This window comes from Callospermophilus lateralis, unplaced genomic scaffold (genome assembly GCF_048772815.1).
Source record: "Callospermophilus lateralis isolate mCalLat2 unplaced genomic scaffold, mCalLat2.hap1 Scaffold_79, whole genome shotgun sequence".
Lineage (NCBI taxonomy): Eukaryota > Metazoa > Chordata > Mammalia > Rodentia > Sciuridae > Callospermophilus > Callospermophilus lateralis.
The window spans coordinates 8,569,504-8,691,605 of NW_027515935.1; the positions used below are offsets into that span (position 1 = coordinate 8,569,504).

General features: G+C 42.9%; 3 pseudogenes; 1 reads left to right on the forward strand and 2 right to left on the reverse strand.

Annotated features, from left to right (window-relative positions):
- The first annotated feature begins 53,236 nt into the window (after positions 1–53,236).
- LOC143386694 (B-cell CLL/lymphoma 9 protein-like) lies at positions 53,237–66,094 on the forward strand (annotated as a pseudogene).
- Positions 66,095–72,518: 6,424 nt separating this feature from the next.
- LOC143386697 (lysophosphatidic acid phosphatase type 6-like) lies at positions 72,519–85,890 on the reverse strand (annotated as a pseudogene).
- A 16,744-nt stretch (positions 85,891–102,634) lies between these two features.
- On the reverse strand, positions 102,635–120,704 carry LOC143388739 (interleukin-5 receptor subunit alpha-like; annotated as a pseudogene).
- Between the last annotated feature and the right edge of the window lie 1,398 nt (positions 120,705–122,102).

Sequence of the window (122,102 nt, forward strand, 5' to 3'; positions counted from 1 at the left end):
CTTGGTACTCAGAGAGATGGAAAAGAGTAAAGCCATAGCAGCAGCATCATATGAAAACCAAGTGTCAGATCTCTGAGCTGAAACACAGTAATTGCTTTTTGATCAGTGCTTTTTATTTACCCTAGTAAACTGATAGTTGATTTCTTAAAATACTGTGAGAACAAAACACCGGGAATTTTAATCACTAATTTAACGCTTTATTCCACTTCAAATTTAAAAAATGTATCAGATCATACACTACTTTACTAAAATTCATTTTTAATTATGAAATTACAACTTGTGGGGAAAATATAGCATGCTATCTAGCATCTCAAATAAGTAAAGCATTTTGTAGCCTAAAGGATAATAAAATATTACATTTGTTCAAAAGGATATCATGAAATGTTAGCCAAATCCCAACTCTTCTCTCATCTCCTTCCTTTTTACTGGTGATCATGTGAAATTTTACTGTTTTGGGGAATAGGAAAAAATTATAAATATAGAAGGTGGGTATAGTCTTGTGTTTTGAAGACATTTTGGTTTTTACAACTAAGAATTCATTTTCAGGAACTTTCAAATTGCCTTTGTCTAACCTTGTATATTTCCTTCAATGAGTAGTGATATTATTTTATACTGCTCTTACTTACATTCGGATAATATATTTTTTAAAGATAGATGCAAGGAAAAATTTAACTGGATACTTAATGAGAACTAGGACTTGGACTTCAGAAACTTGCTATTATAAATTCTTCCCAATTTTAGAATAAGAACAATTATATCAAGAATAATTATAGTCTGTGAAATTAAAAAGTGTTTAAACTCAACTGTGGATTGCAAGCATGGCATTGGAGTTGCTAGCTTCCTTTCATTGCATTACACAAAGAAAATGTTATTCTGTTTTGTAGAAGTGGTCACACTTGATTCTTTGGAGTAGGAAATTTTTAGTTTTATCATTTGTCTATTGAAAGTTTGAACTTAAACACCTGTATACAGTGGACATGGAAATATTTACCTGGGTGGTTTGTTTTAAATGCCCCCCAAAATTATAATAAAATAAGCTGTGACCTTCAAAGTTAGTGAGTGGATTTAAATTTAAGAAGAGAAAAATGGTATGTGATTATTTTATGTCAAATATAGGGTAGATAAGGCTTCAGTATAGCCATTTTTTTATCTTAAGGTGAATGTCTAAGAGAAATTTACAGAATAATATTTTATTTATATTTTTTATATACTTTATTGACATATGAATAATCTTGTGCCCTGATTTCAGAGGATATTATGTAATATATTGTAATGCCTGTTTATTTGCAGCATATAAGGAGCTAAAGAACTGATTTTTGCTTTTGAAGTGCTATTATAAAGATCAGAGGTTTTTTTTGTCTTTGAAAAAAAAATTTGCAAAATCTTATGGCTTTTTCTTTTTGAAGATGATAATTTAACATTGTGCGGTATAGTTTTCTCTTGATTATTTATTTGTCCTTTTAGAGAATGTCTTAATTTCATATTAGATTGTTTTTGAGAAATAGTATATATTTCTAGAATTTTTTTTTAGCTGAAAGCATACAGTATATATTATAGTATGTGATACTATCTGTATCTTACTTTAAAAGCAAAGCAACTTATATGATAGCTGACACTTCGTCAAAAGTTATGTAAAAGATATATTTACTATTTTTCATCTCCAAGAGTTTATTATAGTGTTATTTCTTCATCAAGGTATTAATTTCTTTTGTAGTATAGTTTCATTGTGAATTTATCCAGTTGCTGTGTAAGGTGTTCTCTAGTGACCTTGAGAAAAGTGTTTCTGTGGAAGTGAAAGGTGAGGTATTCTATTAAGGCAGTATATAGAAAGAAAGTTTGTGGAAAGGATTGATAAAATGGATATGGTTCAGGTATTTAATTCTCCTAACCCCCAACTTTAGGGTTTGAGTATGCAGATTAAAAAAATATATTAGATTAAGTATTTGAATGTTTTCTGAAAATTTCCTTTGTATTTTAATCCAAGTAGTAAGAGATGTTGGAGGGGAGTGGTATAATTTTATAAGCCATTTGTATTGATTGAGTAAGTCTTTCGTGCTTCTATCTAGAAAGTTACTTTAACTAGGAGGTTAAAGTTTTCCTTTTCCTTTTTCAAATTAGACTTTTGTAATAGTATAAGTTTCATCTTAAGAGTTTTGGGAACTATTTTAAGAAATATCTTCTCGTAATTTTTAAATTTAAAAAAGGAATACAGTTTATCATTCTTCAGTTACTGATCAATTGGAGTGAGGAGGATATTCAGAGATACATATAGTTTTTTTTTTTTTTTTAGATATTGATGTAAGGCCAGAAAAATATTAATGATTTCTCATTAATTGCTTTTCAGTGATTTTTTTTAATTAAACTTTTTGTTTTGAGATAATTATAGATTCATATGCAGTTATAAGAAGCAATACAGAAATCCTCTGTAACCTTTACTCATTTACCTGCAATGGTAACATCTTGCTAAACTGTAGTACAATATCACAATGAGGTTATTAATAGTGATACAATCAAGACAAAAAAAAACTGTTGCATATCACAATGATTCCTGATGCTGCCCTTTTATAATTGTATTCTCTTCTCAGATAATTAAAAAATCTGTGGTAAGATTATTAAATACCTACACATCATATTAAGCATATTAAGATTATTAAATGTCTACTTGCCCTAGTAAACATTTCAGATTGCTGTAGCATTATTTGAACTTACCAAGAAAAAAAATTAAGAGAAAACCAAAATTTTACTAATGTGTTTTTAAGGTGAACTGCAGTAGAATAGGAATGGTGATTTTTTTTAAACAGAAGGAAAACTAGGTTTGGCCTTTCCTTTCAGGTATTTTAAGATACCTTAAAGGAAAAGGTATATTTAAGGTCATATTATACATTGTGTTGAAATTTATAGTTATAAACTATAATTTTTAGTTATATATATTTGTTATAATTTAAACTTGTTAGACATTTGCTCTGTGTAAACTATAGTGATGAATGAGAGTAACTGCATAGTCAGCAGGGATGTGGTGGAAAATATATTTTAAAATAAACATGGTAAGCTATTAATAGATCATTTAAGGGAAAAGTTAAGTAGCAGAGGAAAAGTTAAGTAGCAAAGGGGTCTTTTAGTGACAGCTTACATGTGAAAATACAAATGGAAAACTGAAAAACTAGGGACAAAATTATATACCCATGAGTAGAATATATTCTTTAGAACGATTCCTATAATGTTCAAGCTATTGTGGATCTAATGGATTTGAAAAATGACTTGATTAGATCACAGCATTTTAGATACTTATTGTATGTAGGGAAGCATAGCTGTATTGATGGTTTTTGTCTGTTTTCATAAATAGTCTAAATAAAAACTCAAGTTTCTTTTTTTCTTAAACTATCCTATGGTATATTGTCTTCTTTGAGTTTTAAGATTTAGATTCTCTTGGAATGGGAATATAAAGATGAAGATATTCAACCTTGAATATAAGAACAGTTGTTTTCACACTTTGTATTTAACAAGGCCGTATAGAATATATTCTTTTATTAAAACCAGATACCCTTTTCTGTTCTTGAGCAATTGATAATTATGCCTGAATGTTACTGGCTGCTTTATGTTGTTGAAAACTGGTAACCTGAAGATAAAATGTAGAATTGTAAAGTAAATTTCTGTAACAAAAATGTCAGAAACTGCACATTAATGTAATTTCAGTTAAATTAATAAGAATCAAGATGTGCCATAGATTCAGGGAACAGGCTTTAGGAATACTCAGAAGTTTTTAATTCAGAGTTGACTTGTGAAGGAGATAATGAAAAATGAGTTAGGGAAAAGAACTGGCCTCTCAGGTGTGGATTAGCATGAGAAGATATCCAGAAATGGAATTTGGCTCCATCCAAGGCCCTATAGAGTTTGGAGAAAGAGAAGCTGGTTTGTATTGACACCATTCCTGAATTCATGTCATATTCTGTTACCTGGAATGATTTTGCATGAGTTTACATACACATTTTATCACTTGTTAACTGGTTGATCTTGGGTAAGCTACTTAACCTCTCTCTGTTTCTGTTTCTTAATTTGTAAAGGAGTACTAACAATATAGCTATTCATGTGAGGTTGTTATGAAGACAAAATGAGCTAATACACTTAATACTCCAAAAACATTAAATTGCATAGAGTGAATTATTAGTGGGGAGGCTATAGAATAAGGGAAACATTTGTTTATTCAGGAGACTTTTGTGTTTATTCAGGGATGAGCTGCTGGTAAAGGTTTGAATTTTATGTTAGTATAGAAAGTAGAAAGGAAAAATACTAGGAGTAAAGGATTGATAGAATATGAAGGGTTGAATTTCTGTGGTAAGAAAAATGACTCAAGGTTGTAGTTATGACATGATTGGAAAATGGAGCACTGGAAATAATGAAAATGCTGAATTGTTCTGAGCATTTTAAATTTTATACAACTGGTCTGGGGATGTAGCTCAGGAGTAAAGTGCTTGCCTAGAATGTGTGAGGCCATGGATTCAGTCCCCAGCATCAAAACAAAACAAACAGATAAAATAATCACAAGACCTCAGACTCTTGGCTAATTTGGGGATTTATGAGGGAAGGATGGTGGGAAATAAAGATCTTACGGCTGCTTATAAATTAATACATAGTTGTCATTGTAAAGAAAACTGGGGAATAGAAAAAGCAACATGGAAAGGAAAAAAACCCTTATTTTACTATCCAGAGAAAACTGTTACGTTTTCATTTTTTTCCCCCTATAGTCCTGATTTTTTTTCCCTGATAGATAGTAAAGTTGAGATCTTAATGATGGTTTCATTTTCTGTACTTCTTTATTTCACTTAATATTTTATCATTAATATTTTCTCGTATTACTAAAGATTCTTTATAAAGTTGGATTAAAATTGTTATATGCAGTTGTTTGGGATGGATATTGCATAACTGAAGTCAATTCTTTATTGCTTGACATTTCAGAATTTTGTTTATTAATTTATAAATTAATGTGGTAGTGAACACCTTTTTGTATGAACATACATTTTTATCCAATTTACTTTTTTTTTTTTTGATTGAAGACATAGACTCTGTTTTTGTGCCTTTAAGTTATAATTAAAGTTGAGTGAATGAATTCCTTAGGGAAATGCACTCAGGGAGATAAGTGATCAGGCCAAGAATTGATATTAGTGCTGGAATTAGGTGTATAAAATTAGTGACTTTGGTTGATTTTTTTTTTAATATTTTTAGCTGTAAATGGACATCTTTCTTTTTCTTTTTTTTATGTGGTGCTGAGAATTGAACCCAGTGTCTCACACTTGCTAGGCAAGCACTCTACCACTGAGCCACAACTCCAGCTCTTTTTTTTTAATATTTATTTTTTAGGTGTAGATGGCCACTACACAATGCCTTTATTTTTATGTGGTGCTGAGGATCGAACCCAGGTCCCTCCCATGCTAGGCGAAGGCTCTACCACTGAGCCACAATCCCAGCCCCTTTGGTTGATTATTTAATGTAAAATATAAATTTTTATTAACATATGAAAGGTAGATGATGACATTTGGTACACATTTGTATTTTTGTATAAAAGGGTGTGTCATGACTAGAGAGGGAATTCCTTTCATTCTCTGTGTTTTTTAAATTGGAGTGGAATCTAATTGGAGTCTTGTCGGTAAGACTTGATTTTTTTTACTTTGTATGACAGATGCAATGTTGTATGGTAGAAGAGTTGAATTTAGGAGCCAGACAACTGGTTTGGAATTAGTATTTTGCAACTGATTAGCTATGGGGTCATAGACAAATCATTTGACTTAAATTTCTCATTTGTGAAAGGGGAATTATAATACCTACCTTTGGAATCCTTGTGAGATTTAAATAAATGAGAGTATCTATGTATTGCCTGCCACGCCCTGCCATGTTAGCTACTTCAAAAATGATCACTACCCATTATTATGCGGCATCTTCTTAAGTAAAACTTTAGAAGTTACATAATAACAATAATAATAGCCAGTGTCTATTGAATTGCTATTGTATGTTAGCTTTATACTAGGTAATTTATAGACATTATCTCATTTTGTATTGGAGAAAATGAAACGCTTTGTCGGTAGTAATGGTGAGAAAATGTCCTCACATGGACAGCATATCAAAATTTCCTTTTCAAAAAATTTTTTTTTTAGTTTAGTAGATGAACACGCAGTATCTTTATTTATTTATATGTGGTGCTGGGGTTTGAACCCAGTGCGTCACACATGTGAGTCAAGTGCGTTACCATTGAACTACAGCCCCAGCCCCTAAATTGCTTTTTTTTAGTATTAGTTTTTTAGTTGTAGATGGACACAATACATTTATTTTGTTTATTTATTTTTATATGGTGCTGACGGATTGGGCCTAGTACCTCACACGTGCGAGGCAAGCATTCTACCACTGGCCACAACCTCAGCCCCTCACAACTGTAGTGCCATACAACTATATGTGTATTATGAATCTGAAAAGTAATCAAGGATGAGTAGTTGTGAAAGGTCATCAGGTACCTAAGAACTTACTTACCTTTCTTCCTTCTTTTAGTTGATTGTTGATTTCTTCTTAATCCTGTCTTTTTTTTTTTTTGGTGGTAGTGGGGGGTACTAGGGATTGAACTCAGGGGCAATTGACCACTCAGCCACATCTCCACCCCTATTTTGAATTTTATTTAGAGAGAGTTTCACTGAGTTGCTTAGCTCCTTGCTTTGAATTTGCCATCCTCCTGCCTCAGCCTCCTGAGCTGGTGGTATTACAGGCTTGCACTACCATGCCAGGCTTTAATGCTGTTATTTGTAGATGAGGTATGGTAGCATATAGAATGGTGAATAGAATGTGTATGCCTTTTGAAAATGTTCTGCAATGCTTAGGCATCACCATTATTAAAATGTAGTGTTTTCTCTACATTTTTTCCACATACTTAAAATTCTGAAATGAGGTATAAGAAAATAAGATAAAAATTATGTGACCTGAAAGGACAGAATAGCTGGGAGACAGGTTGAAGAGAATGTTAAGAGTCTCCAGGACTTTTCTTCTCTTTCTCCTTCTCTCTCTCTCTCTCTCTCTCTCTCTCTCTCTCTCTCTGTTTGTTTTTTTTTTAATGTGGTGCTAGGGATTGAGCCCAGGGCCTTGTACATGCTAGATGTGGTTGAACATTTGTTTAACGAGCTACATCTCCAGCTTGTCCACTTTTCTTCCTAATGGCAGAGGATAAGAGACATAAACTCCATTAGTAGCCTGAAGCAACATGTTGCAAGTCAGCAGAAGAAATCTTATCTTAAAAATTAATGCACATTTTACTTTCTATGTAGCATAAACATATAAGTCACAGAATATACATGTTTTTCGTTAACCATCAGTAAAACAAGATATGAAGATGTGTTTTGCTTGGCTTGTGGCACCATCATCTTCCCCTTGTTTTTCTTTGTATTTTGGGAGTAGGGACAGGGTCAAATGGGATACTGGCCTATACTATCCCTAGCAGGAAACCCAGTTCTGAAGCATATTCTTTAGTTGTCTTTATTTCTGAACTTTTTCTGCTCCTACAGAAGCCTATAATTAGGAAGAAAATTATTTCTATAGGGAGGAAGCTGTTATTTCCATAAACTAAAACACAGATAGATTTGTTAGTAATGTAACTTATTTGAGTCTGTTTTCTGTCTCCAGCCAGATCATCCTATAACTTTTTAACATACTCTAGTTAGGAAGAAAATGTATATTTTTGTTTGTTTGTTTTTTGTGGCACTGAAGATTGAACCCAGGACCTTGCACTCACTAGGCAAGGGCTTTACCACTGAGCTACATCCCCAGTCCTGAAAATGTATTTTTAATAGAGAAAAAACACATTTTTTGTATGTTCAAAATGCTCTTTTGTGTTCCAGTTAAAAAATGTGCTCTCATAAACACCATGGTGAGTCATTCGAGCTACTGTAAATTGCTTGGGTACTAAAAGATCACCTTTAAAGATCGTACAGAAATGAGAATAGATTAGATAAGAAATTGTTTAAATTTTTATTGCATTGACTCAGGGATGAAGCTTCAAAATATTTTAGTAAAACAATTTGAGACAAGAGATGGGACAGAAATTATTACTTAAAAAATTTTAACCAATACTATACCTTACTATATTTTTGGTTATTAAAATTTGAGAAATTTGGCTCAAGATGTCATTTTGCCATCACTGTTTCAGGTATTAAGAAGGTACATGTATTTGAACTAAGAGTTTTCTCTGAATTTGTCATAATCAGACTGATGAAACAACATTCTGGTTGTGAAATGGAAGTCTTTCTGTAGGCTGTCTCCCTCAAAAATTGTTTATTTGCTCCTGGTAGTTCTGCCAGTGAGCTGTTGTGAGCAGGATCAGCTTATAATTACTCCTTCTCTACTTCATTGGTGTCTAATGTAGAGAACACAGGTTGGACTTGATCTGAGGCTGCTCCAGTCAACAAGCAAATGTGCTGCTGTTCTCAGCAAGAGCTGGGAGCCTTGGTGGGGCATGGAGTGGGAATCCCTGCTAGGAGGGATTATCATAGTCAACTGGAGGAGCTTTCCTCCTGGAGGCATATGTTATTGTTTGAGGTTCTTCCGAGGAAATAAGAGGTTTGCTTGTGTCACTGGAGAGGAAAAAAATCTAGGCTTTGAACTTAATTGTGGAAGCATAGTTTGTCCACAAGTGAATCTGAGCTTATATGGTCACTTGTAGAGCAGGAGTAAGATCCTTCTTTTTTTTTTTTTCTGATTGCAATATTTCCTGATTGGAAGCCCTGTTATATCCAGCTCACTTTGTCATTTGCTCAGTGTCCCATTTGCTTACATGCCTGCTATTGACATGTTTTTCATGTTCATCTGTTTTGGGAACTGTTTTTCGATGTGATCCTGCTTTGGAATTAAAGAATGTTTCATATTGAATCTCTTGATGGCAATATGTAGATAGATTGAATTGACTGTAACTTTCCAGCTATGCAGGTAATTATAGCTGTTTCAAGACTATCTTGAAATATCTTTTTTTTAAAAGGGTTTTGTAATTTTGTTGCAGATGGACATAATACCATTATTTCATTAATTTATTTTTATGTGGTTCTGAGTATTGAACCCAGTGCCTCATACATGCTAGGCAAGTGCTCTGCCAATGAAGTACAACCACAGCTCCTATCTTCAATATCTTTGTAGTGTTTCTCATGGAAGTATCAGCTAGTTCTTTTTATTTTAGATGATAGCGTGTATTATTATTTGTTGAGACTTTTTTTTTCTTCCAAAGAGTGACAATCCCTGAACTAAAAATTTTGAAACCCAAAAAAGGTGTAAGCAAGAATTTTCCCAAAAATTCAGTGTAAACTTTTGCTAGCAATATCTGGTTTTACCTAAAGGGAGGCTGTTGACACTATTTTCCTAATTACTGTGTAGTTATCAGGCACTGGGAATGATTTGTAACTTACGATTTATGTACTGTATTAAGTTGAATTCTTAAACCCACCTGATCCAGTGAATTTCAGAAAAGGAATTAGGGAGATACCCCCACATCTCCATATTGCTTTAAACCCACAATAAAGAAATTCTTTGGTACTGAAAGTATAGACTAGGAACTTTATTATTTTAAATAAAGAAAAATTGTGAAAAGCCTGTTCATATAAGGCGATCTTCTCAGGTTATTGGCTTTTTTAGGTTGAACTTTGTTCACCTAATATGTTGATTTAGGGAGTCAAATTCTGTTTTGAGGAGAAATGAACTTTCTCATCTTTGGACCCAGGAATATACTGATAATTCTCTAGTCAGTTAAAGCACACAGGGAAATCTTTGGGATACTATATGGAGAGTCAAATTGTTTTCATTGGTTCCTCATTGTGTGTGTGTGTGTGTGTGTGTGTGTGTGTGTGTGTGTATTCAAACCAGCATTAGATGATCCCTCTAAAAAGGAAGCCTCAGTCTTGACCATACCCTTTGTGAAGTTTGAATACTGCCTGGGAGTATAGACAAGAAAATTCTACCAAGCTCCAGTGAGCTTCATGATGAAAAAGTGGAGCTAAGATACTTATTTGTAGATAAAATCATTCTTTAGTAAATTTTATTTCCTTTTATATAGGGGAGCACATTTCAGACCAATAGTATAATGTTTAGTCCTAAAATACTCTCATTATAATAACCCTTATTAAAAACAAGTTGTGGGGCTGGGGTCATAGTGGTAGAGTGCTTGCCTAGCACATGTGAAGCACTGAGTTTGATCCTCAGCACCACACAATAATAAATAAATAAAGTCATTGTGTCCACCTACAACTAAAGAAAAATATTAAAAAAACAAGTGTGGCTCAGTGATAGAGATTTGCCTCACATGTATGAGACACTGAGTTCAGTCCTCAGCACTACATAAAAATAAAATAAAGGCATTGTATCCATTTACAGCTAAAAATATTAAAAACAAACAAGTTGTGATTCTAATGAGTGAAATTTTTCCTCAGGAGCCTGCTATTGGCTCAGTTCCACTGCTATTTAATGTAAACTGTGAAAATAGTAATGAAGTATGTAAAAACAAGTTTGTCATAGTCTGTTTTGAGAGACAGACTGGTAACCTGTTTTTGACTTTTCTGTTTGCTTTGTAAGCTTGTTCACTATAGTGTTCCCAGTGTTATTGTTCCAAGAACCATGATGCAACCACAATACAAATAGTCCACTTAAAGTTTACACCTGTACTGTAGGAACACAAAACAGGAGGTACAACCAGGGTCTCTCTTGTCTTCATATTTATATAACCCCTTTTGTCAAGCTTAAGAGCAGTGCTACAGTGAGCAGACTCCATTTATGTTAAGTTAAACTCCAGAGACTTGCAGAACAAGTTGTAATGGCAGTAGGACTTTGTCCAGTGAATGATTGGGAGAAAGGGAGTAGTCTTACTCTTAAAAAAAATCAATAATGATAAAACACTTCATAAATATTTACTCATACACTGTTTACTTCAAAATTCTTATAGGAAGTTGGTAACTCTTCATTTTACAGAGGAAATAGAGAAGTCAACAGTGATATACATTTGCCTGTGGTTTCTTATTGCCCTTCAGAAGTAGCAAACTGATCAGTTGTAGTTGCACCTGCACTGATACCAATCTACATTACAGTACGGTTTGTCTTGAAGAGGAATTTAATATCTTTAGAAATCTTAAATTTTTTTTGTAACAAGAGTATTAACTAGGGTGATGGTTCTCCAAAAGAAAGTACTTCAAGATTTATTTTTATTAAGAAAACTTACCAAAAGCTTCTGAAAAATAGTTATTTTTTATTATGTAAAGATATTTAATATGAATTTTTATAAGCTGATATCTTTAGGAGAGTAATTCTTTTTGTGTGTGGTCTTTTGTTGTTCAGCTATCTTTAGGTTTTGTGTTTTGGAAAGAAGATGAAATTTGATAGGTGTAAGATATTGGGATGTTCACACCTATTATTTAGTTGAGGTTGTGGATAAGAATGGTCACATCTCCCGTTGTAATAAATTCCTAATGCTTTCTTTAAGAGGTATCTTAAATGGTAATGACAAGCATAGGTAGTAGGTGCTACAGTAGAACTGAAGACTTTGGAATGTATGGCTAGGGCTCTTGAACTCAGGAACTTCTGTGTTCTTTATATCTTAATGTTCTTTAAAAATACTGTTATCTGTTTTTTTCATGTTTTGGATTACTGGGGATTGAACCCAGGAGTGCTTTACCCTACATGCCTAGCCCCTTTTATTTTTAAAGTCAGGTTGCTTAGGGACTTTCTAAGTTGCTGAGTCTGGCCTCAAACTTGCGATCATCCTGCTTCAGCCTCCTGATTTTCTGGGATTATAGATATGTACCACCATGCTTGGCTTGTTTTATGTATATTAGTCAGATTATAAACTTTCTGAGAGCAATGATGCTATTTTCCACTTGTATTTTTGTAAAGTACCCTGAGTTGAGGTCAGTAAACACTTGGTGACTGTTTGATTTAGGTTTAGGGATGGGTGATAGGTTGGTCAAAGAAAGATTAAATTCCTTAACTTACACATTTTTCTTTCTTTCCTGGCACCAGCTGCATGGTGAGACTTAAAAGAAATTTACGTAGGTTCGCTCACTCTGGAGACATGAGTTACATATTTATTTACAGTGGTTTACCTGTTCTCTTATTTCTTCTGCAAAGATCTCAGTCCATCCAGGACTCTTACATTTAAACATCAAGGATGAACAGGAAGTGGACAAGTGGTAAAGCCATTGAGGTTTTATGTGAATACAGCTGGCTCTAGAGAACCACAGCCAGCTCTGGCTCTGAGAAGCAGAGAGAAGTGATATTTCATAGTGTTTTCTTTTCACAGGGTGTGTGGCACATTTGTTCTTTAGTAATATTAGATTGTAGGGAGATTGACTTGTCTGATTCTGGGCTTACTTGGCCAGAGGAACTCTGTTTTATGAGGGCTGTAGGGACTATTATACAACAGTCTGGAAACCAGTAGATGGCTAGAATTTTGCAAGTTATACTTTTCCTAAAACTCTGATTTTTGCCAATTGATTTGGGCCAGGGAGGGCAGGTTGTATAATCTTCCATTATAATAATGTGGGGAAGTATTTGTAGGATTAGAAGAAGATAGCTTTGTTTCGAGGAACTCTCATTTCCCTGCTTTGTTTGTGATAGGAAAGTGAACCTTTGCTTAATGCTATAAATAATGTTTGGTTTTAGATTTTGGGGCCAAAATTGCTTTTGTTGATTGCAGAAAATATGTATATGTGTGTATATATACATACATATATAACATTTTTATACATAATTAGAAATGTACACATATTTGCATGTATATACAATAGTAAAATATTAAATATGACTAATTTTAAATATTAAGAATTAAAAAATACATATGCATATGTGTAATATCTATGCATATGTATTTTAAATACTCAATATATTTATATTTAATAAATAATTTAATATACATATGCACATACATATGCATATAAAGGCATATATACATGTAATATTTTAAAAATGTTTTTATGTGTGTGAGCTGGGAATCAAACCCAAGGCCTCCTGTTTGCTAAGCAAGCACTCTACCATTGAGCCATTCCCTGAGATCTAGACATGATATCTTTGGCAGTTGTGTCTTTTATCTTTTTATCTTTTGTTTTGTTTCAATTAGGAATTAAGGTGATCACTCTGATGTAATTTGGAGTTAAAATGTTACCTTTATGCAGAATTTGGAAAATTTCTTTATTGCGAAAAGCTTGAGTTAAAAAGAGTCTTATCAGGGCTGGGGATGTGGCTCAAGTGGTAGCGCGCTCGCCTGGCATGTGTGCAGCCCGGGTTCGATCCTCAGCACCACATACAAACAAAGATGTTCTATCCACCGAAAAACTGAAGAATAAATATTAAAAAATTCTCTCTATCTCTCTCTCTCTCCCTCCTTCCCTCTCTCTCTCTCTTTAAAAATATTTTAAAAAAAGAGTTTTATCAATAGAAATTTAGGATTCTATTAAGCTGGAGGTGTGATAAAGACAATAAAAATTCAATCTCATATTCTTCCTCGGAAGAAGCATTGTGCATTGGAAGCTACTCTCTGGTTGAAGGCCACTTAATCTGAGATATTGGCTGCTAGAATACTTTTTTCTTTGTCTCAATTCTTAAATAGTGTTCCATTTGAAATATGTAAAATATATTTTCTGATGTAGTCCGGCAGATAGTTTCTTATTTCAAACAGTAACCTTCATTGCTTGTAAAAACCTGCAGATTTCTGGGACTCCACCTTGACAGGCTTAATGTTGATTTTCAGATTTCTGAAAATGCCCATTGCTCCCCTTGAAAGGAGCAGGTTTGCATTTATTCAGTGATTCTAAGATGAGATAATTGGTATTTTTATGATATGAATGGAGGCTTTGTATTTTTGAATTTTGTGAAACAAAGCTGTGTTTGTAAACACCTTTCAAAAAATATAAATGACACTTTTTGGTGAAGATGTTCACTAAATAGCAAGAAAGTTCAGAAAAGGGAGCTTTTGTTAACATTTAATAATAATCTGACTATTTTCATTGACTATCTCACTGAAGTTTAAAGAGTACCTGATTTTTAGAACTTTTTGCATTGAAAATAATCTTCAGACTGGGTTAGGGTAGTAAAATATTTTCTAGTATCAAATGCTACTTCTTTTTCTTTTTCTTCTTTTTAGTTGTAGATGGACACAATAAATTTATTTTACTTATTTTTATGTGGTGCTGAGGATCGAACCCAGTGCCTAGCACGTGCCAGGCAAGGGCTGTACCACTGAGCAATAACCCCAGCCCCTCAAATGCTTCTTTACCAGTTTTAATTTTTAAAATCATTGTCTTTATTTAGAAGACTGTATCATAAAAACATTATATTCCAATGTAAAAATAATCTTGGGAAACTCTGGGAAAGGAAAACATTTATTCAGATTTAAAAAGTTACTGTGGTATTTGGCAGATAACAGAAATATTGTAGTGTGGCTTAACTGGCTTAGGTATGAGTTAACAATATGAAAATATTCAGGCAAAATCCAAATCGAGTCTTCAGTTTTTTAAAATTAAAGTGGTTAATGTATATTTCTTTTCAGTTCCTTATTTAAAGACTTCTGTTGACTTCTAACAAAGTTTTCTGTTCTGGTATGAAAGTATTATTTCCAGAAAAAGTGCATTGTACCTATTTGTGGTAGTTTTCTTCATCTTTGTAGGTCACAGGAAGACAATGCCAGATTTTAAATTCATTTAAAAAATCTACATGTAAGTGAAAATATATTATTGAATGTTTTTGAAAAATTGTGCTAAAAAGTCTATAAATAGTATGGAAGAGAGCAAATGGGGAGAAACAAATTTTCTCTTGTTCTTCCTTCTTCTACCAGATTCCTATTCCCTTGGTGCAGATTTATGCTGTTTAGTTTCTTCTCAAAGTTTTTCATGTATATATACACGTGATGCATATCCTACTATTTTTATATAATGGGGAACAGTTCTGCAACTTAACCTTTACTATATAAAGGAAATTATTGAACCCATACCAATTTGAGTAGAATATTTGGTTTCCTAAAATATGTACAATGATTTGACCCATTGTAGAACGCAGTATAATTGGATAATACATATGACTTAAACTAAAAAAAACAAAGTAGTAGCATTTCTTGATAATTTGAGAATTTCATCTTTACCAACTTAAATAATAATTTCCCTCATTTAGGAAATAAATCTTGTCGTAATCAAAAGCATTCAATAAAATGTTAATTGCTTATGTATAGGCCCTGTGTCCTTTTATATGAATTATTTGGTATAATCCTTATCTAACTCTTTGAAGCTGATTCACTTTTAATCCCATGTATGCAGACAAGAAAACAGTCTTCAGGAAGTTGAGTAACATAGCTAATAAATAGCAGAGTCAATTTTCAAAGGTGATCCATGCAACTATGTAGCAGTAGTTATTCAAAATGTAGTTTCATGGACTGTTATCTAATATCTTTTTATCAAATATCTCAATTATTTACTGTAAGATTTGGGGAAGTCATTATTATAATGTGTTTGATGGAATTGATAAGTTCTGGAACCTGTTCTGGCTCTTAACCTGATCCCAAACCAAAAAGTGAATGTATCAACATTATCTGGAGAACTTTTAGCAAATACCTATTACTGTATCCCATTCCCATGTATTCTGATTGGGTCATTTATAGTGAACAGAAATTTACTAGCCTCAGAGCTAGAGACTGAAATATCCAATATCAAGGTGCCAGCATATGTCAAGGTAGTCCCTCCGTTATGACTTTGATCTTAGCTCATACAGCAGGTCTCAGAGGTTGAAATCTAGTACCTGCAGTTCTTCCAGACTAGTTTTACATGCTGCTTATTGTGTGTGTGTGTGTGTGTGAGAGAGAGAGAGAGAGAGAGAGAGAGAGAGAGAGAGAAAGAGAGAGAGAGAGAGTGAGTGTGTGTGTGTGTGTGTGCGTGTGTGTGTGTGTGTGTGTGGTGTGTATAGAACTTAGGAGTATTATACCACTGAACTACCTTCCCAGCCCCTTTTTAATTTTTATTTTGAAGCAAAGTCTTAATAAAGTGCCCAGGCTGGTCTTAAATTTGTGATTCTATGAGCCATAATGCTCAGTGGCAAGGATGTTTTTGCTCATGTCATATGGTGGAAGATCAGAGGGAGCAGAGACTTGCATCCTGATCAAGTCCTTTTTATAATGGGTTTTAATCCATCTATGAGAGCAGAACCCTCAAGATGAGGAATTAGGCCTTGCCTCCCAACCCTGGGGATAAAATTTCCAACATATGCATTTTGGGGGACATATTTAAACCAAAGCAATCTCATCCTGCCCCCCCCCAAAGTTCATGTCTTCCTCACATGTGGTATATATTATTTTTATCCTTGGTAGCTCCCAGTTTTAACTACTTCCAGCATTAACCTTAAAGTCTTAGTGTGAATCCCAAATTTCATCTAAATATCTAATAAATGAGATTTAAGGTAAATTTCCTCTTTAGCTGTGAGCATGTGAAATTAAAACAAGTACAAGGGTCCAAGATATAATGGTAGGTCAGGCATAGGATAGATATTCTCATTCCAAAAGGGGAAAATAGGCAAGAAAATAGGGGTTACTGGTCCTAAGTAAGTATAAAACCCAACAGGGAAAACAACATTAAATTTTAAAGCTAAAGAATAACTTTTTGACTCTAAATTCTGCCCTCTGGAAACACTGTAGTGAAGATTGGGTCCCAGTCTCAGGTAGTCCCTCCTTTGTGGCTTTGATCTTAGCTCATACAGAAGTTCTCAGAGGTTGAAATCTAATACCTGCAGTTCTTCCAGACTAGTTTTACATGCTGCTTGTTGTAGGTTTCTCTCTCTCCCTACTGGAACCTTTGTCTAGCAGTTTCCCCCCTGTACCAGTCTAGGTAGATGAAGGCATGCCCCCACAGCTTTTCTGTGTTCCTGCACATTCAGTACCTTGCTGTCAAGATTTGCATCTGGCACCTTCTGAAGCTGGGACCCAAGCTGAAGATAGGTGCACTTGAGCTGTGCTTTGGGTAACCTGTGAATGAGTGCTGCAGCAGAATGCAATGAGCAGAGATGGCCCTTGTCCTGGAACCTCAAAGTCCCCAGGGTGCCCCAGGCCTCTTTTGACATATTTACTTTCCTGAGGTATTTAGCACTCTTGGGCCTGTGATAATCTTGGAAGTGTCTGATAATCTTGGAAGTGTCTTTGGGGTTATTCTCCCATTGTTCTGATGAATAGCCTCTGGCTTTGTTCTGTTTATATTGTTTTCCTCTTCTGAAAATGTTCTTTGATTCTCTACTATACCTCCAGGCCTAGAATCTTTTAAATCTCTAAATTCTGCTTCCCATTTAATTACAAATTCTGTCCATTTTCTTTTCACATTTTACTGTATGCAGTTAAAAAAACTGATTTAGAAAAGTAATCCCCAATCTTAATAGTGTTGGGAGGTGAGGCACTGTTATATTGAACTTCCCAAACACCAGAACTGTGGGCCAATAACTTTTCTGTTCATCATAAATTACCTGGTCTCTGGGCCAGGGTTGTGGCTCAGTGGTAGGATGCTCACATACCACATTGTCAGGTACTAGGTTCAATCCTTAGCACCACATATAAATAAATAAATAAATAAAAAATAAAGGTATTGTGTTGCATCTGTAACTTAAAAGTACTTTAAATAAATAAACTTAAAATTACCTGGTCTCACGTATTCTATTAACAACAGCACAAGAAGGGCTATGATAGGGCACTGGTAACTCAGAGTGTAGTGTTGCTATAACGAATACTTGAAAATGCAAGAGCAGCACTGAAACAAGAAGGCCTTGTTCCATCTTGGCTGAGAACATGCCGGGTTGGTGACTCAAATTTTTGCTGTATTGCACATGTCGACAAATGACTGAAAGCCCAGTGACTGTGCAAATAAATTTTAGTACATAAAAATTTTTCAAGACAGATTTGCAAGTGTGGAATCCATGAATAATGAGAACCCATTAATTCCTTGGGTACCTGTACAGACTGAGGACAGAATTTATATAGTCCTTTTATTTCTCTTTTGTGCTTTTCACTTCTTCCTCTCTTTTCTACTTGGTAGGTCCAACAGGCATACTTGGAACCAGATGGAGCATTTTGCTAAAGCTCTATTTGGTAAAGATTTATTGGCTCAATCTTTTCAGGGTAATGCCTCATTCTCCCTTCATTTTGAAGGATAGATGGATTATTTTGATTTTTCCTAAGTGATGGAATTCATGACTTTTACTTCAAGTAGTAATAAGTTAAACTTCTTACATTTTTCATATGAACAGTTAATATAGCTAGATAATTTTCTCTCTTCCTGTCAGAATATTGGTAATTAAGAATCCAACTAATCTAAATAGAGGAGTTAACATTTTTTCTTTCTTTTTACTTCATTTTGTGAGTTTACCCTAAGTTCTGTAACTTAGGAAAATTTAGAAATTCATTGTGTTCCTTAAAGTGATATCTATACTATTAATTTTACAATCAGTAATTTGTACCTAGGAACGAAATCTCAACTAAATCATCTACTGCTGTATGTATTTTAGGGAAGTCTTTCTTTTTTTTATTTTTTTTTAAAGAGAGAGTGAGAGAGAGTGAGAGAGAGAGAATTTTTTTAATATTTATTTATTTTTTTAGTTTTCGGTGGACACAACGTCTTTGTTTGTATGTGGTGCTGAGTATCGAACCCAGGCCGCACGCATGCCAGGCGGGCACGCTACTGCTTGAGCCACATCCCCAGCCTGAAGTCTTTCTTTCTGAGATGTATGATCAGTGTATCATCATTAGAAAAACATTATTGATACTTCACAGTATTTCTAGCTATTCTTGAGTATTAATTAAATAAACAAAGTAGTATAGCAACCATAAAAACTAGTGGTGAAATATTTGGAGAACACCTGATTAAACAAAGTTTAAAGAGGTTTCCTTAGTATAGGACCTTAATGTCATGTACCTTTTTTAATCTTCCAGAGAAATTCTAGTGTCAGATATACTAAATAAGCACTGTATGTTTCTTGGATTTATATGAATGTGGAATTCTTTGAAGCACTTGAGGAATTACATGCTCTATGGAATAAACCTGGGTAGATGCTGGTTTTTAGTAGCCTCTCTGCAGTTCCTTCCTTTAGATCTCATTTCTACTGTTGAAATAAAATGAGTCTTTTTCTTCTCTATAGTAGTTCACTGAGTATTTTACTAAATTGTCACTAAGTTTTTCTTCCCAGATAGACTGCCCTTTGTTGGATTACCAAATGTATTTTATTGGACATATGTAGGTAGCACCCTTATTAGGCTGTCAGGCCAATTATGGCAAAAGATGTCTTTATATTTTCTGCCTGTAGTGTCTGTCATAGAGCAGTGTAGTACTGTATGCTTAGATAATATTTAATAAATAAACACAAAACCTTTACTTTTCATTTCAATTCTCTTATTTCCTCAAAAAGTACAAGGAACCAGTGATATGTTAGATGTTTGGAATTTTATAATGAAATCATATAAGGTCTTTTTTTTGAGAGAGAGAGAGAGAGAGAGAGAGAGAGAGAGAGAGAGAGAGAGAATTTTAATATTTATTTTTTAGTTTTCGGCAGACACAACATCTTTGTTTGTATGTGGTGCTGAGGATCGAACCCAGACCACACGCATGCCAGGCGAGTGCGCTACCACTTGAGCCACATCCCCAGCCCCATATAAGGTTTTTATTGTCACAGAATGTACTCATTTTGTGCCAGAAATTATGACTTTGTAAATGCTAGAATTGTTTTAAGATTGCTGTTAGTTTAAAATATTTTTCCTTTTAAAAAGAAGAAACAAAAAGAGATATGGAAATTCACAAGTTAGTTAAAGCATATGTGGCATTGTGGTCATTAAAATTTTTCATGTAAAAAATTTTAGTAATTAATGCATAGTGGTTGTATTCTTATAAGGTTAATGAAGTGTTTAAAAGATTTTAGTTGTTTTAGCCTCTCTATTTTCTACAAGGTATCAGTAGTTATATAACTATATAACATCACCACCTGAATTTCTAAAGAAAATTCAGTATCCTAATGTATAATTAATTTGTTTTCTTGCAAAAACAATACAACCTCTAGGTTAGTGGGCTATTTTACAATCTGCTCAGAAAGCTAAGCATAGGTTAATATTTTCTTTCTCCACCATTATGTTTAGGAAGCCATTCCTAGCAAACCTAATCTGTGTTGTCTCAAGAAAAAGGTGTATGTTTCAATTGATGTGAGTTACTGGTTTCCTGTCATCTTCTGTTCATATGAAGGAAATAATCAGTGTGAAAGATGAAATGAGGGATTTGTTTGGTAGAATTTTCTAAAGTGCATTCAACAGTCTTCACTTTGTTATAAAAGAATGCTTTCTTTATTAAGATCCCTTGCTCTGCCATTAATGATTAATATCAAACATGTCACTTTAACTTTCTGGCCTAAGTTTTTTCCTTGAAAGATGAGGAAGCAGTATTAGATCATTCCTAAGTTCTTTTCTAGCTTTAAAATAGTTTGGCTGTGTGTGTGTGTGTGTGTGTGTGTGTGTGTGTGTGTGTGTGTGTGTTGCTGGGGATTGAATCCAAGGTTTCATATATGATAGACAAGTGTGGTACCACTGAGATATATCTTCCATACTAAATCTTGTAGTTTAGTGTGTAATGCTAACTTCCTAACATAATATATCCAAGCTACTGACAAACTGAGAAATATTTTCTGAAATATTAGAGAAAATGATATAGCTGAAATATTCTTTTGGATATATTTTATTATGTTTTAATTTTTTAAAATTTTATGGTATATGTGATAACTCTCACATGAACTATTTTTTTCTCAACAATTTTTTCTTCAACCAGTGTTGATTAATAAAAGTTCATTTAAAAAAATTTCTGAAGTCCCTTAGAATCCCTTAAATCAGTTTTGTATCAAAATCCTTACTATATAAATATTCATAATCACAAGGCTCCACAGAGAGATTGCACAGGGGAGCAAGAGTTAGGTGAATCTACTCAGTGTTGGATCAAAATCTTTATTGATTGCTCTCTGGAGACAGTATAGTATAAACTGAACGTAAAGTAAAATAGAAAATGCAAAACTTGAGTTATTTCATGATGTTCACGAATGAGTCATGAGAAAACAGTTCTAGTCACAGGCAAAACCATGGATAGGAGAGAGATTGACAGAATTTGTTGACATTTAAAGAGAAGGAATTTGCCAGTAAATGCTTCAGAATAGAGTGGTTTGGATATCATAGAATTATGAAGAAAAGTTGGCCTTGTCCATAAAGAAAAATAATCTGAAATGATAGTTGATGTAATATGACATCAATAAAATGTCAATGTAACTTTTATTGTCTTAGAATTACACATGACTATAATAATTGCTTAAATAATCTGAAATTAGCTCTTCTAAAAATTCATTTTGAAATTGAAGTCCTAGTCAAACTTTCTGTTTACTTCTTACTATAGAGATTTGGACACTAAATGGCTTTTTAAAAATCTAGTACCAATTATCCAGATATATACCCAAAAATGAACATATGAAACTTAAATTGGTTAATACAGTACCATTCTTGAGTCACTATTAAAAAATGTTTATTAAATATTTCTATTTTGGAGGTTCCAGGCCAACGTGCTAATGCTTGAGCCACATCCCCAGTCCTCGATTGTCATTTTAACATTTGAAAACGTTAAAGAAACAAAATTATGTGTTTTACCAAAGTATGCTTCACCACCTCTCACCCATTAACCACATTTTCTCATTTATTGTGTTGGCAGTAACTAATTTTCTGTCCAGGTATTTACAGTGTTGGAAGGTTTTCTATAAAATTTTAGTTTTATAATTCAGGGACTTGTAGGAGAAGTGATTGGGTTTTGAGATCCAGATATATAAGAAGGGACCTGAAAGTGTTTTCTTGCATTTTTTCCGTGTAAGTAATTCATGTTCTAACTTTCTTGCTTGGATTGATATCTGTATTTATACCTGTGTATCTATATCAAATTGTGCTTTTACTGCTATGATGTATAAATCATTTTTAAATGTTTGCATTCTGCTATTACATTTCAGGAAAGTACGTCTTTTTAAGCAAGGACTTTACAGGAAGAATATCATTCTGAAAAAAAATTTAATTTTTTCTTTCTGAATTTTAATTTCTTAGAGAAAATGGACTCATGGGAAAATTTCTATTATGATTAGAAATTAAGATGTGAAAATCATATTAAACAGAAGACCATGAATAGCCTTTTAATATACTTAATGTATTCAGTTATTATGAGGAAGGAAAGAAATGGTATCTCAACCTGGAAAACCATGCTAGATCTTTAATTTGTTTACAACTTGCTTCACATTGATTTTTGTTTAAAGGAAAATATTTTAGTTTAACAAGAACAATTAGGGAACTAGTGATGGTGTTTTCTTTATTATATAATACTGTTTTGTAGTGACTAGAATGTTCAAGTAAAATCTATTACAGATATTTTAATGCCTGTGTGTTCTACAGATCTGTGAGTGTGACTTGGGAATTGTTGGAGATTGGATTCTGTCTGTAACTACAAATGGAGTTGAGTGTGCAGGATGGTCATGGAGTTTCCTTGGGATCAACAAATAAAACTGAGAGGGAGAAAGCTGGGTTAGACAGTGGGAAAATAAACTTGTGATTCTAGCACAGTAACATCGTTGACTATCCGTGCTGTGAATTCAGGAGCTAGAATATTCATTTCTTCACTGTTTTCCTGATCTGGACTTGGCTTATTGGGCCTTTGGTAGTAGATCTAGCATTCAATATGAATGGCTCTAGGAAGGGGCATAACCTTGGGCAAAGCTGTCCATGTACTTCCAGGAGCTGTGCAGTGAGGTCATCTTCAGGGTGGCCCATCATATAGTCCTCCTCAGGAATGTTATATGGAGTCTAGTGTGGGTTCTTGGCTTATTCTTCTTCCTAGTTTTTCTTGGGCCTCTGGGATGAATTATATCCCTTTTTTCTTTCTCCTTCTCTGAATATGGGTGAGAGGCTTGATTTAATTGCCTTAAAAGATTTATGTGGGAATCTCTAAGAATAAATACATTTAGAAAATGCGTTGAGATCATCATATGCAAGATGTCATGGATCATTTCTGTATGAAATTTAACATAGTATGAGCCAAAAGAAAAACAGCAATTTCCTCTTTTACATTTTCACCTACGTGATCTTTCCCTGGTTCTCTTAATACATTTAGTCTTCTTAGGGTGGAATGCGGATGTATTGAGAAGGCAGACAGAATAAAAAATATTAATATTAGGATTCAGATTTTCACTTATTCAGTAAATATTTATTGAGTGCCTACTACATTCTAGGCAAGATTATTTAGTCTCTGGGGAAAATAAAATTTTTGCAGGGGAAAATAAAATTTTTGCAGAAGAAAATGGTCTTGACAATCACACATTGCCAGCAATTTAAAACATGAAGTCCTATCAAGAATAAAGCCAAGAGCTGGGTGTGGTGGCCCACACCCTCCTATAATCCCCAAGGCTTTGGAGGCTGAGGCAGGTGGATGGCGAGTTAAAAGCCAACTTTAGCAAAAGCGACGTGCTAAGCAACTCAATGAAACCCTGTCTCTAAACAAAACACAAAAAAAGGCTGGGGATTTGGCTCAGTGGTTGAGTGCCCCTACGTTCAATACCCAGTATCCCCCATGCCAAAAATAATAAAGCCAGAAAAACTGAAATTACAGAGTTTCTTCTATATGGTAGATAAATTCTCACATTATAAGGTAGTTCTTCTTTTTTTGTCTGAAGCAGCTTATACTTTTCAAGTTGACATCTAAATATTTAAATTATTGAACAAATTTAACATTTACATAGCATATAATTTAGAAGTTTGACATTAATATTTAAAAATGTTATTCTCTTAATTGTACTCAATGGAATTTTAGTGCCTTAGCAATTTGATAACTGCCACTGTCCCCTTTTAAAAAAAGTAGATGCAAGATATTGGTATGGTAAAGCATTCAGTGTTTCTGTGGAGAGGGTGTTGCTGTATTCCAGACCTGTGGCTGTTGCCAGAAATTAGCACTGTTATCTTCCAGTGATGGTAGTCACATTGCATAGGGTGCTGTCCTGTCCTGCTCCTGGCAGATTGAGTATATTGGACCTTTGACCTTCCTGGACCTGTTTGTAGAGCCTCTTTGCTGTTGAGGCTTCTTGGGGTTCTATTGTTGTGGTTCTAGTTCAGTCAACCAATTCCAACCACATCATGTGACCCTTGAAACTAATCTGTGTCATGTGTCCAGCTTGCAGGATCATTTATATCGTAATGATGGCACTCTGATTCCAAAGGCTACTCAACATTGGCTGATGCAAGAGGCTGATGTTGTAAATCTTTGAGTCAATGAATTCAGTGGATCTTCCACATTCTCTACTATCTGTAAGGATTCCAGTATTGTTGAGTGTTGGAAAGTCCAGGCAATTGATTGAAAAAAAAGTTCTGACCATTGTTCAGAAAGCGGTAAACCATTAGTTGACATAAATATGGCTGACCCTAAAAAGAATCATCTCCTTTCAATTGCCTCCTGCTTAACCATCAGAATGAAAGGTGCAGGGGATAATATAGACTTAGTTTTGAAAACTTCCGGGCATCATATCTTATTTCCTTTTTTTTCCCTTTTAATTTACCCTAATGGTAGACCCAGGATGGCCTGGTTCAACCACCAGGATTCTTTTGCTGGATTGACAGACTTAGGTCAAAAATACAATTAACCATTGGTAAAATATTCCAATTACCTAGTCTCCTTATAGTGGCTTGTGTGGGTCAAACTAGAGGATATTATAGTTTCATCAAATGTTTATTTTATTTAAACAATTTCTTTTTAGTTGCACTTATTCATATTCAGTGCTGAGGATTAAACCCATTGCCTCACATGTGTGAGGTAAGTATTCTATCATTGAGCCACAACCTCAATCCCTGAAACTTTTATTTTTAAAAAAATTCTCTGGTTTCTCCTGTATTTAACTTTTCCTCATGAAAGCATTGAGTCTAAGGATGAAATTGTTAAATAAGAGGTAGATTTGTAGCTACTAGAATGTAATATAACAGTGTCCTCTGGCATTTAAGGAGGAAATATGTTAGCACCTGGGAATACCAGAGAGGAAGGACTTTAGTGATGTTTGTCTTTCAGACACCCCCCACCCCAAGTCTTCCTAATGAAGGAAAATTCCCTGGCAAGACTTTTCCAAACTATTGTGACTCTAAGTATGATTTGATTGTCATTACCCTTTGAAATAGTAGGGATGGCTCCAGTTTGTGTACTTCCCACACAAAACACCTGTCACCACCTCCAGATGTCTTTCCCTTCCCCATTCCTGTAGCCATTTCTCAATCATTCTATGAAGTGGATGAATGCTACCTGGCTAGTGTGAGAACAAAGAGGACAGGTTGGATTGACTTCTCATATAGTCTTTCCAAAAAACAAAGATTTGGACTGTATCATTTGAACGAAACTGGGAACCATAAGACAACAATCCTTTTGGAAGGGCAGGTTTAAAGTAATCAACCTGTGTCCTCAACTGATTTAGGTTTTTCTTATGGAGCTCCAGGGGCCGCTTTCACACATTCCTGGCTTGGTACTTCTTATATGGAAACCAGGCATTAACTTCCTTTATTATCAAAAATTTAGTTACTTACACCATATGGAAGAGACTTTTGGGTATTTAAGGAAACATGATGGTTCTCAAAGGATTGCAGAGATCTCTCCAAAAATGAAGATAACTTTGATTACTTGTGGGGAGCTTCTGGAGGGTTGACCAATTCACTGTTTACATGTAACTTGAACGCAATTGTTTCTAGGATGAAGTCATTCAGTTAGGATACATATTATGAAATCAGCCCCTGATTTTAGCTGAAGTGATTGATGATATACTTCATCTCTAGAAGACATTCAAATCAGCATTATGCATTGGCCAGGGTTAGTGTGAATGCCAGAATTGCCTTACTTAGACTTTCTTGTGGGCCAGGCAGGTTGTAAGGTGGATTCTCTGTAATTGCTAAAACATCTTGTATACCTGGATCTATGCTTTGGTCCAAGTGGGAAGGTCAACACAGAAACATAAGGAGAAAGCCAGTCAAGTATCTATTTGTTTGTCTGATTTGGTCGAGGACTCTAGAGGACCTGGTGGAAGTAAGTATTGTAGATTAGTCTCATATTGCTGCTAGGAGTTCTGTTTATCGTAACCTTAATTACATGATAAACAAATTTGATCCACCCTTTTGTCTGTCAGTTTAGTCAGCAAGGTTGGTCAATAAATAAATTTGATTTTCTCTTTTGTCATCTTAATCAGCTTTGTTGATAGAGTAGCATGCTTATAGAAAAAGTCACCAGGAGCTTAAGACAGTGTAGAAACAAGGGGGGTTCGCAGTGTCAGAAGGTAATTTTCCATGGGCCTCTTGCATTTCAACATATTTTGCAAGCAGAGGCACTGACTGCCTTTGTTTGGATTATTCTTTTAGGGATGCTTGTATAGTAAACAGCCTTGGGAAGTAGATGTAGTATCTTCCTCTGGAAAAAAGGACAGTTATTTTTACTGTTCAGTATAGTAGAGATAATTTCTCTGTCCAGAGCAAATGTCACAGATGCTTACTGTACATTATAGAAGACTGGGGCTTCCTAAACTCAGGCTTTCTCAGGATTCTGTCCTTTGAACCCACCGAATATGCAGCCAACCATTTGTTGCCCTGGCATGTGGGGGAAAGGGGAAAAGATGCAAATATGTTGATGGAATGGAGTTAGACAGTCTTTCCAAAAAAACAACGATTTGGATTGTTACTTTAACTATACTGGGAACCTCAAGGCAATCATCCTGTTGGAAGGCCAGGTTTAAAGCAGTCAGCCTGTGTTCTTGACTGATTTAGGTCTCACTTGCGGAACTTCAATGATTATAAACAACATTTTCTTTCCAGAGGCCCCATACATACTTCTTGGTCGGGATGGGACTTGCTGGAACATGACTAATAAGGTCATTTGTCTCTACTCAGAAGTCTCATGTGTTTTGCCTTAATTCGTTAAAGGGTGGCAGACTACCTTGTTATCTTACAAGTAGGGCCAAATCTTAGATTCTTTATATTCTTAACACTGAATATTCATTTGTGGGTTCCATATCCCCATGTAAAAGAAAGATCCATTTAAGAGCATAAGTAAAAATTCTAAATGCATATACTGTAGTCCTGGGTCTGGGGATATAGCTTAGTCACAGAGCACTTGCCTAGCATATACAATGCCTTGGGTTTGATCATCAGCACTGAGAAAACAAAACAGTAGTCATTTCTTATCCACTGTTTTCCCATTGTTTCAGTTACACATGGCTCACTGTGGTCCAAAAATATTAAATGGAAAATTACAAAATGAACCACCTGAATGTTTTACTATAGCATATTATTATAATTCTATTATTGTTGCTATTCTTTTATAGTGTCTGATGTATAAATTAAATTTTATAATAAGCATTTATTTATAGGAAGAAAGAGTACTTATAGGATTACTATCCATAGTTTAAGATATATCTAGAATGTCTTGAAAAGTATTTCCATGGATAAGGGAGTAGTACTGTACCCTTCAGTCTAGAAAGGTCATTTAATTGTGTAATACTATTAGAACAACGGTCACAGATTATTGTTCATGGGCTGTTTGACTCACTGTTTACTGTAGATAAAATTTTAATGTAGCAGCCACACCTATTTATATTTTCTTTGTCTCTTGCTGCTTTTGCAAGGTAGATTTGGGTAGCTGCCTTTAATTTTTTTTTCTTTAGGAACTAAGCAAAATAATGTGTTTTATTTTTATTTTTAAATCTTATTTGTACGGATGTATCATTTTACATATTTCTGGGATACAGTTTGTTTCAGTGAATATATACATTGTTTACTGATCAAATCAGGGTAATTAGCACATCCAGCACCTTAAGCATTTGTCATTTCTTTGTGTTGAGAAGATTTAAAAGCCTTTCTCCTAGCTATTTTGAAACACTGTACTACAAGTCAGAATTGCATGGTTAGAACTGAGACCATATTGCCTGCAAAGCCAAAAATAATTTTTATTTGTGCCTGTAATTAAAAAGTTTTCAGAGCCATGCTCTGGCACTCTAACTCAACATTGCTTTCCTTTAAATACATTTTGCAAAATGTGTCAAGATATATATAGATTGTCAATGCAGAGTTTGGGCGGAAGTAAAAAAAACAATCACCATTAAAAAAAAAAAAACTTGAAACTATCTCAGGAAATATGAGATCTAGACTTTTTTTGGCCTAAACATTGCCTGTTCTGCAGGTTTTTAGAAGTTATCCCTTGGACTGAACTTTTCCTGGTGAGACTGAGATATGCCATTGTATACCTGGATTTCAGTATACATGAAATATGATCTTCTCCCAGATTAAGCAGAGAAGAAAGGACTGTCAAATTATATAATCTGGGAAAGAAGGCAAAGGATTAATTTGGCAAGACTCTGTATCCAAAGCTCTGGTGGTAACATGAATCATTTAGTAAAGTGTTGAGGTATTGCTGTTAAATTTTGTGTTTTAGTCTGGAATCTTGGAAAGCCAGTCAAAAAGTAGCCATTGAAAAGCAAGGGAAAGCAAAACAAAAACAAATCAAAGGAGAGAGGTTGAAGGTTTTTTTAGATGTTGATGAGCCCTGTTTTTCAGGGTAAGGTAAACCTTTCTCTATGTGCTGAGCTGTGAGGATAGAAACCTGGAATGTGGTGGAAGATCTAACCTGACTGAAGTTTACCAGAGAATTAAATTGTTAATTTTAATGAGCTTTTGGAGGTCAACATCAAACTGTTTCAGAATTTGGTTGCTAGGTGAGAAGGAAAAGAGTTGATAGCCTGGTAGAAAATTGGATTTTTAGGATCCATTTATGGAGGAAGGTAGGCAAAGTTTTAACATTGTGATAGCCATTAGTGGCTCAAGTGCAACTTTTTAAAGACGACATTGAAGGTGTTTGGGAATTATTTTGCTCACTGCCTCCAGAGTACAGGTAGTTTGCTTACTTCCTTTTTGCATAAATGTAGTGATCATGTGTTTTGAACAACAATTAGTATTATGTAGTTACATAAAAGAGTTGAACTCTTTTATTTACAATTTATAGAAATCCAGTCACTTTTAATTGTACATTTGGCAACCTCATACAGAAGAATAGTATATGAGGCAGGGACTGCTCCAGAAAAATTTGGGGGATTTATGTTGTATTTATGTATGATAGTGTTAACAGAAGTGGTCAGGAGGTGAGTTGAACCTGCTGATAAGCGGGTAGGAGCAGAGGCAAGTGCACTGAGCTCATCTTGAGGCCTTCTTCCAGAGAATTCAATATGTTTTGATTCTTGTATTTATACGGATCTGGACATACAGAATCTTCATGGCAAAGTTTGGCATTACTGGTGTGTGTGTGTGTGTGTGTGTGTGTGTGTGTGTGTGTGTGTGTGTGTATTTTTTAACGTGTTCTTTTTCCTTTGGTAAAAATGTCAAAGTTGTGAGAGGGACACCTATTAATTTCTGTATATTATATTTTTTGTTCCAAGTACTGAATTTCCCAAGTGTTCAGAATCACCTAAAGGTAGATAAGTAATAGAACAATTGTATTCTCCTAAAGCTGATATAACCAGGTACATGGATAAGATCACTTGGGAAATGTGTTCAATTAAATAAATGTGTTGTTTAAGTGGTATATTTTTCTGTCTGGGCAATTAAGTAAGCATATTATTTTAGGTGGCAGATGTGGAAGGGACTGTGTATAGGTGGAACAATGCTAAGCTTTCTTCTGATTAATCAGGGAAGACTTCGTGGAAGAGGATGAGTAAGTGGGTAAGAAGCTGAGAGGGTGTTATAGTTACCTTTATAAAGTGCTTCACAACAAAGGGGAGTAATATTTGAAGTTAAGAGTAAGAATCTTTTAGTTTTTTTTATTACATGAGGTAGATGGAGAAGTAAAACATTATATGAATATGTGTAAAGAGATAGCTTGGGATAAAGAATTGGAGCAGAACATTGGTAGTGTTCCTAGCTTTGAGGGCCAAGCTGAAGTGAGTATGTTGTGCTGAAATGGGAAGACATTGGTGATCTCCTCCTGAGCTAATGCAGGAAAATGCTGGTAGGACAGGAAACATTGACTTCAGCATTGGCTTAGCATACAGGTGTGGGTTTTGGTTCTCCTCAGCCATGAGGAAATAGTTTGGGAATGCTGTTCAGAATGAGACCCATTCCTCAGATCTCTTATAGGAAAACAGGTTCTTACAGTACAGGAACAAAGATGGTGCTTTGGTCTTTATGTGGAAACCTAGCAGAAATAAGCTCTTAAATTTTAGTATAGTCTATTCATATTGTAAGTTTGTCCTATAATGGTAGAAACTATGATTCTGAATAATTACAGATGTCTTTATTTCTTTTAATAATTTAGTGATCAGCATTTCTTTGAATTTTTCTTGTCAAGCCATGTGACTAGTAGAAGGAAATAATACTTCTAATTTAATGGATTTCTGAAATAAGTGTAGGTTACTGTTTCTTGCTCACACAAGTGGTATAGTATGCACAGAGTCAGATGATTTTCCTTCTTTTTAGTGGTATTTAAGCTTAAAATATATATATGACATTAAGTATTGTTTTCATGTTGAGGAATTAAATTGTTGTTTGTCATATGGAAAGAATATGTGGGATTATGAGAAATAATCCCAGTTGCAATTCTCAGTTTTTACCTCAAGCAAGCAGATGGTTTGAACAAGATTGACTTGTTTTATTGTTCTATTTATTTATTGGTTTATTTATTGTTCTTGTTTTATTGTTCTATTTAGATATGGAATTTGGTTCTGTTCAGTGCTTACCTGGAACTTTTATTGAGTCCCTGATGTGTGTGCCAAATACTTCTCTAGTACTTTATACCGATTACTTCATTTAATCTTTTGGGAAACTTAAAAGAAAAGTAGTGGTATTTCCATTTTAAAAGTGTGGACATTGAAGATTAAAAAAAAAATCAACCAGATTTATCAAGCCTCTCCATTCTCTCTGAAAATTTATTGATTATTGATCCAGGCTCATTGTTTACTTGTGTCTAGGCAGTTATACTTACTCATGCTTCCATATTTTTGTTGTGATTGTGTGTTATACATTTACCAAGATGAATTGTGTTTTGTTCCCAAATCTCTTGATAATTATCTCTCTAAATTTAAACTGCTGGATTCATAATGAAAGTTGTTTTATAAAGTAGAGGTTAGTGTTTGGAAGGACTCAGTGACAAGGACCTATAGTACTTGGTACTGAATTAGGTGCAAATGGGATGTTAATAAATTGAAGAGTGTGGCAGTCAGCTTTTCTAAACTGACAAGAACAACTTCAAGGTAAAAAGTTTATTTTGGGCTCACAGTTTTGTAGTTTCAGTCTGTGGTTAACCAACTCCATTGCTCTGGGCTTGCAGTGAGGCAAGACCTCATGGCAGAAGAGCATGGCAGAGGAAAGCAGCTCAGAAGAGAATGGCCGATAAGCAGAGAGAAGGAAGAGTTCGGGGTCCAAGATAGACTCAATCCCCAGTGGCCTGGCTCCTCCAGTCATGCTGTTGCCTGTAGTTACCATCCAGTACAGTAGTCCTTTCAAATAATCTGTCAAATGATTAATCCACTGATTAGGTTACAACTATTAAAATCATTTCACCTTCTGTATTAACACAGGAGCTTTGTGTATGTGTTGTGGGGGGTCGTTTGTGGGGTACTTTATATCCAGACCATAACCAGAGGAAAAATAAATCTAGAAGATTCTGAATTTATTTCTTTGGGAATGCATTAGTTTTTGCTATATTTTAAAGCAAAAAGCAGAACACCATGGAGAATGCATTAGGAGTATGTCTCATACAAGAAAGGCAATGTGGAAAACTAATTAGAGAACCCATACTCATAAAAGTCTTGATCCCAAGTTTGGAGACAAATGAAAAAGAAGACACAGAGAATGACATGAAGATTAAAATGTCAGGTTTATTAATTACACAGTGATTGGAGTTTATGGTTTCAGAGTGGCTATGGCCAAATTGACTTACCAACACTGGAATGAAAATAATTTAGAATTTCTGCATTATTCCATTTCAACACATGACTGAAAGAATAGTGTCATTATTAGTGTTGGCAACTTTTTTATTATGTTAGTTGTTACATATTCAAGAAAGATGCACACTCTTCAGGAGGCTTGCTTCTCCTTTGGGGAGAGAAAGAAGGGAGTTTTTCCAGATAGAAGGCCTAGGTTAGGTAGAGGTAATGCCTATAACAAAACATTGGGTTATATTTTATGTTAAAATATGTTTAAGGTAATGTCTGGCTCATTCATTATCTACAAGAAAGTGTTCATAATTTATACTATATTAGTATTTGCTACAAAGAAACAGAACCTCAATTCAAACGTTAACCTATCTGATTTATGAGCCTGTACCCTTTTCAGTAAATTATATTTGGTGAGGTTTCCTTGGGGCATCCTTCTGCTTCGGTTTTCACATCTTTTATCTGTACACCCTAACTTTCTTCTAGGAAATTGGACTACAGAGCTATTTTGTTTGTCAGGAGAAAAGTTCTCAAGTGGGAAAGGTTGTATCAAATAACATAATGGGGTGGAATTGTAGCCTATAAGTGAAAAGAAGGAATATTTCTACTTAGGAGCTTTAAATTCTTGAAATGCATCTTCTCCTGACCCAGATAAGTTATGTTGAAAGAACTTGTGGTAGCACCTCATTTTCATAGCATTTTTATTTACATGCTCATTTTTTTTAAAGTTCTCACTGTAAAAAAACAAATGTGTACCACCAATTTGACGGAGCATAAAGGAAGTTAAGGAGACATTAAATTACATTGATAGAAATATGCTATCAGAGTCATAGATGCCAATGTTCTATTGTAATCTTAGCTGGGGTGATAAATTCATTTCTATATGTTAAGAGGGTCATTTAACTATATTGTCTAGGGCGGGGGTATATTTAGAATTTAAACTACTGAAAGTGGGTCTTTATAGGAGGGATAATTAAAGAAAAAGGGTATGGAAAGACAGGGTGAATGGAAATAATATTCTACAGATTTTTGAATGCTATCATTTAAAAGAGGAAATAGATTTTTCTATTGTTTCTTTGAAACATGGGTAGGAAATTATTTTTGTGTGTGTTTTCATGTGTGTGGGCATACATGCACACACACACTCAGGGTGAAATAAACACTGTGGGTTTTGTGTTGCAACCATTGAACCCTGCCACTACAATGTGAAAGCAGCCACAGACAGTTTGTGGCAAATGGATATGTATGGCTTTATTCAAACAAAACTTGATTAGTGAAAACAGGTACTGGGGGTGGATTTAACCCACGGGTAATAGTATGTCAATCTCTGCTCTTATAGAGCACAGTTTTCATCCCAGAAAGGTTTCCCAAGAGGTGATTTTTAGCAGTGGAAAAGACTTAACCTTGAGAGGCCTCAGTGCCCTGTTCAGATTTATTGTGAACACCTGCCTAGAATGCTATTGGCAGAACTCTTGAATTACCTAGACGGGAAGGACCACATAACTCCTAAGGCTGTTGCCAGTTTTTTCGCCATCACTTTCCCATGTTTCTCTAACTGATAATTTCTGTGATTTAGCCATTTGAATATTTATACCTTAATGGAAAAAATTTCAACTCAAGGACTGGGGTTGTGGCTCAGTGGTAGTGTGCCCACGTAGCTGAGAATCTATTGTAGAGTCTCAGCACCACATAAAAATTAAAAAAATAAAGATATTGTGTCCACCTAAAACTAAAAAAATAAATATTAAAAAATGATTTCAACACCCCAAATTTGTATGTGTTTAACTTTGCCTTTTATGAATTTGTTTAAATCCAGTTTTACAGTATTTCATCAAGTATTTTTTGTAAGTATGCATTTCAGCATATGTAATAAAATACAGTGTATATTTTGTTGTCTCTGTATGCAGTATTTGTGTATACAATAAAATAAACATTCACATTTTAAGTGTAAAGTTACGTTAGTTTTAAGATTGGTTTTGACAGGTGTATATGTACATGTACCACACCCTAATCAATATACAGAAAATGTCCATCACTTCCAAAAGTTTTCTTCTACCCCTTTGTAGTGAATTTTCCTTAACACCTGTCTCTTGGAACAACTCATCTGATTTCTTTCACTGTAAATTAGTTTTAGTCTATTCTAGAAGTAACTTCATAGAAATGGAGTTGTCCAGGATAAGTTCTTACATCTGGGTTTCTCTGACTCAATATGTTCTTGTGTGTGTGTGTGTGTGTGTGTGTGTGTGTGTGTGTGTGTGTGTGTTTTAATCAGCTGGGGATTGAACCTGGGATCACTTTATCACTGAACTGTAACACCCTCACCCTCTCGTTTTTATTTTGAGACAGGGTCTCACTAAATTGCTGAGGCTGGCCTCAAACTTGGTGATCCTCCTGCCTTAGCCTCCTGAGTTGCCAGGATTACATGCATGAGCCACCTTCTCCTGGCTTGTATATGGTAGTATCTCATATGAGATCTGCCCAAGTTGTTGAATGCATCAGAAATCAGTTGCTTTTATTGCTGAATAAGATTTTTCCATATACCAGTATTTGTTTTTCCATTCATTTGTTGATGTATATTTGGATATTATGAATAAAATTGTGATAAAATTTTGATACAAATTTTCTTTGGACATTTGTTATTTTTCTTCAGTAAATACCTGTGGGACTAAAAGTGATAGGTCACATTGAGTGTATGGTAATATTCTGAGAAAGTAGACAACTACCTTTCAAAGTGGTGGTACCTATTTTACATTCCTGTGAGTAATGTCTGATTGCTGCAGTTGCTGAGCATCCTCTTTAACACTTGGTCATGTAATATTTGGTAGTATTTCCTGAAGATTGATGATGTTGATGAGTTTTGTTGTGGTTATTATCTATTTTGCCTAGTTTTAAATTGAGTTGTCAGCTTTTTATTAAATTTAAAGGGCTGTTTTTTTGAACGTTTTCTCCCAGGTTTTTCTTACCATTCTTTTGAGAAGGGCAGTTACATTTGTTTATTTATTCGTTTACTTTCTTACCTTGTGGTACTAGAGATTAAATCCAGGGCTTTATGCATGTTAGTCAAGTGCTCTATCAGTCAGATACATTCCATGTCCTAGGTTTTAATTTGTTAAAATCATATTGTCAGATTTTCTTTTTTGTGATTAAAGTTTTTCCTGTCTTGTCTAAAAACATCTTTGCCTACTCTAAAATTGTGAATTTTCCCCCTGTGTTTTCTTCAAAATTTTTTACAGTTCTAGATTTTTCATTGAGTTCTCATGACCATTTCAAAGTAATTTGGAGTTCCATAGTAATTCAGAGTTCTTACCATTTCTCCTTCCATTTGATATTCAGTTGTTTCAGCACAATTTGAGACTGACTTTTCTTTACTGAATTTTTGTTGGTGTCCTACTTGAAATGCATTTGACTACGTTCAATTATGTTTCTGTGTTCTATATTCTTTCATTGATTGTTAAATGTCTGTTGTAATATGTAGCTACATGACAATGTCTTGATTATTGTAGGTTTAGAGTATGCCTTGAAATTATATGGTATAAGTCAATCCAGTTTTGTTTCTTTTTAAAAATTACTTTGACTATTCCAGCTCTTTGCATTTCTATATGCCCCTTTGAATCAGCTTGTCATTGTATTTCAAAAAAGCTCGTTATAATTTTGATTGGTTTTTCATTGATTCTTTGCTTTATTTTTGGTCACTCTCCTTCTTCATCCATGGTAACATGAGTTGTTCAATAGTGGTTTTAATTTTTATTTTTAGGATTATCACATAAAATTTACTTATTTTTTGTGTAGAATTTTAATATGTTTTGATCTGTGTAACAATCAAGATACAGAATTTCTTTTTTTGTTTTAAAAATAAACAACAACAACAATAAAATCATTTACACTCACTTTATCACTTTCTCCTTTTCTCACCACTTAATTTCTGGCAACCACTGACTCTCCTCTGTTACTGTAATTTTTATCTTGGAGACCGTATTTGAATATAATAATGGTGTTTTGAGACTGTCTTTTACTAAGCATAATACCTTTGTGACTTATTCAACTATATTATATATATATTATATATATATATATATATATATATATATATATATATATATATATATATAAAATCATTTTTTTTAATTGCTTAGTAGTGTTACATTTTATAGATGAACAGAGTGATGCATTCGTGTTAAAGAACGTTTGTGTTGTTTATATTTGGGGAGTGTATAATTAGAGTGGCTGTGAAATTCATGTGTGGGAGGGTGATACAGAGAAGTGAACCCAGGGACTTGCACGTGCTAGAATAAAATATTCTTGTAAGAATAGGATATTACCTTGGAGTGCTGGATCATATGATAATGCATATAGTTTCTTTGTTTTTAATACATTTGTTTCTTATTTTGAAAACAACCACATTCATTATAGAGTATGTAGGTAGAAAAAAAAATAGAAAAAACATTGCTCTTTGTATTTGCTGAAACCCAATACTGGAAATTTCAGTATGCCGGCCCCCTGCCTTCATCTTCACCTCTTCCTCCTCTGGTTTTCTGTTTATATTTAGTGGTAATCATATTGAAAATATTTCATGTCAGTATTTTAATTTCATATTGATATGTTAGATTTCTTTCATCCACAGTACTTTTCTAATTAGCATATAGCATAATATGTACCATTTGAATAAGCACAGTGTGTTTTGTGGAAGTGATTTCCTGCAGTAGAATTTTAGGCACTATGACTAGATAGCATGAGATATTTTTGACTGACCAACTTTTCTTTACTCCTAAAGTCCAACCAGTTTCTTGACTTCCTGGGATGATGTGGTTAATGGCAACCACTCATACGCTACTCTCATTATTCAGAAAGTTACGCCTACTTACTTGATTTTTTTTTTAATGTGAGTGATTATTCTTCAAGTATGTTAGACTTTCCTTTTAGACCGAAGAAGTGCATTGTTTTTATTTGTATTCTTGAAACAGCATGGAAACATTTCCATAAAGTCTTAGAAGTTAGATGCTTCTAGCTCTGTTTTTCTCTATTATCTTTATTTTTAAATGATGTGGGCTACTCCTGTTAGGTAATTACCAAGACCTTGTGTTAGCCTTGTGGAACTCAATAAACATTTTTTTCTCTTCATTTGGCCTAAGTGCTTGACAGTGATGTTTCTGTCCATTTTTGCAGCCAGGAGTGGGCTAAAAGGATTGTTTGGCTTGAGGTTTGGGGGATCAAATTAGTTTTCTGGGTCTTTCTGAACTGGCTCGTCACCAAAGTTGGCTAGTATAAAATAACATTAAGCTTACAGTCAGATCCTATACCTTAGAATTTAGAAATGAGGAAAATGTTTCTTTTACTTATTTAAAAAAGGGTTATATTTTTTGGTTCTTAGACATATGAAGTAAAACCACTGCTATCCTTTTTTTTTATAATGGAGTGTAACTGTACAATCTGTACAGAATACATAGTTAAAGCAGTAGGCATACTGGAGCACCTGAGATCTCAAAATACAACCAAATCTTCAGAATCCCCCAGCCTGTACTTAGTATAGCCTGAAACCTGGAAGTGATGTAAACATATAATATAAACATATAATATATGATATAAACAAAGCAAGATCCAGAAGTCTCATAATTCTAGCATGAGGGAGTAAGGAAGGGTGAAAAGCTCAGAGAGAGTTCAGGTAATTCCTATTTTCTTTCTCTTTTTTCCTTGGCCTCCTCCTCCTTCCTTTTTCTCATCCTCCCCATTCTCCCTCCTTCTCCTTTTTCCTTTCCCCTGTTTTCTTACAGTCTGCTTCTAAACACTCTCATGATGATGATATCCAGCTGACACAGGTGTATGCAGGAACCAAAATTCTTTTCTCTGATTGAGTTTTGGTTCCAAGAGGCAATGCTAAACCCCATTGCTTTTTTTATTTTTAAAATTCTATCTTCTTAGTGTTTGGTGTTAAGCAAGTATACTGACTGACTGTTCCTGGTTTCAGGACAGAAAAAGTATCCTTCAGAAACTGGAAAAAGAGGAAAGAGCTTATGAAAGAGATCCTATGAAGTTTTGTACAAATATCTAATCTCAATTATCATATCAAAGTCTTTTAAAACTGATAATGTGGGATAGAACTCCACTCAGATTTCAGACTGACTATTGGGTGGTACACCCACAGGACTAATCCAGATAGCACCGCAAAGGTTTTTAAAACTAAATGGGCATTGGAACTAAAATTCATAGAAGGCATATTGGAACTTGCAGCCTGAAACTAAGTGAATTGCCTGTGAAAACAAAATCTCAGTTTACTCTATAGGATTTAAGAAGATCCTGTGTTTTATAATATTATTAAAAATTTCAAGGATATAACCTAAAATAATTACAAATAACTCACAATGGGAAATATAACAATGGACACCTGTGATAAGATAATATTGATGTTGGAATTAAATAACAAAAACTTTAAATTCTTTATTATAAAGATATTGGAACAAGCAATTACATACACTCCTGCAATAACCATTAGACTTAAAATATCAACAAAGAAAAGATTAAAGAGAAAACAAGATTTTGAAACTGAAAAATACAACAAATGTAATTAATTTACTGGATGGACTCAATAATGCAATGTAGTTGGAAGAGGAGTCAGTGAACTTGAAGATAAGTGAATAGGAGTTTTCTAAGAGAAAATTTGAAATGTCTGATTTTCCAATCTGGACAACAAAGAGAAAAATGAAAAATATGGGGGGAAATATCTTTAAAGAACTGTGGGCCAGTAACATAAGGCCTGACATTTGTATCACTTATTTCCAGAAGGTTAGGAGAAATAATGTGGTGTATGAAAAAATTTTGAAGAAATAATAGCTGAAAACTGTCATTGTGCTAAAATTCATAGGACTTTGTATTAAAAGTGAAAAAAAATCAGTTATATAGTATGGTAGCTTAAAAAATAAAATAATATTTAAAAGGCAGTGGTATTTATGAATTTTTATTTCATAATAGAAGGTAATGAATTTTTGATCATGGGAATTATTGGTTCCATAGTTAATAGAGGGGGAATGGTTTAGATTTTTTCCACATTTATTAATAGTACCAAATTAATAAATTTGATATGAATATTTATGTCAAGGTGTTGCTTTTTATTAGACAGTTTTTGTGGTACCAGGGATTGAACCCAGTGGCATTTTTACCACTGAGATATATCCCCAGCCATTTTGATTTTTTGTTTGGAAAACTTTCAAAGTTGCTGAGGCTGGCCTTGAACTTGCAATCTTCCCACCTCAGCCTCCTTAGTCACTGGGATTATAGGCATGTGCCACTGTGCCAGCTTCTAAACAATAATTCTTGATGTATACAGTAGTTTGTTTTATATCTCTTTCTAAGCTGTACAAGTTTACTACTTCTGGGGGATTATAGGGACATGAATAGCTTTGAGGAAGAAAGTAAGTTTTTATTTATTTTTTTCTTATAGAATTTTATGGTATATTAATAAATATTTGTATATTTAATCAAAGGTATACTGTTAATTAAAGATCCCTAATTTCATAGCTCTAGACATTTGCAAGGATTGTACAGGTTCAGAAGGAAAGTAAACAGTAGAATACCTATGAGAAGGGAAGAGAGGTGGGGGTGGTTCAGAAATGAAAGTCTTGAATCCATGGAGATGCTATTTATTCTAAGAGAATGTTTACCTGAAGCTATTCATCTTGCAGTTATGTAGTGATACATGTATCAGGGATGAAATTCAGGCATAAATAGTATATATTTTAACTCAAGTTTGTTGAGCTATTTTGAATCTCTATGAATTTGGATATAATTTAACACTGCTTTAAGCAAATGGATACTTTTTAAAAATAATGTTTTATCCTAATTAGTTATACATGACAGAATGCATTTTGACACATCATACATAAATGGAGTATAACTTCTCATTTGTCTGGTTGTACATGATGTAGAGTTACACAGGTCACTTATTCATTTACACATGTAGGGTAATAATGTTTGATTCATTCTACTGTCATTCTACCCCCATACCCTCTCCCCTTCCTTCACTCCCCTCTGTCTACTCCAAAATACCTCTAGTCTCCAACCCCCCTCCCCATTGTGAATGAGCAAAATGGATGCTTTTTTGGAGGGTATGCTTGGATCACTTAAATGATCCATAGTGAAATTAATCACATTTTCAGATTTTACTTGAGTCTGTAAAGCCTCAATTTTTTACTGTTGGAGTTGAATAAACCATTATGCTATGAAGAATCTTTAGTTATTTTTTTTCTTGTCTTACTAGTTGCTGACTTTTTATTTTTTCATGGCTATATATGTTCTGTCGCTGCACTCAACCCTTTCTTGAATGGACAGAGGAGCTCACTCTTAATATTGAGTTGAAGCTCAGTTTAATATAGTCTTGCCACCCATAAAAGGAATTGTAATATTGGAGAGGAAGAAGTAAAATTAATGATGTGTTCTTACTGTCCAGTACTGGGGATTAAATCTAGGGTCACTCTATCATGGAGCTAATCCCCAGTGCTTTTTTTAAATATATATTTTTAGTTATAGGTGGACATAATATCTTTATTTTATTTTTAAGTGGTGCTAAGAATAGAACCCAGTGCCTAATGCATGCTAGGTGAGCGCTGTACCACTGAGCCACATCCCCATCACCTCAGTGCTTTTTATTTATTTTTTTTGAATCAGGATCTAGTTAAATTGCTGAGGCTGGCCTGGAACTTGTGATGTGCCACCATGCACGGCTTCTTTAACTTAAAGTCCATTTTATTTTTTATTGGTTGTTTTTGGTGTCATATCTCAGATTTCTAAATGGAGCTAAGGAAAGAGAGAAATAGGTTCTATTTTGTTTCCTTTTGTGTAGAAGAATTTTTTGAGGTTTTCCTCATAGTGTGTCATAGGTTTGGGTCAGTTGCACATAACTAGCATTTTGGAATGATGTGGTTAGTTCAAATAAGGGGAGAGATCAGTTTTTCCTGGACAAAGAAGTTAGAAACAACGACGACGACAACAAACTGAGCATTTTCTTAAATTAATGGTTGCAAGGTGATAAAATGTAAAGTAATAAACCCAGAATAATTTGGAAGATGATTTCCTGTACAGATTTAAAAAGGAGTATACGCTGCCTAACTGTAGCATGATGTGGGAGGTAATGGGAAAATTGAGACCCAGTGCAAATGTGTAGAGGCAGAGATAGATAGGCAAGTCCAGGCTGTTATTTCCTTAAGGTCATTTTGGGTCTTGTTAACAATTTTGGTAGCCTTGGAAAATTGTTCCATTTCTTATGTAATATGCTCCATTTTTATTCTATGATGCTGTAAAAAGTTGCCCTTGCCTTTCAATGGGCAAATTAGTTTAAAGGTAGTATCCATTCTATTACTGAAATTTGTTTTCTTGCTCTATTCTTATTAATATGTAGTTGATATTCTTATGAATATGTAGTTGATCTCTCCCTCTCTCCCACCTCCTTCCCCCCAACCCCATACACACACTTGATTTAGACATAGTAGAAAACCAGTATTCTCTTTTTAAAATATTTATTTAATTATTTTTAGTTGTAGATGGACACAATATCTTTATTTTTATGTGGTGCTAAGGATCGAACCAGTGCCTCACATGTGCGAGGGGGCGCTCACCACTGAGCTATAGCCCCAACCCGAATAACCAGTATTCTTTATCAAAGAAGAATTTTATCTCTTGTGCTAAATGTGTGTATTGAACTAAATCATGTGGTCTATTGAGAGTCATCACTGTAATGTGAAATAAATAATGTTTAAAACCACTTGATGGGTTTCTAGAAGAAAGGAGTTTTAAGTACAAAATGAAATAGTCTTTAAAATAAACTGATGTATTAAGAATTTAAGGAAAAACTAAAGTGAAAAATTTTCTGTTGTAACTTTATTTAGAAAGGGTTAATAACTACAGACTCACAACATCTGATTAAGAAGCTGGTGCAATGGAAGTCATCATCAATAAAAGAAATAATTTGGGTACTATTTTTTTATTGTCACAGATTGAGTTTTTAGGATCTTCTGCTTCAGATTTCTAGAGATGAATCACCTTAAAGTCTGCTATATTCATCTGAACATTCTTGCCAAAGCATGTCCTACATTTAATTCAGAGAGGACAAAGAAATATAACTGGTATACAAAAAAGGAAAAAGATACAAAGAAGCCATAGACTTTACATAAACTATTTTTCAGAAATATTTTAGTTATCTTTCCTGGTAAACATCTACTTTGTGAACAAAGACAAGGAAGGTTAAGGAGATCTGTATTTTTCTTTAGCTCTTTTTTACTGTAAAGAAATAAAGGTAGAGATAAAGGTAAAACAGAGTTGTGTTAAAGTATAGTGGTTTCCTAGGTATTTGCAAGTATGTTCATGTCATGTGTATTATAGTTGGCTAATAGCAATTAAGCCTTTCTAGTGTGTTTTTCCTTGAGTGAAAGAGGGAAAGGGAAAAGGTACTTGAGATGCTTTGATTTTTATAGTGGGGTGCCTTGCCTAACTCTTAATTTTCAAATGATCCCCTCTCTTAGTATCCTACATTTCTGACACACAGACCCAGCTTCAGTGTTCGGGCAGTTCTTCCTGACATGCTCTTATCTTCATCCTGTACTATTCGTTCACAAAAGTATACTTAAAAATTTTCTTGTACTTGTTTATTTTTTTTGTTTTAATTTGTTAAAGGTATATTGAGGACTCTTCTTCTAGAGCATTAGGTTTGAACAAACACATCCATATTCACATCTCTTTGTATAATTGATTTTTTAATCATGGCTCATTATTTGCTGATATCTTGTAAACTGAGCTTGGATAACTTTTTTGTTTTATATTTGACCATATTGAAACTCATTTGATACTTTACCCCATCTCCAAGGCCCTGTGAAATATTCCAACAGTATTTTAAGCATTCTGTTAGCCAGTTACTTCATTGTCATTTCTATACCCAGCTACTTAACTTGGTTTCCTGATATTTTCTGATTAGTTGTGGATATGTTTGCATTTCATTTACTTCAGTACATATTTTACTGTCCTCATCATACCTTTACCCATGACTAAAATGGTCCTTAATTCCATCATAACTTAGCTTTTCTATTTGTTGTTGCTTTGAATAGTCCATATTGTAGAATATTTTTTATGTCTTTAAAAAGAAAATAAATTATGCCTTTGGGTTACTCTTTGACATTATCTTTACATACCCTCTCATGGAATTCTAATGGAGACCAGTTTTTGCTCTCCTTTCATGACTTTCTCTTTCAAATAGACTACATTCTCAGAGGTTATGCTTGCTTACTGAATCAGTGGAACTTTCTCCTTGTTCCAGGCCAGATTTTCGGGTATCATGAGACAAGTGGATCTGTAAGTTTAGGGTTTCCTCTGCACCTTCTCAAGGACAAATAGTTACTGATCTTTTTGCCCTCTGACACAGTAACTACTAATCACTCAGGTGCCAGGGATCTTTGAGATTTTTCAGAAGTCATAGTTGGCTAGCTTTCTGACCTGGTTCTATCAATAATACTTTATTACTTTTTGATCTAATATTTTAAACATATGCTTCAAAAATTTTTTTCAAACCACTCTTGATTAGTTTTTCCAGTAAATGCTGAAGCTCAGAATCCACATTATGTCTTTTATCTTTCTTCTCTCAATGAGAATATTTATTATTATTTAAGTTACTTGGAAAACGATTTCAAATGCCTTTTTCAGGATTCTTATTTCTTCTAAGGAAAACTGTCTTCTGTCTGTGAAAGTGACTGTGGATTCTTATTTATCTTCTATTATAGAATGAATTTCTAATGCAACCTCTTAGAAAGGAATTCTGAACCAGTAATTTTTTATTCAGTCTGGATTACTGATTTTTTGTTTATAATGTAGGCTGTAGATTTGATTGTGCAACCTATTTTGACATTATGCATGATGTCTTTTTATACTTTAATGATGTTTGGTTTAAAAAATAAAAGTAAATTGATTTTATTCCATTTGTCTTCACCAGTGGATTCAGAATCCAGTGAAAGCTCTTTGGCAAGTGCATACCTGACTAAAATGTCAGAGAACAGATGGAAAGGAGTTCCGTAAGAATTGGCTGAACAGGAGTTTGACTTTCCAAAAATAGCTCTACTGCCTTTTCTCTTCCCTGAAAGTGATCTGAGGAAGAGCTTAGCCTTCAAATGAAGAAATAGCTGTTTTTAGGCTGATATTCAATAGAGGATAAAAGCTCTTTCAAGTAAGATCTTAACCCTATGATTTCTTTCTTTTTGAAGAGCCATGAGTCTCAGAACATTAAGAATATCTCATGATCAGATATCAATATAAAAAATAGTTCTTAGCCAATATGAACAGTTCTTTTGAATTTTCTTGATGATATTGCTGCCTTGATTGGGCTAAAAATGAATTTAGGGTAATTAACTTATAGTATGAATATTAAAGCAGCTGTGTCTATTCCTGATTATAACTTGGTGTTGGGAAGGTTCTTACAGTCAACATCTCTGTTTATGCTATTCATATACATTTTAACATTTCACTATAGAATGCTAAAGATCCAATTTATTATATAAATCTCTTTATCATTATTGATACAACTATATGATCTATTTATGTGAATCTGTAATGAGTCTCTGACATTAACTTTTGTAAATTTATCATTTTCACAATTATATGAAGAACTTGAGCCAGGACAGCGGCGTATCTGAAATCATGTACTACTATATTAGATTAAAACCAAAATAACACTGGAAAACAGATACAGTACATTGGAAGATGAAATAGAAAAGTACAATACAGAATAAAAGAAGGATGGGCACTTTGGCAGCCAAACACATTTAACTTTGCTGAAGTCTCGGTTTTCTACTCAGTTTTTAATGCAATAAAATCAGATATAATCTTCATGATGAATCTTTTGTATATATAAAAAATCAAATAGATTTTTTGCCCCATGCACCGCACACACTAGTCCACACCCCCCCCCAGCCCAGCGGTAGGTGTAGTGCAGTCTGCGCTGGGCCCCAGTGCGGCTGCGCGCACTGGGCTGCTCCGGGGGTGGCAGGGCAGCGGCAGCGGCGGAGCCGGGAGCGAGCGGCGGTGGCGGCGGTGGCGTGGGGAGTGGCGTGGAGCGGAGCCTGGGGCTGCAGCAGCGTGGGGACCTCGGAGTAGAAAGCCCCGGGGACAAGGAAGGAAGGCCGGGCCGCCAAGTCTCCAAGCGGCTGTTCTCCTCGGATCTGGCGGGAGCCTGCCCCAACACCTCGGCTTCAGACGTCCCCCTCCTCATCCCCCAGCCCCGGCCGCTGACGGGAGGAGACGGCGCGGGGGGGGGGGGAGGGGGGGGCTGAGGGGCGCCGCCATGCCTCTTCCTTGGTGAAGCGCCCGGCCGTGAGGAGCCGCTCGGTCTCCCCGGTGACGTCGCCCAGGCGGCAGGCGAAAGCGGCTTACTGAAGCCCTGGGGTATAGGCCTAGCTTATCCAGCTTCCTTCCTCCTCCTCCTCCTCCACCCCTCCCCCCCTTTCGTCCTCCCCTCCCCGTCTCTTCCCTCACCCCCTCCACCCCTCCCCCTCCACCCCTCCCCCTCCACCCCTCCACCCTCCACCCCTCCCCCTCCACCCCTCCACCCTCCACCCCTCCACCCCTCCACCCCTCCACCCCTCCACCCCCTTTCGTCCTCCCCTCCCCCTCTCTTCCCTCACCCTTCCCGGCGCCGCCATCTTCCCTCCTTTCCTCTCCCCCACCCCTCCAGCAGCGATGGCAGAGGAACAACAACAGCCGCCACCACAGCAGCCTGATGCCCATCAGCAGCTTCCCCCCCAGCGCCCCCAACACGGGGGTGGCTCTGCCAGCCCTTGTGCCCGGGGTGCCAGGGACAGAGGCCAACGCGCTGCAACACAAGGTCAAGAACTCCATCTGGTAAGAGGATCCTCCATCGCTGGGGTGAAAAAGCTTAGGCACATATAAATAAATATAGGTCTATCAACAACTGAAAAATATTAAAAAAGAAAAATCTTTCATGTCCCTTTCCAGCCAGTTCCTACCCATCCCAAGCAACCACTGATTTGATGGTTTTGCTATCTAAATCATATTTAGTTTGGTTTTGCCACTTCTACAATGTTATAAAAGTAGAATGATACAGGATATCTTTTGTGTCTGGTTTCTTTTATTGAAAAGACCCACTAAGTTGTGTTTGTTAGTAGTTCTTTTTGTAGCTAAATGGTAGTATTGCATTGTGCTGATAAACCATTTATTTATCCATTTAGGTATCTCTAGGCATTAAGATTATTTCATGGATTTGACTATTTTGAACAAAGCTCTATAAATAGTTCTGTGTAATTCTGTTTGTGTTCATTTCTTCTGGGTAAATACTGTGAGTAGAATTTCTAGGTCATATTGTAGAAGTATGTTTAACTTCCTGAAAAAGTTCCAAATATATGAGAGTTCTAGTTGCTCTACAGTCTAACATTTTGTACTCATTGGTGTGTTATATTTAGTTCCATCATAGTAATATTTTGGTACCTCTGTTCTTTTTGATTAATCAAATAGTTTTTGTATTCAGTTTTAATCCTTCTAATGGATTTTTAGTTATACTTGCTTTATACTTGATTTTGATAGGGATTATAATATATACTCTTATCACAGTGTACTCGGTGTTTATATTATGTCATTATTATAAAATTAAGAATCTAAACAGGTATTGTTCCATTAACTCTTTTATGTTCTTTGTCCTAAAAATACCATAAAGGTTTCAAAAGGATTTTATGATTTTCAATTTAAACAATCACATGCATTTTAAAGATGAAAGGAAATAGTCTTTTATCCTTACTCACATATTTGCTGTTCGCATTTTTCTTTTCTTTGTGTGAATCCAAATTTTATCTCATATCATTTTCCTTCAGTCTAAAATCATCAGTTGGTATATGTTGCAGTTTACATTTATGGTCTGTGATTCTGAGATGACTTTTGTTTTTCCTCTTCTCCCTTTAAGGGTGTCTGTCATCCTATTACCTTCTAGCCTTCGTTATTTCTGATGAGAAGTAGTGTTTCTTGGTATCATTTTCCCCTTACTGTAAATTGTCTTTTTTCTCTCTGATGAAATTTAGGATTTCTTTCTTTACACAAGTAGTTTAGCATTTTGACAATTGTGCAAATTGGTGAGATTTGCTTTATGGTTCCGCTTAGAGATTGCTCAGCAAATTAGATCTGCAAGTTGATGTTTTTCACTGATTTTGGAGAAAGTTTTGCCAGTTTATTCACTCCCATCTACTTCTGATACTCCATGTTTTGCACCTTCTAGCTGATGGTCTATTCATGTTTTACAGTATTTTCTACTTTCCTGCTGAAAACTTTTTATTGATCTGTGTTCAGTTTCACTTATCATATTTTTGTTCTAGTCCATTGTTAGGCTTACTCAGTGAAATTTTCAAGTATTGTATTTTTTGATTCTAGAATCCCATCTTTAAATAGTTTGCTGTACAGTGAGTTTCTGTTCATTTATTTTTTAATCATATTTTGCTTATAATGTTTGAATATTTATAACTCTTTTAAAATTCTTTTCTTCCTATGTCAACATTGGTGTCATCTCTGTATGTTTGTATGGCATGCTTTATTCCTAATGGTTATATTTTTATTTCTCCATGTATCTAGTTATTTTTAATTTCATGTTGTAAATGTAGAAAATCTGTTGTAAAGTTTTGCTTTCTGTTAATTTCTGCAGAGTTTAGTTTCTGCTTTGATTAATAGTTTGGTAAATTTATTATTGAGGCTTTATTTACATAGATAATGGCCAAATTTTCCAACTAATTTTAACTTATTCTAAAATAAAATGAATTTTGGGATAGCTTCTTGATAAAATTATTGACTTCTAAAGTGTGAACATTTTTAAAATACTTTACTTTTTTAAGGTTTAGACTAAGTTCAAAATTTAGAAATCTGTTCACAGCAGCAATTTTTGCTTACAAGTTACAATAATACATATGCATGAGTGCTTTAATTTATTCCATAGAGCACTGTGCTAATGTCAGGGGTTCAGCTGAGTGCCTTTTGGTTTGTTTATTTTTGTTCTGATTCTTGGTCATCAGTTGTTTCCTTTATAAAGGCTGCCTTGCAAAATCATGCTGTTTATCAGGACTGGAATGAATGTAAGTAGGTTAAGTAAAAGTTTAAATCTGCTACTAGGAAACAAGTTTTTATATTGAGTAGCAGTGTCATTGTGTACAGAAAAACTTTTTTATTGCTGCTTTTATGGGTTCAGTATTATAGGTGATAACAGTTTAAGAGCTGAAAGTGTGGTCTTTATTCTTAATTTGAGGCGACATATTATTTGGTGTTGATTCAAGAAACAATGGAACTTCCATTCCGTATGACACAGATTTATAAATACGATACTAGTATTAAGGTGAAGTTAGTAAGGTTAGGGAAGCTGAGCAAGTTGTACAAAAAATATGGAATTGAAGGTGAGCATTGTATTAGTGAGATTTGATTAAATGGACAAAAGGTAGAAACACTAAAGAACCATAAAATATTTATGACTGAAATCATGTAGGAGTATTAATCTGCCTTGTGATTACAGTTGGATGTAACCAAGAGTGTTTGAATGGTAAGGCACCAGAGTTCACTCCTTGAATGCAAGGTCTGTGATTCTTGTGCATCTCTGACCCTAGTGCCTATAATCCTCGCTAGATGATGACACTAACATGTGCCATTGTAAGAAAATTAATATATATATATATATATATATATATATATATATATATATATTAGGGTTAGAAACACTATTTACAATAAACACTTGTGGAACAGATTAGAATAAACATTCCTTTTCAGATTGAAGAATTTGAGATTCTGTTGACAGTGAAGTACTGAAAATGCTCATTTACCTCTTAAATCTGGGAGTAATGGGTTTTTGGAGAAGTATTTTAGGAAGATTACATTATAAGCAGGTGATGTATTATGAAATTGTGTTTTAGGATGATTAAGAGTGACTCTTGCTCAGCAGTTAAATAGATATGTCACAAAAGCCCAATGTAAAAAGTAACTCAGGAGATATAAGAAAAAAAAATAATTATAGGGATGGTGGAGTAAGAAGCAAAGGGGAATCAAAGATGCTGCTAGTTTACAAATCTGGTTGACTTGGATGATTATAGTACTACTTGTGGTGTTAGAAATATTAATAAGGTTTGATATTGTCCATAGGCATAGGAGGAATAAATGAAAGTTATTTGATGAATTTGGCTTTAGATATTGTGGATTTTAAGTGATGGCAAATTACTAAAAATGAATGCTTTCAGTAGAAATTTGGAGGCTTAGGATCCAAAATGCACAACTGAATTTAAAACTGGGAATGTGCATTTGGAAATTTATTATCCATAGAGGACAAAATCACAAAACTAAACGAGCCATTCAGGGGTTACAACATAAAATCAGAGCACATAATGAAAGGCAGGTGCTTTCAGTTTTTAGGTTTTTTTTGGAAACAGAAGTGAAAGTATATAAAAGAGAGACCCAAAGTTTAAATCTGAGGGAGGCCAAGTGGTTCATAAGGTTTGATGCCTTAGTGCAGGGATGGGGGAAATATAGCCCATGGTTCATTGTCTATTTTCATGTGGTTCATTTTTTAAAATTTATTTAGGAATTTTTTCCCACTATTTACCGTCTTCCAGGTGAGATCACCTTTAAGAAAGGGGTTCCCGGACTCCCCACCTCCAGGATGAGCAGTGCAGTGTCGTGACCGGGGGTTTCAGTGAGTAGGGTGGAGAGAGCACTGGGGCACAGGCCTGGCTTTGAGAGGTGGTCTTGAGGAAGTTTGGGCTTTGCTTCACGGACCTTTTCCCCTCTGTATCACCCAACTCCCCTCTTCACCTCCTGTCCCTTAGTAAGCACCATCCTACTATTTACTTCTTTGAGTTCAACTTTTTCCAGTTCTGTGTGTGAGGTCATGCAGTATTTGTCTTTCTGTGCTTGACTTATTTCACTTAAAGTAATGTTCTCTGGTTTCATCTATGTTGTAGATGACAGGATTTCAATCTTTTTTAAGGTCAAATAGTATTCCAGAGGGTGTGCATGAATGTAACACACTTTCTTTAACTGTTCATCCGCTGACAGATACTTGAGTTGATTCCACATTGTGGCTATTGTAAATGCTATAGTGAGTGTGAGAATGCAGATATTTCTTCTCCATGTTGGTATCATTTTCTGGGTGGATGAAACCAGTATTTTCATGCCATTGTAGTAAGTTCTGGGAGTAGAGGGATGAACAGGTCGGTCTCCGTCCCCACCTTCAGGGAGCTTCTGGTGCTGTTAGAGATGAATGTCACACAGATGATCACATGATCACACATGTGATCATAAACACAGAAAAACGCAGGGTGCTGTGAGAAGAATGTGATGCAGACTCCCGTGTAGATTCCTGATTTTAAGGAACCTTCCTTCTCTGAAGAAGAAACAAGCTGGGACTTCATTCTTTAAACAAAAATGTGCAAACTTGACGTGGGGGTTAGCAGAGTGTCAAGTGTCAAGAGTGACTCCCAGATTTCTGACATGAGCAACTGAGTGGATAAAGGGGACATTTACTAAAGTGTGGGAAACTGAAGGAAAGTCGTTTGGGAGGAAGACTACACAGAGACAAGAACTCATGTTTGATCCTGTTGGGTTGGAACTGTCTGGGGGAAGTGTGAAGTGTATGGGTGGGTGCAGTCGCAGCTGGAGGCTGAGCCGTGGGGATCTGGAAGCTGTCGGCATGGAGAGGACTCCAGGATGAGCGCAGCCAGGGCCCAGAGAGACTCCCGAGGACCTTGGGGCTTTAGAGCCTGAGTGGAGAAGAGGCCTCAGGGAAGCAGGCATAGAATGACTGGAGCACTAGGAGAAAACGAGGGAAACCAAATGAGGTCATTTTCAAGAAGGAAGGGATCTCTGGCAGAATCTAGATGAGTTGGGCGTCATGGTGCATGCCTGTAGTCCCATCACTCGGGAGGCTGAGGCAGGAGGATCACAAGTTCAAAGTCAGCCTCAGCAATTTAGTGAGGCCCCCTAAGCAACTTAGTGAGACTCTGTCTCAAAATAAATATAAAAAGTGTTGGAGATGTGGCTCAGTGGTTTAGTGTCCCTAGGTTCAATTCCTGGCACCCCCTGCCATCCCCCACAAAAAGATGAGAATTTTGCTCATTTGTTCTTACTGTCAGAAGGCCTAGAGCTTGGGGTGATAAGAGAATAAGGAACTATATGTAGAAGTACTTTGAAAATAAAAGTGTTTTATGGTCACAGCATTATTACTAGAAAGAGTCTGTGCTACCAGCTCATAAATTCGTGGTAGACTTATAGAGATTTGATATTTGTAATATGTTTTGCATTGCTTTGGAAAGAGATTGCAACACAAATGCTGGGTGTTTCCAATCAGTGAGAAGCCAAGTAAGTCACAGAAGTCCCAACCCTCTTAGTGTGTTGTGCTGAGTGTTATAGAAAAACCAAAGACCTTGAAACAGGGGGTTGTCTTCAGAGACACAGCCTTCACACAGGGGTAAAATACGCACATGGAGTGGTCAGTGTGTGTCACAGATGGGAGGGACCAGGAGCTACGGGCCCTATACAGGGGTAATGCTTTTCTTTCCTGAGGTAAAGGGTTTGGAATAGCCTTGTCCGTGCGGATGCATTTGCTGCTTCCTCCCTACCAGAGGTTGCTGATATTTGTTGGGGATTTACAGAATGCTTTATGATTCTCTGTCAGATTAGACAAACACAATCCATTTTATAGTTTAAACTGGAAAAGCAAAAAGGCTGAAATGTGATAGGGATAAAATATAACCTTAAATTAATAACAAAATGTTTAGCCTAGCAACATTCCCTATGTTTTGTTATAGTTCTTTTTCCTGTCTTCTCTATTTAAAAAGTGTGTATATTCAGAACTTCCATGAATTCCTTCTGTGTCCCAGGTAAAGTGGTTGGGACTGTAAAAATTTCTAAATGACAAAATAGACACTTGGTAATGATCATACTGCCAAAACATAGAAAATAACTGACCCTCCCAGTATTAGTCTAGTTTTCACCTCTGGAAACACATGTAAGCTGCAACACCTGAGCTGTTTGTGACACGTTTTGATTCTTCAGCTACTGATCCTGCACTTAATAACCTCCCCCTTCAGTCTTGTGTTCTGAAGTAAGACACCAGCAGCAGAAGGGGAGGGAGGGGAGGGACTGACTCAGGGTATACCTGGATTTTCCCTTAGCCAGTCTGGGCTTCCCTAAATAAAGGGCTTTCTCATTTATTCTCTAGCTAGGTTTGGGAATATTTACTTGACCTTTATGCTGCACATTAGCCTTGCAAATTGGCTCAAAAAATATATTAGCCTTCAAAGATGTTCTTTTACCTTCAGAATTATGGATCATTCCCTTGCTTACCCATGCCTAAAGTCCCTGTCATTAAGCAGTGAGAACACAAGACACATATTTGGCATAATTTAATAGAAAGATCATGGAAATTGGGAACAGAACTGATTGTATTTAGTATTGGCTCAATATTTGTTTTCAAAAGTACCTCCTTTCATGTCTCCTCGCCCTTGAGGCCCTAAGAAAATAAGCATAGATTCATTGGATTCGTGGTTTGAAATTGGGGTGGGTTTGTTACATTTTGGTGCCATTGTTTTGCCACCAGAGCTAAAATAGCAGAGAGTCACTGGATCTGCACTTCCCAGTGGTTTCAAAGCATTGTTTTAGAAGAAAAAAAAAAATAAAATGTTTTTGAGGATTTTGTATTCAGAAGTAGAGAAATGTGAAGGAGACTAAATGGCTAAAGATTAAACTGCATTTCTCCTCTGCTTACAGATGCCTAGTTCTTGCTGCTTGGGTGGGAGGTTGTGTGCTGGGATAAGGTCTTAGTCACTCTTCAGCTACTTCAGCACCAGAGCCTGTGGCCAGGATAGGAGTGTCGCCCTTTCCTTTAACTCTGCTGGAAGCTGAGGGATGATCTTGCTGGCTCTTTGTTGGCTGGTGCTTTCCTCTTGATCCTGTTGTGATGTGGTTTTATGTTTCAGTGTTATGTTATGTCTCACCATTTTGGGGTGTTCTTTTCTTGTAGAGTGCCCTGGAGATGCGAGATTTTCTTTTGGCAGCAGGAGGCACACACCCAGAGAATGCGGGAACTGCAAGGAGAAAGGACCCACTTCCCCAGCAGAGAAAAACAAAGAGGAAAAAGGAGTACAGGTGGTCAATGCTAAGGGACACGCCAAGCAAGCAGTGGGCCACTGCTGCTGCTCCCAGCAGCTGCTTCTGCGATAGCCCGAGAGGAACTCAGTGAGCCCGTCCCTGTTTGTGACTGCAAGCTCAGGATTTCAATCAATGCATTCCAGTAACCCTAAAGTGAGGAACTCTCCATCAGGAAACGCACAGAGGTGAGGACAAGGGCCACTCCCCACGGCCCCTTGGGGATTCCTGGTGCACCACAGACACTTACTGATGATACGGTGTGTTGGGATAGAAACAGATGACACCCAAATGGGAAAGGAAGGGAAATGGAATAGTAAATAGGAACAGAAGAGTCACCGGGCTAATGACAAAGCTTATGTAGTTTCCCTGTAGTATTCTTTACTCATTGTTCTTGGACCTCTCCTCTTTACCTCTGCACACCTTGCCAAAACTCGCATACAAAGACCAACAGGACAGTTGCTAAACTTGGCAAGGTGAGGGCCTGAGGTTGCCCCAGTCCCATGCCAGCTTTCCCTCTGCTACCCAGTTCTTGAGTTTCATTTTGAAAGGAGCCTTTCCTTCCCGCACTGGGGCAGTGGTTGGTCTACCCTGTTTTGGTAAAATGCACTGTTGGGAGGGATTCGCGTCCTGGAGGATCTCCCTAAGCTTCCAGGCACCAGTGGGTTTCCCTCTTGCTCTCTGGGACTGTCCAAGTTTCCCAGCAGGGAAGCTGGCCTCTCCTCACAGCTGTCTGTCACCAGGCTGGGGGTGCATATTTGTTGACTCTAAACTAGTCTCCGTGTGAGAGTCACTTCCCTATGTACATAGAAACTGTTGTCCTTTATTGACAGAAGGCCTAGAGATGGGTCCCCATGTGACCAGGTTTCCTGAGACCTGGCAGTCCACTGTGTTCAGTCCTCCTCTGTGGATGGCTCTGAAATGGGAACGAGCAAGTGGCTGAGGTGCAACATGGGGTGGTTATTTAGTCCTTAGGGTTTCCTGGACCCACTGAAGAAATTGCTGCTCCTGTGCCTGGTGTCTTATCTCCTTTTGTTATTTGTTTCTTCTAGTAGCCCTAAGTCAAAGCAGGAGGTGATGGTCCGTCCCCCTACAGTGATGTCCCCATCTGGAAACCCCCAGCTGGATTCCAAATTCTCCAATCAGGGTAAACAGGGGGGCTCAGCCAGCCAATCCCAGCCATCCCCCTGTGACTCCAAGAGTGGGGGCCATACCCCTAAAGCACTCCCTGGCCCAGGTGGGAGCATGGGGCTGGAAATGGTGCCAAGGGCAAGGGGAAAAGGGAGCGAAGTGTTTCCCCCGACTCCTTTGATCAGAGAGATCCGGGGACTCCAAACGATGACTCTGACATGAAAGGTATGTCTGTAAGATCCCTGAGACTCAGAGGGAAGTCGTGTCCTGAGGGAAAGCCTCTGACATGGGCTGGAGGCCAGAAAGGCCAGCTCGGTCAAGTGGGGAGAACAGGAGTCAGATTCAGGAGTTCTCCCAGGGTGTAATGGAACTGTTCCTTCTCACTTTTCTACTCACTGGAGCCTAGTCTGGAACCACCTTGTTGAGTGCTGCCCAGGGGTTGCACATAGTTTGACAGGGTACCTCACAGGGCTGGCCACATTTTTATGCATGTCTTTGGCCTCTGTGCTGATTCTCCTTCATTTTCCAGTCAGTAGCTCCAGCCTCTCTGCAAGTGGCATCCCCTCCTGTTCTCCATCCGAGTAGTCTCCCTGGGCTTGGGTTTGTGCTCTCTGGTTGCCACTTTGCTAGGCTTGCAGACACAAGAGGAAGCCTTGGTGGCCCTGACAGTACTCTAGACTTGTCACAGCTGATTTCACTGTGGCAGGAATGAGGGACTACCAGGTGTGGTAGAGATTTGGCAGGTACCAAAGTGGAGTCAGCCAGAAAGGGGTATGATATGTGATTTTAGGTTTTTTCCTCCTAGTGTAAGAACAAAAATCTAACTGTAGGCCAGAATGTGAAGTTAGTTTTCAAGAACTGGAACCCATATGAAAAATGGAAAACCTTGCCAGGTGCAGCAAAAGCTGGCCTCATGGTTATCCCAGCTAGCCTGGAGCCTGAGGCAGGAGGATCATCAGTTCAAGGCCAGCCTGGGCCATTTAGTGATGTGTAATGGAACTGTTCCTTCTCACTTTTCTACTCACTGGAGCCTAGTCTGGAACCACCTTGTTGAGTGCTGCTCGGGGGGATGCACATAGTTTGACGGGGTACCTCACAGGGCTGCCCACATTTTTATGCATGTCTTTGGCCTGGAGACTCAAAATGAAAAATAAAAGGCCTGGGGTTTTAGTTCAGGGTAGAGTGTTTGCCTAGCATTCAGAGGCCCTAGGTTTAAGTCCCAATATTGTGAGAAAAAAAAGAAAACCTGGGTGATTGTTCCCCCTTTCTTTCCTCCCTACCTCTATTCCTTTCTTTTCTTTTCTTTCCTTTCCTTCCTTCCTCAGGTGTTGGAAGGCCTCCTTAAGTTTGGGAGGCCTACTATGAGGGCCAGCACTATGCAGATGCTAGGGGTACCATGGTCAATAAGATAGACGCAGTAGCCGTCCTTAAGGATTTGAGTGTATCTAGAAGCTGATCGTTAAATAAACAATGAAATTTCATGAATGCTGAAGTAAGAGAAGTTAGGGGACTATGAGTTCCATTAGCTGGGGCATCTAGGCAAGTCCAAGAAGTTTGAGAACTGTTACCAGGAGGGAGGGACAGTTATACTGATATCTGAAGGATGTATTCTATTTACAGAAATGAGGAGGGAGGGTGCTTTGTAATGAGTCATGTAGGGAGAAGAGTGTTTGAAATTTTATAAGTAAAAAGAAGGTTTCCTCTTAACAAGATAGTTTCTCCTTGAAATTCTCAAGGTGGGTTTGTGTTGTGATGCTGTAATGCTGGCAGGAAAAAAAAGAGTCTCAGTCTTTCCATGACAATGAGTCTTTTATTCTTTTCGAATGTAATTCTGCTGACCATATAAAGTCCCAGGATTCCCAGCACACACCACACTCCATGACCCCATCAACCGCCACAGTCCCCAGGTCTTCCACCCCTTCCCATGGACAAGCTACTGCCCCAGAGCCCACACCTGCTCAGAAGACTCCAGCCAAAGTGGTATATGGTTTTCTACTGAGATGGCCAATAAGTAAGTAGATGGCACTGTCTTGCTGTTAAACGTCACTTATGTGTGTGGGGAGAGGGGACCTTAATTCTTATTCCCCTTCCCCTTGCAGATTGATTTTTTTCCCTCTTGTATCATGTAAAGTTGACAGTACAAAAAGAGATAAAATAAAATGTAAATCCTTCCCCATCTTACTCCCCAGAGGCAACCACTGATAATACTTCCTTGACTTTTCTTTCAGAAATTTTTTGTGCTAATACAAATATACACATCTACCTTTTTTAAACATAGAAGAGTGATTGTATAATAAACACTTTTTCTACAATTTGCTTATTATTATTTTTTAAATGCTCCAAGTAGTAAATATCTATAGTGGAATAATTAAAATAAAAAAAAACCACTAAAAAGAAAAACCTCTGGAATTTAAACATAACTACCATGAACATCTTGCTATATATGTTCTGAGTGGATGGCTGAATCGATTTTTATTCGTTTATTCGTCAAAAAATACCCTGTGTGCACTTTTTTTCTTTTCTTTTTCACTTAAGATAAAAAGTGAATCTTAACAAACTTAAACTTTTCCTATCCCTGGGTGTTTTTGAGATTTTAGTGTTCACATTTCTCAGTTTGGGATTTTGAACTAGGATCTTCTATAAAATACCTTAATAGTAGGTTCATTAAGAAGAAGAAAGTTTGGGGCTTTGTGTTTTGTTTTTTTAGTGCCTCTTTTGGGGTACATTCATGGCTGTCTTTTAGTTTCAGGTGTTTGATGATAATAAAATGTTTCCCTTAGTTTCTTCTTCTGTTCTTAAATTTATTTATTTATTTATTTATTTATTTTTTATATATTTTTTAAGAGAGAGAGAGAGGGAGAGTGAGTTTTTTAATATTTATTTTTTTTTAGTTATCGGCGGACACAACATCTTTGTTTTGTATGCGGTGCTCAGGATCGAACCCGGGCCGTACGCATGCCAGGCGAGCACACTACTGCTTGAGCCACATCCCCAGCCCTTAAATTTATTTTTTTAGTCGTTGATTTACTTACTTACATATGGTGCTGAGACTTGAGCCCAGAGCCTCACACATGGCAGGCTGCGCTCCACCACTGAGCCACCCCCGGCCCCTTGGTTTCTTCTTATCCAATATCTCTGGTGGTTCTTGGTGCTTCTCCTTCCACTCCCTTAGAGGTCCAGCATGGGGTCCATTTGGGGTCACAGTGAGTGAGACAGAGACATGGCCTAGCATGTTTTACCTTTTGTCTCTGGAGAGCTGCTGAAGCCATGTTGAAACCATCGTCTCTTTCCACATCCAGAACATCTCCAGCAGCAAGGCGGACAGAAGCACAGCCCCTCTGGTATGTGGTTGAGAAGTGGGTCCACAGTGACTGCCCAGGATCGGGTGGTGATTGACAAGGAGCTGTATTCTGGATATCTAGTGTGACCCTGGTATTGTGGGACCTTAGGCATGTCACACTGTGCCTTTCTATCAGATGCTGGTAAACTGATGATGAGTGAGGGGAAGAAGATGCTAAACAAAAGAGGAGCTACACAGATATTTCAGGGTCACCATCTCTAGGAAAATCTAAATTCAACCTATATGTAGAGCAGATTTTTAAAAAAATAACATTCTTGAATTAGTTGAAGAAAAAATATGCAGTGTTTATTTTAATGCATATAGTTGATTAAATTGAACCAAACAACATTTCTGGTGCCTGGCATTGTCCAGGCATTGCACCAGATGCTGTGGGGAGTGCTAAGAAGCTCAAGATACAGTCCCTGTGTTCAGAGAGCATGAACTCTAATACTGGTATGAGTCTTAATCATGGGAAAGTTAAATGACAGTAAGCAAAGTTATAATTCCAGATAAAATCGGTGCCATCTTGTCTACTGTGTGTATCAAAGAAATCTTCATCTCTGTGGACGTAGCAGAGCTTGAGCTTTCCTCAACTGAGGGATTTTATATTTCCCAGGTTATCTGCACTACTCAGATGGAGAGTGAATATCATTATATTTAAAATGCTTGTTGTCTGGGGGACCACTGGGTACCTTGCAACCCAGTCGAGCTTTATTGACTTAATGATAGTTCTTAATACAGTTGTCACCTCCACCTTCTCTGGTGCTAAAATGTAATCAGAATTGGAGTTAAGGAGGGAATTAGTAATGATACATTGCTCCAAATCTGAAATGAAAGGGGTAGTGAGAAACAGTTTCCTTGACTGTAATTGCTTTATTAAAACTGGCCAACCAAACCAAACCTGAAACGGCACGACAGGGAAAATTCGGGTGACCTCCATGCTTTGGTTGAGGAGTTGCAAAAGTGGAATTGAACAGAGTCAAACAGATTGAGCTGATTTTACCCATACAAATCTATCTACAGACAAATGTGCATCAGTACTTCCAAATGAAACATTTGTTTATATATTTTTTTACAGAGTATAAATACTCAAAGATGTTTTTGCTTATATGAAATATAAATTCTTCATGTAGATACACATAATAATTCATGTGCAGATTTACCCAAAGGTAAACATTCCAGAGAGTAAGTGGGGAGGTAAGTTAAGAGCCTTGTGGATTTAGGAATACAGAATGGATTAAATGAACAAGTAGGAACAAATGAACACCAGAAAGGGATTAGGAGGGTCACTGAAGGCTGGTGAAAAATAACTGAGAAAGTTTGTAGACCAGGCCCTTCTTAACCCTCTGAAGTCTCAGCTGTGCTAAAGTTGAGACCTAGAACATGTACATCCTTCTTCCAGACAGTCGTAGTGTCTGTGTCACCAATTGTAGGTAAGGGAGCTTTTATCCAGGACTCAGTTTAGCAGTAGTACTTAATAAGTTAAAAAGGGCAGCCTGCTGTCCATTGGAAGGAACAGATCAAGGGACACCGCGAGCTAGATCACCTCAGACTTGTGTGCAAACGCTTCCTTCCTGCAGATTATCCTACTACAGTTAATGTACAAATTCTTATCAGATAGGGAATCAGTGATCACAAACTAAAAACAGAAACCATAGATGTGAGGCCCCTGGAAACTCAAGGAGGGGAACACTTCAGTCGTCACCCTACCGGAGGGGATGTGACATGGAGTGGCCTCCCACTGTATCCAGCTGGCAGAGCACAGAGCTACAAGTGAAGCATCAGACCTTTTGATTGATGACGATAAGTCTGCATACCCTATTGTACTTCCAGGAAAAAGAAAAAGGTGTTAGGTGTAGCCTCCCACATACCAAGGAACTAATCTTTTCCCTGAATCAAAAACACATAGTAGACATGTGATATCAAACCTGTTTCTCGAAATAGACATTCAGATTTATTCTCTTTGGCAGATTGGCTCTCCCCTGGCATGCTTATACAGTTATTGGAACCCGATCTTCAAGAAGGGAAAGAGGATGCCATTGGACAGTAAGGTTTAAAAAAAAAATCGAAACATCTCTATGTCCAAAGAAGGGTTGTACGTAAATAATTTCAGAATCAGGTGTCAGTAGAGAATTATGTCATTGGGACAAGTCCTTTATAACATATCTTGCTCTTTTAATTGCCCCTCTGTTCAGTTTACCAATGATCTAAACAATCTCATTTATCTTCAGAATACACAGATATCTGCCATTCACAATGATCCGAAACCTCTCCCACAACAACCCCCAGCTCCAGCCAACCAGGACCATAATTCTTCCCAGAACACCAGACTGCAGCCAACTCCACCCATTCCGGCACCAGCACCCAAGTCTGTGGCACCCCCACGTCCCCTGGACCACGACAGTCCTGGGCTGGAGAATAAACTGATTGCTCCTGTGGGTAGTCCTGCCAGCTCCACTCCATTGCCCCCGGTTGATACCGGGCCAAACTCAACGCCCAACAGTCGAGCAGTGACCCCTGTCTCCCAGGGGAGCAGTAGCTCTTCGGCAGATCCCAAAGCCCCTCCACCCCCATCAGTGTCCAGTGGCGAGCCCCCCACACTGGGAGAAAACCCTGACGGCCTGTCTCAGGAGCAGCTGGATCACCATGAGCGCTCCTTGCAGACCCTCAGAGACATCCAGCGTATGCTCTTCCCTGATGAGAAAGAATTCTCAGGAGGACAGAGTGGGGGGGGGGCCCAGCAGAATCCTGGGGTATTAGATGGACCTCAGAAAAAAACAGAAGGGCCAATCCAGGCCATGATGGCTCAGTCCCAAAGCCTGGGTAAGGGTCCTGGGCCCCGGACAGATGTGGGAGCTCCCTTTGGCCCTCAAGAACATAGAGATGTGCCCTTTTCTCCAGATGAAATGGTTCCACCTTCTATGAACTCCCAGTCTCTGCCCATCGGACCTGACCACCTGAAGCACATGACCCCTGAGCAGATGGCGTGGCTAAAGCTGCAGCAGGAGTTCTACGAGGAGAAGAGAAGGAAGCAGGAGCAAGTGGTGGTGCAGCAGTGCTCCCTGCAGGACGTGCTGGTCCACCCGCACGGGCCGAGGGCTGTGGGCCGAGGGCTGCCCCCTCCCTACCAGGTGACTCCTGGTGAAGGCTGGGCACCCGGGGCTGCAGAGCCGTTCTCTGATGGAATCAGCATTTTGCATTCTCTCCCCCCCCAGGGGCATGGCTCCCCATCCCAACATGCCAGGGAGCCAGATGCGCCTCCCGGGATTTGCAGGAATGATAAACTCTGAGATGGAAGGGCCAAATGAGCCCAACCCTGCGTCTAAACCAGGCCTCTCTGGAGTCAGTTGGCCAGACGATTTGCCAAAAAATCCCAGATGGTCGAAACTTCCCTCCCGGCCAAGGTGTCTTCAGCGGTCCTGGCCGAGGGGAGCGCTTCCCAAACCCCCAAGGATTGTCTGAAGAGATGTTTCAGCAGCAGCTGGCAGAGAAGCAGCTGGGTCTCCCCCCAGGGATGGGCATGGAAGGCATCAGGCCCAGCATGGAGGTGAACAGGGTGATCCCAGGCTCCCAGCGCCACATGGAGCCCAGGAACAATCCCATCTTCCCACGGATACCAGTCGAGGGCCCGCTGAGTCCTTCCAGGGGCGACTTTCCAAAAGGAATGCCTCCACAGATAGGCCCTGGTCAGGAACTTGAGTTTAGGATGGTTCCTGGTGGGATGAAGGGAGACATGCATCTGAATGTCAGCATGGGGCCCAGCACTCAGATGATGCCTCAGAAGATGAGAGAGGCTGGCGCAGGCCCTGAGGAGTCGATGAAGTCCCGCCCAGGCGGCTCAGACATGCTGCCTGCCCAGCAGAAGATGGTTCCCCTGCCATTTAGTGAGCACCCTCAGCAGGAGTATGGCATGGGCCCCAGGCCATTCCTTCCCATGTCTCAGGGTCCAGGCAGCGGCAGTGGCTTGCGGAATCTCAGAGAATCAATTGGGCCCTACCAGAGGACTAACAGCCAGCTCAGTCATATGCCACCACTACCTCTCAACCCCTCGAGTAACCCCACCAGCCTCAACCCAGCTCCCCCCGTCCAGCGTGGCCTGGGACGCAAGCCCCTGTATATATCTGTGGCAGCCAGCCAGGTGCATTCCCCAGGCATCAACCCTCTGAAGTCTCCCACGATGCACCAAGTCCAGTCCCCAATGCTGGGCTCACCCTCGGGGAACCTCAATTCCCCCCAGACTCTATCGCAGCTGGCAGGCATGCTGGCAGGCCCCGCTGCTGCTGCTTCCATTAAGTCCCCCTCTGTTTTGGGGTCTGCTGCTGCTTCGCCTGTTCACCTCAAGTCTCCATCACTTCCTGCCCCATCACCTGGATGGACCTCCTCTCCCAAACCTCCCCTTCAGAGTTCTGGGATTCCTCCAAACCATAAAGCTCCCCTCACCATGGCCTCCCCAGCCATGCTGGGAAGTGTAGAGTCAGGTCAGTATGTCGGCATCCTCACAGTCGCACTCATACCTAGAGATTGCCAGACCCTGATTTTGCTTAAGAAAATTGGTGTCTTTGAGTGTAACCAGAGGAAGTGGCCTTTGCCAAAACTCGTGGCAAGGTGCATCATTCTGAGTACTGCGTTAGGTGTTTGCACAAGTACTCAGCCCTGCAAAGTGTCTGTGTGTGGTGGGTGCTATGGAAGGAGGAAGGGAGTGGGACGCTGTATGTCAGTTGCCACAGTGACTTACCTTAGCACAGTGAACAAGGCTGGTGAGATAGAACGTCCTAACAGTGGGGAAATGTGACTTCCTCAAATCCTGGGCCCACCCACTTCAAGGTGAGTCTTGTCCCACACATAGAGGGAAGCTATTCTAAGACTTGTTTGGTTCTTGTAACTATAGTTGCCCACAGAAAACTCCATTTCCTCAGATCAGCTGCAGTTTGTTCATATTTTCTTTTTGGGAGAGACCCTCACTGATGATAGTAGCTTCGTGGGTGGAACCAGAGCTCTGGGGTGTGTGCTAGTTTTGGTACAGTCTCCACCTGAGAAAACTAGAACCAGAACAAGATGGGAGGCCTGTCCTGCCAAGCCAAGGGTCTTCCTCTGGGGTAAGAGGGTCATTAAAACAGTGGAATAGCTAGCTGCTTCGGACCTTCTTAGGTCAAGCATCATGGCCATTGTTTTAGTTAGCTTTTTTGCTGCTGTGACTAAAAGATCTGACCACAAAAACTTTAGGAGGGAAAGTTTATTTGAGGGCTCATGGTTTCAGAGGTCTCTGTCCATAGAAGGCTGGCTCCATTCCTAGGGACTCAAGGTGAGGCAGAACATCATGGCAGAAGAGTGTGGCAGACGGTAGCAGAGAGAGAGAGAGAGAGAGACTGCCCACTCCAGATAAAAAATACATACCCCATAGCCACTTCCTCATGAACCACTTCCTCCAGCCACAGCCCACCGGCCTCCAGCTACTACTCAGTTGGTCCCAGCAGGGATTAATTCATTGATTAGCTTAAGGCTGTGACCCAACTGTTTCTCCAAACCTCCTTGCATTGTCTTACATGTGAGCTTCTAACCCGTAGCAGTCATGGAAATTAAGAGTTTGTGTAGGGTGATATGGCTGGTCCTGGGGTTGGGCACTAGTCTGGCTTCATGGGATTCTAATACCTGGATCAAGTTCTTAATTGTGACTGGCAAGGGAAAGAGTTCTATTTATATTTCACATTCTTTTCAATGAAATGGTTGTTTGTAATCTCATTTTTCTAATGTATTCCTGCTGGGTTTTGTCTTCACATCTGCTGATCCGTCATCTCCATATCACGCCACAGTCTCCTGCACACACAGAGAGCTTGACTAGAAGATTGATGACTCGTGTCCTTGGTCTAATAACACTGTCCTGCTCATCTGTCTCCTTCCTGGCCTTGCCAGTTCATAATCATAAGGCCCAGTAGCTCTCAGAACCAGTGGACTCCCTGCCCATCTTTGTTTTGTTTTGCTTTGTTCTCCTAGATGGCCCTCCACCGCCTTCAGCCAGCCAGCCTGCCTCTGTGAATATCCCTGGAAGTCTTCCCTCGAGCACACCTTACACTATGCCTCCAGAGCCAACCCTCTCCCAGAACCCTCTCTCGATAATGATGTCTCGAATGTCCAAGTTCGCAATGCCCACTTCGACCCCATTGTACCATGATGCCATCAAGACTGTGGCCAGCTCTGATGGCGACTTCCCTCCAGCCCGTTCTCCCAACCTGCCATCAATGAATAACATGCCAGGTAAGAAGCCAAAAAGATGGGTGTGGAGCTGGTGCTGACCAGGGAGAGACTTCCTGAATTGTTTTCTTAGAGACAGGTGGACATTGAACAGTTAGCCATGTGCCATCAGAGTCAGTCTCAGTGGAGTGGAAGTGCCTGACTAGAGGAGGATGACCTTCTTCATCAGCTCCTCTGAGGCTGTGAGAGGGCTTCCCTGTTCTGTGTACCTGGCGGGTTCTGGACTTTTTCCTTTGGGGTCATCCTGCAGTCATGCTGAGGTCATTTCTTTCTCACATGCTGATGGGAATGTTGTTAGCTCTCACGTGGTTTCCTGGAAACGCACCCTCGAGCCACCAGCCACCACAGGGTTCCAGAGAGTGGGAAGCCCCTGTTTCCTAGACGAGTCCTTTCTTAGAACTAGGGCCATAATAAAAGTCTTCCTTTCACTGTTTGCTCTGTCTGCCTTCATTCCTTCACCCACTCCCACCTATGCCCCCACTAATCTCAGAAAAAAAGGCGTGATCTTCAGTGGTGAAGGTGATGGCAATCCCAGTTAACCAGGTTAGGCTGCGCTGTGTGAGGGGCAGACGCCATCCCTGCCGCCCTCAGTGACGGTCCAGAGGGAGGCCAGAAGTTTAGACATCCCAGACACTGGCAGACAGGACACTTCCCCTTTTCCATTAAACGTCATCGCTGTCATTGCCTTGACGTGTCTTGTAACCTGGAGTTAAATGGTCTCTTGGGAAGGCAACATAAAATAATGCCAGGTGTCAGTTGGAAAAAAAGACTCGTTTGGGTTCTTTGTTATAATTCCTAACAATTGGATTGTGGAACCAATAATCCTCCATCTCCACAAAGGGCCTTACTTCAGTCGTTCAGGCAGATTATTTTCTTCCTGTGTTAAATTGTCTCCAGTGAAGACGACAACACTGTTTGCTTATTAACATAGAATTTTCCCCTTGCTGTCTTCTGCACAGTCATGTCATATGCGTGGGTCAGACGCCCCCCAAGTATGTTTCAGTCTTTGATGGCAGAGATTTTGTTTTCCCACCAAATAACTTTTTTTGTTAATTTGATTTATTAGTTTTTCTGAGTTGCTTTTAGTTGAGTTGATTCCTTTGATATCTTTATTTTTCTAGGAATGGGCATTAATACACAGAATCCTTGAATTTCAGGTCCAAACCCCGTGGTTCCGATGCCAACCCTCAGCCCAATGGGAATGACCCAGCCACTTTCTCACTCCAGTCAGATGCCCTCACCAAATGCTATGGGACCCAACATACATCCTCATGGGGTCCCAATGGGGCCTGGCTTGATGTCACACAACCCTGTCATGGGGCATGGGTCCCAGGAGCCTCTGATGGTACCTCAAGGATGGATGGGTTTCCCCCAGGGCTTCCCTCCAGTGCAGTCTCCTCCACAGCAAGTCCCATTCCCTCACAATGGCCCCAGTGGAGGATAAGGCAGTTTTCCAGGAGGGATGGGTTTCCCAGGAGATGGCCCCCTCGGCCGCCCCAGCAACCTGCCACCAAGTTCAGCAGATGCAGCACTCTGCAATCCTGGAGGCCCAGGGGGTCCCGACTCCTTCACTGTCCTGGGGAACAGCATGCCTTCAGTGTTTACAGACCCAGATCTGCAGGAGGTCATCCGACCTGGAGCCACCGGGATTCCTGAGTTTGATCTGTCCCACATTATTCCATCTGAGAAACCTAGCCAGACTGCAATATTTCCCTCGAGGGGAAGTCCCAGGCTGTAAACAGCCCCAGGGTCCTGGACCTGGTTTTTCGCACATGCAGGGGATGATGGGTGATCAAGCCCCCAGAATAGGACTAGCATTACCTGGCATGGGAGGTCCAGGGCCAGTAGGAACTCCGGACATCCCTCTTGGTACGGCTCCATCCTTGCCAGGCCACAACCCAATGAGACCACCAGCCTTTCTCCAGCAAGGCATGATGGGACCTCACCATCGGAAGATGTCACCAGCACAATCTACATTTCCCGGCCAGCCCACCCTGATGAGCAATCCAGCTGCTGCCGTGGGCATGATTCCTGGCAAGGATCGGGGGCCTGCTGGGCTGTACACACACCCCGGGCCTGTGGGCTCCCCAGGAATGATGATGTCCATGCAGGGCATGATGGGACCCCAACAGAACATCATGATCCCCCCCCCAGATGAGGCCCTGGGGCATGGCTGCTGACGTGGGCATGGGTGGATTCAGCCAAGGACCTGGCAACCCAGGAAACATGATGTTTTAAGCTGCTAAGATTGGATGTGCCGATGCTTGTCGAGATGGGATTCCAGGTCCTGAGCACTGCTCGGAGGGAGCGCCAGGAGTGCTTACTGTTGGTCATGCAATAGGGGGACAGAGACCTGAGGGCTGCTTTGGGGGAGGGGAACTCGAGAATGTATGGATCTGTCTGAAAACAAATTCTTCATTTAATCAACAGGTGTGTTTTTTTTAAGATTTATTTTTTAAAAATTATTTTTGTGGACTTGGGTATCCCATGATGGCACCTACTTTTGGGAATCTGTAGCTGTGCTTTGAGAATTGCCATCGGTCACATGTTGCACCATTCTCTGTATGTTTACGTCATTTGGACTGGCTTCTCCCAGGATTCTTCTATGGTTTTTTTTGGTTTTGTTTTTGTTTTTAAATTTGGGCTTTATTTTTTTGTGTGTACTGTACTATATTGTAAAAGGGATTTTAGCAAAGACGTTAGTCTTTGGGGCAAGAGGAGAACAGGAATGCTGGGCTGTTTACTTTAGGTGGAGAATCCATCTTCAGACTTTGGACTATTTTCTCTCAACTCCAGTGTATAGAAAAACCAAACTACGACCTCAGAGCAGAGTATTAATGAAAAGCACAAAAAAGGAACTAAGTTCAGCGAGGGGTGGGGGGATGGGGGAAATTTTTCTTTTTAACAATAATGAAGCTTAGGACATTTGTTTCAGTTGAGTGCTCACCAGCACTGTCTGTCTCTCTCAGTACACAAACCCACCATCAGGTCTTCTCTGTTTCCCCCACACTTCCCATCTTAGCTAAGTGTGTTCTCCTCCCTCGGGCCCCCCTGGTGACACTCAGCCCCCTCCTCTCCCCTCCCCTGTGGCAGCTGCAATACCTGGTGTTCTGCTGGAGACTGCTCCAGAGAAGCCCTGTTCCTGCTGAGTGTCCTCCTGGCCCTGCAGGGAAGCTCTGTCTTGGGAGGGCCCTTGGCCTTCTCCCTGGGCCTTTCCACCCCCAGCCCACTCCCCCTGCCCACCTCATTTTCTGTTCTCTTTTTATTAGGAATTCCCAAGTGAATTTTATTAATGTGGGAGTGGAACAGATGCTAAAAGCTATCAAGGATTTTGTTTTTGTTTTAGATTTTGTGGTTCCTTCCCCTTCCTCCCCTCCCATGCATAAAACGTTCTGTGTGACCTCCATTAAATTTGATACGAAACCACTCGCCAGAGCTGTGGTGTCAGAAAAATAAACTATATTGTTTCTTACAAAATGGAACTGCCTTTCTGCTCACTTGAGTCCTGTGTGTTTCGTGTTGGTGTACTGGTTGCCACGTGCCCAGCAGCGGAGAATCCATGTGTTAGAGTTGGTCACTGGGGCGACAGGGGAAAGTCTCAAGAGTGCCTTCTCGGATGAAGCCTGTTCCTTGCTACGGAGGAGTCATTACTCAGGAAGTTCATCCTGTACTGTCTCAGCCCCAAAGTCCTGGTTATGAGCAGAAGAGCAACCCTAGTCCCCTTGCTGACCTTGACCTCTCAGGCGGTTGATCATACTATTTATTAGGAGTTTTTGGTGACAGTTTAATGGTATAAAATAATTAAGAAGGCAAAGATATGTTCAGCCATTTGAACAAGCTGAGAGGTGTCCCTGCCTCCTGCCAAGATTAAACGGTACTACACCTGCAGAGTTTGGTCTGTGAATGTTGCTCTTTCCGACAAGTGCATTTAAGAGCCATTTTCTCTCACCTTCAGCAGTTTTCTAGCCTGAGCAACACAAGAGCCCCAGACAGCAAACATGTGGAGGAAAGTGTCAGAGCGCCTACTCTCCCAGTCACCTCCATGTGTTGTCCTGCTGATTTTTGAGGGGCCCTATGAAGGAGGTGGTTATGATTTCTTCTGCACTTGAGAAAATTGAGCTTAGGAGTTTAAGAAACCCAACTCAATCAGATCTATTCTGTTGGTATTGGGTGGTGTGACTTTTTATGTTCTAGAGAAATTAGGATAGTAAGAGGTTTTCATTTTGCAAATTCAGCCATCTCGCTAGGTTTCTTGCTAGGTTTCTTTCTTAGAGGACAGGGTAACAGCCAAGCATGTGGAGCATGAGATGAGAGCCTTGAGGAAGGCTGGGGACTTTCATTTGTCCATGGGCTCGTTTCTTAGCTGCGCTCCTTGCACATAACCATGGAATAGTGTCACAGTCACTGGTGGTGTGTTGTCCCCTTGCTCCTGCCAGGCAGTGGGGAGCCAAGTCAGGAAAGGGTTGCAGAGCAGGTACCACCTTGGAGGGCAGGCAAGAGTTGGGCGGCCTCTGAGGAGGCAGTTACAGTTGGCTCAGGGAGTGCTGCCCCCTTCTGGAGAATTGCTGCAGTACAAATCAACTTTCCCATTTCCAACTAGTTGAGACTTTTAAACACGTCAAATCTTTCATTTATTTACTCTATCAACATATGCCAACATTTCATCATGATGTGTCTGATAAGCCAAGTTTATTTGGAGCTATTACAACTTTTTCTACTTATTATGAAATAAAATCAAATTTTGAGAGACTTCATGTGATTGCATAGGGAACTAATGATGCAAGATTTTTTTTTTTACAAAAAATCAATAAGTGATAAAAATTTCTCATCCATATACAATCCTGTGAAGGCTCAGCCAGTCTTCTCTTACCCGTTCTCCCTGAGTTTGGGATTGGATGGAGGAAATGCAGTCAGTCATGGCCTGCTGCTTCAATTCAGGGGTAAGGGGTGGGGCATGGGTGATGACATTATTTCTTAAGAGCATTTTTACTAACACAATCTGAAATAAAGTAATTCTGCAGTTGTAAATGAACACATACTGTAGTGATCTTATGAAGGATGTGGCATGAGAAAATAAAATTCATTCATTTTGTGGTGTTGGGGATCAAATCCAAGGCCCTACACTTGCTAGGCAAGCTCTCTGCTACATTCTCGACCCCCAATAAAATTTAAGTCACTCTTCAAAAAATTGATCCAACCTCTTTCCCAGTTTTCCTGCTCTCTCACAACTTCTCAATATTGTGATTGCTGTTCAGCTGCATCACTGGGGCTGTTAGACCCCAACTGGTTTAATGACCTGCTGTCACTGTTTGGAATTCTTAACTTCTTGATATTGTGCCGCACATTTCCATTTTTTGGAACTGGGATTGGAAGAGCACTGTACTACTGACCAACGGCTCCAGCCCTTTTATTTTGAGATGGGGTCTTGCTAAGTTGCTAAAGCTAGCCTCAAACTTGTGCTTCTCCTGCCTCAGTCTCCTAGGTAGCTGGGGTCACAGGTGGGCACCACGTGCCTGGCACTGCATTTATTCTTACTTTCTGCTTAACCAGCAGCTGGGAGCACCCCAGCTAGACAGTCGTGTTCCAATTAAACTGTGTACCCCTCTGTCATTTCCTTTTCTTTCTCTGAGCACTTTCAAAGTCGTGAAAGGAGAAGGAAATAGTCTTTAATCCAAGGACACATGTATTCAACAAAACTGGTAGAGGAGCCACTGTATGTAAGAACTGGGCTAAGGCTGGGATGAAACAGTCGATGTTTGATCAACCACTAACAGACAGGTCCCCACTGGTGTGAAAGTGCTGACCCTGGTCCAGCAGGCCAACAGGCCATCTCCATAGAGCCTCAAGCCAAGGGGATGTTGTGTGACTCTTGAAGGAGGGAGTTTCCTGTTGGTGAAGGAAAGGGAAACAGCAGGGTGGTCTCTTTAAGGGGGCAGAGTACACCATGAGCCCAGAGGAAGGGGCGGTCCTGAAACCCTGGAGCGGCCCACTTCAAGGTTCTGAGCAAGAAGGCTTAGGGTGTCACTTAGTGGTAGCGGTCGGGCTTAGCATGTGTGAGGCCCCGAGTTTGATCCCTGAACCACAAAATTTGTAAATCAGTTTTAAGCAACGGAATGAAGTGATCCGATTTTTTTTTTTTAGTTGTAGTTGGACACAGCACCTTTATTTTATTTATTTTTATGTGGTGCTGAGGATCAAACCCAGGGCCTTGCACATGCTAGGCAAGCGCTGTACCATAGAGCTGCACCCCCACCTCAATCAGATTATTTTTCATAAAATTTACAAACTGGAATGTGTGGAAGACAGCTGGGGGCTGGGGGAGGGAACCACAGGAAGATCACTAGTAAAAACTTGCTTATTTTACAAAATCCTTAAACTCAAGACTCATCCCTTTTGCTTTAAAAAAAGAAAAAAGAAAAAAACATCAAATTGCATCACATTTCCCATACTGTTTAGACAATTTGAATCTTAATGCCACTTTCTGTTCTCTAGCTCAGATCTGTAATTTTTTTGGAAGTCACAAACTCTTACAATTAAGGAAAATCATATAATCTTAATTTGGCGGTTAAATTTTTAATAACACATGTAAAGCAAATAGTCTAAAAAGCACAAAAACCATTTTATGGCCAAACATTTCATGGAGGGAGTTAAATAATAATGTTTAAAGAAAAGTATATTATGAGGATTGTAATAAACTTTGTCTCCCCCTCCCTCTCTCCCTCCCTCTCTTGTTTAACCTGGCTTCTTATCTGAGTATGAATCTGTTTTCTGCCTGTAGGTGACCACACTCCAATGTCAGCTCCTGGCTCAGTGCTTAATTGCACTTGGCAACCAACCCTGCTAGAGGAGGAAGGGGAATGGGCATGCGATCACACAAAGATGGCAAAGAGAACCTTCACGGGGGTTGTCTCACACATGCTTCCTCACACAAAGTTAAATGATGAATTCATTTATTTCACCAAATGCAAAATAACTCGGGCTTCCCTTGCAAAATACCCCACTCAGAGTCCAACCAATTTTGAGGGCCCTAGGATTCCAAAGAACTGGTTCAAGAAACCAGTCATAGGAAAGTCAGTCTTTGCTTGCAGCCACAGGTGGGAGGCAGCTGGGCTGGCTTACCTGTGTGTTCAGTGTGGTCCTGGGGGGTTGGACTCCTCATACCTTGCAAGAGGTGAAGTCCAAGAATTTAATTTTTTTTTTTTAACATGGGAAGCAGCCCCCAGCGCACAGCTGTGTGCAGGCTGCCATCTTCCTTTCTCCAGTGGCCAGAGCAGGGTAGAAGGCAGAATGGCTCACAAGTCCCAGTGGTGTCTGGCTCCAATTAATTCATGTTAAGGGTGAGTTTCAGTTTCAAGATTTTATGTATTTGTTTACTATAGAAAAGGTCTTTCTGTAAAATCTTCTGGGACCATGTGTCTACTTCTGATCTTCACCAAGCTTCCAGGGCTTTCATTTCCTCACTTCCCGTTTAGGGACTCCGCAGCCACCCTGTGAGGACCTCTCCTGAAGACTCTGCCTGTCCCCAGGAGTCCGTCTGTGACCTGAGAATGTGCTTCACCGGCTCTGGTTTGGCTGCTCAGTTCTCAGTGTCAAGTGTGATCGGGGGCTGGGCCCGGCACCTTCTAGGACGGGGTCATCACCATTACATTCAGTCAAAATGTATTGGTTACAGGGGATGGAGGATTGCTGTGATTTATTTTGTTCTCCAAATTACAAAGTCTCCTAGTCTTTGAGCTATTAAAAAGTTTCATACACACACAGATTTATTTATACAAGTATATATGAACATTTAATTGAGTAAAATGTGAAAATAATTAAATGACAGTTTTGAAATGTCAACCCACTGCATGGAGTTACACTCCATGTTTGTATAAATATATCAAAATATACTCTACTGTCATGTAACACAAGAAATAGCAAATAAGATTTTTGTTTTTTAGAAAGTCAGTGCAGTCAGGGCCTCTGAGGCCGCACGCTGGGCAAACCCTTGGAATTTCAGTCGCCCCGTCTTCCTCAGGACCCTCCTCTACTGCCCACTCCCACATTAAGCCACTAATTCTGAGGATAAGCTGAATGCTCTTATTCTAACAGAAAAAAGAGGATTCTGACATTTGTAAGAGGGAAGCCTTTCCTTTTGGTGGCCAAGAAGCAGACCTTCTACCAACAGCATCCCCACTAGCAGGAAGAGAAAGAGCAAACACAGGCCTGTCCGTCAGAGGGCTGGTCCGAGTCCTGGCTCTGGCATGCACTAGCTCAGCTCAGGCAGGGCTGCCGACTCTCAGCCCCAGCTTCTCACCCACCTGACGGTGAGAAGATAACACTCATGTGTAAAGTGTAACATGATGAAGAAAGTGAGAAATACATTCTTCCATCAGCTTCCACACCTCCCATTAAATCTTTTGAACCTTGGAACACAAGGAAAAAGGGAATACTGAGACACTCAGCATGTGGTGCTCTATATTCTTTGCAACACAGGGTGGAGGCACCAGGTCACCAGCCCGGGTCAGAAGCGTAAGGACCTGGGAAGGCCGCAGAGCAGGGGCTCTGTCTCCCAGGCCACGGTGGTGCCAGCAGATGGTGTGAGCAGGCCTGAAGGGCCTCCTTCCCACACACTCGGAGGTCTGACCAAGCATGACGCTGGGCCAGCAGCTGCACAGGCCACTCACCTGTCTTCCCCCTGTAGGACGTACAAGGCCGTGTCCATGGCCCTCTGCTCAACCACCTGGGTGAATCTCTGCAGGGTGGGGCAGCTCGAGAGGCTGTGTACCTGGAAGACCACAGGCAGGACTTCAGATCACAGCTTCTGCCCCCAACCTGGCAGCTGCTCGGCTCCCACCCAGGCTGCAAGGACCTGTCTTCTGGGAAGGGGCTAAATAGCTCAAAACACCATGGCCCCAGGTCCTTCCAAAGCCATGCACTCCTGGTGGGTTGAAGAGCCAGAATCGAAAAGATTTCCTCCATTTCTGATGGCTCCCAACCACTCCACATTTTTTAAAAATTTTATTTAAGTTAAAAAAAGAATAAAACACCAAGGCAAGGGATTCACAAATTTCCACTTGACTTTCATTTTCCCTAAAATGCTTTCTGAAGATCTGCCATACAAATGCTCTACGTGATCTCTCGCCCATGACCTCAGACCACTGCACCTAAGCACAGGTGCGTTTGTGCCTCTGCGGCATGAGGTCATTTTCACAAGAGAATGAAGGAGGCTCCTACGCTGCCACAGTGTCCAACTTCTGAATCTAGAGAGATATTTCCCATGTGTGATCTTCTTTATGTATTCATTACACAAAAGAGGTCCTATGGCTAGATTAGTTTGAGGAAAACAGACTTAAAGATTAACTGGAAAAAAAGATTAGCTGGAGGCTGGACCCCGGTGGTGCACTCCTATAATCCCAGCAGCTCAGGAGGCTGAGACAGGAGGATCGTGAGTTCAAAGCCAGCCTCAGCAATGGGAGGCACTAAGCAACTCAGTGAAACTGTGTTTCTAAATAAAATATAGAAAATAGGGCTGGGGATGTGGCTTAGTTCAATCCCCGGTAATCCCCCCACCCTGAAAAAACAAAAGATGAACCAGAGTTCTTGTGTGTGTGTGTGTGTGTGTGTGTGTGTGTGTGTGTGTGTGTTGCTAGGGACTGAACCCAGGACAGCAGGGCCTTGTGCATGAGAGGCAAGCACTCTACCAAAGGAGCTCTACCTCCAGCCCCAGAGTTCTTTACTATGGGTTTCTCAGATTTTTAATATGATGATATGCATATACTCTTCAAAAAATGTAGAATAAATAAGGACCCAAAAGTTTTAGATCCTAGCAGATACTGACTGAATGTAAAATTCACATGTAAAAATTGAGCACCCTGGGCTGGGGTTGTGGCTCAGCGCGTCTAGCATGCGCAGGGATGTGGGTTCAATCTTCAGCCCCACATAAAAATAATTAAATAAAATAAATGTGTTATTAAAAAAAATTGAGCACCCCTCCCTACCCACAATCCTCCCTAGTCATCACCCACTGGACCCCTACTCTATCAAACACACACACACACACACACACACACACACACACCCCAGGTATTCTAAACAAATTTCAAGAAACTGATCTAAAGCTGGATATCTGTACTTCTGACTGATCTAGAGCTGGATGTCCGTACTCCTGACTGATCTAGGGCTGGACGTCCAAACTCCTAACTGATCTAGAGCTGGATGTCTGTACTCTTAACTGATCTAGAGTCAGATATCTGTACCCCTGAATAATCTAGAGCTGGATGTCTATATTCCTGACTTATCTAGAGCTGGATGTCTATACTCCTCACTGATCTAGGGTTGGATGCCCGTACTCCTGACTGATCTAGGGCTGGACATCCTGTCTGTACTCCTGACTGATCAAGAGCTGGATGTCCATACTCCTGACTGATCCAGGGTTTGATGTCTATATTCCTGGCTGATCTAGAGCTTGATGTCTATATTCCTGACTGATCAAGAGCTGGATGTCCATACTCCTGACTGATCTAGGGTTGGATGTCTATATTCCTGACTGATCTAGAGCAGGATGTCTGCACTCCTGGCTGATCTAGAGCTTGATGTCTATATTCCTGACTGATCAAGAGCTGGATGTCCATACTCCTGACTGATCTAGTGTTGGATGTCTACATTCCTGACTGATCTAGAGCAGGATGTCTGCACTCCTGGCTGATCTAGAGCTTGATGTCTATATTCCTGACTGATCTAGAGCAGGATGTCTGCACTCCTGGCTGACCTAGAGCAGGATGTCTGCACTCCTGGCTGATCTAGAGCAGGATGTCTGCACTCCTGGCTGATCTAAAGCTGGATGTCTATATTCCAGACTGATCTAGAGCTGGATGTCTGCACTCCTACCTGGGTGAGGAGTCCATGACTATTCCCGTCCCCTCCTCATTGCTCCCTCTCCCTCAGCCCCCACATCCACTCCACCCGTAAGCCTCACCACAGTGGCCTACACACCAGAGGGCCTCCACCCACTTCTCCCCACCTAGTTCCAAGTCAGGAGCCTGTTCATCCAAGTGCCTGCCCCATGGTCACCAAACCCCAAGGTTCAGGGAAAACTGTCATCCCACCTGTTAGCAGCCATATTGTCTAAGAGAATGAAGAAGTCCACTTCGATGCTACTGTTGAGGCCCATCCCTTCCTTCACCTCTTTCAAATCCTCTGAGATCTATGGCTGCGAAGTAGCAGCCTCCTTCCGGCCTCTGCCAAAGCAATTTTTAAAATATTTTTTTACATCATATTTATGTTGTATAGCAATCAAGAGTTTACTAAATGTGTGTTGCTCAACCTTTTGAGATCTCCTTCAATCCTCACAAATAGCCAGTGGAGCTAGCTGCATTATTCCCATTTTATAGATGAGGAAATTAAGATTCCACGAGGTCAAGTGATTTATAAAAGTTAGCAAGGATCAGGAGAAAAATTAAGGTCAAACTTTCCAAGTCCTACTCTAGATTCCTATCGTGCCCACCACCATGCACAGCCCAGGTCTGTCTGGAGACGGCACTCTCTCTCTCTTCTATGAACACATCTCATATCACTTTGGTGCAGCTCAGAATGGCTGAGGACTAAAAGGGTCATCCGCCCAAACCAACGGACCTGCGTGGCAGCACACCAGCAGGGACAAGGAGGGCAGTCTGTCTTCTTGGGCCAGTACACCTGGATTCGCAGGCTGATGACCAGCTCACTCACTACCTTATCCACCCACTCCAGAGACCGAGTGTAAAGTCCGAATGGGGAAAAGGCCTGTTCACGACATTACACCACCTCCAGACTCCCTGCACCTCCGCTGTGAGCCTGCGGCCACGAGTAAGAGCTCCTGCACTCCCTCGGCAGTGGCAGCAGGAGGCAGCCACGAGGGTGGGTCTGGGCAAAGCCTCAGGGCAGGCAGGTCTGCCAGCCAAGGTGGGGAGGGGCACCCTCCACTAGGCAGTTACCTGATCCTCTGCCTCAGATTCTGGCAGCTTTGGTAGTTGGGGTACAACACTTCCGAGTCTGCCTCAGCAGTGTGGATGACGACAGGTCCTGGGAGGAATGGGGTGCACAGGCAGGAAGAGGCTTCACTGGGTTCTTCCCAAGCCCCACTTCCTCCTCCTCCTCTTTGTCCACCACAGAGATGGAGCACAAGGTCTCCTTAAGGAGAGCAAAGGCCCCAGCACACACCGGCCCTGCTGAGTGTTCCCACGGCCCAAGCATCGCACAAAGCAGGCAGCAGCCTTGTTCTGCCCAGCACATGCCCTCCTACGGGGCCATGAACAGACCAGAGGGGAATGGACCGCCCCCACCCTGTCCCACCTCAGGCATTCTGAGGAACACCCTTCAAGGTCTAGAGTTGAGTGAAGGTCTGAGTGAAGCATTCTCCTTGATTTTCTTATCCCACACTCCCCTGTCTCATCCCCAACACTCCTTGCCTTCAAGCCCTGCAAGCAACTAAGCATCCTAATGAAGAATGGGCTATCCCTAATTTGATCAGAACTAGGTTATTTTCTTCCCAAAGTTCAATCTCATAGGCTAATATGGCAACTTATCACATAACAATCTGAGAAAGGTGGCCACAAAGCCATTAATCTTCTCAGGCTGGAGTCCTGCACAAAATAAAAGCCAGCCTTCTAGAAGAATTGCTAGGAACCAAAGATCAGACCACAGTGTTCCTATACCTAGCTGCTGCTCAGAGATCACTAGCTCTTTTTCCCTCTGGCAACGCCTGGAGGTATCCTAACACCCTGCCAGAAGCAGCAGAGTCCTGTGGCGGCTCTTTTTTTCCCACAGCCCAGGCCCAAGGTCAAAAGGAACATCTCCCATCAGCAGCAATCTGGAATTCACTGTGGTCAGTCCACACGGCAAGTAGGTGAGCCCGAGTCCCAAGGAGCTCTTTATTCTCCGATTACCGATGACCGGAACCCCAGGTTTTTAAAAGCAGCCATGGTAGCTTTACTAGAACATGAGAATCCAAACACACTTCGTTGGTCTCCACAGAAGGAAACCCCACTGAAGGCCTGTCAGTTAGGTGTTGAGTCCGTAACTAACCCACAGGGCTGCCTTGGGAAGCCACTTTCTTTCTCTAGGGCTCATGTGCAATCCCAGGGGTGGAACCCTATCAGTGATCTCGGGAACCTCGCCCACCACTATGTCCAACAGTAACAGTGCTGATACCTGCAAGGTGGTGGTTCAAAGCAGAGTCTATCTGCATGTCCCATGCCCCCTCCTTTCCTATAGTCCCTTGACCTCTGAAGAATCCTGGGCTTCTGCATGTACAAAAACTCAAAAAATGATCTACATGCACATATCCTTGGATAAGTAGTTGAACCTATAGGTGACAGCATGGTTTTCGATACCAGACTGTTTGAATTCCACCATTTACCGTTTAGTGTGCCTGGGCAGGTTATTTAGCCCCTCTTAGTTCTCTTATTTGTAAAATGGAAAATGGTACCTTCCTCATAGGGTTATAAAAAGACTTAAACAATATATGCGAAGTCCTTAGAATACCGTTTGGTATATACCAAGTCTTTAGTGCTGGGATTTTAAAAACTGATAATAATCTAGTATAACACAAATGGCACTACAGAGTATTATACCATCTGGAGACTGCTGCTGTATTGGCACCTTGGAACTACAGTTTACAGTAAAAAGACACTCTAAATAGATACTCAAATATGAACTGAGCCAAGGACTGGCCAAATGGGGCCATCCAGCAGTCTCTAGCTTCCTCCCAGCCTGCGTCTCCACAGTTCTCATGGAGCCCCCTGGGGCTTCTCGAAGATTTCCTTCCTAAAGCAAAACCCAGTGTCGCACCACTTCCATTCATGGTGGCACCTTCTGAGGTTCTTTGGCTCATTCAACTCCCTTGATGCTGGGGAGAGCACAGAAGTAGCTCTAACAGGAGTCAAACTGAAGTCCCCATCTCTCTGAGTCCCATGCATACAACCTCTACCCAGGAAGCCACACAAGAGACATGTAAGGACCCACTGAATTCCCTGCTGGAACCCTGGGGCATCCCCAATTTGTGACCTGCCTGAAGAGAAGGGGTCACCTAAAGACATCTTTCCTCCTTTGTCACGCCTCTGGTGTTTCCAGGAAGAGGGAATTTGCCCTTCTGAAGCTGAGCAAGTGAGGACTTCAGATCAGGCCCTGTGGGTGATTCTTAAGCTCTGGGCTCTCCAGGAGGGAGGGAGAGCTGCTCTGTTTGCTTTCTGTTGGCTATACACATCTGTGCTTAGCAGCCAACTGCAGCAAGAAACTGGCCACAGCACCCAACCCAGCTGGGGATAAGGCAGGCTCCTCTGGCCTGAAGTTCCTATTCTGTTACACATTTTTAAAAGTTCGATGAATGTTTTGTTTCTATTTGAGATACTGCTAAAGAAGCTAAAGAAAAGAACAATAACCTTTGCCTAATGGCACCCTTTACTATTTTAATTCTGATGAGGTAATGATGCTCTGCAGACGCTCTGCAGACCAGGGATTCAAGTAAGTCTGAATCAATAACAAATGATAAAATGCAGCCACCTTTTCTGGGGGGTGGGGGTTCAGGGGTAGTCGACTACTGAGCCACCACCCAGCCCTACTCTGTATTTCGTTTAGAGACAGGTCTCACTGGGTTGCTTAGGGCTTTGCTAAATTGCTGAGGCTGGCTTTGAACTTGTGATCCTCCTGCTTCAACCCCCCTCCCCCAGATACTGGGATTACAGGACTGTGCCACCGTGCCCAGCCAAAAATGCAGCCTCCTTTGATGGCCAAGGACCCTAGATATATGGGATCCATGAGGGGAAAAAATGCAGTCCTTGGGAGTAAAAAGTTGGGGAATTTCTGACCGCAGCCATACACAGGTTTATCGTCAAAACTCAACTAGGAAACACAGCTAATGCTTGGGTCCTACTGTGAATCAGCACTCTTCTGCCCTCCTCTCCCTTAGCAGGTCACTACTGTCCCCGGGATGCAGCCAGCACGGCCCTGGGCAGCCTGTGCAGATGCCTGGGAGGAGAGGCCAGAGCAGGAGGCACACTGGAGACACTCCTGACAGGTCAGGCTGAAGCTGCAGCACATGGCAGGCAGCAAGGACCCTGAGGACAGGCACACCCGAGGCCACATGTGCAGAAGAGAGATGGGGAAACGGACACAGAGAGGGACTCTGGGAGGCCGCTCCTCAAGGGCCAGGGGCTGGCTTGTAGACCCCACAGACAGACCTTCTTTCTGACGTTGGAAAAGCCCAGCCAGCAAACATCGAGTGGACTCCAGATTCCGATGCATGTTGGTGGAGCGAACACTGGAAAAAACATAAAGGCAGAGACGCGCGGGAAGGAAGGCTGAGTCATACACTGCACCACGAGCAGCTGCAGTCTCCAGACACCCAGGGCCCTGAGCTCAGGAAGACGCTTAGCTGCTGCTCGGTGGGATGGCTGCCCCCAGAGGACGCACAGGCCAATGAACGCGACCTCCAGTCACTACTGCTCTCAGGACCACTGCATCAGACAACTCTCCCCCAAACCTCTCTGGGAGAAGACAGGAGCCCCTGGGGTGTCTGACCCCTCACACTCAAGACCTCACTCAGTGCCACATCTCCTCTTTTAATGACTCACAAGACCTCCTGCGGGTGGAAAGTCAGCGAAAGGAAGGGGACGTCTTTGACATAGTTCTTCCTCAGCCTCTCCCCCAGGGCAAACATTTGCTGCATGCCCACCGTGGTAAGCTGCCCAGCCAGCATGCCCCCCTGAGGTGGGGAAGAAAGAGAATCATACACCTGCCAGCTGATCTCACCCAGAGACCCACTGAAACTCGCAGTGGCCCAGAGCAGGACACATGCTCACCTTCAAGGTAGTCCTGCTGTACTGAGAGTCATAAGGAGAATGTGGTTTCGGGTCACCAGCTCGGTGACTGTGCGATCAAACTGAGTTTGGGGTGGGACCTCTAATAGCTGGGGATTCCACTCTACCTGTTGTGATGATAAAAAACAAGATATGTTTTTTTAAAAGTTTCTTGAAACTCACAGCGTTAACATCTGGTGGTCGCATGGAACATTAGGCAGAATCACTCAGACATTAGGCTACAGACCTTCCCCTGGGAGGAAAAGGGAGAAACAACCGATTTAGGATTCCAGGTGTTCTTGGCCCAGGTCCTATGAGTGCTGCACTAATACTGTCAGGAGCTACTCTGGCCCTGAGCCCAGGCTGAAGGGGAGAGATGGCCAGTGCTGGCGGCAGGTGCTTGGCATGCATGAGCATGGCCTTAGTGTCCATGCCTGGGAAATCTCCAGGGAACCTGGACCCCCACGTAGCACACCACACATGCTGTGTCCCTTGTTATCAGTTCCTGCTATCCAATTTCTGAAATAAACAGCTGCCAACAGGAAGCCTTGGCTGCTCCCCACCTCCCTTTATTCCCTGCAGTCTGGCACTTGCTCCCGCTGTCCTGCAATGGCTCCCAGACATCCCAAGTGGCCACAATCCCCAGCTCCAGCTGTTGGTGACTCTCGCAGCCAGGAGTGCACCTCCACACAATCTCGCAACCTCAGCTGTCCATTCCAGTGCAACCACACCCTCCCAGGCCCAGGACTCCAACTTGTGACTCCCTGCCACACACCATCCCTGCAGCCCTGCTGGCCAGAACAAAGTCACTCTGAATGCTCCTGCTGTGACCGCACATCAGAGTAGACCTTACTACCTCCTCCTTCCTTTTTCACAGTTGATCATCACTCCTTCTCCTCAGTTCTGAGCCTGGCTTGCATAGCATGGCCCAACCTCTTCTCAGCACCCCCTCAGGACTTCTCCCCTGCCCTACACACTACCTCTCCAGCCCCACAACTGTTTCCTTCAGCGCCATCTTCATACCTCCTAGTTTTTCAATGTATGTTCCTAGAATTTTCTTTCCTGTCATCTGAGAAGACTCCTTCGTTCCGTAAGACTCAACAAGCCTGACCATGGCTCTGAACTTCTATAGCAATACTGGTGGCTCTCTCTGGTAACCTTTACATACTGTTCTAGGAGAGTTCCTTTACTGGTCTGTCCTGTTCAGTAGATTCAGCTTCCTGAGAACAGAGACTCGGTCATTTATTGACCTTTGTATTCTGAAATCCTAAGAAGGGCGTAGCACACCATACATGCAATTAATAACTCTGACCATCTGCCAGATCCTGTGGAAGATATCAAGCTTGAGATAATTTGGCCCTGCCTTTCCCTGATTTTCAGATTAATAGAGGAAGCAAACTCTGAATCTAAATGACATAATAAAAGGGAATATGTGCTATAAGAAACCAGATGAAGTCCATTGTAGTTCAAGGTAAAACAGACATTCTCTTCTGCTTGAGGATTCAGGGAATATTTCACAGAACGGATCATATGTGAAATGAACAGAATTTAGACAAGCAACAACTGGGACTTGGGAGTAAGAAGCAGGTAAGAAGAAATGGTGGCATTCAGGATTCCAAAAACAGCTAGAAAATTGGGGCAAAGTAGAGATACTAAAGAATGTGTATACAAAGAAGTAGTCTAGTTTGTCTCAAACTGGGAATGGTTTTCAAGCCTTTTAATTAGCAAATGCCAAGAAAAGCTGAACATTCAATTTGTACATGTAAATGCAAAAACTGGAGTTTCTCCAGCTGCAGTAGGAATAAGAACCCAGAGCCCCAGGCAGCCAGCCCCTGGCCCACAGCTCCACAGTAGTTCAAAAGTCACAGGTATAATACTATTGGACTGGGAAGACCAATGCAGGAAAGCCAAGTTTATGATGTCTGCCATAGTCTACATGAGTACTGTTGGTCACCTCTTCACTGCTATGACCAAAAGGCCTAAAGAGAACAATCTAGAGAAGGAAAGGTCTATGTGGGACTCACAGGTGCAGAGGTTCAGTCCATGATCAGTTGGCTCCATTCCTCTGGCCAAGGTGAGGCAGACCAGGGTGGTGGAAGGGTGTGGTGGAGCAAAGCTGCTCAATGCTGGCAGCCAAGAAGCAGAGAAGACAAGGCACCAGAGACAGAATGCAAACCCCAAAGCATGCTGCTAGTGACCTACTGCCTCACCTGCCAGTCAGCACCCAGCACAGCAGTCCCCACCCCGAATCACCAATCCATGCAACGGACTGATCCACTGATCATGTCACCATGCTCATAATACAATCATTTTACCTCTGAATATTCCTGCCTTGTCTCACCCATGAGATTTCAGGAGATACCTCAGTCCAAACAATAAAAGGATCCAAGATTTCACCTAAGGCAGCAAGAACAGAGGAGGTAAATGTGAGACACCTGAATTAGTAGGTAAAAGTTTTATTTTGTGGCTGGGTTGGCAGTAACTAAGGAAAAAGAAAGGAAAACTACTACTTTGATTTTGAGCCTGTGTACCTAATGTGGAAAGGGTGGAGGAGGTGCTTCCTGACTAACACTAAGACAGAAGAAAGCAGGGAAACTGCATTCACTTTTGGTCACTTAAAGGTTTGAGTGAAGTCCTCTGTGCTCCCAGTACTCTTGGCATAACCACGTCATTGAAATGTTCTGTCTCTCTCCATCACTACACTGAAAACTGACATGAAATCACCCTTCTCCAGGTCAGAGACCTAAGTCCACAGGGCAATTCAGCTTCACTGAGAAGGCTCTCTGCTTAGCCGCCTTTCTGGTTCCCAAGAGACAAGTCCTGCAGTGCAGGTCACACCAAGTCTAGAGCCCACGTTTTCAGAGGATCAACATAGTTTCATATATGGTGTCCATCCCACATACACACTCTCATCCTCTTTCCTCTTCTTAACTTAATGATAAAGACTGACTTGATAAATCTCCTTATATTTATACCCCATTTCCAAAAAGAAACAGACGACAGCAATATCTAAAATCTGGTAAGACAACCAAGTCAAAGTAGGTAAGAGACAAAACCAAATAAGCATAGGGGCAAAAACAGATGCAGTAATAAGGTTACCAAAAATGCATCTATCAAAAATCCATACACCTATCATAGATGGACCACAAGTTTGGCACCAACTTTCTGGCTTTTATATAAAAGGAGAAATTTGATCAGCTAGACAAGTTTAAAGATAAAAGCAAGCAAACTGTTCAGGAGAAGTACACCATATCTAATGCTAACAGACAAATTCCTCCCAAGGGTCCTCATAAAGAGGAGAGAGTAATATAATGAACATCTTTTCAGTAGTCACAGCAATGAGTTCTGTGGGGTTGTTTCTCCCAATTCCCTCAACACAGAAAGAGAACATCTCACCAAAGCACATTTCAGTGAAGCCAATTCTATACTGGGAGGATATGCTAAATTCCAAGTAAGAGAAAAAATTTTGCAAACAAAAAACTTCCAGGTGTAGATTTTTAAGTAAAACCATAATTTTAAACCTGGGTTATACACTGACATCAGCAGGACATTTTCTAAAAAGTTACTGATGCCTGAGCCCTATTCTGAACCTCCCTGGGGGGCAGGCCCTTTACTTCTTAATGATGAAGAGTCCAGACATATCTAAAGTTTCACCAGAGAAGATCTTACAATGTCTGGGCACTTGGGCCAATTAAACCAGGATTCTGGGAGGAAGACCCAGGCATCAGTATTTTTAAAATATCCCCACTTGAGTTCAATATCCTACCAAGGTAAAGAACCATCACTATAGAAAGATGGATGTACTGGCCTGGCACATTCTTCAGGTGCTGCATCCTGAACGCCACCTTTCTCAGCCGAGCTCTGGCTAGGTATTAAGTAACAAGACATTATGCTTCCCAGCTAATCTATCTTGTCAAATAAAACCCAAAATACCTTAACAATGAAGCTAGGGGAGGGTGAACTGTCTTTAATGAAAACAGAAGAACCTGCCTGGTGGTCATCCTGCCACTGTCTGCAGGGGAACTAGGGAAACCTAAAATGAGAGTCAAATCTATTCTTTTGAAAGTATACTAGGATCTACTGTAATGATCAGGAAAACAGCTAATTATGTTCCATAATTTTATTTCCAAGGCACATACTTTTATCAAGATAGGCTAAACAAATAGTTATTTAAGCCCTAAAAAAACCACTCATATTTTAAACAAGACTACTTTCTAAGGATTTGTAAAATAACTGAAATGACCTGTCACATGTGTTTATCTATAAACCAATGAGAAATCAGTAAACATGTACCAAAAGAAATTTTAGTTTTTGAATGGCTGCTACATGGTCCCACCTGAATATAATTAATATCAGAACTAGGAAGATAGAAAATCCCAATCACCTGTCTATTAAATGGGGTATTGAAAAGAAAACTTGGGCAAGGCCTTCCACAAGCAAGTTAAAAAGGGCTGACGACATTCACTTGTGGACATTCACTGATGACATTCACTTGAAAGAGGGTGGTTTCCACCCCTGGCTTTTATGCACATATTTTATTCTAGATTACCAAACAGTTTTAAAGCATCTACCTACAGTCTCCAGGTATGATCTGGTAGGAGAGGTACTGTGTCTTCTCTTATTGCAAAACGAGGCCATGGACTATGATGTTCTGCATTTTGTAGTTAGAGATGATGGATGAAGCTGGTGTGCTAAGCAATAAGGACCCACTCTTCCAGAAAGGCATAAGACACCCATCACACACCCACTGGCTCAGGAGAAATCTCTAAAAGAAACTAAATCTTTTTACAGGGCTTCGGGGAATACATGCACTGTACATTCGAGGCCCAGGTCTAGACAGTCAAGCTTTATTCTTTGCTACCACTGATAACCTGTCTTTAACATGAAAAAAAAAAAAGTGTGTGTGTGCATTCCTATCAATTACTTCCCAGCCCTCTGTAACAAGAATAAATGGGGAAAAGTGGGGGTAGAGGTTGCCCAAGAGATGGGTCATGTGTTTACAAAATGATAAGGAAATGATAAGGCCTGCTTTGAAAACTGGGTTTTAGTGTATAGTGTGAAGAGTCCAACTCTCTCGGTTTTCTCTAGAAAGCAACTATGACCAGGAAGATGGACAACCTATTGATTTGTTCCAACTTCAACCTAAGCGTCACACACTAGGCATTCCACAATTACTTGTGGGACTTGGGGACCTGCGTACAGAGAGGCTAACCACAAAAAACATGGAATTATTTGTGCTCTAAGGCTATTTAGTCATCATTAACCCTGCAGAGTTGAAAGCATCATACCCACAAACCGACCACAAGCCCTTCCACTAACTATAGGTCTAGAAGCCTGAACCGCAGACAGCCAGGACACAGCGACTGTCGCCACGTCTTCCTGAGACTTCTAACCGCCTCCAGCTAACCCTGAAGAGGGAGTCCTGGAACCTGTCCCAAGGCAGCCCGAGGTCCCCTTAGGCAGGTGCTGACACAGCGCGACGGTCCCGACAGCACCAAGGCGGCCGTCCCCGGCTCGAGACACGCCACTTTTCGGCCCTGGCGCACCGCTGACCACTGGCCAAAGGGCCCCCAGGCGAGTCCCGGGCTCCTCCGGAGGAGCAGCGGCGCCACAGCTGGGGGAGACCCTGGAGGTCTGGGGCACTCACGGCCAGAAGGGCCCGTCGGGGAGCCGGGGAGCCGGGGAGCCGGGGAGGGGGGAGCCGGGAGGGGGGAGCCGGGAGCCGGGAGCGGGGAGCAGGGGAGCGGGGAGCCGGGGAGCGGAAAGCCGGGGAGCGGAAAGCCGGGGAGCCGGGAGAGCCGGGGGAGCCGGGGGAGCCGGGGGAGCGGGGGAGCCGGGGAGCCGGGGAGCCGGGGAGCGGGGAGCCGGGGAGAGGGGGAGCGGGGACCTGGGGAGCCGGGGAGAGGGGGAGTGGGAAGCCGGGGAGCCAGGGAGCCGGGGAAGCCGGGGAAGCCAAGGAGCGGCGAGCCGGGGAGCGGGGAGCCGGGGAGCGGAAAGCCGGGGAGCCGGGGAGCGGCTCACCTGGTCTGCGCAGGGCAGCGGCCACAGCGGGCTCCGCGCGCCATGCGGGAACACCACCTGCACCTGCTTCAGCTCCAGGTGGCCTCGCGCCTCGGGGTTCAGCTCGCCTGGGGCCACCCGCCGCGCTCGCAGACAGCAGGCCAGCGCGGCCTGCGCGCCAGCCGGGGCCCACAGCCGCTCGCTCAGGGCGCGAGCCGCCATGGGGCCGCCGCGAGCGCGCGGGGACCGCGGGTGAACACTCCGGCCCACCCGACGGGCCACGCCTCGCCCTTGCCCTCGCCCTTGAGTCCTCAAGCCCGCTTTCCAGTCGGGTCCCTGCGCTCCTGAAGGAACAGGCCCCGGCACGAAAGGCGGACACCCCACAGATGGCCGGCTCCACTGGCCACAGCTCCCAGCCCTCCCCCGCTCGGAACCGTCTCTGCCGGCCCCGCAAAGGAGCACGGGAAGTGGAGTCCCCAGGCCCGCTTGGCTGGCGCCCTCCGCCAGCGGGAACTACAACTCCCACAAGGCCGTGCGCCGGGACTCCGCCAGGCGGGGCAGCGGGAACCCTCCTGGGCAGGCCTGGGCGGGGCGGCGGGAACCCTCGTGGGCAGGCCTGGGCGCTGGGGCAGCGGGAACCCGCGTGGGCAGGCCTGGGCGCTGGGGCGGCGGGAACCCGCGTGGGCAGGCCTGGGCGCTGGGGCGGCGGGAATCCGCTTGGGCAGGCCTGGGCATGGGGGCAGGAACCCGGGAATCTGCCAGGAGGAGGCCAGCTCCAGGTAGAACTGAAGGACAGGGAGTGGGACTTTGAATCTGGCTTTGAACTTGGGAAACTTATTCCAAGTAAGTTGTGGGGGGCTGTTGCTGAGGCCGAGCCCAGGTCACCGGTGAGTGGCGACCCTCGCAGAGGTGGGCTCAGGGTTGTACTGCCCACGCTTACCATCCAGCCTTGGCTCACACACTTCTAGGGCATGAGTCCTCGCAATCTCACATGGGACATTGGTGCTCAGGGATGTATTTACTTACTGTTGGGTCATTGTCGGTGACTTGGGAACAAAGCACCAAGCAGCCTGCTGGCGGGAAAGAAACACCAATTGGGTGTGAATGCCTGTCAATCAGTGGGATCTCCTGGCTAAGGCCTGTCAATCAGCAGGATCCCCTGCGCAATCCTGGAGTTCAGCCAGCTCCGCCCCCCCCCAACTCCTGTGGGACAAGGGACTCTAAAACACCTTTTCTGTCCCAAGCCCTTCCCTTCCTGCTGTAAGCCCCCATAAAATTCCAGTCCTGTCGAGCCCCCACACAGTCTCTCCTCAGACCCTCCTCCTGTCCACTCTGTTGGTCTGATCAAGTTCCATGGGAGAGTGACATCTCAATAAAGCCTTCTTCAGTGGCCTCTTAATCTGCCTCCTTTGGTCACCGCTATTGCCTTACCTTACACTTACATCCAGAATATTTCCTGTGGGAAAATCCAGGCCTTGCCTGTGGGCAACCCAGACCTTGATCTGCCCTGACGCTGGCTTGTCGGTCTCTGTGAATACACAGGCAGCCCCACCTGAGTCTTGGGTTTTTGCCCAACACACAGCCAAGACCACATGTGTCTGGCTCAAGGAAAAAGCCCAAGTTGAGAGGAAAGGCGTTGTGAGGAGTTGGAATAGAAACCTTCCAAGCCAGTCTTTGATCATTCTGAATTCTGCCTTTGAGTCAAACTGGACTCAATGCAAAGACAACTTGCGCCTGGAGCTTGCCCCTGACCTGATGCCCCTGGAAGGCTCTGAGTAGTCTGGGGGCAGGGTGTCATCTTGTAACCCTGCACATCCTCATAGCTTTCCTGCTGCCCAACCCATGGGCTCACTTTTCTGAGTTGTGTGTTAAAAAAATTCTGTTTGCTACCAACTGAGTTGTGTTCCCACAAAAGTCCTATATTAAAACCCTAAACCCTAGGCTGGGGACATAGCTCGGTTGGTAGAGTGCTTGGCTCGCACGCACAAGGCCCTGGGTTCAATCCCCAGCACCACACACACGCACAAAGAGACATAGAAGGTCAGAAGGTTAGAACTGAATGTAAGAAATCATTTGAGAGACATTGCAGCTTTGCAGGTGAGGCGAAGGAGGGCACAGGGAGAGGGCAGCCTGGCAGGCCAATAAAGAATAAAAAGTCTTTAAAAAGAAAAGGAAAAACCCCTAAACCCCAGTGTGATTGTATTTGGAAATAAGCTTTTAGGAGGTGATTAAAGTTAAGTGAGCTACACAGGTGTTGGCTTTTCATCACCATGAGTTTGGCTTACAGTTTCAGTTTTCAGTCCAGTTGGAGTGACCTCGTTGCTCTGGGACTGAGATGAGGTGTAGAGGAAGAGAAAGACCAGGAGGAGGGGGCCAGGTACAGATGTACTCTTCAAGGTCACAGCCCAGGATCTGGGTCCCACCTGCCTACACTTTCCACCACCTCCCAAACTGCTCATCCACCAAGTGGATTAATCCAATGATGGGTTTAGAGCCCCATGATCCAATCATTTACCCAATGCCCCACCTCACTGATTTGGGGACCTAGCCTTCAACATGAACTTTTGGGGGACGTTCTAGATCTAAACCATATCAGTGCCCTAATAAGAAGAGAGAGAGAATTCTCCCTTCATGCCCATGTACCAAAGAAAGGGCATGTGTGCACCCAGGGAGAAGCCAAGCCAGGAAATAGCTAGTAGAAATGGTCTCTAGTAGCTAGTAGAAATGGTCTCAAATAGTTGATTATGTGAGCCAGAGCTCGTAATGAGGAGGAGAACACTCACCAGAGAACCTTGACCATGCTGGAACCCTGATCTCGGATGCCAGCCTTTAGAGCTATGAGTAAATCCATTTGTTTTATGCCACTCAGGTTATGGTGTTTTTTTATGGCAGACTAAGACAATGACTTATTCTGATCTCAGTAAGGCATCCAGGAGATCAGACGGTACTGCTTTGACACTTGTGTAGTGAGATGTAACCTCAACAGTTCAGGCTTTTCTCAACAGCGGGCCAAGATGGTTCAACTTCAGTGCAGAACAGCCTGGTATTGGAGCACTTCCATTTCAGCACATGAGAACGCCTTGAAGGCAAGGTGTGTTGGCAGTATCTTCTGCAGTAATAGGCCAGGCACCTAACACACACCTTGCACTCTAGGCCAGAGTGAGAAAACAGGCCAAACGGGTCTGGGTCCAAAGGTTGGAAACTGGGCAAGTGGGAGACAGACAGGCTAAGGTCTCCAAAGCCGCCTGTTCTGCCCATTCTAAGGAATCGTTAAAAACTCCCGAGCAGACGGGGACCTGCTCATTAGGTCCTCCCTGGCCTCAGCCCACCTGCTCCCCACCTTGTGGCCATCCCACCAAGCATCTCCTGGGCCGAGTCACACAGGCAGGAAGGAGAGAGAAGAGAGCAGGAGAAGAGAGGAAGCCTAACACAATGACAGCAAGTCAGGACGCCCTCACCTCTTGGGACACCAGGACACCAGCTATGCCCTCCCTCCCTCCCAGGAGAAGCCTGTGTACCCCTTCTTAAATAGACCTGCTTTGTATGCTTGCCTCCGTCTGCTGCTCTAACTCCTACTCCAGCTCGAGGGAGAGCAGGACTGTCCGGAACCCGCAGGGACTTGGCGGCATTGTGGCCAGGTCTTCTCCTGCGGAAGCAGTGGCAGGGACCATCCTGCAGAGCAGCAGGGGAGGGAGATGTGTGTAGGAGGCCAGAGCAGGAGGGGTTGGAAATGACAGATCCCATGTGGTGATCGAAAGTACCATTTTTTTTTAAGAGAGAGAGAGAATTTTTAATATTTATTTTTTAGTTCTTGGCAGACACAACATCTTTGTCTCTATGTGGTGCTGAGGATGGAACCAGGCTGCACGCATGCCAGGTGAGTGCACTACCGCTTGAGCCACATCCCTAGCCCTGGAAAGTACCATTTGTTAGCCCTGAGCCAGCCCTGGGGAGTTCGTAAATACTGTGTGTGTGCATCCTGGATCCTGGTGTAGTAGTTGGTGAGCTGCCATTTAAAAGGAAGGAGAGAATCCTGAAATCACGGTCTGGGGACAGACTGAGGAGGGGAAAGAAACTGAGCAACTGTTATTCTGACCGTGATTTTACCACCAGACAGGGATGGGTGGCTTGAGAAACAAGCCCTCCTTCCACCAAATTGTCTTCAGAGATCATATCATGCATTTAATATCACGCAAAACTCAGGTTTTTAAAAGTCGTCCCTTTGGTCACACAGGATGGTAGGGTGTATTTTGGCAGATCATAGGTTCAGAGTGTGACTCACTCTGTTCAGGATCCACCTCTGTGGCCGTCCTGAGGTGGACTCACCCTGGTCACATACTCAAGTTCAGGCCAGGAAAGTCATGGCCAGGTAGCTCTGTCTTCCTCCTCCCCTCTGTTCAGCAGGCTCACTGAACAGAGCGAACTCAACTGTTAGGGCCAGGCTCATGGGTCTGCAAAGGGTGGGGCCGAGAGGGAGGCTGGCAGTAGGGAGGCCACCCCACAGCAAGTCGGCCTGCTGACTAGGGCTGATGGGAGATGACAGGGTCACGTCTTCTGATTGGCCATTTTCCGTCTCCTCAGCCAGTGGAAAGTCCCACCTGCATCCGCCCTGTAAGGGGAGGGGGAAGGGGAGCCTGCAATGAACACCCTCCACCCTCCCACCCCCGCATTTCCCTTTGTCTAATCCAGTGGATTCTATTATTCCCTCCCCAACCTCCCTTGTTTAGGATTAACATCCACAAATTAGAGGGAGCATTTGGCCTTTGGTTTTTTGGGATTAGCTCATTTCCTTTAGCATGATATTCTCCAGTTCCATTCGTTTATGGGCAAGTGCCATAATGTCATTCTTCTTTATGGCACAGTAATATTCCATTGTGTATACATACGCCACATTTTCGTTATCTATTCATCCATTGAAGGACACCTAGGTTGTTTCCATAACTTGGCTATTTTGAGTTAAGCTGCTATAAACATTGATGCGGCTGTGCCACTGTAGTACGTTGCAAATCTCAATCACAAGATTAGATAAGAAACAAACATGTCGACTGGTCAGTTTCCAGTGAGGACCACAGTACCAGGCTCTTATTAAGTACTCCATAAATACTTGCCAAGTGGAATTACATCTCTTTTGCTTCCTATATAAATCTCTTTCTGAGGAATTTGGTTTACAGAAAAGTATTTACTTTATCATAAGCATTAAGAAGTACGAAGGTTAATTTTCCTTCATTTCTTACGGTTGTCAAGAGGCATGGAGTCTGATTTCAAGTTAACTAGAGCAAATATCTAGAACCTAGCGGTTGTCCTAAAGGTGATACCTCCGTGGTATCATTCTGAATTAGAAGGGAACTAGGCGGGTTAAGAGGCTGTTGCAACCTAGGAAACCTAGGGGTCGTTCATGACGTGGTTCGGGGGTCAAGGGTGACTTGAGTCTGACTTCTCAGGCGGTGCCATTCACCTGGAAAGGTTAGGCATAAGTTAGAAGTTAATCTTGAATGAGATCCTTGTAGGCAGGTAAGTGACCTGTGACAGCTGGCTGTGGGGTGGAGTGCAGAGTAAGTTTGGGTGAGGAGCATGCATGTGGGACTCCTCTGCACATAGCTGATAACTGGAATAACAGAAGTGAAGTCTCAGAGCGAGGGAGAGATGGGAGGAGAAACAAGCACGTCCTAGGGCGGGACTCCGGGAAACCACCATTTATGGTAAGGGCAGAGAAAGATGGAGGAAGAACAGGGTGATAGAAAGAAAGTCAAGACGTGGGCGTGCAGGAGGCCAAAAGGAGAACGTCTTGCTTTTTTTTATAGTATTTTTTAGTTGTAGTTGGACATATGCCTTTACTTTATTGTTGTGTGGTGCTGAGGATCGAACCTGGTGCCTGCACATGTAGGTGAGCGCCCTACACTGAGCCCCAGCCCCAGCCCAGAAGAAGGTTTTAAGAAATGGACAACGGTGTCAGTGACACTGAGGAATCAGGTAATACCAGGCCCAGGATCCACCGGGTTTAACATCAGAGGAATCACATACAAGTGAGAAGTCTATGGGAAGTCGGTGTAGACGTGTCCAGGAAGGAAGACTGAGAGGAGGTGCGTTAGGTGTAGTCGTTGGAGGCTCGTGGTTCACGAAACTAAGGGAGAACTATCTTTTGAAGATAAGAGAAAACTGTGTATGTGTTTAAATGTTGACAGCAGGCTGCAGACGGAGGTGGAAAGAGCAGGAGAGGTGAGAGGCCAAGTCAGAGGAGCAGTGCGTGGCTTCCCACGGAGAGAGGAGGGGACTTGAGTGGAGGTGCTGTAGTACAGGAAGCTGGGCCTTTGTTCTTAGATGGTCTCTTTCCTTTCTGTAAAATGAGAGAATGACTATTTGTGCAAAATGGGGTGGTGAGTGGTGAACTGGACAATTGGAGGAGAATCGAGGTTGAATTAACTGCAGTATGACCAGAGACTTGCCAGAGACCACAGAGAGCCCAGCAGAAGAGTGTTCTCCAGCATTTTGGTGACAACATCACCAGGGGGTATTTGTTGGAATACAGGAATGAGCGCCAGAATGTCTTACTAGATCTGAGGCGAGAGCCCAGGACCGGGCACTGACAGGTGTCAGTTAATTCAGACATAACACCTCTTCAGATGGCACTCTGAGGATGACTGATGGACAGTCAACTGGTCATCCCTCAGTATCTGCAGGGGATTGGCCCCAGGGTCCCGATGTCCCTGGCCTGGGGATGCCAGACTCCTGTACAACCAAGTCCTCGTATAAACGGCCTAGTCTTTGCATATGACCAACGTGCATCTTGCCATACACTTTAAAGCACCCCAGATCATGCATAAAACCTAACACAGTGTAAATAGTTGTTACACACCTTATTGTTTGGAGATCGATGACAAGAAAATAGTCTGAACTTGCTCTGTATAGATGCAGCTTTTGAAAACAAAGTCTCTCTGCACTGCGGTTGTGAGTGAATGTCCTTAGAGGTCCAAATGTTAAAGGTTTGGTCCCCAGAGTGGTGCTGTTGGGAATGTTAGAGCCTTTGAGAGGTGGAACCTTACAGGAGGTCCTAAAATCACTAGAGTCATGCCCTCATAGGGGATGAGCAGACTCCGGTATCTTTCCGGGCTCGGGAGGTGAGCGGTTTGCTCACAGTGCACTCCTGCCATGATGTCTGCCCTCACCAGAGGTCCAAAGTCATGGGCTAACTAATTTTGGACTGGAACTGAGAAACTAATGTGACTCCATTTTTGAGAAACCAGCCTGTACCTCAGAGCAAAGCCTGTCCAAGGAAGGGGGCATGACCCTTGCCCTAGGAAAAACCCACAGAGCACTCCTAGGCACATTCCCACCTGCTGAGTTGTTTGTCTGCAGTGCCAGGTGTCCCTGACTCAGTCAGGCTAGGTGAGGGCCCATAGCAACCCGCTAGCAACCACCAATCAGCATGAGACGGGAAAAATACCTGGGATGCCAGATGACCCCCCAGTAGTTTATGGTGGTTGATAACATGTTGAGAAACCATGTAGTTTAGCACATACACCCCTCGTGCCTAAACCAATCAGTTAAAGGAATCCCTTTCTTGTACTAATCAATCATCCCCACCCAACTTGTTCCCACCAGTGAATGTGCTAATCAATGTTAAGAGTTGTTGTTTGACTTTCCCTCGGTGTGAAATGGTTTGCTGTGTGATGTTGTGACACATAGAGGATCCCCCCAAAACCTATAAAATCTCACTGAACAAAGGACCAGGACTCTCTCCCTGGGACCGCTGCATCAGAAACGGTTGTGAGTCCAGGCTTTAGAGCTTGCAATAAAGACTCTTGTGTGATTGCATCAGATTCGGCTCCTGGAGTGGGGTCCCGCGAATCTGGCATTACAAAACCTCCAGAACCATCAGTCAAGATAAACCTTTTTTTTCCCTCTCTCTCTCTCTTTTCTTTTTCTTTTCTTTTTCTTTTTTTGGTGCTGGGGACTGAACCCAGGGCCTTGTACATGCAAAGCAAGCACTCTACCAACTGAGCTACATTCTCTCTTTATAAGTTAATTAAGTTAATTGCCTCAGGTATGTTGTTATAATAACAGAAAGTTGACTAGTACAGTCCAGAACCCACCGGTATGGCATCTGGTGTGGGCCTTCTGGCTGCATCATAACATGGCAGGGAGCACCCCAAGGTAAGGGGGCAAGAGAACAGGTGAGTGTGCTTTTATAACCAACCACTGCTGCACTAACTAACCCATTTCCAGAGGTGACCTTAACCGTTCTTGGAGGTGAAGCCTCCTGTCAGGAGGCCCCACCTGCCAACTCTGCTACAATGGGAGTTGAATTCCCAGCACACAGACCTTTGGGGACACATTTAAACCGCAGCCACCTCTCTCACCTGTGAGGCTGGAACTTTGTCCTTTGGGACTGCTCTCCAGGGAGCCTTTGTCCCCCCATTACCTCACTTCGATGGATGGCTCCCTGATTTTTTTTCTTGAAAATCATTTAGGAATTTTTCTGTTGCAAGTGACACAAAAATCAGACTCAAGCTGGTGTACCTGGAAAGAACTGATCGTCCCCACACTTTCAGGAGAGCTGCCTCATGGCCTAGCTGGAGAGATGTTCAGACGATACTGGTGCTCTTTCTTTGGTAACCCTGGGCTCGATCTCCCGCTCAGTAGCCTTGATCCTCAAAGCTCACTGATGACTCAAGCCTGGTGCCTGCATCGAGCGCCTATGCTGTCTTTACCACTCAGTCTACCCAGAAATGGCAAGCCGCGTCCTCCCACCCCTCAACCACAGAGCCCCGGGCCTCAGAATCAGTTGCCAGATTGGAGACACGCGCTTACTTCTCATTTCCAACCGACCCTGGGGCTGGGGGGACTTATGTCTACCACAACATGTAAGCTGTGAGGGGTTCAGGCAGTTCTTCGAAGGGGATTCGCAGACTGTTTTTACTAAAAAGGATGAAGGGATGTCAACAGCTGTTTGCAGGCCTCTTCCCGCCTCCCTTCCCTCATCAGCCAACCCCCAAGGCCTTCCCGGGACCAGGGGACCAGAGGACCAGGGGACCAGGCGGAAGCTGCCGACCTCTCCCAGCCCTAACTGGGCCTGTCTTCACCATCTCCTGGTTTAAACATCCTGACTCCCACAGCCCACAACAGAGTGACTTACAACATGGGCGCTTGATGCTGTGCTATTTGGGTATTTGCTGTTTTACATACTGAAATGCTGGTGTTTCTGTTCGTGTGATGCTGTTATTATAGTTTAAAAAATCCGAATTTGAATTTAAGTTTTGAGACATATCAGCGATATGCTCAGTTAAAATTTGGAATCAAATATAAGTGGACTTGTTTAAAAAGCCACCTTTTATACTTCCATAATTCTCAAGAAAAAGAAGAAGATTGCAACCAAACAAAGCAAAACTCCTGATGCAAGAATAATCCTTATCTATCACAAAGACTTTCCAGCAAATGGAATATGAACAGGACCCGACTGGCACTAATATGGCATTTGCATCAGAATTTCTGTTCATATAGATGACATCGGAAAATGAAGACAATCAGAGATACTTTTTTTTTTTTTTGAAGCAAAGAAAAATAATAATTGTCTTAGTTCATTTGGGTGCTATAACAAAATACCTTATGCTGGGTTAGTTTTAAATAATATGATTTTATTTATCACAATTCTGGAACTTGTGAAGTCCAAGATGAAGGTGCCAACAGTCCTATCATAATCCTATGCCTTTTTTAATCTCAAACTTATTTGACATAGGATTTGTTTTAAATAGCATTTTATTTTTATATTAAAATGTTATGTTTATATCTAGTTAAGTGTACGTACATCTTCTTAAGCTTATGGATTTTTGTGTTTGAAAAGCATTAAATATCCTCATCAGCAAGATGGCAGAACAGGACTTCCCCGTGCTGCTGCCTTACAGACATGGAGTTTAAAGTCCGCCCGGTGAGAGTGCGCTCCACAGGAGGAGACCCAGGGTGCGGCACAGAAGAGTACAGGGGAGGCGGGACAGTGCTCACTTACACCCCCTTCTGCAACCCGGAGCAGAGCGCACAGAGGGCCCTTCCACTCGGGTCAAGCAGTGGGATAGAAACACCGGAATTTGCCTTGGACCCCGACATTGGTCCCATCCCAGTAAAACCCAGCACCTGGCAGGCCCCACAGCTCCCGACTCCAGGCCAGGCCTGCCCCGAGAACCAGGTCTCTCAGTGGCCCTAGTGGGCCTGGGCTTCATGCCAGCCTCAGCATCCGACCAGCCCCGCGTCCCAAGGTTGGACTCCATGCAGACTCAAAGGACGTTGACTGGAGTACACCCAGACATGTTGTTTATAATCACTCTGCCAATAAATAAAGACCAGGGCTGGGCTCGGGCACAGCAGCAGAGCACTCATGTGGCACGGCGAGGCCCTGGGCTCCATCCTCAGCACCACCTAAAAATAAATAAATAAAGTGAAGGTATAAAAAATATTAAAAAAAAAATCAAAGACAAAAAGAGGGTCCTGAAAGCAGTGAGAAAAGGAGAAGATGACCCAAAAAGGCCTTCCCAAGGGCTATCGTGGGTTTCCAAAGGAGACGTCCCAGGACAAGGCGAGTGGGGTTATGTGTTCAAAATGCTGCCAGAACTAAACTGCCCACAGAGAACACTGTACCCAGCAAAGCTGTTCTTCAGAAACGAAGGAGGGCCTGGTGTGCGCGCCTGTAATCCCAGTGACTCAGGAGGCTGAGGCAGGAGGATCATGATTTTGAGACAGCCTCAACAATTTAGTGAGACCCTCAGCAAATTAGTGAGGCCCTATCTCTAAATAAAAAATAAGTCTGGGGATGTAGCTCAGTGGTAAAGTGCCTCTGGGTTCCATCCCCGGTTACCAAAAAATAAAAAAGAAATAAAGACTTTCTCCGGCAACAAAAGCTGAGGTCATTCATCACAAGACCTGTCTTACAAGGGACGTTAGGGAGTTCTTCAAATAAGGAAAGTCATAACACGAAAACATATGAAAGTGTGAAACTCCCTGATAAAACTAAGTGAACAGTGAATAAACCATGTCTTAAATATGAAGGTTAAAAGACAAAACTATTAAGATGATAATTGATACAACTATTTGCTATTGGATATGCAATATGAAACGTAAGTTATAACACTGAAAACAGAATGGGTATTGTGAAGTAAAAGTGTGGTCGTATTTTTTTGTGATCAACATTAATATTGGCTTAGAGTGGCCTGTTCTAAGATGTTCTATAAAAGCCGCGTGGTAACCACAAAGCAAAAATGTATGGGGTTGTAAGGAATAAAGCATACTACTAGAGAAAATCATTTAATCACAACAGAAGATAGCAAGAGAGGCAGGGAAAGATCCACAGAACAACCCACAGGTGACAGTGTAAGTCCTTACCTATTAATAATTACCTTGGATGTAAATGACTAAATTCTCCAATTGAAATGGCTGAATGAATAAGAAGACAGTACTCAACAATATGCTGCCTCCCAGAGACTCCTCCACCATTACACACGCATGGGTTGAAAATGGTGGTTGGAAGAAGATACTCATGCAAATGGACACCAAAGGTGCGTGCGTACATGAGCCGCTCTACCCACATCAGGTAAGAGAGACGATAAGTAAAAACTGTAAAAATAGAGAACAAGGTGGTCATTCTGTAGTGATGGAGGAATCAATTCTTCCAGAGGATGTAACAGTTGTACAAAACGTGCACCTGACATCAAGCACCTAAATACATAACGCAAGTAACAAAAGGTCTGAGGAGGGAAGTAGCTGCATACAGTGATAGTAGGAGACTTCAACACCCATTTCCAATAATGGATGAATCATTGAGACGGAAAGTCAACAGGGAAATATTGGATGTGAACTACACTTAGGCCAAATAGACCTGATAGATGTATGTAGAACATTCTACCAAGAGCAGCCGGACAACTTTCTTCTCATGTGGAACGTTCTCTAGGGTGAATCGTATGTTAGGGTTGACAAATGTAAGAAGACTGAAGTGTCACATAAAGTGTCTTTTCTGGCTCTGTCATCATGACACCAGTGATCAGTAATAGGAGGATTTCAGAAAAACCTCAAGTACATGGAAAGTGAAGCGCACGCTCCCCAACAACCAATAGGTCAAAGGGGAAAGTGAAAGGGGATGTTGCAAAATATCGGAGACCATCCAAAACGGGCACCCGACACGCCAGCGGTCTTCAGTGCCCCGGGCGCACTCTAAAAGTTCACAGTAGTAAGTGGCTTGGTCCAAGAGAGGGAGACCCACTTAAACAACCCAACTCACAACTGAAGAAACTGGAAAAGGAAAAGAACTAAGCCCAAAGATGGAGAAGAAGAAGGAGAAAATAAACTAGTAATACATGAAGTAGACACCAGAAAACACCAGAGAAGACAATGAAACTAAGAGCTGATAAAGTCGACAGACCCTTAGCAGATTCACTAAGAGAAGAGAGATAAGGAGTGGAAGAGGCCTTATCACAACTGATCCACAGGAGCACAACGGATAACGGGAGGACTGTGACAGTCACACATGCCGCAAATCAGACGACCTGAGGACACTGTGAATACAGTCGAGAAGACCGGACCACGAGGCCACAGAGATCCCAGCAGCCCAACGATGAGGGAGAAGATGGGAGTGACAGAAACACCCCGTCAAAAAGAGAACCCGAGAGCTGCACTGCTGGACTCCACCGGAGCTTACTGTCTGATGAGGACTGATGATGACCCTTCTCAGACTCTTTCCAAAAAAAAAAAAAAGAGAAGAGGAAGAGGGTGCTGTGGCTGGCTGTTGGTGTTTCCCCTGCGTCAACACTGGACCCCTCATGTGATACATCAGATGGAGACCTCTGGGATCGATTGGGCCACCAGGGCTTGGCCCTCCTCAGTGGGAGCAGGACCTTGTGAGAAGCTGAAGGAGCATCTGTTCCTTCAACACCAAAGGAGGTCCGGCTTTGAGGTGGACTGTTCTCTCACCAGATGCTGAATCTGCTGGAGCTTTGATTTTGGACTTCTCTGCTGCAGAACTGTGAATTCTGAATTTCTATTGTACAACATTACTGAATCTAGGTAATTTTATTATATCAGCCCAAATGGATTACACAGAGGGAAAAATTACCCAACTCATTTTATAGAACCAGCGCCACCCTGACACCAACAGCGAACAAGGACAATACAAGAGAAGGAAATCAGAGGCCAGCATCCTTGATGAACATAGACACAGAAATCTAGACATTTTCATCAAACAATAACTCTCCATTCTTCGTTTCCTCTGAATCCTGGCAACCACTGTTCTACCTTCTGTCTATAACCTTGACTACTCTAGGGGCTTCGTATAAGCGGGAGCATACAATACTTGTCCTTCTGAGTCTGGCTTATTTTACTTAGCATAATGTCTTCGAGGTTCATCTGTGTTGCAGCATGTAGGAGAATTTACTTCCTTTTTAAGGCTGAATAATATTCCATTGTATGAATCAGCACATTTTGTTTTATTCATTCACCCATTGATGGACATTTGGATCATTTCTGTCTTCCAGCTATTGTGAGTAATGCTGCTAAGAACATGAGTGTATAGATATCTACTCGATACTCTGCGTTCCATTATTTGGGGTATATTCCCAGAAGCAGCTCCTGGCGGGTCGGAGGACAGGTGTGCATGGGTGACCAGCAGATGTGTCCTGAACAGAAAGAAAAGACTCAAGTAGGTCAGTTCAGGTCAGAGGCTACTGCACCACTCCCAGCCCAGAGGTCAGACAATAATGTGCACAGACAAGGAGAAGAAGAAAAAAAAAAAAAAACAGAAAAGTGTCTCTCTTCAGTGTTTGGACAATTCACTGCCATTCGTGCTAAACATTTCTCATCTAAATCACATTCACATTCACATCTATTACCTAAAGCCAAGGGTGACTGAGAGAAAATAAGATGGTAGTTCAATATGAAATTCTAGAGAAGTCTGCAGCGTCCTGGAACTTGGTTCACAGGCAGTAGATGCACACAGGGCTACAGAGTCACAGGTCACAGAGATCCTTAGGCCATAAAGCTTTTTACCTGGGCCCCCATCGAAGAGTGTTTTCAGTGCCCTGTTCTCGCTTCCAGAAATCGACTTTTTCTTGAACAAATGAGCACCGGGGGTTTATGAATTCCACTAACAGATGGTCCTGCCACAGACAAGTCTCATCAGAAAAATGTTTGGATTTTTAATCAGGACGTTCTTTGCCCAAGTGCATTCTTCCCTGGGCTGCATAAATAGCTTGAGCCCCCCCCCCCCGCATTTCAGGGGGGCTCAGGGGCTTCAAGTGTTAGCAATTGGGAACTTCAGCACCCCCACCCCCTGCAACCCTACATGCACACTCCTGCCGTGATGTGCATCCAATTTCAAGTTCAAGGAAAGGGGCTGGGCTGGAGTCTTGCAAAGGATGTTTTGGAGAGAGACCTGGGTTGGTTCTGATCCTGTGGCTGTAAAGCGGGGGTGGGGGTCCCAGGGCACCCTGAATGTATTTAAGATATTTACTTCTTACATCCTCTGGCAGATAAGCCCTTCCTGTGGCCAGTGTGTCCAAGGACAATTAACTAGGGTAGGAAAAGAGAGCCCTGTCTCTCTAATCTTGTTGGGGAGAAGGAGAAGAACAAGAAAAATCTGCCCATTTTAAATAAACAGTAAGTATATTCAAAAGGTAAACTGGGAACAGAGTAGGCCCCCCCAAAGTTAGCCACTTCTGAAGTCTGACCCCTGTTATACATACAGCAATTTGGAGGGGTATTGGGGATAGAACTCAGAGGCACTTCACCACTGAGCCACACCCCCAACCCCTTTGGAAAAATATTTCACTGAGGGACAGGGTCTTTGCTAAGTTTCTCAGGGTCTCGCCAAGTGGCTGAGGCTGACTTCGAATTTGCGATCCTCCTGCCTCAGCCTCCTGAGCCGCTGGGCTTACAGGAATGTGCCCCGGTGCCCGGACCTGTTCTGGGAACCGAGGATTAAAACAAAAGATGCATTCCTCCTGTGCACTGGGTGCTGAGAGCTCACAGTCTAGTGGGGAGCAGTCTCCTCCCGTGGGTACCCGCTCTGAGGCTGGCATGGAGGCCCAGAAGGAGAATCCAGAGATAGTGTCCACCAGCTTTGCTTCTGAAGGCTTCCCAGGAAGGTGGTTATGGGGCTGGGGGGGCTGCCAGGGTGGGGGGGAGCGGGGGGCAGGTCCTTGTGACTTCACCAGGAAGAATTTGAGTGAAACGCATGATAGTAAACAAAACGTTTAATAGAGAGAGTGAAAGGAGAGGGTTATGTCCAGCACCAACTGCCTCAAATTGAGGACGGTGGGGTGCTCGCAGGTCTGAGTCCTGTGTTCTTCCTGCCTTGATTTGCCCGTCTCCCCTAAACCATACCCTTTGGCGAGGCCCCAGCCACTTCCTCTGTGAGGGCCTGAACCCAGGGTGGTTAGGACATGGTTGGTCGCAAGAGATAACGACATCACTTATCTGAAAACCACTGCATCCCCTGAGGAGCTGTAGCTGGGCTCTGGATGTAGGAGACCCCACGTGTCTGACACTCACCTGTTTTAGTGAGGGCCCCGGGACTTTATCAATCCCCTCGAGGGGTCCCAGTTCTCTGCAGCCTTGGGAAGGCTGGGCACTGCGGCTCTCATGTCCCAGCGCCTGCCTGTTCAGAGAAGGTCCCCCACAGCTTCAGTTGTCTGGCTCCTGGGTGCTTCTGGGTGCACAGGCCTGAAGTCCACATTCAACGTGGGTGAGGCACAGAGTCACCCAGGGCAGCGAATCTCCCAAATGTGATCCCAAGACCCACAGCACGAGGGACACCGGGGAGCTGGTGGGCAGTGCAAATTGTCAGAGCCTGTCCCAGACCTCTTCCTTCAGACCTGAGGATGGGACCTGGTCATCAGGATTTTAATGTCCCTCCAGGTGACTCTGATGCTTTATTTATTTACATATTGTGGTACTAGCCATTGAACCCAGGGGCGCTCTACCATGGAGCCACATCCCCGGCCCTTTTTATTTTCAGACGAGGTCTCCCTGATTGCTGAGGCTGGCCTTGAACTCGCGATCCTCCTGCCTCAGCCTCCCGAGTCCATGGGATGACAGGTGTACACCACGGTGCCCAGCTGACGCTTGCTTACAACTCCTGATCTAAGGTGTTTATTAAAAATAGTTTTCTGGACACATTCCAGGGATCCTGGGTCAGATGGCGGGGGGCAAACCCTTGGTAAATGACTACAGCATAACCCTAGGCTCGGCCTTCCTGCTCCCTACAGCAGGTCTCATCTCCCCCCACCCCATGGGCTCTTCCTGGGGTCACCTGAACCTGGCATTCACCTCCTCACTATGCCATTTTTCTGCCTAAGGGCCTCTCTGAACCTCGGTGAGTGCCTCTGTTGAATGGGGCATTGATAAGGTGACTAGAGGCCAAGTAGGCTTGCCAAGGTGACAGAGATACTTCCTTGATATTTCCAGAATATTAATGCTACCTTCAAGAGCAGGGTGATGTTTTCACATCAGTTTGCCTCAAAGGATGGTCCCTGGATCAGGCCGCTGGGGCTTGAGACAGTCTGTTTGGTTCTGTCTCTCACCACACATGCTGGCTCCTTGAGCAAAAGGGATTCTAGAACTCCAAGAAAAAATCCCTCAAGAATGGGCAGCTCCTGACTGCTATGGGAAAGACAGTTCTCTGAATCCGGATTCGTGATTTTCTGTAGGCCGGTGTACTCTGCTTTCTTTCTGAGATTTTTCAGCTGAGTGTTGTTATTTTCTTTTGAGGCAAGGTCTCGCTAAGTTGCTTCGGGCCTCGCTTAGTTTCGGAGGCTGGCCTCAAGCTTGGATCCTCCTGCCTCAGCCTCCCAAGCCGCTGGGATTAGAGGCGTGCGCCCCTTTCGCCCTGCTGAGGGCTCCTTAAATGTTGACCACGTCTTCGCGGAAGAAGCAGCCGTCCCTGTTCTCATGGCCCAGAATGTGATGCAAGTCCTTCCAAGAAGGCTCCAAGGCATCAGAACACGGAATTTTCCAAGACCTCACATCCAAGCCCTTCCACGAAACTTATGACTTCCGTCTCTGTGGCACTGGAACCTGCTTTCTGCAAAAGGAGGAGAAACGCCTCATCTTTCCAAACTCTTCATGATTCAAGTGATTTTAAAAAATAAAAATAGAGTGACTGTTGAAGAAACAAAGTAGGAAGAAGAGTAAAATAAAACCTACCCGTCACCCACCTCTGTCTCTCCTAAAGCGTTTGATATGCATCAAGCATTCTGTACATTTTTTGTGACTAAGTCATAGGGCTGCCCAGTTTTCCTTATTTTTGGTGCTGGGGATCGAACCCCAAGTCTCATCCTCGCTAAGCATGCAGTGTATACCCCAGCCATCCAGAGGTTTTGCAAATTTCTTTCTTCCTCTGTAACATAATGTGCTATTTTAAATATGGATATATGTTCTTTGGTTTTGTGATCGCTCATTTTCTTCCACTGTCCGTTACAATATTCCCCTCAATTTGGACATTTGATATGCACAGTTTGGGCTCCAACATTATGCAGATAATTGGAAAGTCTGGAACCTTCTAAGAGTGGATGGCCCTCTCCTCCTCCTCTTACCCCACATACAGCCTCCCCTAATTTAAAGGTTTACAGTTGAGCTCGCTCAGGGAGCAACTCCCTGGTTAGATAGAAAGCAGACTCCAATAAATTAAAAGCTCACCATAATTTTGTCTGTCTGTCTGTCTATTTTCTTAAATAAGTGCCCCCTGATTTTTTCACCTTGTAAGGGCACCTGATCTCCTTGCTTCACTGTCTCTTGAATGTTCCCGTTTCTAAATGAGGTCTGAGCAAGCCCTTGCTTAACCAGGGCTGTGAGGTGGCAGAGATCCCCCAAGTTCCCAGTCGTTGGGCACCCAGAACCGAGCTCTGTGCCAGGTACCATCGTCGGTCCTCTAGAATCCCTGAATCCTGCATCTGCAGGTCCAACCAACTCCAGAACAAAAATATTTGAGAAAAATTTTTAAAAAACAACCTGCATCTGTCCTGAACCTGTATGAACTTGGCTTTCTTTGTCATTTCTCCCTGAAGAGCGCAGTGAGACCGTTTTCTACCCAGCAGTTGCACAAGATCAGGCATTAGGCTTGAAAGGATGCGCACAGGTTCTGTGCAAATACCGCCCCCTTTTATATAAAGGATTTGAACATCTGTGGCTTCTGCAATCCACAGTGAGCCTTGGAGCAAATGCCCCGCGGACACAGAGGGACAGCAGCAGAATTGAAAGTAGAGGGTTTCCTTCTCACTAGCCGGTCACTTCTTGGTGGTCACTGCCAGTAACGCTGGTGGGTCCCCTTGTTCTTGTAGCAGAGGCCCCAAGAGTAGGACAGAGGGCTTTTGCCTTTGGAGATAGAGGTTGGGTCCCTGCCAGGTGTCATTTAGCTGTGGCCAGCCCCATGAGCACTGTGGTTAGGAATGTAGGCCACAGGGCTGATCGCACCAGACCACACCATTCTCTCTCTTTCTCTCTCTTCCTCTTGAAAACAGACAGGGAGGTCAATGGAGTCAAAGATAGAGTGCAACCGTGTAATAGAAAAGTGATTCACCACAAAGATGCCGAGATAACTTCACCTGGGGAAAGGAGGTGTCCATCTGAAGATTATGGGCTGAGGTTGTGGCTCAGCGGTACAGAGCTTGCCTGGGCAGGCCAGGGCGCTCATCATGGGTGGGACCTTAGTGAGACAGCAGTGAACATGTCCAACCCAAATCAGCCAAACAAGACCATTCCAATGACCATCCCCTGGCCTCCTGGGGGAAACCCCTGCCTTATCATATAGAAAGCCAAGAGCTCAGCGGTGGTTCCCCAGGGGCTGCACCCTGGGTGCTCACGATGCCTCTCGAGACCTTCAGGCTTACCTCACAGTGAGCGGTCAACAGGAGATCTTTGATGTGACTTTTCGGGGCTGGAACAGGTGGAAACAACCTGGCCCACAAGTGACATCTGAAAACAGAATAAAGGAAGGAGCCAGTGAGCACGGGTGTCTCTCTTGTCCCTCCATATCTACTCTGAGAGTTGACCTCGTCAGTCCCAGGACTGGATGATGGATCAACTCAAAATCCAGGGTGGGCTGACCCAGGACGGGCACGGTGGTGAACACCTGTGATCCCAGAAGCTCGGAAGGCTGAGGCAGGAGGATCGAGAGTTCCAAGCCAGCCTCCACCAAAGTCAGGCCCTCAGCACCTCAGTGAGACCCTGTCTCTAAATAAAATATTCAAAGGGCTGGGGAGGGGGCTCATGGGTTAAGTGTCCCTGGGTTCAATCCCTAGTATGAAAAAATACCAAAAATTTGCCGATCCAGACTTCCAGAGGAGAGGGGACATGGGTGCATGTCGCTAGGCTGGGTCCTAACACTGTGTCCTTCATATCTAGCATGTTCCCTGCGATGCTCACGCCCGGACATGGCTTGCTTGCTTTTCCCTTCCTGTGACTGCCATTCACCTGGCCCCAGCCCAGAGACGCCATTTGGATAGAACATTTAGGACAGTAAAGCTGTTTCACATGAAGTTCATTTTCCGAGTTATGAAAGGGCTGAGACAGAACATGCCATCAAGCCTCGGAAGGGTACTGTATCCTACAGAGTGCTACCAGGGATGGAGGGGGGTCTGGAGCCATTTGCAAGTTGCTGGGTCTGCATGGCATTTCCAGGATCTGTGTTGGACCTAAGAGCCACCAGCCCCTCGGGGCCAGGTGGTGGAAGGAAGCACTTCACCGTTGAGGCGTATGCCATAGAAATGGTAGGTATTTGGTGCTCCATTCCTTGGAGAAAAGTAATAGGTGATTGGTGAGAGCATTTGAATACCTATATATGAGTATGGTTAGCACTCTGTTTCATTGCACCTGTGTTGATTTCATTGCAGAATTGAAAATTTGGGACTTGGTGGGTTATCAAAGACCCATAGCAAAAAAATAAAAATAAATAAAATAAAAGCCCAGTTAGCACTGAATGGGAAGGCTAGAACACCCAGGTCAAAAGCTTCACAGAAATGAGGAGGTCATTGAGGAATCTGAGAGTGTGGGCAGTGGCCAAGGGCCACGAGGTGTTCTGTCCAGCGTCTGAGCGAGGCCTGCTGATGCGTCTCGCTATCTATTTGGTCTCTGCTGACCTCAGAAAGGTCACCCAGAAACAAAAAGAAATACTATCAATTCGACCTGATAGCTAACACCCTGTGTCTGATGGATGCAGAGACAGAAGACCTACATCCTGCAGAGCAGCGGGCAGATCAACACAGCGAAGCAGGCGGTCACCATGAGCAGGATGAGGAGCCATTCCATCAGGGGCTTCCGCATCTCGCTTCCTGGTGGAGGGGAAAAAGAGAGAAAGATCCGAGTTAGGGATCAGAGGTAGATAGGAGGAAGGTTGAGGCTTGGGGCATCAGGAAGCTGGGGTGTGAGTGGTAAAGTGGTGGGTAATGCTGGGCAGGTGGCTTCACCTTCCTGAGACTGAGATGATCATAGTCCTGCAGTGGCCAAGAGGGTGAAATGAAATGAAATAGCAGTGAGGCCACTTTTAATCGCAATGCATTATTGATTCATTCGGCAAGGACTTGCGGAGTCCCATCCGCCTGCACCTGGAACCCATCCACTCGAGGAGTCAGATTTTTTTGATGGAAAAGCCCACAATTAGTTCACAATTAGCAAACTCATTGTAAAAGCATTTTTTACAAAGTCGAAAACAGAACTTGTGGAGGGAGTAAGAGAGCATATTTGTAGTTGACACAGTGGTCTCAGACTCGGCTGTAAGTGCTTTATGATCTAGATTCCCCTCAAAGCCTCCTTTACCCATATTCCCACTTCACAGATAGGAGAGCAGACGGAAATGACCATTGGTCCGTGCAGTAAGCATTTGGCGTGCATCTTAGTCTCCATCTAAATGTGTTCCTAATCCACATTCCAGGGACAGACACTTGGGGGTTTCAATGATAGCTTTGGGGTGTGTGAATCTTTTTTTTTTTTTTTTTTGGTAAGGTACTGGGAATGTGTTCAAGAAAAACCCAAGGCCATTCTCTAAGTGGTATTTAAAGAATCGATGTCCTTAGTCGATGTGGTGGGTGGTGCACACCTGTGTCTAAGGGACTGAGGAAGGAGGATTTTGAGTTTGAGGGCAGTCTCAGTGACTTAGCAAGATTCTGTCTTAGGGGAAAAAAAAAGACTGGGCATATGCACAGCTCAGCCATGGAGCAGCCCTGGGTTCAATTTCCAGTACAAACAACAAAGGCAGCAGAGGGGTGTGCATGGTTGCTAAAATGCCTCTATGAACCCTGAGTTAGGTCCCTGAACACAGCAGGTTCCTTTCTGTGGCAACGACCTCTCCTTCATCATCCATCCATTTAACAAGGATTTAGGAGCCTCCTTAGATGTCTGGGGCACTGTCCAAGGTCCTGGGACACAGTGGTGAAGAGAACAGGTGGAAAAAACTGCAGGAGGTCAATAACAACACAGGATATTGGGATACCTGAGCCCAGGTGTGGTGGGGTTCTGAGTGCCCGGGGAGAAGAAGCCTCCAATCCTCAGTTTGCCCTTGACTTGGTCTATAAAATGTGAAATGCATGTACAGGCGGAGAGTTCCAGGCTGTGTAAATAGACTAAGACTTCCCAAAACCCCAGATGACTTAAAACCAGAAAGAAAAACAAAAAAGAAAAAAAAAATCAAGGACCAAGAGAGAGAAGTGTCTTTAGATTGGGCGCCCATGACTCCTCGCCACCTCATCTCTTGCTTTGAGGGTTTCTGGGGACTCCGATTAAGGTTCCTCTTGTACTTCCCCAAAGCGCCGATCTCTTACCTTCTGCTTTCGGATATTCACAGAGGTCCTGTCTTGAAGAAGCCGTGGTTTGGCTTGGCCACGTCCTCAAACCTATCATGCCTCTTCCTTCCTTTTCCAGCCCGAGTTCCTAGACTAAAGGATTTGGGCTGCCTCATTTGCCCAAACCAATCCCTGGTGATGTCTTCAAAGCCAAAGCCAAAGGATTCTTGAATATTTTTCTCCCAAGTCAAGTCTTCGTAACCTCCTTTCTGGATTTCAGTCTGTCAAAGGTCGAGTCCTCCTTGAAACACAACTGTGGGTTCTGCTACCCAAATGTTCCTTCTCCCTCTTTGTAATTTCAGCTGGCCCTCTCTGCTCATCCCGTGACCCCTGGATATTTGCAACTATTACCTTATCTTTTATCTTATCTTTTAATTTAAGTCTTCTCCCAGGCCTTTCCTCTTGACCCTGCAGGATGCACAGTTCCATGTCTAGATCAAAAAGTGCCTATAAACCAGGTTTGGTGGCACATGCCTCTCATCCCAGCGGCTCAGGAGGCTGAGGCACGAGAATCGTGAGTTCAAAGCCAGCCTCAGCAAAAACGAGGTGCTAAACAACACTCAGTGAGACCCTGTCTCTAAATAAAATATGACATAGGGCTGGGGATGTGGCTCGGTAGTCGAGTGCCCCCAAGTTCAATCCCTGATACCTCCCAAAAAATAAATAAATAAAATAAAACCTCCCATACATGAAATTCACTTGAGTGTTTTTGCAAAGCTGAGAACAGCCCAACCCAAGTTTGCATCAAAAAATAAAATAAAATAGGGTAAGAAAGAGTAAAGGAAGATTGGATTTTGTAGAGGGGAGTCAGGGGAGGGGTCAGGCGGTGGGGGTGGGAAGGATGGTGGGATGAGACAGACATCTTTACCCTACATACACATGATCACAGACTGGTAGAACTCTGCACCATGTACAGCCAGAGGAATGAGAAGTTATGCTCCATTTGTATACAATGTGTCAAAATGCATTCTACTGTCAAGTGTAACTACTTAGAACAAATAAAAAAAGATAGCCATCCTGTTGGGGAAAAAAAAAAAGCTTTCATTTTGAAATGTTCTGTGTGCATTAGCCTTGGTTTTTAAAATTAGGGAGAACACTCTCGGAGAGGCTCGACCTTTTATTTTTCCAAATCTCACCCATGCTCATCAGTGGTAGGATTCAGTTCTGCAGATGAAGCGCCCCAATGACCCCAAGCTTGACCACACTTGCTCATAGCTAAAGAGCAACTGGGGTGAATTCACAGCGTCACCTCCAATACTGTCTCACTCCTTGTCCCACTCTTCTTGTCTGAAAAAAGGAATTCGGCTTCCACCTTGTTCCCTCAACATAAACCATCCCCCTCTCTTGCTCATTAGGCAAGAACCCTAATGAGTCTATCCAGAGATGCTGGACTCGTCAGCGCGGATGCGAGTTCTGTACCGAGTCTGTCAATCCAGAAGAAAGGTAGCCTGTTTACAACTAGGTTCAGCGGACAGAGAAAGTTGGGGGTCCTATAGAAAGAAGAAGCAGTGTTGTAAATATTATCAGGCTCACACACACACACACGGCCACATATGTGGCTCACATTGTGTAACACCCACTAGCCAAGTCCTGATAATAGCACTGTTGTTTTGTGAGCATGATTACAAAGATCTTTTCAGTTAAACCACTCTCGGGTTATTGAGTTCAGCTATCCCTTTGATAAGCAAAGATTCTCCCCTTATTTGCAAAGAGATCGAGGCCCCTGATTTCATTTCATTCCATCAGAAAAGAACAATGTTATCCATGTACGTTAAGGTACCATGTGTGAGTGCTTGGGGGGAGTTTGGCAAGGGGGTTATGGCCGCTGGCCTGATTCCAGCAGGGTCTACTCACATGCAGCCGGGAAAGGACATAACCAAGAACACAACCAGGTCAGCTTCCTTGCAAAGACCAAATATGTTGGCAGGTACAGTTAGTGCAGGAAGAGCACTCACCATCTGACTTGTCAATCACCTGCTATTTCCAGTTATTTCCTAATGAACAAAGAATTGAGAGTCAGGGGCTATAAATAAGTGAGTTAACTATAAATAAATGAACTGGGCACGTCTTATGGTGTTGCTGAGGGAGAATAAGGAGAGCAGGCCCCACCAATGGTATAGCTATGCTGGTCATGAGGATGAAGGATTTCAGCAGCCTAAGAGTTGGGAGAGCCCTTCGAACATGTCACGAGAGAATAGATGTCTGCAGAGAAGGTTCCAGGAAGTTCCCAGAGGAGACAGGAGCTCAACTCAATACCAGCAGGGTTCTCGACATAAGTGACAGGAGAGAATTTCTGTGCAAGCCACACAAAGGCACAGAAAGGTTCATTTAGGAAGGTTGATGCACATGGAGGGGAGAATATGCACTGTCTCAAGAACGAGAGGCCCTGGTTTGGGCTGGGCACTCCATATTTATCAAAGGGCTCTATCAGGGCAGGACAGGAGGTGGGTTCAGGACGGAGCTGCACAATTTCATACCCATTTTCCCTGCATTTGCCTATTTACCTCCATTTACAAGGGCCCAGGCCCAGATTGACAGGCAGCTAAGTTTTCTTCATCTCAGTGGCTTTTGAGTGTTTCCTTGAGGATCCAGTGTTTCTCTTTATCCTACATCTCACATCCTTACTTGGAATTTTGGAGTCTTTGGCCTTGTAGATCTTTTTTCTTTAAAGAACTATTTCATGCACACGTTCCTGGGTTCAGTCCCAGAACTGTTCACAATTTCCAGGTAACTTGAATCTTTTCTCTAAAGAATCTTTACTCTTCCCTCCCCTGAAATCGCAGCCACAGATGCTTCTTTTTAAAAAGTCGCTGGGCAGTGCCTTGTGTTGATGTCAAGATGAGTTCCAGAAAGAGGGAGTTGCACAGCCTGTCCTGAGGGGCATCAGCCCTCGGGATTGACCATTTGGTTCCTGGACACTCTGCACACGTGGCCAACTTAGAGCATTTGGGAACCCCAACTTGGAGCATTTGGGGAACCCTGCTGTCTGGGTTTCTGGGGACCTCGATCTCCTGTATTTTTGACATCTCAACTTTGCAGATGATCCAAAGGGTGGAAATTCTATTGTTCTGTGGCCTGGGGGTGGATGTGGGGTGGGATGGCATCCAGGGGCCAGGAAGTCCCCAGGGTTGGACTAGTGAGTGCCAGCTCTGCTCCTGGCTGGTGCGGGACCTGGTGAAGCCACTTGTGACTGGACGCTGCAGCCCCTTTTGCCCTGCAAGTCCCTCTTGCTCACTTGGTTCTAGAGACGTTCAGTAGGCCCCAAGAGGGCTGAGTCATGGACAGAATTCAATGTGCTCATCCGGGATGCTGGGTTCAACCAGCTTTCCTTGGTGGAAGGGCGAAGCTGTGGTGGCTCTCAGGAGATCCTGGGTTCCCAGTGCAAGGCGCAAGGTGACCCCGAGGTGCCTGGGCTCTCCAGTGCAGCATGGGCCCCAGCTGGAGCCCCCCAAAAAGACAACAGGAGTGAGCAGAGGGTGGAGGTCACCACCCCCAAAAGGCACACAGTCCTGTTCACCTGGAGAAATGGCTCAGGTGAAGTGAAATCTGGAGAAGTGATGGCGACTGGAGCCTGGGGCCTTTACAAAGGGCTGGAGAGCCCCTGTATGAGTTACCCCCCAGGAAGCCTAGGCTTGGGGCCATTTCTTTCTCTGTAGGCAAAGGCCTCGCGGCAGCGAGGGCATCACACCTTCTGCAGGTCCTGAACCTGCAGCTCCCTTCCCTGTGGGATCAGCTGATGTATCGCCTCTGCCAATCCCCAAAGGCAGCTGCAGGGGTGCGATCATCAAACCAAAGTGACAGCAAGGGTGCAGGGGTTCCATCCAGGTTTCACCTTTTGCTTTGGAGGTGGCCAAGCAGGGTATCAGTCTATCTCTCACTTTGCAAAATGGAGATGGGGGGTGGATGTGTGTAAAGGGCTTGGCACGGAACCCACGTAGTAGATGCTCAATGCCCAGGCAGCATTCAAGCCTCAAGGCAAATCCTTGGAGCATGACCTAAATCGGAGTGTTGTCAGAATCCTCAACAAAAATGCACAGCAGATGGGAGGCGAGGATGGTCTTATCCTGCAGGGATCTGCATTCAAATGAACGTGGAGGAGAACTGGAGAGGAACAGGTGGGTCAGAGGAGCCGGAAGAGGTCCAGGAACTTGGCCCTGCTGCTTGGCAGGACGGAGGCTGAGCAGATCAAGAGCTGGGAGGATCCCGAGTTCAGAGCCAGCCTCAGCAACTTAGTGAGGCCCCAAGCAACTCAGCAAGATCCCTGTATCTAAATAAAATATAATAAAGGGCTGGGGAGGGGGCTCCGTGGTTAAGCACCCCTGGGTTCCATCCTTAGTACCAAAAAATAAAAAATAAAAAAAATCACAGGTAGCCCCCCACACACACTGTAGTGAACAAATGGTGGGGCTGCCATGCGGGGGTCTACCCAGCCTGGAAACCACAGGAGCCTGGGGAAAGGAAGTGGCCTCACCAGACCCAGCCCAGCCAACATCCCCCACTTGCAGTACCCAGAGTCCCCCGTGAGGCCATGAAATACATCTCCTCGGCTTTACTGTGCCTGGCACCCAGGTCCTGGAGCTGCCGTCCTCGTCCCCCCGCCTGTTGATCTGCACCAGCCCTTGCCTCTGCAGTTGTCACACTGTGGTGCCAACAGGAGAGGGGAAGCCGAAGGGACCCAGGGCAGGAGGGCCCCTCTTGGCCTCCTCCTGGCCTTTCCCCCCAAATTCTACAAACTCAACATCTGCCGTAAGACCTGGGGACCTCTGAATTGACACAGTGACAAGACACTGCTGGAAAAGTGAAAGCAGGTGACCCCAGGACAACGTGAAAATGCCCCTGGGGCTGAGACAGTCTAACCTCGTCTTCATGAAAGGGGTGGCTGTCGGTGAAATGGGTGAGATGCTACCCATCCAAGAGGGACACCTGGGGGTGGGGTGCAGGGGGCAGGGACTCGTAATGAGCTGAGATCTGCACTAGCCAGCCGTTGCCTAGGACCAGGACGTAATGGCAAGAGGGCCCTAAAGTGGCCAGTGAGGGACAAATTCAAAACCAGCTTAAAATGAACCCTCCGTCCGGATCCCCTTCGCCGCTCAGCAGATTCAAGGAGGGGTGATGCGGGGGCGGAGAAACAGGATTGGTGACAGGGGGAAGGGACTCTGAGTCACAGCTGAGGACACAGGCCAAGAGGGGTTAGGTTGGACGGGCTGAGTCCCCACTCGGTCCTCTCTAATGATCTCCATGCCCTCGGATCAACATTCATCCTCAGAATCCTCCTGAACACTGTACCTAGGCAGCCTCTGAGTACCTGCTTCACCGTATTATCTTTGGTCCCTTCTAACTTGGGTGGGAGATCTGGACATGGTCAGAGCCCTGGCTAACACCTAGATGGCCCACGCTCTGGTCAACTGGGATGACAGCTTCACATCGCACCCCTTCCCAAATCCTAAGTGGATTCTTAGCCACCACCTTGCTCTTGGTCTCTAGCATGGTGCTTTGAAATTCCTTGGGCAGCATTCAAAATAAAATCTAAGAGGGCTGGGGAAGGAGCTCACATCTGTCTGTCTGTCTGCAACAGCCTACGTGGTGGTGTTAGGAAGGTGCTTAGAAATATCAATGGGGCCAACGAGCTTGGTGCCCGTGGGAAGTCGCAGAAAACACTTTAAAAATGGAAACCTTGTGAATTCGAGGAATAAAAATGAAGCCCCCACCCCAGGCATCTGACAAAATGAATCATCTTGTTCAAAAGCCTTGCTGAGGCGTGGTTCTTCTGTGTGTTTCTTTTTCAGGCCCCACAGTGAGTTTTTTATCTGGGGACACGAAGCAGGGTGGAGGGAAGTCCCTTTTGCACTGGGGTCAGCGTAGGTAGGTCAACCTGGGGGCACAGAGAGGGGGGTGCTGAGGCTCAGCAGAACCCTGCAGCAGGTGATGTGGTGTGTTCTCAGTTCCTCTTACCCCACTTTCAGTTCCCTCTCCTCTGGAAGGCTCCTGCTTGCTCTCCGAGCCCTCTAGTGATGTCAGGGCCACAACATAAGGCCATGTGTGCTGCGCACTGCACAATTTTTATGGGATCCAGGCTCCTCTGACTCTAAACAGTGTTCCCCTTCCCTGGTCTTCCGTGGAAGTCTACCTGATAGGCCTCAGGTCTGACTCCCATTCTCAGGGTCTAATGGGTCACTGCCTCAAGGGCACTCTGTAGTGAAGTGAATGGAATACAGAGCAGATTTTGGGGGGGCAGGGTGGAGGGGTAACCAGGAATTGAACTCCGAGGTGCTTAACCACTGAGCCACATCCCCAGCCGCAACCCCCACCATTTTTTTTCTTAATTTGAGACAATGTCTCACTAAGTTGCTTAGGGCTGCTAAATTGCTGAAGCTGGCCTTGAACTTGTGATCCTCCTGCCTCAGCCTCTTGAACCAGAGGGATGACAGACATGTACCACCATCTGTAAAAATCTACATAGTATTTTTTTTTTTGCCATTCCCAAAAGAAATCTTAAATCCACTCTTCCAGCAGCCATGCCACACCATGACCAGCCATGACCACGGAGTTAGCCACCAAGATCTCTTACACGGGTCTTTCACTTCCACAGCACCTGGCGCCTTGTAGGATATTGACACCCCACACCAGGGGTCTAAGAGATGGGGTGCTTGCACCAGCCTAGGGATGAGCCCCATTTCTTCCTGCCACTTGCAAGTGACCTAAATTTTCTTGCAAAACAGGTTGGTGCAGGGAATTAATTGAGATAATGCAAGAGAGTCATTTAGCACTGTGTCTGGCAAATAACCTCCCATACCTGTGGCCTGCTCTGGTTGCTGTATTTCACAAAACCCCAAGAGGCAGACAGGTTGGAGTTGCTTCCTGTTGTCCCGCAGAGAGACCAGTGTGTTCAAGGATACGTGTGTGCAGAGGTTGGGTGTTCAACCCCGGCATTCAGTGGGGCACTCCTGGGTTATTCCCACCCTCCCTGCTCCCGTAGACCCTCAACCAGGTTCATCACATAGATAGGTGGAGTCCACTCACTCCAGAACCCGGCTGTCCTGTGAGACATTACAGCTGCTTCTTAACTGGGAGGGCCTGGGAATGTGCACTTCATGCACAGCCACCATCTAATGTCTGTGACCTTTCAAAGACCCCACTAACAGAAAAGATGGTCATTTTTACTTGCCACAAAAACTAGCCAATTTGACCAGAGCAACACAGGTGCTCAAGAAATACCCAGAAATTCAGATCTTCTGTCCATGGGAGAGAAGGCTCAGGGAGGGATCTAGATTTTCTGAAGATCACTCAATTTCAGAGTCATTTTTGAAGAAAAAGAACTGCATTATAAATTCAGAATTAGGTATGGGAACATCACAGAGCTGGAGAACAGATGAGTGGTTGCTGGGAAAGGTGGAGGGAGACAGAGAGATTGGGTGCGGTTATAAAATTGGCAAGAGGAGCCTCTCCCAGGGGCATGCACCTTAATCACAGTGAGTCTGGAGGCTGAGGCAGGAGGATGGAAAGTTGGAGGCCAGCCTCAGCAACTTAATGATGCACTTAGCAACTTGGTGAAACTGTGCACCCAGATAAAATATAAAAAAGTGCTGGGGATGTGGCTCAGTGATTAAACACCCCTGAGTTTCATCCTCAGTACTAAAGAAAAATGGAGATGGGGGAACAGCATCAGGAATCCTAGAAATGCGCTGTCCTGTATCCTGACTAATGATACACTTTGGATCTCTGTAAAGATACATATTGACACTTGCAGTTCAACATGTGCTGAAATTGCATAGAACTGAACACATGAATGCATATAAAGCCAAGGGAATCTGAATAAGATAGGTGCAGTGTCATCCCTGATAATCTGACCATCATATGGTACTAAGTTTTTTTGCAGGACACTGTACTTGGGGTAAGCTTCGTAAAAGGCAGTTGAGCTCTTTTTTCTTTGAGCAGCTTGTAGATGTACACTTAGCTGAAAAAGTTCAAGCCTTTGGAGAGAAGGAGGAACAGAGGCTTCCAAGCAAGACAACAGGTAGGACTCACGAGAAGGGCTTGCTCTGGGGACCGGGTGGACACCCAGGCTTGGCTGGCTTCCTGGAAAAGCCACCTCTGATGGAACTATCGGTGGAGTCATAGGAGATGTGACCCAGCAGAGACGCAAAACCGTTCCAAGACACCCCACCCCAAGTTCTCAGAGACTCACCCACATAGATAGGTGGAGTCCACTCACTCCAGAGCCCGGCTGTCCTGCAGGCGGGACTCACGGCCGCCCTCACTTGAATGGAGTACTTGGAGAGATGGTCAATGACGGAGACAAATGCATTGGTTGTGATCCTTTCGATCTAAATGGGGGAAAAAAGTCTTGTAAGAATCTCAAAACCCATAAGGTATGTCGATGACCAGCTTGAGGGGTCCTGTAGAAATAAAGTGACCCAGTGTTCAGGAAGTCACTCAAAGACATCTGGCCATCCATGCTAAGTCCAGGAGCTCCCGTAGGGGCCCAATTGATGTTTCAGATGCAAAGACCAGAGGAGCCTCTACCAGTGTGAATAGGCTCCCTGGCCTTCTCCCTCTGCATCCTGAATCCTAAACAACGTCACAAGGGCTGCCCATTCTGGTGTCTGCAAACTCATCTGCCACCTGATTTTGAATGACCTACAAACTATGACCTGCTACGTTTTGGAGGTTTCTATGGAGAGGGGGTTTAGTACAGTGGATGGATCCCAGAGGTGATAGACAACCCAGCCATATCCCAGCATTTTTCAAAATTTTTAATGTTGAGACAGGGTCTTCCTAAGTTGCTTTAGGGTCTTGCTAATTTGCAGAGACTTAAACTTTCCATTCTCTAGCTTCGGGCTCCCAAACCCCTGGGCTTACAGGTGTGCACCACCTCACTCAGCGGCTTAGGTATTTTTCAGTGGCTGGAAAATCTCCAAAGAAGAGTCTTGTTTCATGATACATGAAAACCACATGAAATGGAAATTTTCGTGTCCACAGATAAAGCCGTATGGGAAGCAGTCTTACCCATTTGTTGACACTGTGGCCACTTTAATTCTGAGTAATTTTGATAGAAAAATGAATGGCCTGCAAAGCCTCTCACCATTTACCAAAAAAAAAAAAAAAAATTTGCAGGCAGGACAGGCTCAGCAAAAGCGAGGTGCTAAGCAACTCAGTGAGACCCTGTCTCTAAATAAAATGCAAAATAGGACTGGGGAGGTGCCTCAGTGGTCGAGTGCGCCTCAGTTCAATCCCTGGTACCCCACAAAAAATATATTGATGAAATCTCATTGCTCTGCATTTACTTTTTCTGTTATCAGTGAGACACGTGTTGGAAGCCTGCCACCCCTGTGTTTTGCTCTAGCTCGGTGACTGTGAGCAAGACTGTCTTTTTCCAGGTCTTGCCACTCCAAAAAGAATGGTAATTACCCAAGAGTTATTGTGAGGATAAGATAAAATTACAAAGCTTGACACGTAATCTATCCTCAAGAAATGTTGGCAGTTTAATGAGGTGGGAGGTTTTCATTTTTGTTTTATTATTTTTCTGAGATGGGATCAACTTACATTGCCTAGGCTGGCCTCGAAGTTGCGATCCTCCTGCCTCAGCCTCCCAAGTAGCCAGAATGACAGGCACATGCCATTGTACCCCGTATGTGTTTTTTAAAACTGCGGTAAGATACATTCAATATAAAATTGACCATCTGCTGCATTTTTAAGTGTACAGATCAGCAGTTTTAAATACAGTCCATCTTCCCATGCTTCTCATCTTGCAAAACTGGCCCTCTGGGCTGGGATGTAGCTCCGTGCACAAGCTCAGGTTGAATCATGAGCAATAGCTCTGGTTTGTTCTGAGAACTTGAGTGCTCAGGAGGCTGAGGCCGGAGGATACCAAGTTCAAGACCAGCCTCAGCAACTTAGCAAGACCCTAAGCAACTTGGTGAGACTTTGCCTCTAAATAAAATATTAAAAAGGGCTGGGGATATGGCTCAGTGGTTAAGCACCCTGGGTTCAATCCCTAGTGCCCCCCCAAAAATAAAAATTAACAAGTAAATAAACCCAGGCTGTGTGACACCTTCCACTGTATGTACACACCACATCTTGGGTGTGTTGTCATCCATCGATGGCACCTGGGCTGCCTGTAGCTTTGGGCTGAGATGGGATCTAACACAGCCAAAACCATGGCTCTAGGTCTTGGAACACTGACGTTTCTGCTTTCAACCGAGCCATGACATTTTACATTTTCCCTACACCAGTACCCATGAGGTTTCATCTGACCCCGGGGATTATTTTCATCCATAAGAAGAACAAAAGGCTTGTAAGGTTTGGTTGATTTCCATAACACCTGGGTAGATGTATTTGACCTTGTTCATATCCAGCTATAACCAGAGCAGCCAATGGAGAAAAAAAAAATTGTTCAATGTTTATACAATGAATATTTGTTATGGACTTCTGGGACCCTCTGAGGAATTACCTGCAAATAATTCTTCTTTGTGTTGTGTATCTTCACTTCATAATCAAAGCAGTGCTGTGGAAAGGCGGAAATGGGTTTGTCCCATCGGATGGAGAGACCTGGATCTGGGCTGTGACATTGGTTGGCGGATTCTCTCGAGCTGGTTAGAGAAGGAGAGGTCAGTGACATGAGTTGGTGATCAGGGCCAATTGACTCCAATCCACCCACACCTTTCCAGGCATTCAAGATTTACCAGTAGATCTTTCTTTTTTTGTGGGGACTGAACTCAGGGGCACTCGACCACTGAGCCCTGAGCCACCTCCCCAGCCCTATTTTGTGTTTTATTTAGAGACAGGGTCTCACTGAGTTACTTAGCGCCTTGCTTTTGCTGAGGCTGGCTTTGAACTTGTGATCCTCCTGCCTCAGCCTCCTGAGCTGCTAGGATGACAGGCATGCACCACTGCACCCGGCTTTATCATTAGATCTGAATCAGCTCATCTCAAGCCACAGGAAGATTGTGACTTCCTTAGGACTCCTGCATTGTAGTGGTGTGAAAAAGAGACCCTTCTTGTAAACTGAAGAGATTGCGACTGACAGAATTGCTTGGATGGCTGGATGCCTGTGATCCCAACAGCTTGGGAGGCTGAGGCAGGAGGATCACAAGTTCAAAGGTAGCTTCAGCAAAAGCGAGGCCCTAAGCAACTCAGCAAGAACCATCTCTAAATAAAATACAACAAAGGGCTGGGGATGAGACTCAGTGGTCAAGTGCACCTCAGTTCAGTCCCCAGTACCAAAAAAAAAAAAGAATTACATGGATGAATTCCCCCCACCAATGCCCTGGCTCAGGGCATGACTCCATTGTAAGGTCCCTGGAAATAAAGTACTTCCACATGCACATCCTTGTCCCAGATTCTAGGACTGAGATCTCACAATGAACAGATCATAGAGACACACTCAGAATGGGATCTGATGGCTTCAAAGTCAGCCCTTCCCTAAAGCAGAACGTTCTCAACCAAGAAACTGCTTCATTCTTTTAGCAATCCCAGGACTTGGTCATAAAATAAATTCCTGCCGCCTGCACCAGCTCAGAACCATTTTCCCATTATCGTTTGCTTTTTAGGTCTCTGTCGGAATCTTTTATTGCCTATTTTCATAAAAGGGACGTTTGGGGGGTTGCACAGGAAATGTACCATTGAAGGGAATAGCAAAGGGTCCGATTCTGGGGCCGGATTTAGGCTCCCGTTTGATGGCAGGTGTCTCACAACCAAATCCTGCCCTGTGAATAACAAGTCTGTGTCTTTATGGAACATTTATGCCAGGTAGAGTTCCAAATGAAAGATATGGAAATGACAACCCCCACACAGTGTGGCCTGGGGAGAGGGAAGGAGGAAGAAGGTGACCCATTGATATCATTGATCCTTTCCCAACACATCCTTTCCTAGTGACAGGAGAGTCCCTGGGAAGGAACCATCCATCAAGCCTAAAAAATGACATTCTTTGGGAAGGAGCCAAAACATGAATCCTTCTCCCCCAAATAAATCCTTTCCCAGTGACACTATAGTAGAACGCCATCCCCAGACCTTCTCTTCTCACAACCTGTCTCCTGAATGCCCAAACTGATACGTTCTGTTACAGTCTCTCATGCTTAAGTCATCTCCCAGTGTCACCTACATACGCATGAATTCCTCCTATAATTGGGGGCCATTTTTCTACCCAGAAAGTGAGCAGTGTGGTGCACGCCTGTCATCCCAGCAGCTGGGGAGGGTGAGGCAGGAGGATCTCAAGTTCAAACCCAGCCTCAGCAACCTGGTGAGGTGGTCCTAAGCCACTTACCAAGACCCTGTCTCACAATAAAAATAAAAGGGCTGGGGAGGTGGCTCAGTGATTAGCTAAACTCTGGGCTCCCACTACTGCTGCTCAGTGGATAGATAGCTCAGGACTCCTCCTGTGCTCCCGTCCCCGCCTGCCCTTGGGCACCTACATGGAGGAGCCCGAGATGGTAGTGGGGGTTCTGGGGTCTGTCAAAGAGCAAGACACGCTCAGTTCCCTGGACTCCCAGCTCTGGGGTCCCTTCTCTTCAGCTGTGCCTGTCTCTTTCTTAAATAAAACTCATTTTCTAAGCTTGGGGGCGTTTCCTCTTTAACACCAGGAAAACTAGGGCCTGATCCTCATCTCCAACAGGGTATTGACAGCATCTCCTGAGCAGTGTCTGGGAATGTGGTCAGACATCCTGCAACATCCAGGGCCAGTCCCCATAGCACAAAAGTCATGCAACCCAAATCTGCAGCAGTGTTCCCACTGAGCCACCTGCGACTGTCAGCAGCACAAACATAGTCCCACCCCTGCAGCGCTGAGACCCTGCCATGCAGTGATGTGGGCCACTCTGGGCAGAGTCTGTCTTACCGATGCCTTGCACCCCAAACAGCTGATCAAAGGGTCTGATGGCAGCTGTCCTGCTGGTGCTGTTAACGTGGACCGCCAGCCAGCCGTGCCCCTTGCTGCTGATGGATGACCTTGGGACCCAGCAGGCGGTATTTCTGCTGGTCGGGTCTTTACTGTATTCCTGATACTCCTCGGTCCAAGAGCCATACCTACAGTGGAACGCTCGTGAGTTTCCTAAAGGTCCAGAGGAGGTGACCCAATGTATCAGCTCCTAGGGCAGCACCTAGGAGGTATGGGGGTAAATGCAGTGACTTTGAGGTTATGATAATATTTGTGCTAGTGGTAAACTACATCACGGGATCACCCAGAACTGAGGCTGGTCACCCTGAAGCTAACCCAGTGGGCAATCTACCTACTCTCATAGCGTCCTTGAAATGCCCTTGGCGGCAGCAACATTTGGAGGCTTTCGCTTACAGCTAACAGGGAACAGCTCAGGGGGCTTCAGAGTCTCGCCCAACTTACCGCTAGAGTCAACAGAATTGAGCTGACTCCTGAGAGCAGAGTAGCCACCCATGGCTCCAGCCAAGAATTCCAACACTGACCTGGATGCGGACTTCCAGCAGTTCGCAATAGACGCCCTCAGCGGGCGTCCCCTGGCGGCTGCGCGGCGCTCCCACAGCCCTGAGCGGCGCTCCCAGGGTCCTCCGCGGCTCACAGGAAAGGCTGCGCACGCATGGCGTGCGGGGCGGAGCGTCTCGCAGCCAGATGGAGGGTAGCGTGCCGGGTTCGTCGTAGCCTTCCAGGCGAAGGGCAGACCCGAGGCGGTGAGGACATGGGTGCAGGAGCTGACAGGCAGTGCGGCCTGACAGGTAAGTGGGCTGCAGGAGAAGGGCCGCCCAGATGCCCCACCTCGTGCACACCAGCTTTCCGCGAGCCAGGGCTTCCCCTCCGCCGGTAGTGGGTGGGCGCTCGTGCGGTGGGCGCAGCTCGGCGCGGGGTTCCGGGTAGCCGGGCGGTGGGCGAGGAAACCTGCCCGGTGGGGCGCGAAGCCCGGGTCAGGCGGTCCGGCTGTGCGGGTGGCGCTGCGGTTGGACTGGGAAGACGCACCGCCCCCTTGACTCTGGGAGCCTGCACGCGCCGCAGGTGGCTGGCCCACGGTTGGTCCTTCCCGCGGCATTCGGGCCACGCGCCGCTCTGAGCGGTCAGTCGGGTCCTGTCCTGCCCTCGGGGAGCAGCCGCAGCAACCTTCGCCGGCCTCCCATTCCCCATTCCTCGCCGTCAGTTGGTGGAGGCAGGCGAGGGCACCGCAGGATGGGGGGGGGGCGGGGCGCCCGAGGTTCCCACCAGGAGTGCGGCGCTTCTCCGTGGAGAGCGCTCGGCGGGCTCCTGCCTCTAGGGCTCCGTGGCTCTCGGGAAACGAGGCGCAGTGGGCACGGCAGGACGGGCGTGGGGGGGCGGGGGGGGGCGGGGGGGCGGGGCGGCGTGTGGCCCGAGGTTCCCCCCAGAGTGCGGCGCTTCTCCGTGGAGAGCGCTCGGCCCGCTCCTGCCTCTAGGGCTCCCTGGCTCTCGGGAAAACGAGGCGCAGTGGGCACGGCAGGACGGGCGGCGGGGGGGGCGGGGGGGGGGCGCGGGGGGGGCGGGGGGGGTGGCATGGCGCCCGAGGTTTCCGCCCGGAGTGCGGCGCTTCTACGTGGAGAGCGCTCCGCCGGCTCCTGCCTCTAGGGCTCCGTGGCTCTCGGGAAACGAGGCGCAGTGGGCACAGCAGGACGGGCGCGGGGGGGGGGGGGGGGGGGGGGGGGGTTGCGCCCGAGGTTCCACCC